Source organism: Heloderma suspectum, chromosome 1, assembly GCF_057233095.1.
Source record: "Heloderma suspectum isolate Gila_16-S chromosome 1, 16-S_ref, whole genome shotgun sequence".
Lineage (NCBI taxonomy): Eukaryota > Metazoa > Chordata > Lepidosauria > Squamata > Helodermatidae > Heloderma > Heloderma suspectum.
The window spans coordinates 418381443-418525621 of NC_139458.1; the positions used below are offsets into that span (position 1 = coordinate 418381443).

General features: G+C 45.2%; 1 protein-coding gene across 1 annotated transcript; it reads right to left on the reverse strand.

Moving 5' to 3' along the window:
* Positions 1 to 29711: 29711 nt before the first annotated feature.
* KCNK12 (potassium two pore domain channel subfamily K member 12) lies at positions 29712 to 91881 on the reverse strand. The gene is made up of 2 exons (XM_084832840.1): positions 91539 to 91881; positions 29712 to 30676 (listed from the first exon to the last, which is right to left on the reverse strand). Exons 1-2 carry the CDS (start codon positions 91879 to 91881, stop codon positions 29781 to 29783), a joined length of 1239 nt encoding a protein of 412 aa, XP_084688966.1. The 3' UTR covers positions 29712 to 29780.
* Between the last annotated feature and the right edge of the window lie 52298 nt (positions 91882 to 144179).

The following is a 144179-nucleotide window of genomic DNA, read 5'->3' on the forward strand; positions in this document are numbered from 1 at the left end:
GCATGAGTTGCAGGGTTTTGGAACTACTCTCAGATCCCCCTCTGCTTTATCTAGAACAGACGTGCGCAAATTACAAACCAACAATCTGAGCAAATTACAAACCAACAATCTGAGCACAACCCATCAGCTATATATTGTGGCAAACCCCTCCTCCCTTTTTTGTTACATTCGCAGGCAGGCTGCAAAGCCAGGACATTTATCAAGGCCCCTTGCAGTATGCGTGTATTGCTCAGTTTGGTGGATCAAATGTGCAAATCTGGAGGTGTTTTTTCTTTTCTTTTTTTAAATCAATTTTTTGTTGTGAGTTTCAACAAAACAAAACAAACAAAAACATATCAAAACCAAAAAATTGAAAATATAACAACATACTTGAAAGCCCTCAGTTTGAAATATTACAACATTCTAGGGAGCAAAAAGGAAAAAAAGAATAGATTACACATAAACTTCAGTAAAAGCAGACCAGATATCCAAATATAAGTCCATGTGCAAGTGGACTGTATAGCACTCTTTCCAGTGTTGCTAGTGCTGCTTTTCACCTTGGATAGTTCCCTTAGAGTTCTGACTGGTTCTGACTGAAACCCCAAGCAGATTCACTACACATGGACATTGGAGCTGCCAGCCTCCATTGCTCCCACATCTTATCTGGTTTGGCCCTGCAAATCTTATAGAACCAAGTGGATTCTATGGGAGGAATCTCGTGCTGCCACTGTGCTACCAGGAATGCCAGCTTGTGCAACTGACTAGTAGTAGTTTCAGCTAGTGTTTAGCACTTGTGGATTGCCAAGTTTGGATTCTGCCATGATGTAACATGGTTACAGGCTTCCAGCCAAGCAATTTCCACCAGCAGTGACTGTTTCCCCTTTGCACATGAGTGTGTTCTGGCAAAAAAAAACCCCTTGAACTTTTATTCCCTTTTTGTATTCTTGTAAAATGGAATCTCCCCCTTCAGGGATCACTGCCTTGTTGTGGCGAAGGGGCTTGCCTAACTCAGTGAAGCCATAAGCTATGCCGTACAGGGCCACCCAAGACAGACAGGTCATGGCGGAGAGTTCTGGCAAAATGTGGTCCACTGGAGAAGGAACACTCCAGTGTTCTTGCCAAGAAAACCCCATGGAACATATCACAAGGCTAAAAGATATGACGCCGGAAGATGAATCCCTCAGGTCGGAAGGTGTCCAACATACTACTGGGGAAGAGCAGAGGGAATTTCCAGGTAGCGCCAGAAAGAGTGAAGCGGCTGGGCCAAAGCCAAAAGGACACTCAGCTGTGGATGTGTCTGGTGGTGAAAAGAAAGTCCGATGCTGTAAAGAACAATATTGTTTAGGAACCTGGAATGTAAGATCATTGAATCAAGGTAAGCTGGAGGTGGTCAAATATGAGATGGCAAGATTGAACATCGACATCTTGGGAATCAGCAAACTAAAATGGACAGGCATGGGCAAATTTAATTCAGGTGACCATTATATGTGCTACTGTGGGCAAGAATCCCTTAGAAGAAATTGAGTAGCACTCATAGTCAACAAAAGGGTGGGAAAAGCAGTACTGGGGTACAATCTCAAAAATGATAGAATGATCTCAGTACGAATCCAAGGCAAACCATACAACATCACAGTAATTCAAGTCTATGCCCCAACCACTGAGGCCGAAGAAGCTGAGGTTGATCAGTTCTATGAAGACCTACAACACCTTCTAGAACTAACACCAAAAAAAGATGTCCTCTTCTTCATAGGGGATTGGAATGCTAAAGTAGGAAGTCAAGAAATCACCGGGATAACAGGCAAGCATGGCCTTGGTGTACAAAATGAAGCAGGACAAAGGCTAATAGAGTTTTGCCAAGAGAACACGCTGATCATAGCAAACACTCTTTTCCAACAGCACAAGAGGCAACTCTACACATGGACATCACCAGATGGTCAATACTGAAATCAGATTGATTATGTATTTTGCAGCCAAAGATGGAGAAGCTCCATACAGTCAGTAAAAACAAGACCTGGAGCTGACTGTGGCTCAGATCATGAGCTGCTTCTTGCAAAATTTCGGCTTAAATTGAAAAATGTAGGGAAAACCACTAAACCATTCAGGTATGACCTAAATCATATCCCTGATGAATATACAGTGGAAGTGACGAATAGATTTAAGGGATTAGACCTGATAGGCAGAGTGCCTGAGGAACTATGGACAGAGGTCTGTAACATTGTTCAGGAGGCAGCAACTCAATCCATCCCAAAGAAAAAGAAATGCAAGAAAGCAAAGTGGCTGTCTGAGGAGGCTTTACAAGTAGCTGAGGAAAGAAGGGAAGCGAAAAGCAAGAGAGAAAGGGGAAGATATATCCAATTGAATGCAGAGTTCCAGAGAATAGCAAGGAGAGACGAGAAGGCCTTCTTAAATGAACAATGCAAAGAAATTGAGGAAAAGAATAGAATGGGAAAGACTAGAGATCTTTTCAAGAAAATTGGAGATCTCAAGGAAACGTTTTGTGCAAAGACAGGCATGATAAAGGACAAAGAAGGCAGGGACCTAACAGAAGCAGATGAGATTAAGAAGAGGTGGAAAGAATACACAGAAGAACTATACAGGAAAGATCTTAATGTCCCTGATAGCCATGATAGCGCGGTCACTGAACTTGAGCCGGACATCCTCGAGAGTGAAGTCAAGTGTGCCTTAGGAAGCATTACTAACAACAAAGCTAGCGGAGATGACAGTATTCCAGCTGAGTATTTAAGATCCTAAAAGATGATGCTGTTAAAGTGCTGCACTCAATATGCCAACACATTTGGAACACTCAGCAATGGCCACAAGACTGGAAAAGGTCAGTTTACATTCCAATTCCAAAGACGGGCAATGCCAAAGAGGGTTCAAACTACCGCACAATTGTGCTCATTTCACATGCCAGCAAGGTGATACTCAAAATCCTACAAGCTAGGCTTCAGCAGCATGTGAACCAAGAACTACCGGAAGTACAAGCTGGGTTTAGAAGAGGCAGAGGAACTAGAGATCAAATCACCAACATTCGCTGGATCATGGAGAAAGCAAAAGAATTCCAGAAAAACGTCTCTTTCTGCTTCATTGACTACGCTAAAGCCTTCGATTGTGTGGATCACAACAAACTGTGGCAAATTCTTAAAGAAATGGGAGTACCAGACCACCTTACCTGTCTCCTGAGAAACCTGTATGAGGGTCAAGAAGCAACAGTAAGAACCGGACATGGAACAACGGATTGGTTCAAAATTGGGAAAGGAGTTATGACAAGGCTGTATATTGTTGCCCTGCTTATTTAATTTATATGCAGAGTACATCATGAGAAACGCCGGGTTGGATGAATCACAGGTTGGAATTAAGATTGCTGGGAGAATTATCAACAACCTCAGATACGCAGACGATACCACCCTAATGGCAGAAAGTGAAGAGGATCTAAAGAGCTTCTTATTGAGGGTGAAAGAGAAGAGTGCACAAGCTGGTTTGAAACTCAACATTAAAAAAAATGAAGATCATGGCATTTGGCCCCATCACTTCCTGGCATCTAGAAGGGGAAGAAATGGAAGCAGTGACAGATTTTACTTTCTTGGGCTCCAAGATCACTGCAGACGGTGACTGTAGCCATGAAATTAAAAGGCGCTTGCTCCTTGGGAGGAAAGCTATGGCAAACCTAGACAGCATAGTAAGAAGCAGAGATATCACCTTGCCAACAAAGATTCATATAATCAAAGCTATGGTTTTCCCTGCAGTAACGTATGGCTGCGAGAGCTGGACTATAAGGAACGCTGAGCGCCGAAGAATTGATGCCTTCGAATTGTGGTGCTGGAGAAGACTCTTACGAGTCCCTTGGACTGCAAGGAGGTCAAATCAGTCCATCCTAAAGGAAATCAACCCTGAGTGCTCATTGGAAGGACAGATACTGAAGCTGAAGCTCCAATATTTTGGCCACCTAATGCGAAGAGAAAACTCCCTGGAAAAGACCCTGATGCTGGGAAAGACTGAAGGCAAAAGGAGAAGGGGACAGCAGAGGATGAGATGGCCAGATAGCATCACCGATGCCATGAACATGAATTTGAGCACACTCTGGGAGAGAGCGGAGGACAGGAAGGCCTGGCGTGCTATGGTCCATGGGGTCACGAAGAGTCGGATACGAGTTAACGACTGAACAACAGCAACAAAATGGAATCTCAGAGACAAAGAGAGCAGCGTTGTCTGAAAGGGGACAGTGTTCACCTTTACCTATGTTGGTGGGAATTTGAATGATCTCGGCTGAAATCAAGAGCACACGCTAAATACTTAATTGGTCTTGAAAGCTTATTACGAGCTGAAGGAGTTCTGAGAATTGCTGAGGACACTTGTACTTACTTTGCAGGAGATAACAGGAGAAAGACATCAATTATCAGAACTTGTCCTGGAATCAATTGCAAGTGTCGGAATTTCCCTCGTACAGCTGCTCCTGGACAACTTTCAGTTAAAAAAAAAATTGAACATAGTACCAAAGTGTTTATAAAGGATGACGGCTGAGGAAATATCGAAAACACAGGTTCTTCCATGAACACCACGATTCTCAAGAAAAATAAGACAATATTTGAATGGTCCTTTGTTAGTTTTAAAAGTAAGAGAGAGAAAACTAAGTATACACAGAGCATTTCTACACCAGCCTAAAATCCTGTAACTTCATTGGGGCTTTCTGCTTCCGTTTTAAATGCAGGGTCACACTGACCTCCCTTTACACCCACTTCCCTTTCCGCCCTTTCCCTCCTTATCTCTGTGTTCTATTTGTTACATTATATAGCCACTAGATGGTGCTGTGGTATAGCTCCTCTTACTGTGGGATTTCCTGTTTTCTGGAGGGAACTCAGTGCGCTGTAATTTGATAGGTCATTATTTCCAATCTTTAAAAAAATGGAATAAAGGTCATTTAGTGTGGGAGACACCCTGGCGGTGGACGACATCATGTAAAGGGCTCACAAACTTCCACGAGTAACCAATTGCAATAGCAGGATAAAAACCCCGTGTGGAGAAGCCCATACACGCACGCATATATGGATGGGGCATTTTCCAGATGTTTTGGACAGAAAAATTGCAGCTGTTCCTCAGTTGTTGCAGGATATGTCCATTATCCAGACAGGTTTTTTTAAGGTTATATTTTCTGTTGCAAGGAAATCAAATTCTCCTAGCACTTCAATGGCAATTTCATGTCCCTCAGAACCTAAAATAATCAGGTATCCTGGTCACTTTACGATAATTATGTCATGAAGGGCTGGGCTGTGTATACTTTGTCAGGTTAAAAAGAGGGAACCCTCCTTCAATTCCCGTAACTCTTCAGAATTGTAGTATTTATTTTAAACAGGCTTTTGGAAGTGGAATAAATTGTGCACCTAGCAGATGCATAAAATGTGACTGCAGAATGTGGGCTGCCTTGTTCAGATTTTGTTTTCCTACGCAAAGTACACACAGTTGTGGTTTTGACTTATTAAGCTCTAAATCATACTTGTCTCTTAGGAATGTAAGAAGAGCCCTGCTGGATCAGACCAAAGGCCTCAACTTCATCCAGCTTCCTGCTTCCTACAGTGGCCCACCAGATGCCTCTGGAAAGCTCATAAACATGGCATGAGAGCAGTAGCCCTTACCTCCTGTTGCTTCCAAGCCACGGGTGTTCATACCGCCTCTAAACCTGGGGGCTCATATAGCCATCACTCCGCTGAATAGCAAACTCAAGTGGTGAGTGCCAACAGATATGGAGCCAAAACAGAGCCACCAAGAAACAAGGCAAGGAAATATTGTAGAAGGCTTGGAGGACACACCATTCAGGAAGCCACTGTTCTGATTAAATTCAGAGTCCTCTTCCGCTGCTTTAAAGTGTTAATGAAAGCACAGGGAAATCCAGTCACAGATGGCCCGCATCACATGTAGTGGAACAATTTCTACTTTTAAAAGAGTGTGCATGCTTTTATTTATTTTATTTCAAGTATTTATAAACCAGCATAGATTTGAATCTCACAGTGCCTTTAGTACAGGCTGCCAGTATGAACCTAATGTTGCCCACATTGCTGAGAAGCAGCAGGGAGAAAATCATCTCTCTCTCTCTCTCTCTCTCTCACACACACACACACACACACACACGGGGCATTTTTTGTTTTGTTTCTGTGATATTCCCATTAACTTTCATCACCTTCTGTATGAATCATAAGAACCCTACGCAAGTCTTCCCTCCTGCTCCAGTGTTTTTAAAAGGCAGCATGAATAAAAAAATCATCACACTAAAACAATGAGTCAGCAGCTGTTTCTGTTTCTCTCAGATGCCCTCTTGCAGCTTTTGAAGGCCTTTAAAAAGCAAAACTAAGCAGTGTGTGTGGCCTGAATGTCACTGACAAAGAAGCCTGGTGTGAAACCTGAGAATGATTTCACACCAGTTAACAGTGCTATGGGGATAAGTGATATTACGATCTTTTACATCATGGGCTGTTTTTTTAAAAACAACAACAACAACAACAACAACTGGGGTTTCTGCCTTTTTTTACAACAACAACAACAACAACAACTGGGGTTTCTGCCTTGCTGCCGAGACACCAATTACATTCCCCTTAACATTGAGCAACAGCTTGTATGACAGCTTGTGCAAGCAGAATCAAAGTATTGGATTTGACACTTGTGGAAGGATAAAAAAGGGTTTCCGTGAGAGATAGAAGCTTTGCGCTAGCGGAATGGCATTGCTGGATACAACCCGTAGTCGGGAGTAACTCTCATTACACTTAAAGGGTCACATTTCCAAGCAGCCGTGCATAGGATCGTGCTGCAAATCTTGCGAAGCAGCCAGGGAAGCAGGAACTGTGGATATCCTTCCCTTTTCCCTCCTTCTTGTACCCCCTTCATCACCTGCTGTGCAGCACACTTATTTGCAGGGGTGTGTGTGTGTATGGAAATAATAGCATCCTAGGGTTCAGCATTTTCCAGCACAATTGAATATTTTTAAAAAGTGGCAATTGGTGGCAATCTGAGTGGGTGGTGGCAATCCGGGGACCTAATTGGGTCCTTTGAGGGTCTCCACGGAGAGGCACAGCATCCCAACTGCACAAATTGCTGAACAGCCGGCCGCTATGTTGTCTGCAAGTGTATCATGCCACGGAAACAAAGCAGGTCTGGTAGACTGTTGAGGAACCCTTTGTATGCTGCGTTGAGCTCCACCCTAACCCAAGGAGTATCTCTGAGGTTTCTGCGGTTGCTTGGGTCCAGTGCCAAGAGTCTGTGCCAAGAGTCCTCAAACGTTCTACCCACAGAGCCCACTTGAGAGGGCTGAAAATGACTGAGGCCCACTAGTCACAAAAATGGTAGTGCAGTGGTGGAGCCGGTCACAAAATGGTGGCAGATGGAGGTGGAGTTTGGCATGATCAGTATCATTTTATGTTGATATTGAATCCCCCTTTAGAAATCGCTAAATTCTTTGCCACAGCTATTTCCTTGTAGCAGGGAATTCCAAAGTTCAGCTTTGCTCAAGCTAAGCACAAACATTGGTGTTGGAGGTATCACAACTCAGCCTCCCCATTTCAGGCAGAATTTGCCAAACCAGAGGCTGTAAATGGAGAATACATTTTGTTTTATATTTTCTTCCTCCTCCCCCCACACGCCTCTAAAAGTATTCTCACTCATCTCTTGTTGTTTCTTCTTCCCTCCTTCCCCTTAACAGGGGATTAATTTATAATCTATCCCCACACATGGCCAGTTTCTTTCATCCCTCCTTCCCGCTGGAGATACAGGGTGGACTGCAGCATCGTGGCCCACCTAAAAAACAGTTCACCATTTGAGAGATGCTGGTCTATTCTATGTTATTCTTCAAGCCAAGTAGATGCAGATGTGATCAGTGCCTGGATGGGAGAGCCCTGGGCCCAATACCCAGCTGCTGGCACTTGGATGGGAGATTATAAATATAATAGCACAGACCTCTCCAACGTGGTTCCCTCCAGATGTGTTGGACTAGACCTTCTATCATCCTCGGCCAGCATGGCAGGGGACAATGAGAACTGTAGCCCAATGCATCTAGGGGATGCCAGGTTGGGGAAGGCTGTAATAAACAAACATAAAGGCTTGGGTGGTAGTAGATTTTGTAGGCGTAGTAAGAAAAGGGAACAAGGGGCTCTGAGTAATATCCCCCACCCCAATACACAGACTTCAAACAGCACACATTTTGTAGACAGAATTTTATTAACTCCCTATCCGAGCATCTTCTAGTTCATTAATCTTTTTTTTTTTAATGACCCCCCCCCCCAAATGAATGCATAACTGCAAAAGTTTCTACAGGGAAGCTTTACATACCTTGGGTTGTAAAATTTACACAGTCAGCTAAAAAGTTAAGTAAAGCAATGTGAAATGAGTTGTTTCAACACATTATTGTTAGCTGTGGAGCTGGCATTTGTGCTATGGAAAAATGTAAGGCAGCACGACCGTCACTAAAGAAGGATGCTGATGTCATTGAATGAACATCTACAAGCATCCCACATGGGATCTGGAACATCTAAAAGCATCCCACATGGGATCTGGTCCGATGTGTTGGCTGTTTTGGGAATTTATTTAAACGTGGATTTTGATGCTCCCCTGGCTGCAAATCTCAAACACTACAACTGTTTTAAACAAGGTGCAAATCAATGAGGACATCCAATGTCTTTGCTGGCTTGGCATGGAAGCTGCAGCAAGGTTCAAATATACGGTTGCCACAGCAGGATGCCACCCGCAGACTCTCCTGTTTCTTTAACAGCTTTGCAGCTACAAAGGAAGATGTAGCTATGGCTTCTCTTCTCCCTGAGTCTATTGCCCACTTCTCTCCCCCATCTCCCATCTGCTATAGAGTGAAACGGAGTCTTGTTTGCTTCTGTAGGTGGTTAATGAGACAGTGAATGAGCAGGTTGAGAGAAGCGAGGTAGTGCAGTGGGGCAGCAAGGTAATTTTAGACCCTGGACTTAATGGATTCCCATTTAGACAGTCATGTGTATGACTTCAGTTGTGAAGCACACAACTAACATTTCTTTCCCCATTGCATCCCATGATTTGCAATTGCTTCTACATTCCTGATGCATTAGAGAAAACAGCTCTTTGCCAACCCTGTTTTTTTTAAAGCAGTATTCTGAGCACGTGCAGTGTCACATTTTAACCTCACTTAATAAGGCAGGGGTACAGAGGTACCCCAAATGCACTTTACATTGCAGGATGTATGCAGATGTAGACCTACGGTATAGTTTTGCCACAATGTTGTCATTTCCTGTCACCTGCTTTTGCCATTGGGGTGTCTTTATGTTCCCCAAACAGTGCAATGTATTGGGGTATAAAATGTCCCATGGGTTTTTCCGAAGAAAACTGGCCTAGGCAAATAGGCTTAGGTATTCTGGGTGTCAGTAGGTTGCCACAAACCATAGGATTTCATTAGGGAACATTTACCTCACCAGAGACAGATTTGTGACGGGATCAGAAAAATACAATACAAGACCAAAAATGTTAGTTCCTAGCAATAATGCATTTTACCTAAATTTTATCTTGACAGTTTATGATACTTTCTAATAGTTTGAGTTTAAAATATACTTCTGACACCACAGACACATATCTGCTTTGCGGACATTTTATCACCCCAGGATACATTGAGAAATAGCCTGGGGTAGTAAAATGCCCCCACAAACACATCTTGTATATTCCATATGAGTTCTGCATGAAGGTTAAATCGTAGCACCATCACGACTACAGGAATAATGTGGGGTTTGCTTCTGCTGCCCTGATTCAAAACCCATTTACACGGGAATAAACACCATTTTGATGTAGAAAAAGGTAACATATTTTTAAAGTAAAAATTTCGAAACATAAGCATCTGTAACTATGTCCATGGCCACCTCTGACTATAACATGATTTTTAAAACAAGAAGGAGGGAAGGAAGGAAGGAAGGAAGGAAGGAAGGAAGGAAGGAAGAAAACTGTAGCGACCAGCTTCTGTCCCAGTTGGCCATGGCAGTGCAGGCTGGTGGCTCCAATTTTGGTGGGGCTGTACATCCATCCCAGGTTTCAGTCAGAACCAGCCAGAACTGTAAAGGAGCTATACAAGGTGCTGGATCTACTTTGGGGATATGGTTCAGCACGTTGGATAGCTCCTTTATAGCTCTGGCTGGTTCTGATTGAAACCCAGAATGGATTCACAGCCCCACCGAAATCAGAGTCACCAGCTTCCACTGGCCCTGACATGCCCGTGCCAAGCCAGGTGCAAAGTCCAGGCCAGTTTGCTGCTGCCCTTGTCACCTGCTGACTTTCTGGGTGATTATTTAGGGTCCCCTTGACTTTGCCCCCGAGGCCTGGCCCTAGCTGCACCACCACTGAGTTATATGACTGTTAAAGAAATGGGTTATTTGAGTTGCAGCCTGGTGGCAACCATTTCTGGGAAGGGGCAAGATGATTAGTTCTAGGTTGCAGCAGCATAGCAGATCTCTTCTGGCCTTAGCCCCTGGACCTCCTTTAAGCCAGGGCTCAGCCTTGGGACATGAGCAATAATGACAAAGAAGGGAGTCTGTGCTGGTGTTGAGTGTCATAACTAGGTTCCACTGTTAAGGAAAGACGGTGTCCTGTGTACAAGCCCACCGAGGCTTGATCAGAAATACTGATTTCAGAAATAATATACTGTCTTTAGTGAGACATTCTGAGAAAAAGAAGAAAGAAGTCCTATGCTATACCTTTGCAGGGGGCATCCCTTTTCGATATATCCTTGGAGCAGCCTCTGGAGACCTAGAAAATGCAGCGCCTGTGGCACTAGCTATGTCTACAAAATACTTATTTATTGCCACCTTCTCTCATGGAACTCAAGGTGGCTACCTGCAGTTCCCAGGTGGTCTCCCTTCCAAGCACTGACTAGACCCAGGCCTGCTTAGCTTCAGCAAGGGGGCTGCCTTATGTGCCTTCAGACCATGTCTTGGTTTAACAATGTCTTAGTCTAGCATAGTTGACTCCCTTTGGGCTCACACATCTCCAATTGCCTGATTTCCCCTGGAAGTAAGAATGATCTCCATGATGCAACCAGGTTGAGAAGGTTTGCAATCGTGTGTGTGTGTGTGTGTTTCTGCCCCCTGCTTTCTCTTTGGCCACAATTGGCTTACATAACATATACAGTAGGGGTGGGTGGGGTAGTACAAAAAAAAATGGTGTGGGCTAGTAACTTAAGTGGATTTATTTGCAAGGCTGTGTTGCTGTGATGGGTGAAAGACAACATGCAAACGATGGGTGCAAGGCCTTCGGCTCAGTTCTTAATGGGGCCTTGCGTTTCATCATTTCATGTATTGCAGTTAACAACAGGAACAACACCAGCCAGAGGTGCTGCCTTTTAAACAGTAGCGGAGAAGATGTATTAACAAAAATGGAACTAAGTAGAAGTAGTTTATCGTCATGGGTGATTGGTGCTGTCAGGACTGAGGATTGGCAGACAACATCAGGTGGTACCAATCTTCTGATCAACTGAGAGAAGCCAGCAGAAATGAGCGTGTAGGCCATTGCTGTTCATATGTATCTCTGAGTTAGCTAGGATGGAAAAATTTGGTAAATGCAGAACAAGATGGCTGATAGGTGGTTATTAAGTTTATTGTGGAGAGGCTGACAGCTTAACAGCCCCTGTGTATTCACTGGATTCTGAAATCTCTCTGGCCTGAAACTGGGATTATTTAATTGCATATTTATCTGAATCCTGTCCTTCCTGCAGGGAGCCCAGAACTGATGTTATTGACTCACGACAATCCTGTGAGGGAGGCTAGACAGGGAATTGACCAAGGCCACCTGAAGACTTTCATTAAGAAAGGATTTGGGTCTGCATTTTCCACATTCAAATCTACTATTCAAGCTCCCAGACGAGGCTTTTATCATGGCATCGCCTTGTCTCAATCATGGAATTTTACATGGGTCCAGATGTTGTCACCTTCCACTCAAAACACTCCCATATTTTCCTGACAACTTCTTCTATCTTTTTTCTTCCTACGGAAAATCTGTTAAAGAGAAAAAGATGGAACAGCTGCACAATGTCTTCTGACTCCTAAAGCTAGGAGCCCTTTGTTTGGAAGCACCCTAGTCCACTGTATTTATGAAAGCTCCTGTGGAATCAACAGAAATTGAAATGGGAGGCGAATTCCCATTATATGCAGGCTCATATATGTGGTGTAGTGGTTAGTGTGCTGGACTGGGGCCTGGGAGATCCAGGTTCTAGTCCCCACTCAGCCATGAAGCTCAATGGGTAAATTTGGTCCAGACTCTCGACCTAACCTACCTCACAGGGTTGTTGAGAGGATAAAATAGAGAGGAGGAGGATCATGTAAGCCACCCTGGGGTCCTGCAAGAGGAAAAAAGGTGGGATATAAATGTAGCTAGAAATAAATATGCCCTGACACTTGGGGTGAAGCCCAACCCATTCATTTGTAATAATCATAGAAGGATGGCTTGATGGAGTTGCACTAATAATATTAAAGATAACTCTATGGCCATACCCGCACTCACTATGGTGATAATTAAGCTATTGTTGCATATGCTACGTCCCTCCTCCTGTTCCGCTGTGCTTGAAATGTCAGCCTTGATCCCAGGCATCTCTGATTGGAAAGAGTCAGCTTATGCTGAGCCATAACAATGGTCCATCTGGCCTCGTACTGTCAGCTTGTCTCAAACTAAGCTGATGAGTTTTTCAAAATGACATTTTTTGCAGGCCTATTTTCCAAGCTCCCTAATTTGGAAACGCTGGAGATCAAATCCAAGCCCTCCTACATTAACCTTTCTTTCTCTTTTCTGTTTTTGTGCTTTATAGAACTGAAACCCTGATCTGTGTCGCATTACGTGGATGTCAGTTCCCCTAATTTCAACAGGACTTACTCCCAAATTGTGTGGTTAAGATCAGGGTGTGGGTAAGCATCCCTGTTTGGGCAAAGAAGATCCTGGGATTAGCACATGATAAAATGGGATGCTTCAGACATGATAAGAACAGAGATCGTGTGAGGCAGCTCCTTTTCTGAGAAGCAGGTGCTGGCAGGCTGGTGCAGTCAGCAATGCTACATGTTTCTTGCATTGCATGTTGCCTTAAATACTGTTATGTGGTTGGGGTCAGTCTATATTACCTCCAGAGGTCCCTTACCATTCTGTGCTGCTGAGTGCAAAGAGACTGAGGATTTCCCCTAATGCTGTCTTTTGGGCAACTTACCCAAAGGTTATCTTGAATTGGTAACCTTTGTTCTACAAGGCCTGAGAGGGTGGGAGGAAATGGATCTGGGGGAAGGGCGAATCTAAGACAAAAGGAGAGCAGCTTTTGTCTGGCAGAAGAAGACTGCTGTGGAGAGGAAGCAGGGATTGCTTGGAATTGTGATGTTGTAGGCCTTCATCCTGAGCACAGTGTAAATAAACCTTTATAAAAGAAACACCAGCAGTCTGCAGTGCTCTCCGTCCAGGAAATTGAAGTCTGTGTAAGCGCTGAAGCCCTGCAAGTTCTCCCCTCTCAGAAGTGGGAGGCAGGAGCATAGCAATACATAAGCTTAGGTCCTGCGAAGTGCTGGCAGAAAGGGGCTGGTGGAAGTTGACTTTCCTGCCCCTTCCTCTCCCCAGCAGGACATGGAAGGTGCCTCTGCCCACTTCTCGGTGATCCCCACTTTCCCTCAGCCCTCGCCCCCATGTACACAGCCCACTTCATTCAAGAGAGTTCCCCAACCCTCAGAAGAGTTTGGCGAAGGGTTTGGGGGTTGCTGGGGTAAGAAAGGGGCAGAAAAGTCACCTTCTATCAACCCCCTTCGGCCATGCTTCTCAGGACCTGAACTATTATACAATGTTCGGAATGATAGATGGTCAAATCTGTCAATTTCAGTTTCTCATTTTTTCAGTCTTATGTTCATTTTGTCCTGAACTTTGAGATTTCTTTTAAAGTTCACATGAAAATGTGTACACATTTTGGGGGGCGCTTTTAATACATGCATTTTTGCTTGCAGTTATGCCTAGCATACACATCTTTGCAAGCAGTTTTCCTAATATAATGCCTTTTGAATGTTATTTTCACGAATATACACACTTTTGTGTGTACTTTCCCTGAATATATACGTTTTTGTAACTTTTTTTTAATGGCAGAACTCCATTGAAAAATGTGGAGAAGTGTGAATTTTGAAGCATTACTGAGTTTTGGTTCATGTTTCTGTTTGAAATGTCAAAATTAGGTAACGGAATGAATTTCTCCGCCATCCCTATCAGAAATATTGTTACCGAATGCTGGTAATTGATATTTGGATGTAAGGTGTTGCCAGAAATAGTGGTGTTGTTTATTACGTTTTGTATTCCGTCCTTCCTCCAAAAATCTCACATCAACATATATCATCCTGCTTATCTACACAAGAACCCTGTGAGTCCAAGGCCACACAGTGAGGTAAATGGCAGAGCTCAAACTTGAACCCAGGGCTCATCCAACATACGATACTAGCACTAATTGCTAGCACTAATTGTACCGTACTAGCATTTCTCCTTTAGAGCTTGGAAAAGCAAGACAGAGTGCTTACAGAAAAGATACATGCAAATCAGGACTTGCTGCATGGGGTTCTTTTCCTCCTGGAGCTTGAACCTGGCTTCCTCTCACCTGGATATAATGGCCATCTAATTGCACACTGATTCATTAGTGTGTCTTGCACCTCTCCCATGCTTCAGGGACTAGTTTAGTTTTTACATTTTTTAAAACAAGGCCCACATATATATTTATTCAATTAAAAGGACATTCCTCCCCCTACCACCATTTGAAAAAAAAGCAGAAAAAAATTGAAAAATTGCTTCATGGAGAAAGTAGCTTAGTGACATCACTGGTGTGCAGCCCATCAGCACTGTGCAAAGTCAGCTTCTGTTGTAAACATGCAGACCACTGACTGGATCCAATGATCCACAGAGCAAGACAAAAAATGGGCAGATGTAAGAGCCTTTGCCTGAGCCCTGATACACACTTCACTATTGCAGAAGAAGGCTCAGGGTGTCGGACTAGTACAGCAAGTCAGGGCGTTGTCACAACTGCCCTAGCACAGCTGTGTTAAAGGGAACCAAGGAAGCTGCCTTATATCATGTCAGATCATTGGTCCATTGAGCTTAGTAGGGCTGGGGAACCATTTCTCTGCTGAGGGTCACATTCCTTTGGGAATAACTGCATGTCACTGGTGGGTGGGGCCAGAGTCAAAATGGGTAGGCCACCTCTTCTCTCTCTGTGCCCCCTTCTCTCTCTCTCTGCCACCCCTTCTCTCTCTCTCTTTCTCTCTCTGCCCCTTCTCTCTCTCTCTTTCTCTCTCTGCCACCCTTTCTCTCTTTCTGCCACCCCTTCTCTCTCTCTGTCTCTCTCTGCCCCCTTTGCGCTCTCTCTCTTTCTCTCTCTGCCACCCCGTCTCTCTCTCTCTCTCTCTCTCTCTCTCTCTGCCCCTTTCTCTGTCTGTCTGCCTCTCTGTGTGCCCCCTTCTCTCTCAATTTTCTGAGAGAAAATGTTCTGTGAGCCCCTTCCCCCTCCCTCCCCCTGTATTTTCCTCCTCCTCCTCCCTTCCCACCAGGCTTCTGGGGGAGGGACAGGTCACTCTTGCCTGATCACATACAGAGGGTTTTTGAAATAAGGCCGAGGGCCACATAAAATTAGGCTGAGGCCTGCCTGAGGCCCTAGGCCACAGGATGCCCACCCTGTCTAGACTGACCAGCAGTAGCTCTTCAGGGACCTTTGGCCTATCAAGCATTTTCTCTGTCCCTGAGTTACTGCCCTGCATTGTGCAAGGCAGGGGGAGCAGTAATTCTTGATGCAATCCTGTGTATGTCAAGGGGCCAAGAACTGGCCTCTTGCATTTATGCCATGTGCTGGAACAGCCAGTTTGATTGAAGAATGCACGGCTTCTGCACGGCGGGTTCAATGTATGCTCACGGAGTTGAACAGAGCACGCAGCTTAAATCTGACAGGCTGAAAAGTCTCCAACAGTAACGGCATAATAATTGTCTCTTAGGATCTCCTTTCAGCCATGAACATTTAGTAATGATCTCAGCTATCCTCCCACGGGTAGGAGCCAGCAGTGAGTGGGCAAAGAACCAGTCTATTAACTTTTATATAATATTTTGAACGGATTGAAAACATTCCAGGGCAGTGGGCCTGATGGAAAGAGCATGCACTAGCCATTGGACACAGGATCAGCTGTGCTCTATAGGGCTGGTTCTGGACCCAAGCTCAAAATCAGTTGAGCCTCCCAGATACGGCAAGTAGCAATGGGTGAATGTGTCAGTTTCGTTTTCATCCACATCAAAAAATGTATATCTCAGGTTCTTTCTCTCCTGAATATGAAGATCTTTGTGAATGTTGGTACTTTTTTTATATATCACAAATGAACAGAAACTCTCATCCCTTTGCACCAGCCAAATTCAATAGGTGTAGCTATTCCCAGCATGGAGAGGGCCATGGTATACCTGCCTTCCAGACAGCTGTTAAAGATGAGAAGCCTGCCAAAAAAAGAGGGGAAAACCCTATTGTAGCACCATGAACATGGCTGAATACATAGGGACTCAAAACCAAAGTTTTAAAAGCTAAGCACTCACAGAGCTGGGCCTTCAATGGTCTGAATGTCTTACTGTTCTTGCTACATTTGAATGTATCTTCTACAGCTCTCTGTCTTGTATGGATCCTTCTTTAGAATTAGATATATGGACTGATTACACAAACATATATATATTTTAAATCCTTCTTTTCCCCACTTTTTCTATTAAGGGTGATGTAAATTGCGCTCATTTCACATGCCAGCAAGGTGATGCTCAAAATCCTACAAGCTAGGCTTCAGCAGTATGTGAACCGAGAACTACCGGATGTACAAGCTGGGTTCCGAAGAGGCAGAGGAACTAGAGATCAAATCACCAACATTCGCTGGATCATGCAGAAAGCAAGAGAATTCCAGAAAAACGTCTATTTCTGCTTCACTTCTGCTTGACTACACTAAAGCCTTTGATTGTGTGGATCACAACAAACTGTGGCAAATTCTTAAAGAGATGGGAGTACCAGACCACCTTACCTGTCTCCTGAGAAACCTGTACGAGGGTCAAGAAGCAACAGTAAGAACTGAACATGGAACAACCGATTGGTTCAAAATTCGGAAAGGAGTACGACAAGGCTGCATATTGTCGCCCTGCTTATTTAACTTATATGCAGAGTACATCATGAGAAACACTAGGTTGGATGAATCACAGGTCGGAATTAAGATTGCCAGGAGAATTATCAACAACCTCAGATAACGCAGACGACACCACCCTAATGGCAGAAAGTGAAGAGGATCTAAAGAGCCTCTTGTTGAGGGTGAAAGTGGAGAATGCAAAAGCTGGTTTGAAACTCAACATTAAAAAAACAAAGATCATGGCATCTGGCCCCATCACTTCCTGGCATATTTAAGGGGAAGAAATGGAAGCAGTGACAGATTTTATTTTCTTGGGCTCCAAGATCACTGCAGATGGTGACTGTAGCCATGAAATTAAAAGACGCTTGCTCCTTGGGAGGAAAGCTATGGCAAACCTAGACAGCATAGTAAGAAGCAGAGACATCACCTTGCCGACAAAGGTCCGCATAATCAAAGCTATGGTTTTCCCAGTAGCAACGTATGGCTGTGAGAGCTGGACTATAAGGAAGGCTGAGTGCAGAAGAATTGATGCTTTCAAACTGTGGTGCTGGGGAAGACTCTTACGAGTCCCGTGGACTGCAAGGAGGTCAAATCAGTCCATCCTAAAGGAAATCAACCCTGACTGCTCATTGGAAGGACAGATAATGAAGCTGAAGCTCCAATATTTTGGCCACCTAATGCGAAGAGAAAACTCCCTGGAAAAGACCCTGATGCTGGGAAAGATTGAAGGCAAAAGGAGAAGGGGACAGCAGAGGATGAGATGGCTAGATAGCATCACCAATGCAATGAATATGAATTTGAGCACACTCTGGGAGAGAGGAGAGGACAGGAAGGCCTGGCGTGCTATGGTCCATGGGGTCACGAAGAGTTGGACACGACTTAACGACTGAACAACAACAAAGATGATTATTGTGCATGGATATATTTTATGGTGTGTTCTTTCCTCCTCCTCCTCTCTTTTGTGCTCCCCCTTTGGTTTTGTTTGTTTGTTATTGCTGTAATACAAATAAAAATTAAAAAAAGCAAAACAACTACAACAGCAAGAAAAACAACCCTGGGCCTGGATGGATGAATCTATCAGTTTTGGGTATTTCCATATTCCCCCCCCCTTTTTTATCCCAAGTTCTTTTTGTCCTTAATATGGACAACTTGAAGAATATGGCGAAGTGGCCAAGTTTGCAGATGACACCAAATTATTTAGGGTGGTTAAAACAAGAATGGATTGTGAGGAGCTCCAAAAGGATCTCTCCAAACTGGGAGAATGGGCATCTAAATGGCAAATGCAGTTCAATGTAAGCAAGTGTAAAGTGATGCACGTTGGGGCAAAAAATCCCAACTTCAAGTATAGCCTGATAGGATCTGAGCTAGTGGTGACCGACCAGGAAAGAGATCTTGGGGTTGTGGTGGACAGCTCAGTGAAGATGTCAACCCAGTGTACGGCTGCTGTAAAAAAGGCGAAGTCCATGTTAGGCATAATTAGAAAAGGAATTGAGAATAAAACTGCCACTATCATACTGCCCCTATACAAATCTATGGTGAGACCGCACTTGTAATACTGTGTACAGTTCTGGTCACCACACCTAAAAAATGATATTGTAGAGCTGGAAAAAGTGCAGAAAAGGGAAACGAAAGTGATCAAGGGGCTGGAGCATCTCCCCTATGAGGGAAACGTACAACAGCTGGGATTGCTTAGCTTGGAAAAGAGGAGGGTAAGGGGAGACATGACAGAGGTCTACAACATTTTGCATGGTGTGGGGAATGAGAATAGACATTTTCTCCCTCTCTCAAAATACTAGAACCCGGGTCATCCCATGAAGCTGATTGGTGGGAGATTCAGGACAGATAAAAGGAAGCACTTCTTCACCCAGCACATAGTTAGACTATGGAATTTGCTACCACAGGATGTGGTGATGGCCACCAATTTGGATGGCTTTAAAAGGGGGTTGGACAAATTCCTGGAGGAAAAGCCTATCCATGGCTACTAGTCTTGATGACTATGGGCTACCTCCAGAACCAGAGGCAGTGAGCTTATGTGCACCAGTTGCTGGGGAACATCCGAGGGTAGGAGGGTGCTGTTGTAGTCCTGCCTTGCTTGTGTATTCCTGGTCGACAGCTGTTGGCCACTGTGTGAACAGAATGCTGGACTAGATGGACCCTTGGTCTGATCCAGCAGGGCTCTTCTTATGTTCTTAACCTGGTGAATTTTGGTATATTCTAATCAAAATCAAACTGAAAGAAATGCTCCCCCATCTCCAGTGGCAAGAACCAGACTCTAACCAGCAATCCCTGGCTTTAAAAAGTTCCAATTTCTGCAAAAATAGGACAAGGGCTGAGCTGTCCAGAATAAGCCTTGATCGGTGAAGTGGAGTGACAACTTAATTTCTCAGGTCAGCCAAGGACTAGGAGTCAGTCACAAATTTCCGCATGAAAAACCCTCTTCTTCTCCCTCAGATTGTACAACCAGAAAACATTAGTCCTTCAAGATGCGAGATAAGCTCTGCAGACTTGTCAGATTTGTATATATGCTTGCTTAATTTATGTGCTTTAGCAGGGTTTAAAGTTTTTTGGCTGTGATCCAGGCCAAGTGAAAAATGCTTACATGCTCTCATTGATTTCAGTTTGAGATAGTGGAGGATGTACTTTACTCTCTCTCTCTCACTGAAACAAATGGGACTTGAAAGTGCTTCAGGCTGAAATCTTGTGCTCGATTACCTGAGAGTAAGCGCCATTAAAGTCAGTGGGAGTGGGACTTAAGTTTGAGAAAGCATGCATTGGACTGTGCTGTAACTTTGGCTGGGTTTGCTGCTGCTGCTGCTGATTTGCCAGCACTGGGGGAGGAAGACTTAAATTTAGGGCAAATTTGCAGTACTGCAATAATTCGCAGTGGTATTCTGTTCAGCTGGGATTTTTGCTCCTGGGAGACCTCAGAGGATAGCTATTGTACCGCTCCAACACTCAAGTTTGTAGTATGGATCTGATTTTATTCCCCTTTGCCATATATAGGTGATGGTCGCTATTTTTCTAGCAGAAACCAGTTCGGCTCCAGGTACCACCACCAAGGCCACTTAGGGGCCTTTCCCAGGCTTTGGGGAGGGGGCTGTGGCCTCTCCTCCCCCTCCACATCATCCAAGCAAGGCCTCAGTCAACAGGCAAGCAAATTCTGACAGGCTCATGTGGTCCTTGGATTGGGATGGATCTTTTTCTCATCACCGAGAGTTGTCTGCTCTACTTTGTGCTCCAAAATCTTGCCCCCTTTCTCTCTTCCCTGTACTTTCAATTTCCCCTCCCGCACCAGCACTGTACACCGCTACAGCTAGCCAGTCACATTGCTCTTTGCCTCTTGGGTTCCTCCCTCACCACAGCTAATTGGGTGATTGCTCCTTCATTCTCCTCTCTGCCTCCATCTTATAGCTGATGGGTGGCATGACTCCGCACCCCCCAAGCGTCCTCAGGTAGCCCAGACCACAGCAGCCGGCCCACTGCTAAAGCAAACAACAAGGCAAAGCTAGAAAGTCCCTGCCGAGAGCGAGCAGAGAGAGTCAGAGTGAACGAGAGAGGGAGAGGCATAGACCTGCTCTTGAAGTGACTGAAACCTGCCAGTGGGCTTTGGGCCTTGTAGTGAAGAACACTGCCAGATATTAATATTGCTGTTGCTATTAAAGCCTTATTTTACTTATTGCCTGGGCTGTCCTGAGTCAGACTGTTCTCGCTTGCCTGCTGATAATCTTGGAGGATGCTTGAAGCTACAATACATCTCAGCAGGATGTAGAATGCTGTCTGTGTAATCAAAGTAAGTTTGCTTTGAGACAAAGGGTGCTTCCAGGTGGAGGGCTCCTAGCTCTATCAATGAAAAGGGCATCATGCTGCTACTCTGCCTTTCCCCCCTGAATGGATTTTTTCGGGTAAGAAAGTCAGAAGAAGTGGTGGGAAAACACTGGTGGGAAAACACTTTAGCACATCTAAAAGGATATCAACTGGACCACCTGTAAACTTCTGCAAATGAGGTAAGGTGATTGCACAACAAAGCCCCATCTGGAAGCAGCCAAAAATGGATTATCAACTCATAATACCCTCTTTCATGATACTGGAACCTGGGGTCATCCCATGAAGCTGATTGGCTGGAGATTCAGGACAGATAAAAGGAAAGACTTCTTCACACAGCACATAGTTAAAATGTGGAATTCATTTCCATAAGATGGAGTGATGGCCACTATTTTGGATGGCATTAAAAGGGGATTGGACAAATTCACAGAAGATAAGGCTATCGATGGCTACTAGTCCTGATGGCTACATGCTACCTCCAGTATCAGAGGCAGTATGCCTTTGCACACTTCTGGGGACCATGGGCAAGAGGCTGCTGTTGCATTTGTGCCCTGCTTGTGATTTCCTGGTCGACAGCTGGTTGGCCACTGTGTGAGCAGAATGCTGGACTAGATGGTCCATTATGTTCTTATGTTCTTAACTCAGAGGGGGGGGGGGAGGAGGAGGAGGAGTTTGGGACCAGCCTGCACAATTGCACCTGCCCATGTAGTTCTGGGCTTTCAATGGCTTTGCTATGGTAGTGATGAGGGAAGAAACCAGGGGAAGCAGCAGCTATAACAGCACAGAAAGGAGCCCTAATGTAATGCAATGCATATATTTAGACAATTATGCTAAGTCTGCCTTTCAGTATTTCTACTCCCATGGTGATTGAGAAAAAGTTCCACTGACCTCAGTTATGTACTTACAAGTAAATATGCTGAGGATTGGGGCAGAAGCCAAAGTCAGAGTGCTTCTGCCTTGGGGGACGCCAGCTCAGTGGTGGAGCACATGCTTGGCCTGCAGAAGGCCCTGGGTTCGATCTCTGGCATCTCCAAGTAAGGATGAGATGGTAGGTGGCATGAAATGCTCTGTGCCTGAGACCCTGGGGAGCTGCTACCAGGCCGAGTAGAGAGTACTGGTAGGGAGGCCATGTGTCCTACATTATAGAGGACAGTCCTCTCTTTGAAGGCTTGTCAGAGGACTGTCCTCTATAGTGTAGGGTTTGAAGAGTTGTCAGGGGACAGCCCGCTCTTCAAAGACATCCTCTTTTTGGAGGGCTGTCCAGTCCAAGTTCACTTTAAAGATTTCTAAGAAAGGAGAGCAGGGGATTTGAAGCTGCCTATCAACAGATAACATGAGAAGAGACCTGCTGGATCAGACCAAGGGTCCATCTACTCCAGCACTCTGTTCACACAGTGGCCAACCAGCTGTCGACCAGGAACCCACAAGCAGGACACAAGCGTAACAGCACCCTCCCACCCATGTTCCCCAGCAACTGGTGCACATAGGCTCACTGCCTCTGGTACTGGAGGTGGCACATAGCCATCAAGACTAGTAGCCATGGATAGCCTTTTCCTCCAGGAATTTGTCCAACCTCCTTCTAAAGCCATCCAAATTGGTGGCCATCACCACATCTTGTGGTAGTGAATGCCATAGTTTAACTATGTGCTGTGTGAAGAAGTACTCCCTTTAATCTGTCCTGAATCTCCCACCAATCAGTCCTGGGATGACCCCGGGTTCTAGTATTTTGAGAGAGGGAGAAAAATGTCTCCCTATCCACATTCTCCACACCATGCGTAATTTTGTACACCTCTATCATGTCTCCTCTTACCCTCCCTTTTTCCAAGCTAAACAATCCCAGCTGTTGTAACCTTCCCTCATAAGGAGGTTGCTCCAGCCCCTTGATCATTTCAGCTGCCCTTTTCTGCACTTTTTCCAGCTTTACAAAATCTTTTTTTTAGGTGTGGTGACCAGAACTGTACACAGTATTTTAAGTGTGGTCGCACCATAGATTTGTATAAAGGGAGTATCATATTGGCAGTTTTATTCCCAGTTCCCTTCTTAACTGTGCCTAACATGGAGTTTGCCTTTTTTACAGTGGCTACACATTGAGTTGACTTTTTAATCGAGCTGGCCACCACAATCACAAGATCTCTTTCTTAGTAGGTCCCCGCTAACTCAGATTCCTTCGGGTTAATGTATACTCAAAGTTGGGATTTTTTGCCCCAACGTGCATCACTTTACGCTTGCTTGCATTGAACCACATTTGCCATTTAGATGCCCATTGTCCCAGTTTGGAGAGATCCTTTTGGAGCTCCTCACAATCCCTTTTTGTTTTAACCACCCTAAATAATTTGGTGTCATCAGCAAACATGGCCACTTTAATGCTCACTCCTGATTCCAGATCATTGATGAACAGGTTGAAAAGAGTTGGTCCTAATACAGACCGCTGTCGGACCCCACTGTTTACATCTCTCCATTGGGAGAACTTGCCATTTACTCCTACTCTCTGCTTTCTGTTCTTTAACCAGTTACTGATCGGTAAGAGGACCACTCCTCTAATTCCATGACTGCTAAGTTTGCTCAGGAGTCTTTGGTGAGGGACTTGGTCAAAAGCCTTTTGGAAGTCCAAGAAAACAATGTCTACCAGATCACTCCTGTCTACATATCTATTGACACGCTCAAAGAACTTTAAAAGGTTAGTGAGACAGGACTTACCTTTACGGAAGCCGTGTTGATTCTTCTTCAGCAGGGCTTGGCTTTCTGTGTGCTTACTAATTTTATCTTTAATAATGCTTACAACCAATTTACAGATGTTAAGCTAACTGGCCTGTAATTTCCCAGATCCCCTCTGGATCCCTTTTTAAAAATTGGTGTTAACACTGGCCATTCTCCAGTCCTCTGGTACATGTTATCTGATCTTAGGGACATGTTACATATTTTGGTTAGAACATCAGCAATTTTATATTTGAGTTCTTTAAGAACACTAGGATGGATATCATCCAGGCCTGGTGATTTATTTACTTTCAGTTTGTCAATAAGGTTGAGAACTTCATCTTTTGTCACCACTATTCGCCTCTCCTGACTCTCTGTGTAGCATTTTCAGGGGGCTGAAGGGACTGCTGTGGGATGGAAAGGGTGGGGAAGTCGACTTCTGCCAGCACAGTTGATCCAGCATAAATCTGGATCCTACCCAGTGTTTGCATCTCTCTATATAAATCAGCACATGCCATTTTAATGAAATCTGTGTCCCCTTTTGTGGCAATGTGTAAGTGGCCACCCTAAACGCTGGGTTAGCTGGACAAATTGTCTGACTTGCTATAAGGCAGCTTCCTATGTAAAAGAAGCTGATTGTTGCATAGTAGTGATTTTGAGATCGAAATAGTCTCAAAGCTAGTACCCTAGAACCAGCTGCACTACATTAAGACTAGTTTAACAATGGGAAGCTTCCCTGGTACTTGAAACAGGCCCCCCTTAATTCAGCCAAGGTTGCATCCAAACTAGCCTTTCTAAAGAGCAGAAATGCAACACATCATGCATAGCACAATCCTGAGCCAGTGAAACCAAAGCAACCCAAGGTTCCATGAAACAGACACCCCAGGCATTTTGGAAGTAATTTGCTCCTCCTGGGTTACATGGCAAGAGAATGCAGCTTGGTGAAATTAATTTCACTTTCCAGTTCTGCAGCTTCCTACTTGCTCTTTTTATGTTTCCTGTCCTTTACACCAAGTGTGAAGCATTCCACAGGCTGCTGCCCTCCCCGCTGCTGTCAAAGCAAAAAACCATCATGCTTTGTATCGCCAACAGGGGCAGTTAATGAAGCCAACGGGGGATTGGATCTGTCACTTCAACCAGCAATTTGCAGTCTGCAGGACCACAACGTATTGAGAGAGGGAAGGCTCTTGTAAGCTAATCAGCAAGACTTTTTGGACAGGCTTGTTGCTTTGTGGAAAGCCAGAGCAAGAAGGCAAATTAAGACAAATGGGTGCAGGGAGGAAAAAGTGAACACTGGGGTTATGCCAGTGTTCAAATCTTCTATGTCCAGTTTGGCGATTTGGATTCAGATTGGAAAGGTGAGAGCCAGGGTGCTATTTTGGATTTTAGGTCCATTGACTAGTTTACAGTCGATTGTATCAAAGTTTAGTCAGTGTGTTAAACTCTTGTCAGAGATATTTTTGTTGAGGAATAATCGCATAGAAAACCTGGTAGGGGGACTACCCTTGGTCTCCCTGAAATGGTGGTTCTGATGGGAGAAGATGCCCCTTAAAGCCTAATATGATGTAATGGCAGGATGGCCATGTGTCCTGCTTTACAGAGGGCAATCTTCTATTTGAAAGGCTGCCAGAGGAGAGTCCTCTATTTGAAGGACTCGATGGCCTTGTAGGCCCCTTCCAACCCTACTATTCTATGATTCTATGAAGGCCTCCTCTGCTTGAAGGGCTGTCCAGACCAAGCTCAGTTCAAAGATAAAGAACTCTATGAAGGGAGAGCAGGGAAGGGCCTTGAAGTTGCCCATCAAAGCTTAGTACCTGGATAGCAGCAGACTGAGCAAGTACACAGGTCACCCAGTTCAGTTAGTCTTCTCCACTATGGTGAGATGGATTGGATTTCTATTTAAATTGTCATTATTTCTAAAGTTGCAGCTCTTCACATACATCAGCATGTGCAAATTTTATGTAAATTGGCCACCTCTTTGCTCCCCTTTCTTTGTGATGCATTGCCTGTTTTATGGTGGTAGATGAGTGGCCACCCCATGAGATGCTGGAGAATCCCACTCACCAACTGCAATTGGGTTTTGGGAGCAGCAGGGTTTGCGCAGGCATCCTTACGAAGCCCAATCACATCTTCCAAGCAGTTTTCTAAGAAACCGGCATGGTTTCAACTCTGCGGGCTTGTTGGAGATTGGATGCACTAAATACTCATCCTGAGTGAGGATTTGCATTACTGGGTATTTTTCAAGGTGACTGTGGGTATTAGTGCTGGCACCAGGTCTCGGAGGGCCCTTGGGCAAGACACCCCCAATGGGCCCCTCTCCCTCAGGGAGTCTACCTGCTCACCAGCATTGTTGTCAGCTGCTGCTGTTCTTCTTCCTTGTCAACTGCTTGCTTGCCAGGCAGAAAGACAGGGGAGGCGGGTGTAGGTCCAATTTCGCTGGGGTGGAGATTCCGTTCTGGGTTTTAGTTACAATCAGCCAGAAGTCTAAAGGAGCTATCCAAGGTGCTGAATCCCATCCTCCAAAGGGGTCCAGCACCTTGGATGCTCCTTTAGACTTCTGGCTGGTTGTAACTAAAACCCAGAACAGACTCTCTGCCCCACCGAAATCAGATCCACCAGTCTCACCTGCAGAGAGGGAATGAACAAGCAGGCAGTAGCATCTAGTCCTCCTTCACGCCGTCACCATTGTCTGAGCTAGAGGAAGAGGTAGGTGAAGAAGCAGGTTCTAGGGGCTCTTGTCAGTGGGCCCCCTGTTGGGGTGTCAGCCAGTGGTGATCAGTTTGGACTGGTTCTGAGTGAAACCCGAAGCAGATGCGCTGCCCCACTGACATTGGAGCCACCAGCCTCCACTGGTGGTGATCCCTGGATACTGCAACCTGATTAATGTGGATGTAATGGCTTCTTTGAGGTCTCTACAGCATGGAAATGTGGAAGCAAGAAATAGACCCAGTTTTGACAAAAGCGTTCATCTGCCAGAGGGGATAGGCAGATGATCCATGCAGACTGAAGGCCTCAGCATATGTGGTTTGTGGAGATCAGGTGAGCATCGGACATGGGAGTCATTGCATGAGATGAGGTCTCTGACAAATGTTTGCTCATTCTAATATTTGCTTTGAAGTTTGCTTAGCATATTCTATACAGTCAAACTAATTACTACAAAGATGACCTGCCTCAATACCGTTCTGCAGTCATTTTTTCTCCTTGAGGTTGCTTCTCCTTTTTGGTGCCCTTTTCTTCTTCTTTGTCCTCACTGTCCACAGACTCATTTGCTTTCACTGGCCATAATGTGATAGTCTGGGTGACCGATGTGATTTAATTTTATGGCATCCATTATGTCATCACATCAGTCACAGTGTCATGAGATTATTGACTATGGGTGCAATCCTGCTGGGACACTTGTCAGCCTCCAGACTCGGAGGCTGATGGGCATCCTATGCAGAACGGAAGGAGTGCAGAGGCTAACTTCACCTCCACACTCCTCCTGCTCTGTATTTTGGCTAGACAGGCTTTTTTGCCTGTCTAGTTGGGGCTCTGTGGAGCAGGAGGGAAGGAGGCTGGGGAGGCCAAAGAATTCTTCATAAGATGGCCTTCCCAGTCTCCTCCCCTCCCCGCCCACAGAACTGCCCCCTTTCCCTCCTCTCTGAGGTTGCCTTTGGTTGCAGCTTCTGTGGTTCTCTCCATGCCAGCTGTGAGGGGGAGGGGGTGGGGAGCTTGGACTCCTGGGTCCAAGGTCGGAGCAACCTTGGATCCAGGAATCCAAATTATTCTATGCCCCCCCCCCATGCTGTCTAGGGGCCATAGGATTGCTCTCCCCATCACATGGACTGGCAGAGGCAGGTACCAAAGGTGCAGTGAGGGCAAATGAAGCCAAGGACAGTGAAGACAAGGAAGATACCAGGAAAGGGCACTGAGAAGAAGCCCTGAACAACATAGAAACAACATTAATATATTTGTAAATGAGTGCTGAATAATAATTGAAAATGGCAAATGCTCTTTAGCCCCTGCTGAAACAAACATAAAATTAGGGAAGTAGTTTTGGCTCAGTCCTACCTGAATTAGACACGTTTGTGACACAGTGAGGTCTACTGGGTTTAGAGCAGAACATGAAGTGGGGATTCCCCAGTTTCAGTGCTACTCCTGCTATGCAGTTATTCTGTCACCTTGAGCAGAATAATTTCAGCTGCAATTTCCCATCTATAAGGTAGGATTAAGAATCAGCTGCCTTGCAGAATTATTCTACAATATCTTCATTTTAGAAATTGTAAATTCTGCAAAATTAAAAATCCTATATAACTGACAGAGCAGTAGCAGGATCATTCTGAGATTTCACCTTCATGGATTACCCCTGCCCCAAAGTGGGATATGCCTTTGGAGTAGGGATGGACGAAAGGGACTTACCTGGTCCCGCAGCTTGCTTCATGGTGGGGGGGAGGCGCTTCGGTTCTCCCCCCGAAGTTGAGGCGAGGGGGGGGGCGCCCCGCCTCGCCGAAATTCAGGCCAGGGGGGAGGCGCCCCATCCCTCACCGCCGAAATTCAGGCCGGGGAGGAGTGCCCCGTCTACCCGGCCGTGAAAAAAAAAAGTAAAGTAAAAAAACAACAACACACACCCGTGATAGGCTACGTAACGATTTACGTAGCCTATCACGGCTAGATTTCCAAAGTCAGCCGTGATAGGCTATGTAAATTGTCACGTAGCCTATCACGGGTGACTTTGAAAAAAAAAAAAAGCGCGTACGCAAATGGCGTTCCTTAGTTTGGCATGTCTAGTCTACGTAAAGATTTACGTAGACTACGGCGAAAATAAGGGAACGCTATTTGCGTTGCCCTTATTTTCACCGTGGTCTCCATAAATCTTTACCTAGACTAGATGTGCCAAACTAAGGAACACAAATGGCGGCGCCCCATGGGCGCCGCCATTTGTGTATGCGCTTTTTTTTTTACTTTCCTTTTTCATTTTGCAATGGCGGTGGCGGCAGCCGGTCAGAAGACCGGCCGCTGCCGCCGAACTGCTGCTGGGACCCGCCACCGAGAGGGACATTCGCACGAGGTAAGTCCCATCCCGGGGGGGGCGGGGGGCCGGCGGAGAATTTCACCACCAATGTCGGGGGGCCGAATGCGTTGGCATTCGGCCTCCCAGAGATTTGTGGAGAAATTCTCCGCCATCCCTACTTTGGAGTGGAATCTATGTCTTTCAAAGGCTAACGTGAAAAGCAGTTCTGAGTCTTTACCAACACTTGAATGCATCCTCCTGTTGCTTTGTGTCTGCATATTCAGGAGGCAGGAGGAAACTAATGGTTCATTAGCTCTTCACAAAAGCAAAAGAGATCTAAAATGTTTGAACCACTGTTGTTGCATTTTAACCCTGGTTGTTGTTGTTTTAAAAAGTTCTTTGCTGCCATAAAATTATAGTTACTACCACATTGCCTTGCCTTTACTCAGCAATGCAACCCCATCATATCAAATCTATATTGGGTCCAGCAGTGTCCAGTGAAGCAGATAGCTAGCAAGTGCCTGGATGCAGCTGTGGGGTGATCAAATGAGAAGGAGGATCCCCCCCCACTTGCTGGTAACAATTAGGAGGCTGTGGTGGAGGCAGAGTGTTCCTCAAAAGAGGCTGGCTAGCTACTCAGCAACCACTTACTTGCATGGTGCTGACTGAGGCACCTTCCACCTCCACCACTATGCAGTTCAGTGGTTGCTGATTGGTTTGCCATCTTCCGTTGATATCAGCAGCCTGCACCCACAGAGGGAGGCTGGCCAGTCAGCAAACAAATGTTTGCACAGTGATATCTGAGGTACCCACTGCCTCCACCACTCATGTCCAACTGCTACCAGTAAGGGTAGAATTCTCCTTTCCCCTAGAATGCTCCACAGCTGTGGTCAGTGGTTCCTACTAGTGAACTGCTTAATTTGCCCACTGAAGTTGCTGCTCCTGACTGTATCTGTGAAAGAATCAAAAACTTAAGGGGATAAATACTATTGCATCCCTAAGAAAGGCTTTTTAAAAACTCTCTTAAACAATCAGCATTTAAAAACAACATGTAAAACTTCCCAGAAACATGCCCTTGAGATAACCTTAATGATGTTTAAAATATTGTTTTATTAAATAAAAAATAAGAAAATGTCTTCCTTTTATAGAAGATAATTTCAAAATTTCTACCTAGAATCGCTTGTCTCTGCCAGTCTATTGTTCATGATAGCTAGAGCGCCAACTCCCCCCGAAAAGCCATTCTGTCTAGTATTAATGCAGACATTCCGAGGGTAACCATTGGCCGTCTCGGATAACTGCTTTTGCAAAAGTGCCAGAGAGACTTTGTTGGAGGCTGTAAGATCCCTCATGGAGATCATTTCACCCGAAAGCCGTCTCCCGTCTGTATCACTGTCATACTGTCCATCTGTTTCCACAGAGAAGTTGTGCCGGCGGAAGCGAGATCCCGGAGTGATGGCATTGCGCCGCCCAAGGCGAGTGGTTGGCTTACTGCAATCTGGACAACATCTACATCGGAACTTTCTTAGCATCCAGTTTAAAACCTGCTTGATTACAATCGAGATGACGTTAAAAAGAGAGTATATGCAGCATACCCCCATTAATATAAACATGAAGTTCCCAAATCTGTATAATCCCTGATTTTGGTAGACGGCATTTTGACTGCTCACCAGATCGCCAAATCCGATGGTGCTGAAGGTGACAAAACAATAGTACAAGGAGTCAATGTAATTCCACCCTTCCACGGCTGTGTACATGGCTGAGGCACAGCAAGAAAGAGTAATGGCAAAGATTCCCAGAATCAGCATCACGTGATAAACTGATGGCTTCCACCCAATCAGGCTGTCAGCGTCGGACATGGCTGAGCCCCTTCGGCATGTTGGAGGTAGAAGGCCGCTTCTCCGCAGCTGCCGCTCATGGCAAGCCTTCATGACCAAAGCCAGAAGTGAGATGATTCGCTCCAGGAAGAGATTGAAGAAGAGGATGGTTCCAGCACACCCGAAGAGGCCGTAAACAATAAGGAAGCCTTTACCAGCAACTGTTGCCGGTGTGGACATCCCAAAACCTGGAGAGGCAAAGAAATAGGGATGGGGGAGAAATTAGTTCAACTCACATTCCAATGCGAATATACCTAATTTTGCAGATTCAAACCACTATTCCACCTGAAGCTCAGTTATCCTTCTAAATTCACGCTTCTCTGAATTTTGCAATGGAGTTTTCTAATTAAAGGAAATGCATACAAAAATGTGTATAGTAGGAAAATCGCTTGCAAAATCTTTTGTATATTAGTCAACAATACATCCAAAATGAATGTATTCAGAGACGCGTCCCCCCAAATGCTTATGAATTGTCATGCAAACTTTTACAAAAATTATCAAAGTGAGAAACCAGAACTGACAGATTCATCCATCCCTACAAAGAGATAATGAAGCTTTTATAAACAGAGACAGCCCAAGACATGTTGATGTTTGAGGCTGAAAATTTCATTCCCTCTCCAGTGATGAAATTATAAGCACAGATGAAACAAAGGACAACTTGCTGTCCTTTAATGAAACCCCCCCCCCCCACCCTCTGAGGCAGGCCACTTGAGACAAATAAATAAATATATTTTATTCATTGAAAATTATTTATTTATTTATTACATTTATATCCCACCTTTTTTCCTCCTTAGGGAACCCAAGGTGGCATACATTATCCTCCTCCTTGCCATTTTATCCTCAGAACAACAACCCTGTGGCACCAGACAGGCCACTTAACAAGATCAGCCTCAGATGGCCTTCTCTCTGTCCCATCAGCCAGGACAGCTAGACTGGTGGGGACGAGGGAGAGGGCCTTTTCTGTGGTGGCCCCCACTCTGTGGAACTCCCTCCCTAGGGAACTCCGTCATGCCCCCTCTTTAATGAGCTTCCGTCGTGCATTAAAAACGCTGTTGTTCAGGCAGGCATTTGGGGTGGGTTAGGGTATTTTAGAAAATGTTTTTATTGTAGAATTTTATTGTTTTAAACTGTTTTTATTGTATGTTGTACATCGCCCAGAGTGGCTGGGTGACCAGCCAGATGGGCGATTAATAAATTTAATAATAATAATAATAATAATAATAATAGGTTGGGCTGAGAGTCTATGACTGGCCCAAAGTCACCCAGTAAGCTTCCATGGCCGAGTGGGTGCTAGAACCCGGATCTCTTGGCTCCCAGTCCAACACTCTCGCCACTACACCACACTGGCTCTCAATTTTTAGAGCAGATTTAAGAGTCAAACCTTCTCAACGCATTTTTACTTGTGTACTAACATATCCTACAACCCTCCTTTCCACCTAGGGCTCTCAGTTAACTACAGAAATCTTAGTCAATCAGTTTTAACTTATGAATGAATGAAATCAGCACACATATGAATAAAATAATACATCTGAAGAAAATAATAATTCTTTGATATTTTATTGTGCATTCATCCCTTAGAGAAGGCAAAAGAGGTATTCCTTCCATCTGAGGGAGAAGGAGGGTACCTCTTCTGAGAAGATGCTGCCACCCATGGTGGCAATACTTACAGTAAATACAGTAGAAGGGATATACAGTTTAAATCTGCTGCTCTGTTACTGGGGTAACCAATCAATATTTTTAATGGAATTAATCCACAATTGAAGGTTGCAGCCCTACCTACATTACATCACACACAAACAAACAAAGTGTGTGGAAATAGGCAAAAAGATTTTATCAATATAGCAACTTTTGTGTATGAGAAACACCAGCATACACCAAATGTCTTCAAACTCAACAGTTATTTATTATAATTTACAGAAACAGAGAGCAACCTTCATTGACTTGTAAGAGGAGCATAAAAAACTTTACTGAGCAACTGTCAGTTCACTAATATATAATAGCAGTCATACAGAATTATCCTAGCCATTCAGGAGGTTATGCAGGCCCAACTATTCCTACTGGCTTCTGCCCCAAGGTGAAAGCATCCCCTTATATTCCTTCTGGGCTTGCCTCTTAAAGAGGAAGTACAAAACAGCTACCATGCAAAATGGCGCCAGTGAATAATGAATAAAATCAATGTACACCTCCCACCTTATTCTCCCACTCCTCTCAGAATTTTGGCAAACCTGTGCACTCTTCCCAAGAGATGCTCCAATTATATGTCCACTGATCATCCAAAATGTTTATACATCTTTAAAGAGATACTTGATTTCACAAAAGCCCCTCCCCCAGCATTGTAGCTGAGGTGATTTCGCCATGCCCCACCCCCATTGGGTGGGAAACATGGGCCATTCTTCCTGGGGTCCACATGATGTGGGTCAGGTCAGTGGGGAGGTGGTTCACGAGCTCTGTGCCATAGTTGGGGATTAGCTAATTGCCCATAAAGGGGCTGAGTAGGATTTGGAGCGGGGGGGGGGGGGATCCACTGATTAGCTTTGGAGTTATTTATTTATTTAGTGAAAATATTTCTATACTGCCCTTCATCTTACAATATGAAGGCAGCATACAAAAGATGTGCCCTTTTTGGGCTTACTCCTTACTGCTTCAACACTCAGGGGCTACAACTGATTTGGCTGATCAGCTTTTACATGGCAGGTAATGAAGGACACTCAAGCGGCACAGTTAATTTAACCTCGTGAACACCCTGAAGCATTGGAGGGTGAGGGCCAGACTATACTTCATTGCTGGCTGACATGAGGGGAGGAGGCCACCCTTGGGCCTACAAAGCTTTGCCCCAGTGAATGCTGGCCAGTGAGGGTGGGGTGGAGCATTTAAAGACCCCTCAGCTGCCTTCATGGTGGGCAGGAAATGAAAGGCACAGATCTGGTAGATATTGGACATGCTGCCTAGAGCCAGGGTAGAATTGCCCAATAGGTGTCTCTCCAGCAAACTTGCTTAGGAAATGTCATGGACCCCTCATCCTCACCCTCAGAGAATCCTGATCCTTCATCTTCAGAAGAAGCAGCTCCTAAGTTAACTGTTCAGGGAGAGGAGTCAGTTACAGAAAGGTGTGATGAGGCTTCAACCTCCTCATGACCCAGTTCTCCAGGAAGACCCCAGGGACTACCTCTTCCAGCATCTAGAGAAGGTTATATTGCTGTCCTCAGGCTCTGAGGACTTCAGCCATGAAGGCACCACCACACCAGAGCCACCTCTGCATCACCACAGCCTAATGCCTGCTAAAAGAGACCAGGTACTTCTAAGAGAAAAGGCCTTTCAAAGGCCAAAGACAGTATGGAGGTGGGGCAAATCAGGCTAAAGGCAGCCAAGCCCCTGCTTAAGGCTCAGTCACCACCTGCTGCTTGTTGGAGCAGAATGCAGATAAGCTTGTCTGGCTTCCAGCCCCAACACCACTCAAAGCTTTTTGTGGTGCTGTTCTATTCCTGTTCCTGCCTCCCTGACAAACCTGACTTGCAGAGAAACCTTGGTAAAGACCTGGTCCACAGTGGAACCCTATTCTAGTCCTCACCAGCACCCAACAATGCTAAGTCCTCACCACAACAGAGACAGAACAGGGAACTGGAGCCCACACTTGGCCTTGGTGGTTCTTGTTGCAGATCCAAAGGGCACAATCCTATTGGGATTCCTGTCAGCCTCCGAAACTGGAGGCTGATGGGGATCCTATGCAGAGTGGGAGGAGCATGGAGGCGCTCTTCACCTCCACACTCCCCCCACTCTGCAGTTTAGCTAGACAGGCAGTTTTGGCTGTCTAGCTGAGGTGTCGTGGAGGGGGAGGGAAGGGAAGGAGGCTGGAGGTAGCTCATATCTCTGCTTCCCCAGTCCCCTTCCCACCCCCCCCACTGGCACACCCCACCCACTGGCACACCCCATTTCAATCCAGCTGCAAGGGGCTGGGGAGAGGGTGGGAAGCTTGGACTTCTGGGTCCGAGGTTGGAGCACTGTCTCCAACCTTGGATCCATGAATCCAAAGTCTCCTATGACCCCCAGACTCTAAGGGCCATAAGATTGCTTTCTTTGTTGTTATTTAATAAAGCTGTGAACTTTTAGCCCAATCATGTTGTCTCATATCTTCTTTCAAAGCAAATCCATCAGAGTGAGGGCAATGCTTCCTGTACAGGCCACGTAACTGGCAGTCCTAGCCAGTCAGGGATCAGTCTAAGAACTGAACAGTTTCTCGACCCTTTTGAAAGAGGTGTACATCTTTCAGTTCCGATGAAACTTATCTTAACCGTGCCCCCTTTCTGCTCAGCACCAGTTGGCAGCCTAATATCCAGTTCGCTGGATGGTTCCATCCAGCTTGCTCAAGGAACAGAACTTCAGAGGCCCAAACCGATAATATGTGAAGTGCCATGTTTGAGGTAGCTGGTAGAATCCAGACTTTTAAGCATTAGAATGGAGAGACATCCCAGAAGCCTCTGTTTCATCACAGACGCCATAGAGTTTTCAGCTGACCTCCATTTTAAGAGATGTCCTTTGCACTGAAGGATAGTCCTGCATTTTGGAACTCTATGGTACTGTTTAGAACTCCATGGAACAGACACCCAGCTCTGCAGCATCTCTTCCAATTGAAATGTGTATCCGGCAACTTTGCACATACTTTACTCAGTGACAATCCAAAAGCTTAATTCAAGGGCTTATTTGCTAGTGTGTGACTGTTGCAGGGGGGAGCGGGAAGTCTTTAATAGCGGACTGGTGATGGATGAATCAAAACGTGCAGCAACCCTCCAGATTGAGGAGGCTAAAGTATGATAATACACTACCGGGGAGTCAGACAGCTGTAGAGATTTAGAGCTCTCGCAGGGGGGGAAATTACACCCTTGTTTGACCTCCACAGCAATCAAGTTCTTTTCTGTGGTGTCTAAACAATTCAAGGACATTTCTAAAAAATAGGACATTGCCAATTATGCTCTCAGATCCTTCACTAGTAAATCACAGGGCAAGTCTTCCAAAACAGCCTTATACCCAAAGCTGGATCTCAAGCAATGCAAATAGACAATTGTAAACTAAAGCGAAGCAGATTAAGAGCTTAGCGCAAGGCCGCTGTAGCCACAAAGAGTGGCAGTGGCGTGTTTGCCTCTCACCACATAACAAGGCAAGTGTTATTCTCCATCTCAGATCCTTGTCAGTTTGGGGATGTGAGGAGAGCAGTAACCTGGGTTTTCCATGTGGCTAGAGATTACAAATTACTGGATGCCACACAGTGACAGATACCTCATGGTAAGCTTTTAGTGGGTACTTTGTGTTTTCAGACAACCAGTTCATACATTATCCTAGTGACACAGGAGCCACTTCTGATGCATGAAAAGAAGAACCACATGGGATGGGTGTGATAACATGATTTTGTCCACACTATTGTTGCGTGGCCCCAGGGATACACAGTGTTGTCATGGGTAGGGATGGGTGAATCCCCCAATGTCTGGTCCAGAGGGGGGTCCACCGCGGGGCAATATGGGCCACCTGGGGCTCCATGGATTTCTCCAGAGCCCTGCCACATCTGCCAGACTTGGAGGAGTGGCTTTCCAGATTTCTAAAAGATAATGGCAGATGCGGGAAAATTACATTGCGGGAAAATTACAGCCATAAATGGAGTATTTTACGCCATTTGCGGCTGCAAAGAACTTACTTTTACATAAATTGCAGCTGCTTACAGCTGTATTTATGTGAAAGTAAGTGCTTTACGGACACAAATGGCGTACAATATGTCATTTATGGCTGTAATTTTCCTGTTATAAGTTAATGGCAGCCGCCATTAGCGTATCGTGTTTTTTAGAAAGCTGGAGAGCCACTCCGTGGGAACTCTTGCGGACGTGGAGGTGAGTGCGGCTGGTCTGCTGCGGACTCTGGAGGTCGGATTCTTTGGAATCTGTCCTCATTTGAGTCTTCAGTGGATTTCTCCAGTATCCCTGGTCATGGGTTGTCAGCTGATTCAATAGCAATTCCATTTCCCTATAGGAACCTAATGCGAAGGGCTGTAGCTCAGTGGTAGAGCAACAGCTTTGCATGCAGAAGGTTCCAGGTTCAATCCCTGGCATCTCTAGGCAAGGTTTGAAAAAAACCCCATCTGAAATCCTGGAGAACCAGGGATGGGTAACACACAGCCCACGGGCTGCATATGGCCCCCTCTGCCCCCCCCAGCACGGCCCCCACCAAATTTGGAGGCAGTGAAAAATATGGTGCTTTTAGCACTATGGAGTGCTAAAAGGGTCAAATTTACTTGTCCTGAAGCTAAATTTGACCACTTTAGCATTCCGTATGGAGTGCTAAGAGGGTCAGATTTAGCTTGAAAATGAGTTAAATTTAACCCTTTGAGCACTATGGAGCAGATATTTCTCGGGGGGGGGGAATGCCCCACAAAGTGCAGCCTGTGGGAGGTGTCTGGGGGCAAAAATGGCTTCCACAGAACCCAGTGGAGGCTGTCAGCTCCTTTAGAGTTCTGGCTGGTTCTGACTGAAACCTGGCATGGATTCACTGCCCCACTGACCTCAGAGCCACCAGCCTCCACTGCCTGAACCTGCTGCAATTGCCCACCGCTGGTGTAAAGTCCGCATTGGACCAATGGTCTGGCTGGGTATAAGGCGACTTCCTATGTTCCTTTGAGTGGGGATGGGGATCCCCAGCTGAGAACTCTTAGCACCCCCATCAAATTACAGATTTGTAATACGACACAAACCATCCAGTTCCACAATCTGGAAGTATATACTTACAGTGCAAATAAATAACCCCAGATAATACAAGCCAGCAAGCCAAGCAATTCCTGTGGAATGAATTGCTAGCACACTCAGGAAATACATTGAAGCCTTGCATTTTTTTCCTGCTGACATGCCAGGTTTCTACTACTAGGTAGATATTTTTTTTATACCCATGGGGAGGGATACATGTTCTTTTCCCAGCTGTCTGTAGGTGCAGTCACAAGCCTCTTTGGCATTTCTGAATTGGCCCTGGGGGCTCCCAAGGAAAATCAATTTGACCTCTGTAGAATTAGGCACTACTCATTGACTCATTTTAGAAACAGCAAACAGGCTGTGACAACATGAGCAATTTATAAGCATGGGCAAAGCAGACCTGTTGGCAGGCCTGTTGTTAGAACAATAGTGCAGTGGATTAACACTAATTGGTACATAGCCTCCAGGAATCAGATAAATAATAAGAGAATTTGGAGGCTTAGAGTGAACATTTGGACTGAGAAATTGGGCATGGCTTCCATATTAATATAGTTTATTATAATCATTCACAAATATGCTTTGGGACACTATGGGGAGAGGGAAAAGCTGCCTGGGGAGGGATTTCAAGTGGAGAAAACTGGCAGGTAGGGAAAGGATCAAGCATCCTTGGCCTGTCTGCTTCTTCTCAACTCTAAATGCAGTCCTTCCAAAGCAGTTTTTCATTTTGGGGGGTAATTAATATTATATTCAGGGGGTTTTAATGGTTGAACAAAGAAATGAACAACACTACAAATAGGGAAGGGCGAAAAACCTCTGGGAGAAAAAAACGAAGAGTAGAAAAAGACCGGAGAGGAGACATTGGGAAATAATTAAGGGAAAGAATAGAAGAAAGAGAAGCACAAGGAAGAAGAAGAGGAGAAGAAGAAATAATTATGATGGTGGTGGTGATGATGGAGGGAGGGAGGGCTCAGGAAATTAAACTAACAATGAGTCATGGGTAGCTCTGCCAATTTTTTAGTGTTTATTCTCAAATATCTATTTTTATAGGTTGTGAGCAATAATAACAATAAGATGATTGTTATGAACCATTTCACCATTTTTAATCCACATGGAAAGGTTCGTATCTGACTTCATTCTGTGGATGTAGATTACTTTTCTTTTGTTTGTTTGTTTCAGAAATAACCAGTTCCCAGATTTCTTCAACCTAAGAGTTGAGCTTTGGTGACAGATACATCCTTCCAAATTTGTAATAGCAGCCTTTTTAATAACAGCAACATATAAGAGGTGGTGCTTCTGGAACTCCTCCCTGATGGATTCTGCTCTGGATTTCTGTTTTATGGAAAATGATTTTTCCAGAGCAGAACACAAGCCTTCAGAACCCATCATTCTTTTCATATATTTCTGGAATTTTGAATGCTGGGAAAGAAAGAGAGGAGTCATCTGACGCCTCCTTTTCTCTCCCTGGCAGTCCAGCAAATTTATCCTGGCATCTAAAATTCGAGCAGTGTCCTTTCAGGGAGCAAAATACTTTTATTTTTATGAAATGGTGCAACTATTTTTTTTTGTAAGGGAATGATTGTATTTGTCATGCTTTTAAAATACAAATTCAGGAATAGCGTATGTGAAGAATCAGTTGTGCCACTGACATTTCAGAATCCAAATATCTGACTGGAATGCTACTTGAGCAGAGCTGAAGGGATGTTGGATTCTCAGAACAATTACAGAACTTGTACTGAAGGAATTTGCTCTCTCCTACTGAGAAGAACAACATTATCTTTCTGTAGATTCCAAGTTCTCAGAACAAATCCTAGTCTCATATGTAAAGACTGTAAGGTGAGTGAGTTGCCCACAATCCTGTTTAAATACCTGCAACCTTCCAGGCACAGCAGTAAAATTTCTGCTGGACACACCAAAACATATGAATGAACATGTTCACATCTTTATCAGATCTCCAAGAGGTGCTGGTCACTTTCAGGCCCCTTTGATATAGTCTGTGTGGGGACCAATAAATCCACTGGAATAATTTTCATATAATTAGCTGTCATCTTCTTAATATCTACTCTGGATTGTTTGATGGCTAGTGAAATACCTTTCCAATTAGGCGGGAATATTGATGTGTCCAGTTCATTTTCTCACTGTGTTCTACATTTGTCTGTGTTCAGTTTAATCAGTGACAGGATATATCAACATGCTGAAGGAGCCCTATTATGGTAGGGGAGGCAAGAAGTCCCTGAGGCATTCCCCTCAAATGGGAAGGTAAGAAAATGCTTAAGCTGTCACAGCAAGAGTGTCTTTTTGCTAGAGTCTGGTGAATTACAAGGATTTTATAGTCAGATCCTGATCAATTTTCCCTAATCAAGGTTCCCTAAAACTCTAACCTAGCTGTAATCGTCATAGGAATGCACAGATGAGGCATGCTATGGTCCCTTGTTTGTTTGTGCTTCCTAATAGGATGCAAGGAGGATTCTAAAAATGCAGTCTGGAGTAGTGTTGTTATTAGGTGCTTGTCATTGGCATGGCTGAGATGTCATAAAAGCTCTCTGATAGCTTCTGAGATCAGGGCCCCATCTACACAAGCCTTTTACTCCAGGATGGCTGTGAGTCGAAGTCCTTCGGGACATACGATGTAGTCACCACTTTGCAGCCATCCGTGGTTTTCTCCTGGAAAATGTGGATTTCCAAAGAGGCATTTTGTTGCAATGTTTTTTGGTTGCTGCAGGTTTCCCGCCGTTGCCAGCCGTATGTCCCTTCCCCAAACCGACTTCACATTTTGTGGTGGGCATGTTGTAGGCATGCCTGGTGCTTGCGTTACTCTGTGACGCCCTGTCACTCCCCCTGTTCCTTCGCAGCTGTGCAGTTACAGAGGCACCAAGAGGCATTTTCAATTATTTAATCACACTTTTGCACACTTACACAGCTTCGTATCTTCGCAATGGCTGCTTTGGAGTCAGTGGCCAAGGGCCGGGGGGGCCTTGGGGGTGCAGAAGGTCCAGGACCAATGTCACTCCAGCCACCATTTTGGAGAGATGGGTAGGCACGTACCTCTCACGCCTTGGTGAGTGCGAACCATCACGAGAGTCTTGGGCTGGGGAACTGCCAAACAGTTGGCATTGGAATGAAGGAGCAGATCACCCATATTTTACCTAACGAGGAATGGACAGACACAACAGAACCCCTAAAATACAAAACAGCCACTAAAACCCGAAGCGTTGCGCCCACTGCACAGCTGTGCATTAAAATATAATGGTAAAAAAAAAGGCACAGAGGATTTTCCTGTTGGGGAAGCCCACAGTAAATCATGCGTGTATTGCAGCAGAAGCTACTTCGCAGCTGCAATGCTGTGCAGTTGCGACTGAGTGAAGGGTGAAAGCGGTGCCATGTAGATGGCCCCCAGGCTTTTCATAAAAAAAACAACAACACTAAGTCACACAGGTTTGCATGTAACGTGTAGAAGTTAACCCTTCAGAACTCTGTTTAAGATTATCATTCTCTCACTGTCTGCCATCATCATGCTATGACCCTTCGTTAAATTGTTGCTTTTCATGCCTGCCACATTCTGCATCAATTTTGATTGCATTAAAAATGTTCTACCTTTCTGCCTTAGACAAAGACTTTGTGCATCAGCAGTGCCCCTTTGGTTGCAGTTCTTGACATTCTGCTTGCATTTGCAAGTTCTTAATCTCCAGGCTCTTTCACGAATGGGGAACTGCCAGAGCACATGCTTTGCATGCAGAAGGTCCCAGGTTCAATTCTCCAGAATGGAACAAGTAGCAGGATGAGAAAGATCTCAGCTAGAGATAGATGGAGCCAGGTTACCTGAAGGACTCTCTCCTCCTCCTAAGATCATCTTCAGTGGTCTTTCTCTGGGAGCCTCTGCCAGAGGAAATGAAGTGGGTGGCTACCAAGAAGAGGGCCTTTTCTGCTATGGCACCCTGGTTGTGGAATGAGCTTCCCAGACAGGCTTGCCTGGTGCCCATGTTGTGCTTTTTCTGGTGCCAGGTGAGGACCTTTTGATTTCCCCAGGCATTTTAGTATTTATTTATTTATTTGTTTGTTTGTTTGTTTGTTTAAAATATTTCTTGGCCGCCTTTCAGGGCAGAAGCCTTCCCAAAGTGGCTTACAACAACAAAATACATAAAAACAGTTAAAATATTAAAAGTGTTAAAAACATAAAAACAATAAAAGCCAACAATTAAAACCAACAATAAAACCAACAATGATGTTAACAGCAGTAACAGTAGCAGTCATATCAATAGAAGGCCAAGGTAAAATAATACGTTTTCAAGGCCTTCTTTAAAGTCTGCAATGACGGAGCATGGGGGACCTCCAATGGCAGCTTGTTCCAAAGGTGAGGGGCCACTGTAGAGAAGGCCCTCTCATGTGTGTTCACATGAGAGCACCTGACTGCTCTCATGGGTGGGCAAATGAGAAGGGCCTCTCTTTCTGATCTTAAAGTGCAGGCAGGCTGATATGGGTGTAGGCAGTCCTTCAAGTAACTTGGTCCCAAACCGTTTAAGGCTTTAAAGGTCAAAACCAACACTTTGAATTGGGCTCAGAAACGCACTGGTAACCAGTGCAGCTGGCACAGTATAGGCCTTATATGATTGAACCGCCTTGCCCCCACCAATACTCGGGCGGCCGCATTCTGCACAAGCTGGAGTTTCTGAACCATCTTCAAAGGTAGCCCCACGTATAGCACATTACAGTAATCCAGCCTGGATGTGACTAGTACGTGGATAACTGAGGCAAGGTCCGTCCTCTCCAGATAGGGCCGCAGTTGTTGTACCAGCCTAAGGTGGGAAAAAGTACTCCTGGACACCATAGCCACATGGGCTTCCCCAGTTAGCTCAGAGTCCAGGAGGGCTCCCAAACTGCACACTTGGCCTTTCAGGGGGAGTGCAACCCCATCTAAGGCCAGTTGTAAACCTCCATCCAAAGTAGTTGGTTTCCCAACCCACAGTACCTCCGTCTTGTCTAGATTAAGTTTCAGCTTGTTCACCCTCATCCATCCCAAAACAGCCTCCAGACACTGGTTTAAGAGTTCCACAGCCTCCCTGGGATGTGCAGATGGAAACGAGAGGTAAAGCTGAGTATCATCCGCATACTGATGACATTTCAGCCCAAACCTCCTGATGACTTCCCCCAGCATTTTCATGTAGATGTTAAAAAGCATGGGGGACAAGATAGAATCTTGCAGCACCCCGCAGGCTAATGGCCGTGGGGTGGATCAGAAGTCCCCCAGCACCACCTTCTGACACCGCTCCTCCAGAAAGGACTGGAACCACTTTAAAACTGTGCCTCCCGAACCCAATCCAGATCAATGATCCAGAAGGATACCATGGTCAATGGTATCGAAAGCTGCTGAGAGATCCAGAAGGACCAACAGGGTAGCACTTCGCCCATCCATTCCCTGGCGTAAGTCATCAACCAGGGCGGCCAAGGCTGTTTCCATCTCATAACCAGGCCTGAAACCTGATTGGAATGGATCTAAATAAGTTTTGTCAGTTTCTGTTTTAAATCTGGTACTGTATTTTAAAACTTTGCACTGCTGCTAGCTTCTATTTGATTTTTTTATACTGTAGTTATAAGTTTGTATATTGTATTTTATCATCTAGTATTTTATGGTTTTAGTTGTTGTGAACTGCCCAAAGAGTTTCAGCTATTGGGTGGCATAGAAATGTAACACATAAATAAATAAATAAATAAAGGGTAAGATGGAGCAAGGGCCTGAATCAGTGCAAGGCGGCTTTTTATGTTCATTGTAGGGCGATAGATGACCACCTACCAAGCATGATGGGACATCCCTAAGTTCTCTCCCTAACTGGCACCTTTTAATCTCCCTAAGCTACATGTTCATGCAGCTAACACATGGTACTCTCACCCCCAAACCCCCCCCCCCCAAATCAAAACACTGGAGTTTGTTGAATCATAGAATCGTAGAATAGTAGGGTTGGAAGGGGCCCACAAGACCATCGAGTCCAACCCCTTGCTCAATGCAGGAGTCCAAGTCAGAGCATCCCTGACAGATGGCTGTCCAGCCTTGTCTTGAATGTCTCCAGTGTGGGAGGGCCCACCACCTCCCTAGGTCATTGGTTCCGTTGCTGAGAGTTTGGCTGGATGCAGGAATTATTTATTTGTTTGTTTATTTATTTTTCATTTATTTTACTGTGGCTGCATGCAACAGATTTTTTTTATTTATTTACAGAGCTGATGCTGGGGCATGTGAGGTGAGCCCCCCCAAATATTTTCCTCCTGGCCAAAGTTTCTTAGCTGAGGTGATATTACCTTCCCTTCTTGGCAGGAGAGACTGAAGAGGATCAGAGAAAGGGGAAAATGGGGGAGTATTTTTTGCTCAGTCTGACCTCAGATTGGAGGATCTGTGCCCATGTCCTTGGCAGCGGAGTTAGAGGTGGTTGCTGCAGCTGAAAGCTGTAGGAACTGCCTCCCTAGAATCCTGCAGGGATGTATATCATGCAAAACCATGTGGATTGTGCACGTGATCAATAGCCCCCTTAAGTGTAACCATCCCCTGGCAAAGTGCATGGATTATTATTTATTTTATTTACTTATTACATTTATATCCCACCTTTCTTCCATCATGGAACTCAAGGTGGCTACATGTGGTTCCCAGGTAGTCTCTCCTCCAAGCACTGACCAGACCCAAACCTGCTGAGCTTCAGCAAGGTGGCTGGCTCATGTGCCTTCAGACTATGCCCTGGGCCAGGTTGTTTAAACCCATTTAAATCCAAGAGAAAGAAGAAGGCAATCGGGAATCTAAATATTCGTTAAAAGGTTCACAGCTATACAGTTTGTTTGTGGATTAATTATCCCTGTGATCAGGCAGTGGAAGAGTGTGCCATGCTATGGGTAGGATCTTTTAGAAAGAGAAATATTGGCCTGAAGTTGTGTAAACTCCTCCAACTATTAAATTACAACTGCCCCCAGTTAACAGATGGATCTTAACAGTAAGTATGCTGTTTGCCTCAGTGCCCATCTGCAGAACTTCACCCTGTGTCTAGTTCCTGATTTTATAGGCAATCACTGTTCTCTTTCATGCTCTTTCTACAATAACAGCAAAGTAAACATAATATCTCCATAACAACCAAACGCGCCAACATTACCTCTTTGGAAGTTAGACTAACGCTGTTAGAATCGTCTTGCTTTTACTGCTCTGAAAAAGTGGAGCTATTTTCTCCATAATTTCTTTTTTATTCTGATTGGTTTTCTTGACCTCCCCAGATGATGTTGCTGACTCCTGGGGGATGTAAGACAAGGTTTGCAGAGCTTGTGAGATCAAACCAGAGGGGGATTATCCTCGGAAAGCAGAAATGGTAGCGCATGACAGAAATAGCCCACAAAACCCCAGGAGAAACAATCAAAACAACGGCCACGCTATGGAAAACAGATACAGCAAATACAGCTCAGGCCTGAACAACTTGTGACCCACTGGACTGAATGGCTTGGATTTCTTGGAAAGGGGCTTAAACAAATTCATGGCAATTGTCTATCAATTACTATTAACCAGGAAAGCTGAATGGAGCCTCTATGATCAGGGGAAGTTTATCTCTTTATACCAGTGGCTGGCCAGGGGGTGGGCGGGGGACTGGGGGGAGAGATATTGTCATCATGCCCTGCTGGTGGGCTTCCCGGATGCATCTGACTAGCCTGTGTGTAAAGCAATGTACTGGACCTTTGATCTGATCAAGCGGGGCTCTTCTTATCTTTGGGGAGGCAGCATAGCTCAGTGATAGAGCACCTGCTTTGCATGCAGAAGGTCCAACATTCAGACCCTGATATCTCCAGGTAAGAGTGGGAATGGCCCTGTCTGAAACCTTGGAAAGCAGTGGACAGCAAGGGTAGGCAACATGGTGCCCCCCAGGCACCTTCCTTGGTGCCCATAGGGACAAGCTACTCCTCCCGGTTTTTCTTTTAGAAATATTTTTGTACCTTCATACTGGGACTGAGATTGCTTCAATGCAAAGTAAGAGCCTCTAACCGCTGCCATCTTTATTTCCCATGAATGCCTCTGGGCAGGTTACTTGTCCTCTGGGACTAGCCACGCCCATCCATGGCAACCATTTTATGGTTGTGCCTCCTCAAAGTTCCAAACGTTCCCATTGGCCCAAAAGGTTGTCTATCCCGCCTAGTGTAGAGCCTACACTGGACCAATGGTCTGGCTCGGTGTAAGGCAGTTCCCTCTTTTCCTTTGAGGGGGCGTAGTCAGCCTTGCCCAACCTAATGCCCTCTAATTGTGTGGGACTACAATGACCATAATTCCCAGCCAGGAAGTCTGGCATAAGACACTATTATTGTAGTCAAATTGCTACTGACCCAATATTAAATGGTTTACTGATGGCATCTTCAAAATAAAGGATGGTGAGATCTCAGAAAAAAGAGTAAAACAGTTCTATTTCCCCTTTGCCCTCTTTTCTTAATTCTCTCCTGTGCTGGCCTGGTGTGAAGGATGTGGTGCCCCACACTATAGCTGAAATAAAGGATTTTATGCTACAGAAATCTTTTCTCCCCCCCCCCCCCCCAGTACCATTTGATTATTGAATGGTTCTTGGCAAACACCATACTGTAAATCTGATTGCTGAATTCATTCCCAGGGGTGACAATTATAGTCCTTAGCAATAATAGGAGCTACCTGTAGATTTGATATCAACAGGGCTGGCCCTACCATAAGACAGCATGAGGCAGCTGCCTCAGGCATCAGCTGCCCAATTGGTGACAGCCCTTCATCGTTCCCTCTGAATCCCCCAAGATAGCTTGCTCTGTGTCCCCTAATCTACCCCTGGATACAAGGGAGAGTGTTGTCCCACCAACAGTGGTGAAGTAAGGTGCAACAGCCAGTCCAGTCAGATTGTCTATGTGGAATGGAGAGGTGGGGGGTGGTACCTTTTTGTCCATCGCCTCAGGCAGAAAAATGTCCTGGGCTAGTCCAGGATGCCATGCATGGAATAGAGGAGCAGGCAAGCAGTGCACAATTTATCATGTGCTAATGTGCACATTATTAGTATATTACATTAGAATTTCATATCATACTGCTATTAGCCTTCCAGACGCCAGTCCTTTTTCTTTCATTTTTTAAATAACTACTGGAGAGAATAACTGCTTGCTTAATAATCCCAAGAACCTTGCATCTTCCAGTTGCAAATGAAAAAATAATTAAAGAAGATGAGACCAGTGCTCAAATTTGTCTCTGGAGGCAGAAACAGATGCTGCGAGTGATCCTGACTTTACTTGTCAAGAACAAATCCTGCCAGATGAATCTGATCTCATTTTTTGATCAAGTAACCTCCCTTGTGGACTGTGGGAATGCTGTGGACATAATATACCTAGATTTCAGCTAGGGATGGGCGGAAGGCTTACCTCTGGGTCTGCGGGGGGGTGTCCGCAGGGGGGGAGGCGATCCGTCCCTCCCCCCCGGAATCCTAGCCGGCCAGCTCCGCTCTGCAGCAATTCCGTGGAGCTGCCAGCCGGCTCCGGAGTGCCACCAATTTACGGCTGCATTTACCTTAAACTAAGGCCTTTACGGCTGCAAATGGCGTAGTGGACGCCATTCGCGTCCACAGTCAATCCACCCAGCCAGCAATACAGCAATGGCAGCCGTATCGCTGGCACTCCGGAGCTGGCTGGCGGGGAGCATCCGGCTGGCAAGGATTCCTCCTAGAGGTGGAAGTAAGTCTTCTGATCCTCCACGGACTCTGGGGGCCAGATTCTTTTGAATCCGGCCTCACTGGGGTCCGTGGAGGATTTCTCTCCCATCCCTAACTTCAGCAAAGCTTTTGACAAAGTGCCCCATGATATCCTGTTGAGCAAACAAGCTCAAAGTGGGCTAGATGAAACAACGATCAGGTGGATTCACAGTTAGCTACAGAATCGGACTCAAAAAGTGCTTATCAGTGGGATCTTCTCAAACTGGGGAGAGGTAACAAGCGGGGTACCGCAGGGCTCAGTCCAGGGAACAGTGCTCTTCAACATTTGTATTAATGACTTGGAGGAGGAGGTGCAAAGAATGCTGATCAAATTTGCAGATGACACAAAATTGGGTGGGATAGCTAATACTTTGGGAGACAGGAACAAAATTCAAAGTGATCTTGATAGACTGGAGTGCTGGGCAGAAAACAACAGAATGACATTTATAAATGCCAAGTTCTGCACCTAGGAAAAAGAAACCAAATGTGCAGTTACAAGATGGCGGAAACGTGGCTCAACAACACTACAAGCGAGAAGGATCTTGGAACTGTTGTTGATCACAAGCTGAATATGAGCCAACTATGTGATGTGGCTGCAAAAAAGGCAAATGCTATTTTGGGCTTCATTAATAGAAGTACAGCTTCCAAATCCTGGGAAGTACTAGTTCCCCTCTACTCAGCACTGGTTAGGCCTCATCTGGAGTACTGTGTCCAGTTCTGGGCACCGTACTTTAAGAAGGATGCAGACAAACTGGAGAGGGTTCAGAGGAGGGCAACAAAGATGATCAGGGGACTGGAAACAAAGCCCTGTGAAGAGAGACTGAAAGAACTGGGTATGTTTAGCCTTGAGAAGAGAAGACCAAGGGGAGATACGATAGCGCTCTTCAAGTACTTGAAAGGTTGTCACAGAGAGGAAGGCCAGGATCTCTTCTCGACCATCCCAGAATGTAGGCCATGGAATAATGGGCTCAAGTTACAGGAAGCCAGATTCTGGCTGAACAGCAGGAAAAACTTCCTGTTAGAGCAATACGCCAATGGAACCAATTCCCTAGGGAGGTAGTGGGCTCTCCCACACTGGGGGCATTCAAGACAAGGCTGGACAGCCATCTGTCAGGGATGCTCTGACTTGGATTCCTGCATTGAGCAGGGGGTTGGACTCGATGGTGTTGTAGGCCCCTTCCAACCCTACTATCCTATGATTCTACTTGTATGTGAGGCAGTTTGTCTGGAGTTATCAAGTGTCATTTGCACTGGGCTGGGTAGTACAGCTCTTCCTGCAGTGGCTTTGAATGAATGATTTGGGAAAGAAGAAGAAGAAGAAGAAGAAGAAGAAGAAGAAGAAGAAGAAGAAGAAGAAGAAGAAGAAGAAGACGGCAACCTGCCATTTTTGTTAAATGAGCCAGCAGAGGAGGGAGTTTCTTTACAAATTGCACGCCTTGAAAAATGTAAAGTGTGAGTTAGTGAGGGAGAAGCTTGCGTTTGCAAACACGGATGTCATGCAAACACAGGAAATAGTTGGTTATTTAAGGCGCAATCCTATGTATGTTTAAACCGACATACATGTATGTTTAAACCGCCTACAGCTCTCAGCATGCCCCACCCAGCATTATAGGCATTTTCTCTGTCTAAACATGCATAGCATTGCACCCCTAGTTTATTTTCATTGTATTTTTAATGGCGAGGCACTTGAAGGATTTCTGCCTCAGGTGCTAAAATAACTTGGTCGGCCTTGGGTGCTATGCCCCTTGACCTGGGGTGTGTGGGCAACAGGGACTATTTGCTGTTTTACTGCAGGGGCCAGTCCTGAGGGTGTGCTTAACTCTTTCCCTGCCAGTTGCTTTCCCTTTGAAACAGTTTTCTGCCAGGCCAGCCCTACCATTAGGCAGAGTGAGGCAACGACATCAGGCGGCGGATACTGCGGGCAGCAGTGGCAATGCTCAACCATTCCTCCTGAGCCCCCAGCCACCCCCCTGCTGTTAAAAATTAGATCCGATGTGTCACTGCCTTGGAGGGCAGTCTGTTCTTCACCCCTTGAACTAGCCTGCTGCCTTCAAGTGTGATGGTGCTTACTAGTATTGAGAGAAGATTCTCTCCCAGCAGCTTCTACTCCCATCAGTGTTTCAGTCCTCCCATTGTGTTTCGCTCACAAACACAGCTCTGGGATCCCACAACCAGGCTTGTAAAGCACCAGTTAATTCGACGGCCTCCTCCTAATACTTTCTGGTGGCACTGGCAGGTTGTCCTGCTTGTCAATGGGTGTCTTCCTTGAATCCTTATTGGATAAAGCCAGGATCTCTATCTTGTGGCTTGTTGCAGGCAAAGAACCTGACCTAACCCCACAGCTGGAGATCTGTCTTGGTGTCACAAAGTTCTTGAATAGCCTTTAATGCTGATGTTTGACAAAGTTCCGCTTGTAAAATGGACGCCTGCGGCTCAGCGTGAGAAATGAAAGGGGCCCTGCAGCTAAAACTACAGAGGAGCCATCTCACGCGGGGAAGCAAAGACACACTGTGAGATTTATAGAGGCCTTCATGAGGTAGAGAGGAAACAGAAAGGAAGATTTATAGGGGAATTTATAGCAGACACAAGCAGAACGAGAAGATTTACGAGCACTTTTCAAAAGAGAGCCTGGTGTATGAAGTGTACAACACTTCAACTTTGGGCTGTCCCCACTGGTAGGGAAGGGGGATGGCGGGTTTGAGCCCTGCCCTGGATCAGAACTTGTTTATTTATTTCCATGTGTGGCTGGACACATTTTCTGCATGTGTCTGGGCAGTTGGGTACAGGGGGCTTAATGAGGAGCTACGTTGTTTGTTAAAAGGAAAGAGAGGAGAAAAAAGAGGAGAAAAAGAAATGCTCTGTTTGAATACTGTTTCCTTTCAGTCTTCATAGCCTTATATTAATAATATGTTAAAGGCTCCTATACTCCACCATTTTTTGCACAGCATCTCCACTATTGTTCTTCTTTCCTCTTTTTCATTCTCATGTTTCCTTCCTTCCTTCCTTCCTTCCTTCCTTCCTTCCTTCCCTTTTTCTCTATTCATTCTTATTTCACTCAGGGACAAACTAGACATGATTCTAAACAAATCAGTTGAACAAACATCATTAATATATTTATGCATACATACATATCAGCAGGCACGGGGGGGGGGTGTTGTTGTTGTTGGGATTGCTGCATGCAGGGAGGAGAGTTTTAAGCCTTTCCTATTCCCATAGTCCCAGCAAGAATTTGAAGGGCTGTCCAGTCTGAGTCCATTTTAAAGATAAAGAACCACAAGAAGAGAGAGCACGGGGCCTTGGAGCTGCCCATCAAAAGTTAGCATCTGAACCGCAGACAAGTCAACCGGTGTCAGTGTTTCCCACTATGGTGAGAGGTATTGTATTTCTATTCACATTTTAGTTATTCTTTCTAAGTTTGCCTCTATACATTTAAATTAGCATATGCAGACTTTATGCAAATTGGTGTCCTTATGGGGGGGTCATGTGTTTTTTTTGGCAATAGGTAAGAGCCACCCCAGTCCTCACTGAGAGGAATGCGGCCCTTCTGCAATTAACATTTACCATCAGCAGAAAAATCCAACTCTTCCCTTTCTCCTCCCAACAGCATTGCACAAAGGAAAACATGCAATTTCATATGGAGAAAGGAGAAGAAAACCCCCGAGCACTCCAAATGTCAAGGGTAGTTTTTAAATATCACGTCAACATTTATTTTATTTGTATTTTTTGCCATTCAACTGTTCAAATGTCTTTCAGAATGAACACTTGTCTTGCTTGGGACTGTCATTTCCTGCAGAATACTGGCTCTGTTCCAAACAAAGATGCCTGTTAGAAGATGTGCATAGCAAGCAAACTTAGAACTCCTTTTCCTAGCCCATAGCCTCCCTGGTAATGCATCCTTTTTAACCCCCTGACTCAGAAAACTTGGCTTATTCAATAAAACACCTGACACGGAAACCACCAAGGCAATAATGAATGGGCAGGTAAAATAGTAGGTGTGTGGAAGATTTTTTAAAATGTTTTTTGTTTCATTACTCCATTCATTTTCATGTTGAAAACCCAAGACTGCTCCCTACTGGCAGCCACTATTTTCCCCCACAATGCCATGGAACAATGCAACACCTGGGGCATTGTTAATAAATAAAATGATGACTCCTCCCTCTAAGGAGGCATCCACCGAGAAGACCTCTGCTGCCACTGGGGCAGCTAAGCACCCAACCCCAGACCCAAGTGGCAGGTATGAGGATTGAATGGGAGTAATTAAAAGTGTACAATTCACACTAATTCATTCCTTAAAGTGTTCATTTCAGAACAAAAGAGAACAGAACCTCCAATTCAGTTCAGTTTTTAATTTGTTCCAAAATGAACATGCATCTTTAAATACTTGTTGGTTGGCAACCCTGATCTTAAATGACCCTGAAAATCTGGGAAAAGATGGCCAGTACGCATAAGACCACAATCCTCAGGGAGGGCACTTCAGAACTGGGGTGGGCAACTTGTAGGCAATTTTGGCCTACAACTCCCATCAGCCCTAGCCCGCATAGCCAATGGTGAAGGGTCATGGGAGTTGTAGGCGAAAACATTTGGAGGGCCACAAGCTGCCCACTCCTGCCTTAGAATCTAGATACACTGCCTAGCATCTCCCACTAGACATATCACCAGAGATGGCCCAAGACATTTTGGTGCCTGAAGCGAAGGACAAGGTGGTGCCCCCTCCCATTCCATGTACAAAAGTTGACTGGACTGGCAGATGAATCTGTCTTCAACACTGATGGTGGGACAATGTTCTCTACTGAACCTGAAGGCAGCAGGCTAACTGAGGGGGAGCAGAACAGGCTACAGGGCACACAGGTCTCTCCCTGAACACCTTACTGCTGCCTCCCAGCATCTGCTGCCTGAGGCCACTGCCTCACCCTCCCTGATGGTAGGGACAGCCCTGTACATCATCCCTTATTTTCAAGCTGGGCAGAAAAATGTGGGAAAGGCCAGGCCAGGAAGGGTTCCCTGCACTAGGGTGACCCCTGAGGTTCACAGGGAAATTGTGGCAGCAGGGAGAACTATGCAGGCACAAGCCTATAGCTGCCAGAACCTGGCAGGTAGGCTGAAGAACTGGCCATGGGTATGGCTATCTGGATTTTGTGAAATCTGGCCTGTGTGTGTTTCATGGATTGTGTGGAGTCGTTCATTGTGCCATTCACAAACAGACTCAAATTTGTTTTTCCAGTATGTGGAAAAATATGCAAATAATTCCATGAACGGGTTCACAACAATTTACATAATTTATGTTAGTACATAACGTTTTGCACATTGTTTCCTATTCCATTCAACTTTTCCCCACGTATATTTTCCAGAATGACATATGTCTCAGCAGAAACACGTGTATTTTCCTACAAATAAATTTGCCTACATTTCAGGAAAGTAAAAAAACCCCCTGAAAATCCATGGACTCTGTGTGGCCTGAAGAGGCTGGTCCGCAACCGATTCTGCAGGTCAGATTCTTAGAAATCCAAGCTCATTTTAGTCCATCTCAGATTTCTCTAGCATCCCTGGTCATAGAACCCAGGGCCAGTTCCCACTTCCCCATTGTGATCCTTCAATCTGCAATCTGGATTGCCCCTCACATTTTAAAGGATTACATTGGTGAAGGACTTGCTGGGCAAGATGAGTTCCTCCCTGGAGGCAGTTACATCTTTAACTTCCATGGCACAGCTGACCTCTAGGCCTTGTAGGCCACCTGCTCCATGTTGTCTGAACCCAGGAATTTTCTGCAGGGTGGCTAGTTAACCATGCAGTGTGGCTTATTTTTCTCAAACAAGCCACCTTGAGAACCCATGGTTTGTTGTTGGGTTGTTCAGGATAGTTAACAAGCCACACTACATGGTTAACAAGCCACCCTGCGGGGTTCAGAGGGCCCGCTACCCATAGTTCAACAAACAACCCATGGTCAACAACAACCCACACTCAACCACTGAGGGAGGGGGCCCATCGAAGTGTCTTGCCCTCAGAAACCTGAAGCCAGCACTGGTTGCCTGCCACCTCCACAGATATGATGGGCAAGGGGAGAGTCTGCTAGGAAGCAGTGAATCCTTTAAGCTGCAAGGAAGATTGTCCTTGAAGCACTGCTGGAGGGAGTGCTGGGGAGTTCCCTGAATCAGCAGTGAACCCCTTTCCCTCCCTCCTCTCTGGCCATTGGTCAACCTGAGATCTCCTCTTCTGTCCTGTGTGCAAGGCTAGCATGGAGAGTCCTCTGCTAGCCATCCTGAAGCAGCACTGAGCTGTAAATCCTTTGTAGTTGCAAGATTTGAACCTTGGCAAAGCAACATTGCTCTTGCTCTCACTCTCACCCCGCTTTCCCCAAATCAGATTAGTTAACTTTTAATTCCCAATAATATGTGAATACCGGTTCTAAGCAGGATATAATATCCTGAAATTAGGAAAATGTATTTACAGCATATAAAGGGGGCTAATGGATAAGCCATAACCCAGTTAAGATGATTTGAGTAATTCGATTGGAGCCAGTTTGTTCCCACAGTGGTATAATTCCAAGTACTTAGGCTTAAAGTAAAGTTGTCCCCAACCAGTCGTGTCCGACTCTAGGGTGCGGTGCTCATCCCCGTTTCTAAGCCGAAGAGCCAGCGCTGTCCGAAGACGCTTCCATGGTCATGTGGCTGGCATGACTGAACACCGAGGTACACGGAACGCTGTTACCTTTCCCGCCGAAGCGGTACCTATTTATCTACTTGCAATTTCTTGCTTTCGAACTGCTAGGTTGGCAGAAGCTGGGACTGAAGACGGGAGCTCACTCCGTCACGCAGCACTCGGGTCTCGAACCGCTGACCTACCGACCTTCCAGTCTGCAGTACAGCATCTTAACCACTAAGCCACCGTGGCCCCATTACTTTGGCTTAGTTGGTGGTAAAAAACAAAACCAAAACCCCTTTATTTTAGTTTTAATGGAAGGAGCATAGTTTGCTTCTTTAAAAAAACGTAAACACTAGGTCCATAGGGAAATGATATCCAAAAAGGTACAATCTGTGAAAATTCTATGCAACTATTACAACAGAAATATTGCCAGTTACTGCTATTGGGAATCGTAACTTTATTTATTTTAAGCTCCATATAGAACTAACTGTACTTTTTGCATTTCATTGCCACTTCCCCTTCTCCCCCATAAATGTGTGTGTGCGTGCGTGCGTGTGTGCAGGTATAGATATATAATTATAACCCTGCCAATTGTGGATAAGACTTCACTCAGAAAAGAGCAGCCAAAAGGATCAAGGGGCTGGAGCAATTTCCCTATGAGGAAAGGCTGCAATGTTTGGGCTTTTTTACCTTAGGAAAAGAAAAGGGGGAATAAGGGGAGACATGATGGAAGTGTATAATGTTGTGCATGGTGAAGAGAAAATGGATAGGTTCATAATACGAGAACCTGGGTCATCCAGTGAAGCTGAATGGTGGGAGATAGAGAAGAGCTGAAAGGAAGTACTTCACACAGTACGTAGTCAAGCTGTGACATTCGCTACCACAAGGTATAGTGTGGGCTGCCAACTCGGACAGCTTTAAAAGAGGATTAGAGAAATTCAGGGAGGATAAGGCTATCCATGACTACTAGTCATGTTGACTATATGTTACCTCCTTTATAAGAGGCAACATACCTCTCTATACCAGTTTCTTGTATACCCCCCCCCCAATATTTTAGCTTAAAGCTCTTGCTGCCAGCCTTAGAAGAGGTATTTCAACCTTTTAGAATGAAGGGGGGAAAACTGCACCAAAGCCAGGCAACCACCAAATGATTGGTGGTCCGGGGAAAGGGGGTGGAGCTAAGGGAAGGGGTGGGACCACCTGGGGGAACCCAGAGGGCCAGATTGGAATCACAGGGTGCTGGGATGTGTGTGTGGATTTGGCATGCAAGCCTGAGGTTCAACACCTCTGCTTTAAAGCAAACCCATAGTGGTAATCCCACCCAACAGCGAACCTACAACAATGTGAATGCAGTGTGTGCCAGACCAGGGAGAACAGCCTGCATCAATGTGTAATCCTGGAAGAAAAAATGTTAAGGGGGTGGGGAAACTGAAACAGCCCAGCAAGAACTGAGCATGCTCAGTGAGCACAGAATGCTGACTGACTGAAGGCTGGATGGAAAAGCAAGATGGGGAATGGAATGGAATGGAATGGAATATCCTGGAAAGAGGTGTGGCTGACTGGCTGGCTGGTGCTCTGAACAGGAGCACTTTGCACTGCAACGTTTGGTTGCAAGTCCCACTTTGTAACAGTTGCCTATTTCCATCTGTGAAATAGTTGGAAAGTACAGAATTTCAGTAAGAGCAGCATTTCTCATCTCTGCCCAGCAAGCGCTGAGCCTGCAGTGGCCAAAATTCCCTTTTTGTACTCAAGTACTAAAGACACAGGAACCCTGTCCTTTGCATGGGATCAATTCAGCAAGGAAATGAATGCTTGTGACCTGTTGAAGACTGATACCTGATAGAATGGGGCTGCATAAGAATGAGGATGCAACTAAATAAATGTGTAAGATTTCTGTATGTCATTTCTCCTGCTGCTGCTGCTGCTGCTGCTGGATTCTGTTATTTTGCTTGGACACTTCAGGAAAAAAAAGCCATCTCCTTTAAAATAATGAGGCTATAATTCCATTTTAGTATTCTGATGACAATGCAAACCTTTCCCCATAAGTCTTCATAATAGATTTATAGCCCTGTAATTCATAACTTCCTGTCTCTTGTTCTGCATCAGCCATTTCCTCCACAGAGTACTGGCGGGTAGAAGGAAACTTTGGCCAAACATTTACAGCTATATTTGTTTTGGCAATGGTTAGCACAAGAGGTTTGCCAATGGAAGACAGCAACATAGAACCCGGGTACGAATATCATTTCATTTCATTAATTTATTATATTCCTATACCACCCCATAGCTGAAGCTCTCTGGGCGGTTCATGAAAATTAAAAACCATTAAAATACATTATATAAAGTATAAAAAACATTCATGTAAGGGCATAAAACAGATACCATACACAACAACATATGTCTAAAACAATTTAAAACCATCAGCAGAGACAGTCCAGGACCTGATCAAAAAGACTTGTTATATGCTGCCAAATGCCTGAGAGAAGAGGGCAGTTTTAACCTGGCACTGAAAAGATGACAGTGTTGGCAACAGGCAGGCCTTGTTGGGCAGATCATTCCAAAAATGAAACTGAAAATTGAAAGCATTCACCTCTGCCCCACCCCACTTAGATCTTTATCCGGTAATCTAGCCTCCCCAATTCTGGTGCTTTCCAGATGTTTTGGACTACAGCTCCCATCAGCCCTAGCCAGGATGACCACTGGTTGGGGGTGATGGAGCTGTTTGGGAAGGCTGCTATAATTGCTTGCTGCTGAGGAACGCATCCAAGGCTTCAGCCCTATGCAGCCTTACTTGGGAGGGAGGAATTGCCATAGAGATAGGGCAGGTGGATGCATACTCAGGAGTAACACATATACGTTGCCCACAGAGGGTCCCGGGATCAATCCCTGGCATCTCCAGCCAAAAACATTCATTCATTCATTCATTCATTTATGAGCTTTTCTGCAAGAGGCTGTTAATCAGCTGTTAATCGGCTATATCTACTTTAGGTTTTGTCACAGAACTGAGATCGGAGCAATACATCTGGAGCATTTCCTTTCCTGCTTTTCCACCACATAACCTCTAAGTGGCACTGTGGTATAGCAGAATAACACAAATACGGACGAGCCCATGTGGTGTAGCGGATAGAGTGTTGGACTGGGAGCTGGGAGATCTGGGTTCTAGTCCCCACCTGGTCATGGAAGCTCACTGGCTGACTTTGGGCCAGTCACAGACTCTCAGCCCAACCTACCTCACAGGGTTGTTGTTGTGAGGATAAAATGGAGAGGAGGAGGACCATGTAAGCCGCCTTGGGTTCCTTGGAGGAAAAAAGGCAGGATATAAATGCAATAAACAAACAAACAAACAAATAAATAAGACGAAACCGTGCTTTCTTTCACTATCACAATTAAACGCCGCATTTTCCCTGCTCTACAAAAACTTATGGAAAGTGCTGGTTAGATACAGGAGTTAAACTGGAGGGTCACGACATCGTCTAAAGAACCTGTAAGCAACCGTGAGTAGGGAATGACAAGCGCACGATAAATGTCTTTTGTAGAATCTCGCGTTTCTGCTCAAAAATGGTGCTCAAGGTGGCTAACAATAAAATACAGATTAAAAACAAATTCTTAATTAAAATATAACATGAAAACTAAATAAATTAAAAAAACAGAACACTAAAAGAAATAAACAGCACCCAACCAATTAAAGAAACCCTTCAGCAACAGAGACCAGCCACCTTGCGTGCCATTTTTTTGATAGAAAGGCAAGGTATACATCAAACAAACAAATAAATAAATAAAATGACAAAGTTATGTCTGACTAAAAATGTCTTTGCCTGTTGGCAGAAGGACAACAGAGAGAGGGCCAATCTAGTCTGCCTTGACAGGGACTTTCTGGGGGCAGCCACCAAGAAGGCCCTCTCTTGCGTCTCCACCAAACATGCCTCTGATGGCAGTGGGACTGAGAGAAGGGCTTCCCCTCGAAAATCTTACAACTCAGGCAGGATCTCTAATAGCATGCTGGGAAAAGGACCCATTCCTCAGACCCTGAAGACTGAGCCATTGCCCAAACTGGGCAAGAAAAACTAAAGTGTTCATATATGTGTTCATATGCGTTACCTCAGGAAGACTTGCTTCTTAGAAGTCATACATACAGTGGGACTCAGATTAAAACTCTTTGTTTTGATTTTGCTTCAACAGTAGCCATGACTAATAGCGTCTGACAAACTAGCCTTTTTTATCAAAGCCTGCCGAGTTTAGCCGCCTTCATACCAAGAAGTATTGATGATTAGCATACAGAATTAAATTCCGGGTTGTCTATTGCTCTTTAGTCTGTATCTGATTATCCTCCAGCCACATAAGCACCCCCTGAATATGTCATGTGAGAGCAGACAAAAGGTTTCTCCTTGAAATTAACTGGGCTCAGTAAGAATTTTTGAGAATATTCAATAGCATTTGTTAGCGCAAGTCCTGTTCTGCTGTTCTCCCAGCAAGAAAGGGCATAAAATGGATTTCCCCCACCTTAATTAATAATTATGAGTCTTCCAATAATGACTCTGTAGCAGCATGCTAGAAAATCAATGTCAGATAGGCCTTTGCTCAAATGAGCAGGCATGGTGATATAAATGCCCAGGCTGCCTGTCTCTGGAGTTAACAGTAAGCTGTATCCAGCTGCAATTGAAAAAACGTATGTGCAGCTCTGAATAGGGTAAATTTGTATTTTTGTTGAGGCAGCAGGACTGGCGCCAAGGGTAGGCATGGCTGGGCACTTGCCGAAGTCCTGCACACCAGCAGGGCCTGCTGACAAGAGCCCCCCGGAGTCGCTCCTCCTCTTTAGCGCTTGTTCGCCTGCCCCCTGCTCTGGCCCAGGCCACGGTGGTGGTGAGAAGGAGGAGCAGCAGATGCCCCTGCCGACTTGCTCCCTGGCTCTCCCTTTGCCTGCCAAGCAAGCAAGCGGTGGCAATGATGAGCAAGAGGAGGCGGAGCAATAGCAGCTGGTGACAATGGGGGTGAGAAGGTGGACTCAGTGAGGAGGCCCATTGAGAGTATCTTGCCTAAGGGTCCTCAACAATCTGGAGCCAGCTCTGCAAGGCAGGGTTGGGAAGCAACCAGGGAGGTAAAAACCAGATTAAAACAACAACAATTAGGCCCCATCTACATGAGCCACTTACTCCAGGGCTGCTGCGATTCAAAGTCCTTTGGGACATACGACATAATCGCCACTTCACAGTCAAACAAGGGTTTTCACCCAGAAAATGCGGATTTCCAGAGAGATATTTTGCTGTGATATTTTTGGTTTGCTGCGGGTTTCACGTGGTTGTGAGCTGTCAGTCCTTTCCCCAAACCAACTTCGCATTTTGTGGTGGGCGTGTGGTGGGCGTGCCTAGTGCTTGTGTCACTCTGTGATACCCCTTCACTCCTCGCCGTTCCTTCACGGCTACGCAGTTACAGAGGCACAGAGAAGTGTGCTCAATTCTTCAACCACATTGTCACGTTTCCCTTGGGCCCCCTCTTTCCTGATGCACTCACAAATAGAAAGGCTTCAGTCTCAGGCCTTTAATTCACTATCAACAGGTTCATTACAAATGCAAATCCTCGAAGACTCTCAGGCTACAAAGGAATGCCTCCAGGGGATTCAAATGGGAACATTGACGTTGCCTACAGTTTGAAGTGAGGCTTACTGGCTAGACTAACTTAGGGAGGGATGTCCCGCCCTTCCAGTGATGCTTCCCTATGTCGCCTCTCATGCATCACTAACTGGGTCAACTGTCTGAGCTCCACCCCGATGTTTCCCTCTTAGCTCTGCGCCATAGTCTAGCATCTCTTAGGTGACAGCCGCCACTCTCCTCCTCCTCTTCCTCCTCCTTGTCCCAGCTTCTCACAGAGAGGGGCAAGGGGTCTTCAGGCCTGGCCATCTGGTAGTTAGTAACTTGAGAAGCACGCCTACCCATATCTGAACTGGCTTGGGAAAATGCATCCCCCAGTTCTGGCTGTTCCTCTTCTGAATCTGAGCTGCTAACTATCTCCCTGCGCTCAGAATCAAACCTGACACACATCTGTGTATACCTTCGCAGCTTCATATCTTCACAATGCCTGCTTTGGAGTCAGTGGCCAAGGGCTGGAGGGTGGGATGTCGGGGGAGCAGAAGGTCCAGGACCAACTTCATTCCAGCCACCATTTTGGAATGATGGGTAAGCACGTACCTCTCATGGGCACACGCCTTGGCATGTGTGAACCATCGCGAGAGTCTCAGGCTGGAGAACTGCCAAACAGTTGGCATGGTAACGAAGGAGCAGACCACCCACATTTTACCTACCGAGGAACGGACAGATACAAAAGAACCCCTAAAATACAAAACAGCCAATAAAACCTGAAGTGTCGCACACCCACCCTCCTGTGCCTGTGCAGCTGCGCATTTAAATATAATGGTAAAAAAAAGAAGAACTGAGCAAGTGCCACAATTTACTTCGCTTCAGCAGCTATGTGTGCAGCACAGAAGATTTCCCTGTTGGAGAAGTCCGCAGTAAATCGCTCGTGTACCACAGCAGAAGCTAATTAGCAGCTGCGATGCTGCGCAGTTATGACGGAGTGAAGGGTGAAAGCAGTGCCGTGTAGATGGCCCCCTAGTGACCTAGTGGACATGCTTGAACTGTTGAGCCAGAGGGAGGCAAAATGGGGGATGGTGTGGCAGCAGCAACTGTGAGAACTGCTTTAACACTGCAAAAAAGGACAACCAGAATTATCAGGAGGCTGGAGCAACTCCCCTGGGAGGAAAGGGCCTTCTCGGTGGCTGTACCCAGGCTCTGCAACTCCCTGCTGAGGTGGCTAGGATGGATCCCTCTCTACTGTCCTTCCTCCGGTAAGCAAAGGCGTTTTTATTCAAGCAGGCCTTGGGCATGTAACTGGTCTGTTGCTGAAGTGGGTTCTATTGGGTTAGGTGCTGTTTTTATTTCTTGTACTGTGGCATTTTTAATTGTGTTTTAATCTATTTGTTTTTATTATTGTTTTAACCCAGTGTATTTTAATCTTGGTTTCATTGCCATTAGCCTCATTGAGCACTATTTTTGGGGTGGTGGAAAGATGGTGTATAAATAAATAAATAAATAAATAAATAAAGGTGACAATGTTTAGAGTGGGGGGAGGCAAGCAAGGGGGGAAATGATAGAAGTGTATAAAAGTTTGCATTGTGTGGATAAATTGGAGAATACTTATAATACTAAAACCCAGGGTCATCCAAAGATGCTGAACAGAGGGAGAGACAAGAGATACAAAAGGAAATACTTAAGAACATAAAAGCCATGCTGGATTGGTTTGTCTAGTCCAGAATTCTGTTCCCACAGTGGCCAACCAAATGCCCATGGGAAGTCCACAAGCAAGAGATGAGTGCAACAGCACCCTCCCACTCGTGATCCCAAACAAGTGGTGTACATATGTAGGCATACAGCCTCTGACCCTGGAGAGAGCATCTTGCCATCATGACTAGTAGCCATGGATATCCTCCATTAATATGTCTAATCTGCTTTTAAAGCTGTCCAAGTTAGCAAACATAAATGAAATGACAGGATTTTGTCTGACTTATGACCCACTTAATTGTTCTTTTTGGATATGTGAAGAATGAGTTACCTCAAGAAGATCAGGAAATGATTATTAATGTACTAACAGCTGCTAGCATAGCGATCTGTTATAAATGGAAGCAAACAAAGATATCCCATCAATAAGAGAATGGATGTTGAGGGTCTGGGAGCTGGTGTTTATGCTGAAACTCACAGACACTATTAGAATTAAAGAGGGCAGACAGGGAAACAAAAGTTTTATTGAAAAGTGGTCTGTTTTTGTTAGATTTTGGAGTACACCACAAGGTGCAAAGCTGATTTATTTGGAATATTGTACAAAGGAAAAGGCTATGTAAAGTTAAGAGGGAATATAAGCAATTATTAATTGACTGGAATAATGACTGAACAATGGAAATATGTATAAAAACTGACATTGTATTATTTATTTATAATTTTTAAAAGATCAAGAAGAAGAAAGCTGTTCAAGTTGGTGGCCATCACTCATGGTAGCAAATTCCGCAGTTTAACTATGCACTCTATGAAGAAGGACTTCCTTTTGTCCATCCTGAATATCCCACCATTCAGCTTCATTGGATGACCCCACTGGGCACTACTATTATGACAGAGGGAGAAAAAATTCACACAGCGCATAGTTAAACTATGAAATTCGCTGTGCTTGGATGTGGTAATGGCCACCAGCCACGTAGCTGGCTTTAAAAGGGAATAAGACAAATTCATGGAGGATAAAGCTATCAGTGACTACTATTCATTGTGTATTCAATACACAACGAATAGAGAGCCAGTGTGGTGTAGTGGGTAGAATGCTGGATTGGGAGTTGAGAGATCTGGGTTCTAGTCCCCACTCAGCCATGGAAGCTCACTGGGTGACTTTGGGCCAGTCACAGACTCTCAGCCCAACCCACCTCACAGGGTTGTTGATGTGAGGATAAAATGGAGGAGGAGGAGGAGGATTATGTGTGCCGCCCTGGGTTCCTTAAAGAGACAAAAAGGTGGGATATAAATGTAATAAATAAATAAGTAAGTAAGTAAATATTTATGATGGCTATGAGCTTTTCTACAAGAGGCTGTTAATTGACTATTAATCGGCTGTATCTACTTTTGGTTTTGTTGCAGAATTGAGATCTGAGCACTACATGAGGAGCATTTCCTTTCCTGCTTTTCCACTACATAACCTTTAGGTGGCACTGTGGTATAATAGAATAGCACAAATTCACAAGAGGAAATCACACTTTATTTTGCTTTCACAATTAAATAGCACATTTTCCCTGCTCTAAAAAAATATGCTGAAAGTGCTGGTTAGACACAGAAGCGAAACTGGAGGGTCACAATGTCATCAAAGGAACCCCTAAACAACCATGAATAAGGAATGATGAGCGCATGGTAAATGCCTATATGTTACCTCCAGGCCCAGAGAAAGCATGCCTTGAATACCAGCTGCTAGGGAACATGTGCAAGAGGTACTGTTGCATTCATGTCCTATTTGTGGGCTTAACTGAAACAGGAAATATCCCCCAATCCTTATGAATACAGCAACAAAGCAACTGGGCTGGGCTAATAAAAAATATGTATAGAGCAAAATCTAATGTTAAAGGTTTTTTTAGCTATGTAGTTTAAAAATATACATCAAAACAGCAAAAGAGAAGACACTGTTATTGTAAAACAAAACAAAACACCATCAAAACAATAAGAGAATGATAGAATAGTAGGGTTGGAAGGGGCCTACAAGGCCATCGAGTCCAACCCCCAATGTGGTTGTGTTGTAAAGGCCTAACCACACCAAAAATAACCAATACCAAATGAACCAAATGCATTTTGACGTACAATCTTCCTCAGTGGTCTAGTACAAAGGACGTGGTCTAGTGTGTATAAAAGGTATGCTCCAAAGTAAACAAACATGAGTATGCATGCAGACACATTGTATATAACACATTCAGCACAATTACCAGCATAGGACACTGCAATATTTAGATCAATTTATTGTTGTTGTTGTTGTTCAGTCGTTCAGTCATGTCCGACCCTTCGTGACCCCATGGACCATAGCACGCCAGGCCTTCCTGTCCTGCACTGTCTCCCGGAGCGTGCTCAAGTTCATATTCATTGCATCGGTGATGCTATCTAGCCATCTCATCCTCTGCTGTCCCCTTCTCCTTTTGCCTTCAGTCTTTCCCAGCATCAGGGTCTTTTCCAGAGAGTTTTCTCTTCGCATTAGGTGGCCAAAATATTTGAGCTTCAGCTTCAGTATCTGTCCTTCCAATGAGCACTCAGGGTTAATTTCCTTTAGTATGGACTGATTTGACCTCCTTGCAGTCCAGGGGACTCGTAAGAGACTCTCCAGCACCACAGTTCGAAAGCATCGATTCTTCGGTGCTCAGCCTTCCTTATAGTCCAGCTCTCACAGCCATACATTACTGCTGGGAAAACCATAGCTTTGATTAGACAGACCTTTGTCGGCAAGGTGATGTCTCTGCTTCTTACTATGCTGTCTAGGTTTGCCATAGCTTTCCTCCCAAGGAGCAAGCGTCTTTTAATTTCATGGCTACAGTCACCGTCTGCAGTGATCTTGGAGCCCAAGAAAGTAAAATCTGTCACTGCTTCCATTTCTTCCCCTTCTATATGCCAGGAAGTGATAGGGCCAGATGCCATGATCTTAGTGTTTTTAATGTTGAGTTTCAAACCAGCTTTTGCACTCTTTCACCCTCAACAAGAGGCTCTTGAGATCCTCTCTGCTTTCTGCCATTAGGATGGTATCGTCTGCATATTGGAGGTTGTTGATAGTTCTCCCAGCAATCTTAATTCCGACCTGTGATTCATCCAACCCGGCGTTTCTCATGATGTACTCTGCATATAAGTTAAATAAGCAGGGTGACAATATGCAGCCTTGTCGTACTCCTTTCCCAATTTTGAACCAATCGGTTGTTCCAGGTCTGGTTCTTACTGTTGCTTCTTGACCCTCGTACAGGTTTCTCAGGAGACAGGTAAGGTGGTCTGGTACTCCCATCACTTTAAGAATTTGCCACAGTTTGTTGTGATCCACACAATCAAAGGCTTTAGCGTAGTCAATGAAGCAGAAATAGACGTTTTGCTGGAATTCTCCATGATGCAGCGAATGTTGGCGATTTGATCTCTAGTTCCTCTGCCTCTTCGAAACCCAGCTTGTACTTCCAGTAGTTCTCGGTTCGCATACTGCTGAAGCCTAGCTTGTAGGATTTTGAGCATCACCTTGCTGGCATGTGAAATGAGCGCAATTGTGCGGTAGTTTGAACACTCTTTGGCGTTGCCGTTCTTTGGAATTGGAATGTAAACTGACCTTTTCCAGTCTTGCGGCCATTGTTGAGTGTTCCAAATTTGTTGGCATATTGAATGCAGCACTTTAACAGCATCATCTTTTAGGATTTTAAATAGCTCAGCTGGAATACTGTCATCTCCGCTAGCTTTGTTGTTAGTAATGCTTCCTAAGGCCCACTTGACTTCACTCTCGAAGATGTCCGGCTCAAGTTCAGTGAGCGCACTATCATGGCTATCAGGGACATTCAGATCTTTCCTGTATAGTTCTTCTGTGTATTCTTTCCACCTCTTCTTAATCTCATCTGCATCTGTTAGGTCCCTGCCTTCTTTGTCCTTTATCATGCCCGTCTTTGCACAAAACGTTCCCTTCATATCTCCGATTTTCTTGAAGAGATCTCTAGTCTTTCCCATTCTGTTGTTTTCCTCGATTTCTTTGCATTGTTCATTTAAGAAGGCCTTCTTGTCTCTCCTTGCTATTCTCTGGAACTCTGCATTCAGTTGGATATATCTTCCCCTTTCTCCCTTGCTTTTCGCTTCCCTTCTTTCCTCAGCTACTTGTAAAGCCTCCTCAGACAGCCACTTGGCTTTCTTGCATTTCCTTTTCTTTGGGATGGATTGAGTTGCTTCCTCCTGAACAATGTTACGGACCTCCGTCCATAGTTCCTCAGGCACTCTGTCTATCAGGTCTAATCCCTGAAATCTATTCCTCACCTCCACTGTATATTCATAAGGGATATGATTGAGGTCATACCTGAATGGTTTAGTGGTTTTCCCTACATTTTTCAATTTAAGCCGAAATTTTGCAAGAAGCAGCTCATGATCTGAGCCACAGTCAGCTCCAGGTCTTGTTTTTACTGACTGTATAGAGCTTCTCCATCTTTGGCTGCAAAGGACATAATCAATCTGATTTCGATACTGACCATCTGGTGATGTCCATGTGTAGAGTCGCCTCTTGTGCTGTTTGAAAAGAGTGTTTGCTATGATCAGCGTGTTCTCTTGGCAAAACTCTATTAGCTTTTGTCCTGCTTCATTTTGTACGCCAAGGCCATGCCTGCCTGTTATCCCAGTGATTTCTTGACTTCCTACTTTAGCATTCCAATCCCCTATGATGAAGAGGACATCTATTTTTGGTGTTAGTTCTAGAAGGTGTTGTAGGTCTTCATAGAACCGATCAACCTCAGCTTCTTCGGCATCAGTGGTTGGGGCATAGACTTGAATTACTGTGATGTTGAATGGTTTGCCTTGGATTTGTACTGAGATCATTCTATCATTTTTGAGATTGTACCCCAGTACTGCTTTTCCCACCCTTTTGTTGACTATGAGTGCTACTCCATTTCTTCTAAGGGATTCTTGCCCACAATAGTAGATATGATGGTCACCTGAATTAAATTCGCCCATGCCTGCCCATTTTAGTTCACTGATTCCCAAGATGTTGATGTTCAATCTTGCCATCTCATGTTTGACCACCTCCAGCTTACCTTGATTCATTGATCTGACATTCCAGGTTCCTAAACAATATTGTTCTTTACAGCATCAGATTTTCTTTTCACCACCAGACACATCCACAGCTGAGTGTCCTTTCGGCTTTGGCCCAGCCACTTCAGTCTTTCTGGCACTACTTGGAAATTCCCTCTGCTCTTCCCCAGTAGTATATTGGACACCTTCCAACCTGAGGGGCTCATCTTCCAGCATCATCTCTTTTAGCCTTGTGATACATTCCATGGGGTTTTCTTGGCAAGAATACTGGCGTGGGTTGCCATTTCCTTCTCCAGTGGACCACATTTTGTCAGAACTCTCTGCCATGACCTGTCCGTCTTGGGTGGCCCTGCACGGCATAGCTTATGTCTTCACTGAGTTACGCAAGCCCCTTTGCCACAACAAGGCAGTGATCCGTGAAGGGGAGATCAATTTATACATCTTGCCAAACCTTCCTCTAGTACATGCACCAGCAAAGGAGTGTACATGTTGTGATAATGGATAAACTGCAAGGGGGCCAAAGGCTCCACGACAAACAGCTATTTTTGCGGATGGCAAGGAACTGCAGCAGTCATACAAATGGTAGACTGATAAGATAATAGAGTAGCTTTGAATGCTGCCTGGACAAGAGCCGTCAAGCTATCTGCACAGCCATATTTGCTGCTACTTGTGGGCTTCCCAAAGGCATCTGGTTGGCCACTGTGGGAAACAGAATGCTGGATTAGATGGGCCTTTGGTCTGATCCAGCAGGGCTCTTCTTATGTTCTTATCCACTTCCCTGCACAGTTCTCTCACCACCTCAAGCACAGGTTCAGCACACTGTAGCTGCTGGCACCAACCATAGGTGCAAAACAGAAAACATTTCTATTAACTTTGCCAATATTGAGGTCCATCAGACTCCACCTCTGAACTGTGCAAAGCCTTGCCCCTGCCCAAGCACCAGCATTTTTTCAGCCCAAAGTCAGCAGTTCTAGGCCAAGGGCTAGAAACAGGTCGATATGACAATAAGAACCTTGAGCTCTGCAAACATCTGCCTTTCTGAGTACCCACTTGATTTGCTGTACTTTTCTATCTGGTGTCATCAAGCACCTCCATATAGGGCTCCACTCTTATTTCCTTTATCATTCTGGCTGAACATCAGGAAAAACCTCCGGACTGTTAGAGCAATACAACAATGCAACCAATGACCTAGGGAGGTGGTGGGCTCTCCCACACTGGAGGCATTCAAGATGAGGCTGGACAGCCATCTGTCAGGGATGCTTTGACTTGAATTCCTGCATTGAGCCACGGGTTGGACTTGATGGTCTCATAGGTGCCTCCCAACCCTACTATTCTATGATTCTATCTATGATTCTATGTTGAAAATTAGTTAACTTTGAGTGCAGGCCCAGATCCAGAAAGTTTGTAGTGAGGTAACCTAAGAGTATGGAGAATCTTTGCAAAACAGCCAGTAGATAAACAGACAAGTAGCCCAACAGGTTTAACAACAACAACAGCTCTGATTTTGCAGTGTGATGGTGTCCAAAGCCAATTCAGAGTGAGCCAGATGCTTTCTGCCTTCACTCTGGCATTGTTTTGTGCAAATTTGTGCACAAATTTGTGCACTATATTTGTGCAAATATAGGATAAACAATAGCACTGAGCAACACTGGAGTTGCCATTGCTGCCAGAAACATGAGCTACCAGAGAAAATGGGGGTGAGGTGGGGGAGGTGACACAAAAAAGTGGGTGAGAGGCCTTTCATGAAACCTTTAACTTGCCCCCAAAGTTCTCTTTTAAACTGAAAAAGTTTGATGGAGAACATTCAGCTTGGCCCTAGCATTGCTTCCTGAAAATAATAAACTATTCAGTTTTCCTCTTAACGGAAAATGAACAGTTTATTTTCTTAGCTGAAGGCTATAATGCTGGTGAACCTATAAATATAAGCAATACATAAAGATAATGAAATAAAATATAAGGAATCAGCAAAAGAATCCAAACATTGGGTTTAACAATTTGTTCCCATATTGCATTATCAATAAGCAAAGCAACTTCGTGAGTAATAGCCCTCTTTTTCCTGCTTTACTAAAGTTTTTGATAAGCATAAATAGACCCATCAGAAATTTTGGGGGCAGCAGACAGAGCTCCATACTGACATTATATAGAGTAGTAAGGGAAAGAAAAGATAATGGACTAAATTCTTCAGCATATCATATCTATATTCACAGCCTAGAGTCCATATCTGCATTTGTCAGCCCTCTAACAGTATCACTTTCATCATCTGAAATTGTAGTGCAGTGAAAGCTCTTCTTAATATACCAGACTCAAAGGCTCATTGATAATAGGTTATGACTATATTAACAGATACCAAGAAAGGGAGAAAGCTTACTTCTTTGTAGGGCTTAGAGTAGCCTTCCCCAACCTGGTGCTCTGCAGATGTGTTGGGCTACAGTTCCCATCATTCCCAGCCAGCATGGCCAATCTGCAGGTCACCAGAGGTTGGGGAAGGCTGGCTTAGAATGAAAGATTATAGTAAGTGGGAAGATCAGAGTTCAAATCCCCACCCAGCCATGAAGCTCACTGGGTGGCCTTGGACCAGTCACTCATTCTCAGCCAAACCTACCTCACAGGGTTTTTGTGTGGATAAAATGGTGGTGAGAATGAGAGAATCATGTATGTTCCATTGAGCTCCTTGGAGGAAAGGAGGAATATAAATATAAATAAATAAACAAATACATTGGCTAAATTTCTAGGTCAAGCATCCAACATCCTGTTTACTTGAACTCAAGCTCTGTTAGAAGTACACTTCAGAAAACCCACTTGAATTATTGGCTGAACGTTTTTGTGGGATCATTCCCTCTACTTCCATTGTTCAAGCTGGGAGTGCCATCGCTTATGTATGGAAAAGCAACAACAGGGATCGGCTATTATCTTTTCACTCTGCTTGTGAGTGTCCAGAGACATCTGGCTGGCCCTGATGGAAAGAGCACTTTGAACTAGATGGCTCTTTGGATGGATCCAGCAGGTGGTTTTTATGTTCAACCAATAGCTCATTGAATGAATATGGGCTTTTGTATAGACAGGATGCTCCCCTGTCTCAGTCCTTGTTGATGTGTGCTGTCTGAAAGGATTGAACTCTCCTTCAGGTCTGGCATTAACACCTGGCATGATCAGCCAAATGCCAGGGCCCACCGGGTCTAATGCTAGTCACTGATATCCTCTCCTCTCCTCTCCTCTCCTCTCCTCTCCTCTCCTCTCCTCTCCTCTCCTCTCCTCTCCTCTCCTCTGTCTCGCTCTCTCTTACATACTCCCCAAGATGATGGGTGTGCTGCAAAGCAAAGTGCAGCTGGTGCTGCAGCCAGCCATCACCTTCAGTTCCATAGACAGCCTCTGGGCTCTGCTCAACACCACGTCTGGACCCAGGGGCATTCTAGGGAAAAGGAGATTGTGGGCAGCTGCAGCCTCAGCCGGTGCTTCACTTCATAGTGCTCCCGCTGACAATGGAGGCTGGTGGCTCTGATTTCACAGCGGGGGGCGGGGGCTGTGAATCCATTCTGGGTTTCAGCCACAACCGGCCAGAACTCTAAAGGAGCTATTCAAGGTGATGAACCCTATCCCCAAAATACGTTCAGCACCATCGAAATCAGAGCTACCGGCCTTCACTGCCTTGTTGTTGTTGTTCAGTCGTTCAGTCGTGTCCGACTCTTCGTGACCCCATGGACCACAGCACGCCAGGCCTTCCTGTCCTGCGCTGTTAAAAATGTAAAAGGGAGGCAGGAAGGCAGGGACCCCTGCCTATTGCCACTTGGTAAACTTTCACGGGGGCGGGGGAATATGTCCCTCTCAGACCTGATGCCAGCCCTGCTCTCCTTCTATGGATCCCCCTTTAAAGAATGATGGGCCACAGGATGCATTAGTGCAGGTACTTATCCTCGGATCGTGCCATCACAGACACTGCCAGTGGGCCTGAGGTTATATGAGTGATGGCGAAATTACACTCTACGATAAAATGCATAGTTTCATCATGCTTGTTTGTTTTTTAAACTTTAGACAGTGGGGCAGTGGGAGGGGTTTTTTTTTGTTTTTGTTTTTAAAACCTTTCCCAATTCCTCTTATGCTGCAATTGCAATGAAAATCACCCCACCCACCCAAAGATGTCATTTGGTACAGTAGAAAAGCTGCTGTTGGTTCAGGTGTGGCAGTTTCCCAGCATGCCTGTCTGTGTCTTCACGCATCTGTGAGCCCAGTCCAGGTGGAAACATTTTGGCTGAACTTGGAAAGAATATACACTCGTTTAAGTTGCCAGGAAGTTGGGGGGAATGACATTTGGGTCATTGTCATCCTGCCTGTCATAGACAATCAACCCAAATGGAAGAGCTTACAAGAGAAGACTCAATAGAAGAACCGTGGAGAGCATGGCCAGGGAAGCTGGCATGGCTCTTACATCGGCTGGGGAGGGCATGATCTGGGGCAGCCTTCCCGAACACAGTGACCTCCAATGGGGAAAGCTTTTTCTCTGTGTATTTGTGTATGGGGGGGGGAAGGATGCCAGCCCTAGCCACACCCACTGCCATGACCCACCCACTGTTGCCTTTAGTCACACCCACCACTGGCATATGGCCCCTGACATGCAGCCCTTGGGGGCAAAATGTTGTCCACCTCTGCTCTAAAATAAAGCATTACTTTAAAAGTGGTGTTACTGCTATCCAGTGCTACATGACACTGGATGGTATTAATAGTACACCAGGGTGGTGTTATTGATACAAAACTAGCCATGATAACTGCTGCTTGTAACGATTGGGCCCAACATCTCTGCAGAAGCTCTCCAAGAAGGCATGGGAACAGATGAGGAAGAGGGGGGAGGGGTGGTGGAGCTCCTAAGGTTGCTGGAGATAGGGCAGGCTAACAGTGGCAGAGAGGAGTCTTTCTAGATGCGGCTAATCAGTTGGATCAAAGCCAGTCAGAGACCTCTCCATCTGTGGGAATGCCAGATCATATGCTGGCAAGGAGTTGGGAGTGACGGAGCCAAGAATCAGATGTTGGGTGAGGAGGGAGGAGCAACTTTGGGACACGAGGCATTCAAAAAGGTTGGCCACTCAAAAGAGGTCCTTAGGGAAAGACCCTCTGTGAGGGCGGGACTGGAAAAATTCCTCACATTTCATACTGTCGGCTGGCGCCAGTTTTCTTTGCAACTTCCTAATGTAGTGTATTCATCAAAGGTAGCTTCTTGTAGTCTAATTAGTATTATGCAAAGTTGACTAGAGAACCTATCTCTGGGTTGCTGTATGTGGATTACGTCTGAAACCTGAAGCATGGCTGATCTGGCCCTGGCTTGCATAATAAAAGCTCTCTACTACGAGATTGTCTTCAATGTGTGATTACAAAGATGACTGGAGGTTTGGCGCTCAACACTGCTGTGGTATGAGCAGTGTAGCCTGGGCCATGAGCACTGACGTGATGTACTCTGGCACTATGACCCTTTCCTTTAGCTGTGATAAGAGTGCTGGAGAGTACATCTGGGCCATAAATATGTCGATCTTGAAAGCACAAATAAATTATCCAGTGTTAAAAAATATGGCAGTATTAATCAACACAGTTATAGTAATCATTTTCTTTGGCACCCCAGTGATTAGCTGTTTGATTGATAAAAACACTTCCAGAAGCTCCCAGAGTGCAACAAATAGCTTTCTTTCTTTTTTTCCCTTCACAGAATTGTCAAAACACGATTTTGGATCTCAACATCATGATCTGAATTTGCCAGCAATATTGTTAAGCTGAAGAAAATCTGGTGGGATTCCTTAAAGAAGGTTTTAATTAGCTTGTTGCCAGCATTCTCTTTGGATATGCAAAATTATCTATTTCTTTCTTTCTTTCTTCCTAGGCTTTTGTTGAGCTTCATTGCTGAAAGTGCTCACTTAAGGGCTGTTGATGGTTGGTGGCTACTCTATGCTGCTGGACTTTATTTCACACTGTACATTTTGGATAGGGCAGTTCCAATTTGCCTGGAGAAGAAGTTTGAATTTTTGTAGCTAGGTAGGAAGACGGCAAGGAGGGGGTAGGTGTGTATTTTGGGAAGCTGTGCTGTTTTGGGAACAAGCGCGGCTGCCCATAGGCCTGTTGCTTGCTCCCCATCCTCTCTCAGAAAGGCACCATGTATCCCAGCCAGTTCTCTTTCCTCACAGGGGAACAAGATCTGTAAAAGCACTACCCCCAGAAGTTCCTGAACAGCTTAAGGCTGCAATCCTACACAGACCTCCCTGGTTGTAAGTCCCATTGAGTAGACCTGCACAGGATTGGACTGTGAAATGCTTTCGTCTTTCCTCACAGGGGATAGAGCATCTTCACACAATGAAAGGCCAAAGCAGGAGTGGGGAACTGGTGGCCCTTCAGATGTTGTTGGACTACAACTCCCAACAGCCCAGCCAGCATGGCCAGTGTTTGGGGATGATGGGAGTTGTAGTCCAACAGCATCTGGAAGTCCACAGGTTTCTCATCCCTAGTCAAAAGCATCTGGAGCTTTTCAGTTTAGGGAAAATATGGGGTTTAAGGTGGAGGGAGGGAGAGAGAACATGACAAGAGGTTTCTGAAATTATGAATAGTAGGGAGAGAGTGGAGAGAGGGTGCTTGGGTATGCAGCTTGGGGGTGCTTCTCGATCCAACTAAGTCACTAGAGACCGAAGTGGCCTTGTTAGCTTGGAGCACCTTTGGTTTGCCAGTTACAGCCTTTCCTTGATAAGGATGGCCTTGCCACAGTGATTCATGCTCTGGTCACATCCAGGTTGGATTATTGTCATGTATTATATGTGGAGCTGCCCTTGAAAATGGTTTGGGAGTTTCAACTTGTGCAAAATCAGTGGCCAGAATTCTCACTGGTTTATCATGATGGAGTCACATTATAACCATTTTTAAGGAATTATACTGGCTCCCTATTTGTTACAGGGCCCTATTCAAGGTGCTGGTTATCATCTTTAAAGCCTGAAACAGCTTGGGGTCCAAATACCTGAAGGGCGACCTCCTCCCATACTATACTGCCCATGCATTGAGATCTTCAGGGGAGGCCCTTCTCCGAATACCATCACTGGGAAATATATAGATTATGTGTCCTCAAAGGAGAGGGCCTTCTTGTTGGTGATGCCTCAACTCTGGGATGCCCTTCTAAAGGAGATCCGATTGGTGCCAACTTTGTTTTCTTCTCAGCACCAAGTTAAAACATTTATTTTTGCCCATGCCTTTTTAACATTTTAACATCTGATTATTTTAGAATGTTAATATATTTTTTAAAAAATTAAATGTAAGTTATTTTAAACTGAATCGATCATTTGGTTTGCTGGTTGAAGCATTGTTGTTGTCTAATTGTTTTTTAGTGTATAATTGTATGGTTTTTATATTGGATTTGTTGTCTGTTATTGATGTTGTATGTGCCACCTTGGGATCTTATGGATGAAGGTTTATAAATTTAAATAATACATACATACATACATACATACATACATAAAGTTATGTCTATCAATGGTTGTGACAGCTAAATGGAACCTCCATCCATGTACAGAGGACATATAGTCATTTCTGCTATTTCTGATGTTCAGGCTGTGAGTGCCGTTGCTTATGTAGTCAAAATGGCACCTCCCATGCACAAGAGGGGGGTATCCATGGGCTGGGGGGAACCTTGAGATTTCTAGAAATACAGAAAAAAATTAGGGGGGGGGGAGCCCCAATGGGTAGAATGCCACCCTGCAAAAAAAAAAAAAAAAAAAAAATGGCCCAATGAGGGATTAGTATACTCTGGGGCCACGGAATGCTGACTGGCTGACAGACTGAGGTGAAGAAAATATGGAAAAGGGGAAAGGGGAGGGGGAATGGAACAGAGTAGCTGGAATTCTGAACTGCAACATTCCACGCTGCATATTTTGTTGCAGGTCCCAGGTATGGTTTTGAATACCAGATACTCAGTGGTGGCTGGTGGCTCCGATTTCAGTGTGGCTGTAAAACCATTCTGGGTTTCAGTCAGAACCAGTCAGAGCTGCAAAGGAGCTACCCAAGGTACTGAACTCATTTTGGGGATAGGGTTCAGCACTTTGGATAGCTTCTTTAGAGCTCTAGCTGGTTCTGACTGAAACCCAGAATGGATTCACAGCCCCACTGAAATTGGAGCCACCAGCCTCCACAGTAGGTACTGGGGACAAAAAGAAGTGGGAGGCATTGCCTTTGTGCTCTGCATATGAGCGCCCAGAGGCATCTGCCTAGCCCAGTCTTCCCCAACTGGTGCCCTCCAGATGTCTTGGATGTCTTAGTTTGTAATTAGTTATTGGGCAGATTAGAAATGTAATAAATAAGTAAATTACAACTCCCATCATCCTGATCCAGCATGGCCAATGATGGGAGCTGTAGTCAAACACATCCGGGGAGCACCAGATTGGAAAAGGCTGGCCTAGCTGTTTGTTTGTTTGTTTGTTTATTTATTTATTTCATTTCTATACCGCCCAATAGCCGAAGCTCTCTGGGCGGTTCACAAAAACTAAAACCAAACAACACACAATAAAACAATTTAAAATATATAGAACATTAAAACCACAGTATAACAATACAACCACAATAAAACCTAGCAGCAGTACAGGAGTTTAAAATACAGATTTAAAACAGCAAAGATAAAAATTTAGAAAGCTAAAATGCCTGGGAAAATAAAAAGGTCTTCACCTGGCGCCGAAAGGAGTACAATGTAGGCGCCAGGCGAACCTCACTAGGGAGCTCATTCCAGAGCCGGGGTGCCACAACAGAAAAAGCCCTCCTCCTAGTAGCCACCCGCCTTACTTCCTTCGGCAGGGGCTCACGGAGAAGGGCTGCTGCTGATGATCTTAAGGTCCGGGCAGGCACATATGGGAGGAGGCGATCCTTCAGGTAACCTGGCCCCAAGCCGTTAAGGGCTTTGAATGTTAACACCAGCACTTTGAATCGGGCCCGGAAATGGACTGGCAGCCAGTGCAGCTGGAAAAGTACTGGCGTAATATGAGCTCGCAGGCCAGGCCCTGTTAACAATCTTGCTGCCCTATTTTGGACCAGCTGAAGTTTCCGGACCGTTTTCAAAGGCAGCCCCACGTATAACGCATTGCAGTAATCCAGACGAGAAGTTATCAGAGCATGGATAACTGTAGCTAGGCTATCTCTGTCCAGATAAGGGCGTAGTTGGTATACCAGCCTAAGCTGATAAAAAGTGGTCCGTGCCACTGAGTTCACCTGTGCCTCAAGTGACAGTTCTGGATCCAAGAGCACCCCCAAACTACGAACCTGATCCTTTAGGGGGAGTGCAACCCCCTCCAGAACAGGTTGAATATCACCTAGCCGGGCAGACGAACCACCCACTAACAGTACCTCCGTCTTGTCTGGATTGAGTTTCAGTTTATTAGCCCTCATCCAGTCCATTACCGTACCCAGGCACTGGTTCAGAACAGCCACTGCCTCACCTGGTTTTGATGAGAAAGAGAGGTAGAGCTGGGTGTCATCCGCATATTGATGGCACCTCAGCCCACACCTCCGGATAACCTCCCCCAGCGGTTTCATGTAGATGTTAAACAGCATGGGGGATAGAATAGAGCCCTGTGGAACCCCATGGCACAATTGCAATGGCACAGAGCAATAATCCCCCAGCACCACCTTCTGGAATCGGCCATCCAAGTAGGAGCGGAACCACTGTAGTGCAGTGCCTCCAACTCCCAACCCAGACAACCTATCCAGAAGGATACCATGGTCGATGGTATCGAAAGCCGCTGAGAGGTCCAGGAGAATCAACAGGGTCGCACTCCCCCTGTCCCTCTCCCGGCAGAGGTCATCCCACAGGGCGACCAAGGCAGTTTCCGTTCCAAAACCAGGCCTGAAGCCCGATTGAAATGGATCTAGATAATCCGTTTCATTCAACAGTGCCTGGAGCTGTCCTACAACCACCCGCTCAAGCACCTTGCCCAGGAAGGGGATGTTGGCCACTGGCCTATAATTGTAACCATCCTCTGGGTCCAGGTTAGGCTTTTTCAGGAGTGGTCTAATTACTGCCTCTTTTAAAGCAGCAGGCACCACTCCCTCTCTCAAGGAGGAATTTACAACCTCCTGGACCCAGCCGGATAACCCCTCCTTGTTTGATTTAATAAGCCATGAAGGGCAAGGGTCAAGCACACAAGTGGTCGATCGGACTTGGCCAAGCACCTTGTCCGCATCCTCAGGCCTCAGTAACTGAAATTCATCCAATAAAACTGGACCAGACGGTGCTCTGAACGCCTCTACCAATGGAACTGCATTAATGGTTGTGTCCAATTCATGACGAATCTGAGCGACTTTATCCTCAAAGTGCCGCGCAAACTCGTCACAGCGTGCTACCGAGGGTTCCACCGTCTCTCTCCCTGGCCCAGAATGTAACAGGCCACGAACCACTTGGAAAAGCTCCGCCGGACGACACTGAGAAGATGCAATGCTGGTGGAAAAGAACTGCCTCTTTGCCACCCTCACCGCCACAGAGTAGGCTCGATAGTGGGCTCTTACCTGTGTTCGGTCAGACTCAGCACAAGTTTTCCTCCACCTGCGTTCTAGCCGTCTCCCCTCTTGCTTCATTGCCCTCAGCACAGGTGTATACCAAGGAGCTGGCCGGGCTCTGCTCAGAGGGAGAGGGCGCTTGGGTGCGATCGTGTCAACCGCTGTTGACACGAACTGTTGTCAGAAACAGAATGCGGAGTGGAATTTCAATCTGATACAGTAAGGCAGTTTTTATGTTCTTACTCTCTGATCGCTGGGGAAGTGGGGAGCGTGAAACGATATAAAAATTGAACGAAGTTGCACAGTGATAGCCAGTGATCTGTCTTCTTTGAAACTTTTGTCTTTTCCCAAGTTGTTCTATTTTGTAATATACCGCTCCCGTCCCCTCAGCTGAAAAGACTGTTACGCACGATCAATGTTGCATTGAGTAAGTGCCTCATTTGGGAGCTTCAAAAATGCCTTTTAACTTTATTGGTGCATATTCTGGGTGATGCATTCCATTTTGAAAAATCACAAAGGATGCTGAAATCTGGGGAGGTGTTTTAATTAAATTCATTTTGTTTCTTTTTGCTTTAAAAAATTGGACGTTCAAAGAAACATGCCCACTGGCACACACAAAATTGCCTTCGCCTGTTTCAATCAGATCCTTTCTTGCCTTCAGTTTGGTATTACTGGGCTATTTACTTTATAGAAGAATTACATGATGTTATGAATGCCCTTTGAGTTGGGAATATTTTCCACAGTTGCTCCAGGAAGCTAATTGTCAGATACTTGAAGGGATTGATTGCCGAGTCTTAGGTTAAATATGGACGGCATACCAATTGTGCGTGTGTGTGTGTGTTACTGGAATCTGGAGACAATGCAAAAGGAGAGAAAGCTTTCCAATCTCATTCACATGCCCACTTTTGTATCAGAAAGTTATTATAGGAAGGTTCAGACATATCACCACTTGATAACTGGGGCAACCGGCAATGACATCCATGTATTAATTCATTTGATAATAAAAACCTTTATAGCCCACCTTTCTCTGTCCACACAATGTGGGACCCCCGAAGGCATCTTCAACCAAAGTTTAAAAACAATTATAAATAAAATGACATGAAAGCCCTATTAGCAGAAAAAACAAACCCAGAGACCCATCAAATACCAAGAGGACACATCTCAGTTTAATTCTCTGTGAAAGGCACATCAGAACAAAATGGCTTTACCAGAAGTCAACATTTTAATTATTTTTTAATTATAGAAATTTCTATGCTACCCTTCAGTAGAAATTCCTAGGGCTGTTTACATAAATGTCAGCAGGGAGGAAACCAAATGAACCTCATGGAGTAAGGAGTTTCATAGTCTGGGTGCCACAACTGAGAAGGCCTTGCCCTGCTTGCCGATCAACTGCACCTCTGCCAGTGGTGGCACGCAGAGCAGGCGTCCTCCTGGGATCTTTGTGTGTATACATGGGGCAGGGGAAGATCATGTAGGAGCAGACAGGCCTTTAGATATCCTTGTCCCAAAGTGAATGAGCTACTACAGATCAAAAAGTATAGATAAAAAGTTTTGTATTACATCGACACAACACATTTCCATAGCATCAGTTCACACATCTGGCTGTGGGTCATATTGTGTTGAGTAATCAAGAAGTGCTCATGTATGTGCGAATTGGCCCATGGAGAAGCCTGTTGGGGGGTGCAGGTGGAGCTTGGCACTGTCAGTGCCATCTTCTGGATTTTGGGGAGCCTTAGGCAAGGAAGGCACCCTAAGCAGCCTCCTCCCCTTAATCTGGAAGAGGTGGGCTGTTCAAACTAAGAATTCTCTCAGCATGCCTCTGACCAACTTGCGTGCTCAGAGCAAAGCTGTGTTGGGGAAATGGACCTCTTGCCAGTCTTAGGAGCCCATCAAATGCCCAGTCTTGCCGACCTCTGGAACCAGCCTTGGCGAATGCTGTGACGTAAGTGGTGACTGGCATGAAATCAAAGGAAAATTTTTGAAAAGTGGGCATAGGAGAGATTCCAGCAATCCATGACTTCAAATTGTCTTAGCCCCCCTCCATCTCTCAGTTCTGCACAATGTTATCCACCATGTTATCCACCTTTAGGGGAGGGACCATCACTCAGTGGTAGAGTACACACTTTGCATGCAGGAGGTCTGTGGTTCAATCCCCAATATTTCTTGTTGAGAAATGGCGGCTACCAGGGGAAGAGCCTTCTCTGTAGTGGACCCCATCTGTGGAATGCCATTTCCAGGGAGATCCACCTCATCTTCACTTTATATGTTTAGATGCTAGGTTGAAACCTTTCTCTTTCAGCAAGCATTTCATCTTTAATCTATTGCTTTGATTATTAACTTTACAGCTGGCTCTTTAATATTTTAAGGGAGCAATCCTATGTGGATTGACAGTCACCTCTGACCCTGGGGGCAACCGCCTATCCAGTGCAGGGCAGGAGGAGTGGTGAGGAGCGGATCTCCTCCTTGCTCCCCCTGCCCTGCTTTCGTGGCTAGACAGCTGATTTTGGCTGTCTAGCTGTGGGACCTTGGAGCATGGGAAGCGGCGGCCGGACAACACATAGGCTGTGTCATACCAGCATTTCTGACCTTGCCCCGCCACCCCGCCCCCGGGAATGCCCCATTTGTGCTGCTCTGCGCTGCTCTTACGAGCATGGAGCACGGGGCCAATCCATGCTGCCTATGAGGTGGCGCGGGAGGGGGTAGGAATTGGTTCTCCAGGAACCGACCTCGGAGTCTAGCCACTGACTAGCAGCCATAGGATTGCACCCTAAATGTTTTAATGTCCTTCATGTTTTAATATTCTATTATGTTGATATTTTAATTGCTCTATTTATCATTTCAGTTGTTTTTGGTTTTTTATTATTGTAAACTGCCCCGGGGGCATTTGCCAGTGGGGTGGTATCTAAACTAAATGACTAAGGGCACAATCCTATGCATGTTTAGACAGAAAATAGTCCAACAATGCCCAGCATGCCCCAGTCAGCATGGCTGGCTGGGGGAATGCTGGGAGTTGTAGGACTTTTTTCTGTCTAAACATGCATAGGATTGTGCCCTAAATGAATGAATAAGGTAAGCAGGTGATGGGAACTTCATTTCTCTGCCTGAGAGAGAGCCGCTGCAAGTCAGACTTGTCAATATTGAGCTAGAAGGACAAATAGTCTGACCTGGTATAAGGAAACTTCTTGTATACCTAAACAATCAACCAGTTCTGAATATTGACAGAAGGCTGACTTGATGTAAGTCAGCTTCCTTTTTTTGTTCTTTTCCTCTTGCTCTTCTGTTGTGCTTTCTATTATTAACTTGTTTATTATATTTGTCTTCCACCCTTCCTCTCTGGAGCTTGTGGTCATGTACACAAGGGTTATTCCATTGTATCATCACAGTGACCTGGTGCAGTAGCCCTTGCTGGGAGATAGCACCAGGCTGAGGTTCCTCCAGTGACTAACTCTATGGCTGACAGCAGAGATTCGAACTCAGGTCTCTCTCTTCAAGTCCTCACAACACCTTATCCAATACACCACATTGACTCTCTTCTGCCCTGCTGATCTCCCGAACCATGATCCAAAGTCCCATCTGCACATGATAGAAAGAGGCACACACAACTGGGGTTCACTTTTTTCACTACTGCCAATGTGGCAAGCCACTTTGAAAACAAATCAGTGGCTTTTCTCTTAAGTGGTGGGAAACACTGCAATAAAAACATCACCTCGAGCAGCATATACAGTTCTCTGCTGTGTGCACTGACATCTTCTTTGGAGTCCAATCCTGGCATTGTTCAAGTCAAGGCTGCACATTTTAAACCAGGGGAACCAGTGACTCTCCAGATGTTACTGATTAGCCTCAGTAAGCATGGTCAATAGTGTTGATGGGAGTTCTACTCCAACAACATCTGGAGGGCCACATGTGCCCATCCCTGTTTTAAACTAAGGCTTTCCTGAACCATTCTAGCCTTGTCCAATGTAGGTCCTTCAGTCCAGCCTGTTTGACTCCTGAGCCATCTCCCCAACTCATTGCAAAAGTCCAGCATGTTCCCCTTTCCTGATCTTATCCATGGATCACACCCTTTTAAGCAAAGAGTGAGGCAACATTTGTGTTTTGCACAGTGTAAAGTACAAAATATAAGCATTTAAAAAGTAACGAAGGTAGAAATTTTAACCAGGGGAGGCTGGTTGCTCCAAACCAGCTAGAACTCTAAAGGAGCTGTCAAGATGCTGAACCCTATCCCCAAAATAGGTTTAGCACCTTGGATAGCACCTTCATAGTACTGGCTGGTTCTTACTGAAACACAGAATGGATTCACAGCCCCACTGAAATCAGAGCCACCAGCCTCCACTGATTTTAACATGAGAACGTTTACCAGATCATTTTTACATGGTGAACCAACCTACCTCTCTCTTTCTCTGTCTATCTCTGCTCTGTCTCTGTCTCTGTCCCAGTGGCCCAGTTCGCAGAAAACGAGAAGCCACTGTGAGTGAACGTCCCCATGGGGCTTCTTGTTGCGATGATGGCTGCCATTTTGAATATTCAGGTGCAGTGGGTGCACACTGTAGCTTCTTGTTATGTGTGAACCCAGCAAGGAGTAGGTTGGTGTGGTGGTTGCCCATGGGTTCTGGGTCAACCACTCCAACAACCCACCCTCTCCGGGTTCACCCATAATAAGAAGCCACAGCAGTGGGGGTTTGGATCACCAACCTGGTGCCTGTGGGTGCCGCAACCTACCATGGCTAATAAGCCACAGTGGGCTGCTGTGATCATGTGGACCAGGTCTCTCTGTCTCAATTACCTTATTACCACAGTGGAAGAAACAGTTGTGCAAATCAGCTCTTTGAGCAAGATATTTTCTTAATCTGACCTTCAAAATGGAGCTAGAAAAACTTTTTCATGTCCTCAGTCACACTCACAATGCATCCCTCATCCCAGCAAAAGGAAAGTCCATCTGCTCCCACATGAACCAGTCTCGAGTTCTGGTTGAATACAGATTTATGCTGGATCAACTGCACCTGTGGAAGTCGACTTCCCCATCCCATCCTCCCCACAGCAGTCCCTCCAGCCCCCTGAAAATGCTACACAGAGAGTCAGGAGAACCTGTTGAAAGGGGTGAGCGGCAGTGTGGAGGGAGGCGGAATCCCCCCAAATCAGGTGGAGAGACCTTCCATAAGCAGAGCCCTTCCTCTCATGGAAGGTAGATCCAGGATCCAACCCAACATCTCTAGAAGCCATTCTCCAAGTGTCCCCACTATCTGAGATGAAATGCATGGTGACGAGGGACAGAACCTTTTAGTGACGGTGCCCCAGTGCTGCAGCTAGGGATGTATATATTTTGTTAAATCCATTCCGCCTGTGTTTTCAGATTGTCAGGCATCTTTCATTCCATCATCTGCTCACTGATGAAATCAGACTTTTTTTTAGACATGTTCAAGAATGTTGTTCCACTTGTGCAAGTGTGCATTAGCACTAATGACCATTAACACAAGAGCGCATTAGTGCAAGTACAAATTTGCAGACCCCCCCCCCCCCGCACCCAAGTAAAAACTGGTCTGTGCCACTCAGAAAAAGCTGGTCAGTTGTGGAATCTGCAGATTGGATTCATAGAAATCCAAATTCATTTGAATCTGTTGCAGATTATCCTAAGGTGCAGCTAGATAATTTTATACCTTGGACTTCATTATCTTGGGTAGGACGGCTTTAGGTGTTAATATATATTACTTTGGCTGTGAAGCACACAACTATTGTTTCTCTTCTCCCCTCCCCACCAATCCATGCTTCACAACTGGTTCTACATTCCTGATATGTTAGAGCAACCCCCTCCACACCAAATCAAAAACATATTTGCCAACCCTGCTAAAAAAGAAAAAAAAGAGAAGAAATACTCTGAGCATGTAGAGCTTTGCATTTTAAACTCACTTAAATCATACTTCAGCAAAGGAGATCATTACCTTGTCGTGGTGCTGGAGCTTGAGCACCTCAATGACGTCATGAGCTAAACCGTGAAGGGACACCCAAGACAGGAAGGTCATGGCAGAGAGGTCAGACTAAATACGATCCCTGGGGAAGGAAATGGCAACCCACCCCAGTATTCTTGCCATGAAAACTAAATGGATCAGTACAACCAGAGATATGTCGGTATACCATCGGAAGATGGGACTCCCAGGTCGGAAGATGGTCAAAATGCTACTGGGGAGGAACAGAGGATAAGTTCAACTAGCCCCAGATGTGATGACGCAGCTAGCTCAAAGCTGAAAGGATGGCTAGCAGCCGATGGTGCTGGTGGTGAACGATGAATCCGATGTTCTAAAGATCAACACACCATAGGGACCTGGAATGTAAGATCTATGAGTCAGGGCAAATTCAGTGTGGTTATTGGGGAGATGTCAAGATTAAATATAGACATTTTGGGTGTCAGTGAACTGAAATGGGCCAATTCACATCAAATGGCCACCAGATCTACTACTGTGGACAAGAGGTCCACAGAAGAAATGGAGTAGCCTTCATAATTCATAATAAAGTGGCTAAAGCAGTGATTGGATACAATCCAAAAAATGACAGAATGATCTCAATTTGAATTCAGGGTAAGCCATTTAACATCACAGTGATCCAAATATACGCCCCAACCACCACAGATGCTGAAAAAGCAGAAGTAGATTGGTTCTATGAGGATCTGCAGGACCTACTGGATAATACGCCAAACAAAATGTTATTTTCATTATAGGAGACTGGAATGCTAAGGTGGTTAGTCAAACGACACCTGGAATTACAGGCAAGCATGGTCTGGGAGAACAAAATGAAGCGGGACATAGGCTGATAGAATTTTGCCAAGACAACTCACTGTGCATAACAAACACTCTCTTCCAACAACCTAAGAGATGACTTTATACATGGACTTCACCAGACGGTCGACACCGAAATTAGATTGACTACATCCTTTGTAGCCAAAGGTGGCGGACATCTATGCAGTTGGTAAAAACAAGACCTGGAGCTGATTGTAGTTCAGATCACGAACTTCTTATTGCACAATTTAGAATCAGACGAAAGAGAATAGGGGAGACCCACAGAGCAGTTAGATATGAGCTCACTAATATTCCTCATGAATATGCAGTGGAGGTGAAGAATAGATTTAAGGGACTAGATTTAGTAGATAGGGTCCCAGAAGAACTATGGACAGAAGTTTGCAACATTGTTCAGGAGGCGGCAACAAAAAAAGTCCCCCCAAAAAAGAAAACCAAGAAGGCAAGATGGCTGTCTGCTGAGACACTGGAAGCAGCCCAAGAAAGAAGGAAAGCAAAAGGCAACAGGGATAGGGGGAGATATGCCCAATTAAATGCAAATTTCCAGAGGTTAGCCAGAAGAGATAAGGAATTATTTTTAAACAAGCAATGCGCGGAAGCGGAAGAAGATGATAGAATAGGAAGGACAAGAGACCTCTTCCAGAAAATTATTAACATCGGAGGTAAATTCCAGGCAAAAATGGGTATGATCAAAAACAAAGATGGCAAGGACCTAACAGAAGCAGAAGAGATCAAGAAAAGGTGGCAAGAATATACGGAAGATCTGTATAGGAAGGATAATAATATCGGGGATAGATTTGACGGTGTGGTCAGTGAGCTAAAGCCAGACATCCTGAAGAGTGAGGTGGAATGTGCCTTAAGAAGCATTGCTAATAACAAGGCAGCAGGAGATGACGGTATCCCAGTTGAACTGTTTAAAATCTTGCAAGATGATGCCGTCAAGGTGATGCATGCCATATGCCAGCAAATTTGGAAAACACAAGAATGGCCAACAGATTGGAAAAGATCAACTTATATCCCCATACCAAAAAAGGGAAGCACCAAAGAATGTTCAAACTGTCCAACAGTGGCACTTATTTCACATGCCAGTAAGGTAATACTCAAGATCTTGCAAGGTAGACTCCAGCAATTCTTGGAATGAGAATTGCCAGATGTACAAGCTGGGTTTAGAAAAGGCAGAGGAACTAGAGACCAAATTGCCAATATCTGCTGGATAATGGAGAAAGCCAGGGAGTTTCAGAAAAACATCTATTTCTGTTTTATTGACTATGCTAAAGCCTTTGACTGTGTGGATCATCACAAATTGTGGCAAGTTCTTGGGGGTATGGGGATACCAAGTCATCTTGTCTGCCTCCTGAGGAATCTGTATAACGACCGAGTAGCAATGGTAAGAACAGACCACGGAACAATGGACTGGTTTAAGATTGGGAAAGGAGTACGGCAGGGTTGTATACTCTCACCCTACCTATTCAACCTATACCCAGAACACATCATGCGACGTGCTGGGCTTGATGAAGCCAAGGCTGGAGTTAAAATCGCTGGAAGAAACATTAACAACCTCCGATATGCAGATGATACCACTTTGATGGCTGAAAGCGAGGAGGAGCTGAGGAACCTCATGACGAAGGTGAAAGAAGAAATTGCAAAAGCTGGGTTGCAGTTAAACCTCAAAAAAACCAAGATTATGGAAACCAGCTTGATTGATAACTGGCAAATAGAGGGAGAAAACGTGGAGGCAGTGACAGACTTTGTCTTTCTAGGCACAAAGATTACTGCAGATGCTGACTGCAGCCAGGAAATCAGAAGACGTTTACTTCTTGGGAGGAGAGCAATGACAAATCTTGAGAAAATAGTGAAGAGCAGAGACATCACACTGACAACAAAGGTCCGCATAGTTCAAGCAATGGTATTCCCCGAAGTAACCTATGGCTGCGAGAGCTGGACCATAAGGAAGGCTGAGCAAAGGAAGATAGATGCTTTTGAACTGTGGTGCTGGAGGAAAATTCTGAGAGTGCCTTGGACTGCAAGAAAATCAAACCAATCCATACTCCAGGAAATAAAGCCAGACTGCTCACTTGAGGGAAGGATATTAAAGGTAAAACTGAAGTACTTTGGCCACATCATGAGAAGACAGGATTCCCTGGAGAAGATGCTGATGCTAGGGAAAGTGGAAGACAAAAGGAAGAGGGGCAGACCAAGGGCAAGATGGATGGATGATATTCTGGAGGTGACGGACTCGTCCTTGGGGGAGCTGGGGGTGGCGATGACCAACAGGAAGCTCTGGCGTGGACTGGTCCATGAAGTCACGAAGAGTCGGAAGCGACTGAATGAATAAACAACAACAAAATCATAGCACTATTATGACTACCAAAAAAAATTGAGTTTGCTTCTTCTGGCCTGATGCCACACACACTTATTCGGAAATACACACCAATTTGTGGTAGAAAAGGATAACACATTTTAAAAGTAAAAATAATAAAATGAACATCTGTAACCATGTACATGCCCAGCCAGCGGCCTCCTAAATAAGAAGGGTGCTGCAGTGAGCAGCATCAACCCTTGTGGGCCCTAGCATACTCCAGCATGTCCAGGGCAGCCCAGGTGCTAATGCAGGGCCTATTTGTCACTGCCCCATTACCTGCTGCTCTCTGGATGGTCACTTGGGAGTCCCTTGGGCTGTGCGTAGGGATGTACAGATTTTCTTAAATCCATTCCATCTGTGTTTCGCAGATTGTCTGGCATCTGTTGTTCTGTCATCCACTCATTGACAGAATCATGCGTTTTTAGGGACACATGAGAATTTCGTTCCATTTGCCTTCACAGAAGGGCAAATTTGCACAAATCCCCCCCCAAATTAAAAAAAAAACCTAGTTTGCAAGTCCACAGAATCCACAGGACTCAGGAAAAGCCGGTCTGCTGAAATCTGAATTCGTTTGAATCCACTGTGGATTTCTCTGACATTCCTAACTGTGGGGGCCCTGTGTTTTGGCCCCAAGTTCCAGCCCTAGAGGCACCACTGCAGTGCCCCAAGTCTGAAATGCTTTGCCTGGGTTGCTCACCTGGTGCCTAGTTTGATGAGCTTTAGGTAGCTATTTATTTATTTATTTATTTATTTATTTATATACCATCCAATAGTCGAAGCTCTCACAAAAATTAAAACCATAAAGTACAGCATAAAACAACATAAAATATGAAAGCTTAAAACTACAATATAAAAATATAACCAGAATAAAACCTAGCAGCAATGCAGAGTTTTAAAACACAGATTTAAAATAGTGACTAGAGTACTAAAATGCTGGGAAAATAAAAAGGTCTTCACCTGGCACTGAAAAGAGTACAATGTAGGTGCCAGGCGAACCTCTCTAAGGAGCTCATTCCACAGCCGGAATGCCACAGCAGGAATGGCCCTGTTCCTCGTAGCCACCCACCTCACTTCCTTTGGCAGGGGCTCATGGAGAAGGGCTGCTGAAGGTGATCTTAGGGTCTGGACAGGTACATATGGGAGGAGGCGATCCTTCAGATAACCTGGTCCCAAGCCATTTAGGGCTTTGAATGTGAATACCAGCACTTTGAATCAGACCTGGACTGGCATCCAGTGCAGCTGGAAAAATAGTGGCATAATATGCTCTCACTGGTCAGTCCCTGTTAACAATTTTGCTCCCCTGTTTTGGACCAGCTGAAGTTTCCAGACTGTTTTCAAAGGCAGCCCCACATATAACACATTGCAGTAATCCAGATGAGAGGTTATCAGAGAATGGATGACTGTAGCTAGGCTATCTCTGTCCAGTTAAGGGTGTTGTTGGTATATCAGCCTAGCTAGTTCAGCAGGTTTTAGGCACCAAGCGAAGGCTGTATTTGCCCAGGCTTTTAATGCACTGCAGAGTTGCTGCTACTATTTTAATGCTTTTGCTGGTTTTACTGCTGCTGTTTCATTAGCAACATTTTGTTAGTAATTGAATTATTTTCATCTAATGGAATTGCTTGCTCTTAGTTTGACTATGGTTAGCTGCCTTAAGAGTTTTATCTGGAAAGGTGGGATATAAATATTTCAAGTAAAGAAATAAGGTATCTGGGTTCATATTATTCAACTGAAATTGTAATCCTAAGCATAATTACTAGTCTGGAGGTTCCACTGAACTTAACTTCTGCGTAAATGTATCGGGTTGCTTGTCACTTATGTGGAGTTAGGTTCTAGTACAATCAAAGAAAAGTAATTATTTATTGTTATTAGGGCTATCATCTGCTTAAAGACTTTTTAGATGATGAATAATGTGCCTTTTAACTGGTTAATTGAATAATGAATCAAATTACATTCAAATACACTTACATATGACCAAACCCTCAATTAAGGGTGCCTTTCTGAGATATTGAAGGAAATGAGAGATAATTTACAATTAAATAAACAAAAGGTACTATCATTGTGAGGGAGAAAGGCTATATTTAACTTTTGTAAACTGCCCAGAGAGCTTCCACTATGGGGTGGTATAGAAATGCAATAAATAAATACATAAATAAATATTTAATTTCCCCCCTTTCATTCCTGAGTACAGTAACACACTGGAATCAAAGGAGACTCAATAATAAACAGTGTGCTCTTTCCACTCTGCCTTATTGGTTAATATTTTTACCCACATGCAATCTGATCAACCGAGCAAACTAGTGCTTTAGAATGAAATTCAACCAATTAACGCTGGCAGCCTTGTCTATTAGTGGGTATTAGTGTGATGTTTTATACCTGGTCTTTTATCCAGGTTGCACAGTGATACAAGTTAGTGCTCTTGAACTAGTGGGCCGGGAGCGATCAATGGGTCATAATCTGACCCACTGAGACCACATCATATTTGTTTTCTTTTCTTTTTTTAAAGTAGAAAGATGGACAGGGGTTGGGAGAAAAGGAGAAAGTAAGGGTGTGTGAGGTTGTGACTACAATGCTACACATCTATACTGATTCTCTACTAATTTTATCTGCAGTGACCCCTCCCTCAAGTCCTAGGAACTATAGTTGGGTGCAGGTGCTAACTGCTAGAGATCTCAAGTTGCCTGCCCACCACTACAATTCTCAGGGTTTCCTAGGGTGAAGAAACATGGTTAAAACAGTGTAGAAGTGCCCTGAAAAAGAGAGAGGAGAAAAAGGGGTGGAGAGAGAGAGAGAAGGAGAAAAGAGGATATGTAAGGTGTGTGTTTTTTTAAATTAAACTGGGTTCCATGTTATGAATTTGAAGTTAAAGGTGGATTCCTGGGCTGAAAAGCTTGGAAACTACTGATATAAGGCAGAGAGATCATTTACACCTAGTTGGCTCCAAGGCAGAGGAGGGATTTAGAGCTGGATTTCTGAGAATTCTTTATTACATTTTTATCCCACCCATCTTCCAAGGAGTTCAGGGCTGCCACATTATTCTCACAACAACCATGCAAGGCAGATTAGTCTGGGAGATGGTGCCTGGCCCAAGGTCACCTAACGAAGCTCACGGCTGAGTTGGGATTTGATCCCACTTTTCCTTGGTTTTAGTCCCATGTGCTAACCAATACATCACTTTGGATCTCGTCCATTTCCATACTCCTGCATGTATTTAGGGAAGAATGAGTGTGCCCATTTTATACATAAATGGGACTAAGGGATGCATTGAGGATACATTTCTTTCTCAAGCTTGGTTGCTGTACTAAGAGGACACTGCTGGGGAATGACAATAAGGGATCCTGGCCTCCTTATGAACCTCCCTGAGGCAGCTGATTGGCTAAACTACTGATAGACAGAATGCTCAGCTGGATGGGTCATTGGCTTGAGCATTGGTCAATGCTCATGACTTTTTTCTGTGTTCACTTCTACGTAGTTATACACTTACTATGGAGAAGTAGCTAGAGCTAAATCAGTGGAGACAAGGAAGTGTAGTCACACTGTTGAAACTGACAGATGCTCCCAGCAGGTCAGTACAGGTGTTTTATACTCCCCACTTCCCTCCACAATAGGATATGTTAGGAAAAAAGTTTGTTACAGAGTTTCTTTGGTTGTGAGGGGGAATATACTGGTCTTTTTTTTTAAAAGATATGTTTACAACTTTGCAAATTATACATGGGAGAGAAAGGAAAAGATATCAACAGAGATCATGCTCATCTTCAGAGCAGTATCAGTTTAGCAAAAAAACAAAGTACATGCTCTGAAAGCTCCTTGGCCATCTGCAAAAAAACCTCAGGCATATCTGCCTCACTGGCTACATTGCAACTACAGTAACTTCTCTCCAGGTGGGATGTGGCTAGAACACAGAAGCCACCAGCAACCAAAGAGTCATTCATTAAGCACTGGCAGCACCATCTGACCCTGAACAGATCATCTTTCACCATTCTCTGTTCAGAAACCTAGAGATATGTTAGGCAACATATTATATTGCTCCTGCTACATCTGCATACGCCAGGGTGAATGCTGAACAAATATGATGTGCACAGACCGTGGGTTGGATCCAGATTGAAGATGGATCAACTGCGCTGGCAGAAGTAGACTCCCCACTCCCACTCCCCTCTGCCCCCTAAAAATACTACACAAACAATTAGGAGTCCCCGATGAATGGGGTGAGCTGTGGTGTGTGTGTAGAGGGGGAATTCCCACAAATTGGATGGAGCCCTTCCTCTCATGAAGGTCTCTTCCTCTTGTGGAAGGCAGTTCCAGGATTCTTTTTTTTAAACTCTGATTTAATTACTACAAGTGAAGTGGTTTATGTATCACACCATATATTTCTCTTCGAAGAAGACTAACATAGCCAGTTGAAGCTAAAATTGCAAGGAACTGAAAATTCTGCCCAAAATAGACTCAATCCCATTTTTATAGGACAAGTTACTTATTTTTTGCTTTGAGATATTAATGTTTAATTCTGTTTTGCCCTGAGGCAATGTTTGAAAAAACGTCGCACTGATCAGCATCAGGGAAGGAAGGGGAATATCTAAAGGCTCAGTGAAAAAAAATTATGGATCTAAATTCTGCAACATTTCATTGGCATTGAATAGAATGTCACTTTGCAGGGGTTTCCATGGATCTGGATTTGCATGGTAATTCAATCTGATTTTAAATTAAGCGTGGGAACACACAGAAAGACTTTAGCAACACTGAATTGATACAGCATACAAAAAAATATTGGGGGGAGGGGAGGGTGCAGGAAACTACTTCCAGTGGGGAGACACCAGCTCTTTTAATGGTGGCATCCTGACTTTCCAATCATTTTCCAAACTCCAGTTGCTATAGTAACTTAAGAAAGCTTTCTAGAAAAAGAAACATCGCTTCTGAACTTCACCCAATCTACTTCATTAAAGCGTAGCAGCAGCTGTTTATGTTTGTTTGGAATTTTGAAAGGGGCACACACGTGTGTATCACTCAGTCCATGCTTTTCTTTTTCCTTTCAGATAACAAAAAAAGGAAGCCAACAGCAAAACATCATATATATATATATATATTCAAATGCTATTGATTCCTAGTACATTTCTCTTCTGAGTCTTCCTCTTCCGTGTATGTCAACTGCAATGTTTTTCTAAGATCATTTTCATACATGATGCCAAAAAGTGTGTTTGAGCCTCTCATACAATATTTATTTTGTGCCTCATGTGAATGCTGTTGATGCAGGAAGGAGTAGAGAAAAGATATAGCATATGTATTAGCAGAGATGTTATATTCATATGAAAGGCAGATTTACATTCAAACTAATCTAAGCCTCACAAGTGAAAATACATCTCATATATATAGTCTGTGTTTTGAATATAAATCCTATGTTGGATAGAATGTATTTTGGATTTAAAATCGGCTCTATTCCTCTTTTTAGCAACATTCATATTATTGCATTATGTAATGTATAAAAACATAGTTACACACTGTTACTCTTTGTAATGTGTGAAAACTCTGTTCGTGTAGATGTTTGGGAAGCAAATCTCATAAATTTTACATAGATATGGAAACTGAATCAGGACAGGTGATGTGGAATGGGGCGGGGGAGAGTGTAAATAAAATGAAAGACAGTTGGGGATGGTGGAAGGAAAGAGAGATAGAAAGGGACCCAGAGGGAGCAGCACAGAGAGGAGAGGGGACTAAGACAAGAGAAAGGAAATGAGAGACAGAAACTGAGAGGGGTTAAGCAGAAAAGATCCAAGAGGCAGAGGTACATGGGAGCTGCAGAGATATAAGTGGAGAAAGGTATACAACATTTTAAAGTAGCTTATAAGTTCTTATTGTGGGACATCTGCTTGAAAAATATGCAACCCACTATGCTTCTCTCTTTGGATTCACACATGTACCCTTATCAAAAAGGGAAGTATTTTAGATGTCATTTTAGATGGATGAATGCACAGCTGGAGAGTCCTGGGGAACAGCATTATTGATGTGGAGGACACTCTAGGTATTTGAAAGAGAGAGAGAAAGACTTACCTATAGTTGACACAACTGTGCCCACAAAATAGAAAGCCCCTGTGAAGTCCCATCTTGGTCGGAGGGCATCTGCTCTGATGCCGGCTGCCATGGCTGCCTCATAACTTCTTAAGAAGGCCCTTAGCTCAGGGAGGCTAATGTTAAAGATCTGGCTGAAGTTCTGAAGGGTCCAGTTCCAACGATGCTGAGCTTCCGCTTCAGATGGGCTCTCAATGGCTGAAAAAATGGTGGCTCCAGCGGTCAAGTATGCCACAATGAGCACTGCTAAGAGGATGAACCTGCCATTGTCCTCATTGAAATGTGACACGCAGCAGCAGCCCTTTGGTCTCCTGATAGACATCATCCGAATTTCAGCACCACAGAGGTGGTGGACAGCGACCAACACCTCATTGGAGACACCGGCATGGAGCTACCGCCCAGTTAAAGAGTTCAAGAGGAAAACCTGGACCCTTCTCTGGAAGGGTTCCTTTTCATGCTTGATGCCAGTGCAGAATTCCACTGACCTGTATCCCATAGGGCTCCCCCACATCACCCTTGGCACATAGATTCCCTTACAGCCACATTGGGAGCTCCGTTGCCCTTGCAGCCCACCACTGAGCCCTTGAGTGCACTAGCCATTGGCTTGTAAGGAATGGCTTTATTCTCCCATCCCAGAGTACTCCATTTGGCCATATTCGTTGTATTCCAGCCTTTATCCAAACCAAAGGCAGACAGGTCTGGTGGGGAGAAAAACGTGTTCAGTCAGTTTCAGTAGTGCTGAGGCATGGTAGGTACGGTCAACAGATTCTGGTGTACTTTTCTTCCTAAGGGGTTCCCAATCAAGCCAGTCATCTCTTTGCCAGCCATCCTCCCACCACCATCTTGCCACCCCTTACCCCTTTTAGTGGAACAGGCCTAAAAAAATCACCCTCCTTCAATGACACATGACTGACATAGATCTTTCTTCTCTGTTGGGTCACCTTGATTCATTATGGTTGTTGCCTTCTCATGTTCTAGGTGAGCTACGTGAAGAAAGGGCAGGACAACAGTGGCCAGCTCCATTCAATACGCTCTTCTGAGGCTGCAGGAGTGCAAACGTGTGGAGCATTTAGTGAGGTACCACCCATCCATAATTAAATAGCTTTGATCCATCCATCCATCCATCCATCCACTCCCTTTCTCATTTGCTTCAGCCTTACAGTTATCTTCATGGGCTGGAAAGACCTAGATCAATGAGATATCAATAGAACTTCATTTAGGTCTCAGCTCAAGAAGCTTCATTTTCTCTGTATGGACTGATGCACTCAGAATGGATGGTTGCTCAAGAAAGGTTTGGCACATGCAACAGAGCATTCGCCTGTGCTATGACTTGGCTTAACTTTGTGTGTGTATGCGTGTCAGTGGAGGCTGGTGGCTCTGATTTAGGCGGGGTTGTGAATCCATTCTGGGTATCAGTCAGAACCAACCAGAATTCCGAAGGCGCTATCCAAGGTGCTGAACCCTTTTGGGGTGGGTGGGTGGGTGCGGGGTTCAGCACCTTGGATAGCGCCTTCGGAATTCTGACTGATTCTGGCAGAAACCCAGACTTGATCGAGAGCCCCACCAAAATTGGAGCCACCAGCTCCCACTAGTGTGTGCGTGTGCATACTGGTATCACCCCAGGATGAAGCTGAACTGATCTTTGCACACACAAACACACAAGCGTGTGCCCACAGACACACACACCGGCTCCCTTCCCAACCAAACAACCATTGGACATGCACTTTAACATAAAGATGATTTAAGGCAGAAAGCAGACTAAAGTAAAAGGGGGTAACACGGGCCAGAAGTCACCCGGCTCGACCCCTTCGTTAAGGCAGGACCCTTACATGAACTCTCCAGTTTAACCCACGCCATTCGGATTATAGCGTGCCAAAAAGCAAAGGGAGCGAGCAAGAGGTACTTCGCGAAGGCAGACTTTGCTCCGTTGTTTCCTTTACCTTTCTTCTGTTTCAGGCACAGCTACCCCGTCGGGACTCGTCTTTCTGCCCCCACGCCAATAGCTGTGTGGTCTCTTCATTCATCTTCAATCTCCCCCCGACCCGCCCGCCCACCCGGCGTCCCGCAGTCGCGGGCTCCGGCGGAGCGCTCCCCCTTCAACCCGAGGCAGAGCAGGAACACACCATGTCCGCTTTCTCGAAGTACTCCTGAGCCCTCCGGAACGCGCGCCTTGAAGTCCCAGGCGCGGCTGAAGAAGCGGCCCCGGACGGGGGTTGGGGCCGGGGGTGGGTCGCCTTCGCCTCGCCAGCGGGGGGGCCGCGCCGGTGGCGGGGAGAAAGAACAGCAGCCGGTCGAGGGAAGTGCGGCGGTTCAGCACCACGGATAGCGCACTGCAGCTCCGCGGGCGCCCGCGACGCCCCTCTCCCTGTCCCCGCCTGTAGTTGAGCTCAGAGGACGGGGAGAGCGCGCGGCGGTCAGCGGTCGTTTCCTCCGCCTCTTCGTGCCTTGCGCGGCAGGTCTGTTGATTGCAAAGCACGCAGAGCCCCAAACCGAAGCAAATGGGGAGTTTGGGGTAGGGGAGGGTGCTAGTGAGAATGCTGGTTGTTCCCGCCCTGCCCACCAGCCGGGTGGGGTTTTGGGGTGGGTTGGTTTGGGTTTTGATTGCTGTTTATGCTAGGGAGAGGCGTTTTCAATGGTCCCGCCGAAGGTTCTTTCTTCTCTTTCTTTTTGTTTCTGGGAGGTGGGGGGCGGAGAGGCTGATCCAGGCAGAAAGATTTCCGGAACCAACCGTGAAAAAAAGGACTCTTGGTTCTAGAAGGGAACTCAGCTTTTTGAAAGCTTGTAAAACGAAGCCCGCGCGCGGTGGGGGGGGGGGGACGGGGGGACGACGACACCACAAGACGCGTTACTTTCCGTTGCATAGCAAGTCCAGGAGAGTTTTCACGAGATCTTTCTCGATGGCTTGGCATCTGGGTCTGATCTGATTGATTATTTATTCATTTATGATACTTTCAGATTGCGTAATATATTAAAATCTCTCAGGGCCCAATCCTATGCATGTTCAGACAGAAAAAAAGGCTTGGGATTGCTGGGTGCTGTAAGACTTCTTTTTGCCTAAACATGCATAGGATTGCACCTTAAGTGGTTCATCTTAAAATAATCTATAGAGCAATATATCTCATATATATATATATATATATATGTTTGCATAGATGAGTGTATAAACAGGTATAGATTTAACTGAAATGATGTGTGTCAAATATATGTTCCTTTTAAAAAAAAGATATCAAAAGTTGCCTCTTGCAGAACAATTCAAAAACTGAGCTAGTTAGTTTCCAGCCCACCCCCTCGCGAATACCAACCAATCTGTTTTCAGGTACTTATGCTAAAGACTGACTAGAGTTATTTCTGAACGCTGAACGAGGCCTTGTCACCTGCCAAGTATACTCATTCCACTGTCTTCCCTGTGAAGGTTTAGCAGGCTTTGTACTTTCAAAAAACCTGCAAAACCTCTTCAACCAGTGACAATAATTGGACAAGCAATATCTGTCTGCATCCATCAAAGGCAGCAATGCCTCCCCGTTGTATTGCTTTTTCATTCTTCAATCAGCTTTCCCCAAGCAGGTGCTCTCCAGATGTTTCAGACTACAATTCCCATCATTCCCAGCCAGCATGGCAAAAGGACAGGGATGGTGGCTGTTGTAGTTTAAAACATCTGGAAGGCACCAGGTTGCCCAAGGCTGTTCTAGCATAGGATGTCTCGAGACATCCTTCCATCTGGCTGCAAGGAACTGCAGCCACCCAGGACTGTGTCTCAGTAGACACAGGCTGTTTGATAGATCTAGATCAGGCATGGGAAGAAGGTAAATCTGGTAGATCTCTGAGTGATTTGCTGTAGATTGAAAAGGGTTTCTGACTCCCAATTGTGTTATAATAGCAGCAACAAAACAACTCCTCTCCCAAATGCACTAAAATTGTACTGCTAAGATGAAGAAAGTCTGGGATAACCAGGAGTGTAGGGGTTTTGCACAGAAGGTCTGTGAGCTTCATTCAGTTTTTGTACTCAAAACAAATCCTTGGGCTCAAAATTCTTTAACTCAAAGTGTATCATGTCTTTTGCTTCAGGCTCTGGCATTCTAATTATAATAATAAAAAAGTAGATCCTGCAACCTTGAAGTCTGCCCATCTCTGATTTAGATGTATGCCTTTTGTATAGCAAAGAGGTGCAATTGGTTAATATTTCAGCACAACCCCCTCACATTTTAATCAGCAGGGTAATCTACACACGTGCGCGCGCATCTTTGTCGATGCATAGTTAGAAGAAGAGATGGTGTTATATTGTTGTGGTTACTGCAACAGTGGTGCCCCTGGAATTTTGTGCAGTATTGCATGATGGACAGTTGTAAAAGGGAGCTGTCTTGGCACAGGCAATGTCATAAGATTTAGTAGAGACATTCCTTTGTCCAAAGAAATGAAATAAATATGCGATTTATTTTTATTATATTTTTATTCTGCCTGATAACCAACATTCTCCAGGTGGATTACAAACACTTAAAAGGCTAAAATGCCATTCAAACAGTAAAAATATATAAAATACAGTACAAATATTAAAAAGAACAAAATGCCTGCTGCTTCTCTGCTTCAAATTGCCTCCTGTGCCAACCAGTTGGCATTGTCCGGCAGAGCAGGCATCCCTGGGAGGTCAAGGGAAGTAGAAGTAGTGGTTAATTTTTAATTAATTAGGATTTTTGAGGCAGCAAATCTCATAAATCAATTATATGATTGTGGAGTTCTCCCCTAAATCTTCTCCACTGATCAGTTTAATTTGGGTGACCTCAAGTTCATACTAGAATACTATGGGGGAGGGGAAAAAACTTATCTCAGTCTCTTCATCCACACTGTGCATAGTTTAATGAACCTCTCTCTCATTCTCTCTCCTGAACATCAAGAGTAAGCGAGGAGGGCAAATTGAGGTTCTGGGGTTCAGCTTGAGGATGGAGGACTGGAAAATCCAAGGGCCCCAGACAACTGCCCATTCTCTTCAGGTATGTCTTGAGAGAATAGGGAACTCTGGAATATTTTCACTGGACTCCACTGTGCATGATGTCCTTGCTCCTCTGCCCTAGAAATCCCCAGATCTGCAGTGGTGCAGATGCTAAAAACATGCAGCTTAGGGTCCCTGATCCCTAAGTTGACATCAGTATTTAGGTGCAAGCTGTTGTGGATATGGGCCGCTGACAGGAAAGAAAAGACAACAAGGCAAAAGTGGGTGGGACTTGGCTAAGAAGGACTAAGCCTCCCCTCCCTCAGCCCTCTTTTACTGAACTTTGAAAAATGACCCAAAGATCTGGCACTGTGTATACCCCATCTGCTTCCTGGTACAGGCCAGACCGCTTCATGCCAAAGTGGCCCTATGAACATGACGTAGTAGAATCCTGTGGGGACAGGGTGGGCTGTACCATTTTCTACTGCAGGTGGAGGGTTCCTTTTTTTTTTTTTAATGCTCCCCCATATAGATGCTCTTTACAATTTTAAAAGAAAAAAGAAAGGAAGGAAGGAAGGAATTAATTTTCCCAGCAGGGAGAAGAGTCCTAATCTTGCCTGCTCCCTATTGTGCTGGTTTTCTACTTGCAGGGAGATAGGGGAGATTTGTTTTAAATGTGAACCTTCTCATAGAATCATAGAATAGTAGGGCTGGAAGGGGCCCACAAGGCCATCGAGTCCAACCTCCTGCTCAATGCAGGAATCCAAGTCAGAGCATCCTTGACAGATGGCCGTCCAGCCTCGTCTTCAATGCCTCCAGTGTTGGAGAGCCCATCACCTCCCTAGGTCACTGGTTCCTAACAGTCAGGACGTTTTCCCTGATGTTCAGCTGGAATCTGGCTTCTCTTTCAGTCCGAAAAGATACCTTCCATTCTCTCACTCCAGGACTAATTACTGTCTCACTCTGATGCATTCATAAACCCGGCCTCACTCCAGTGGCTGGCCCAATGAAGGCAGCTCTTATCTCAGGGTAAGTAACTCTGTAAACAAGCCTTGGTTAATCAAATGTTTTGGTGGTTTTCTCTGGCCACGTGCATAAATGAGGTTAGAGAGTGCAGCCCAATGATAAAATAAAATTAACTGGAACTTACTCATTACTAATCAGGTTGCATCTCAATTCTGCCATGGAGCTTTACCCCCCCTTCTTCTTGTCTCTTTAATCAACCATGTTATTATTTAAACAAGTTTTAAGCACAACAGAAGCCCAAGTTCCTGAGTTTATGTGCACTGTGTTGACTTTCTTTTTTCATTTTTAAAGGAGGTGGCCTGGGTTGATGAAGGCAATTTTTAAATAGAAAAATAAACAGTATTAGCTTGGTCATTTGGAGCAATATGTATGCAAAATAAAGGAAATGCATCCATCAGATATGTAACTAAGCCACTGGCCTGAACACAGGTCAGAACCCAGAACATCATGGACTGCTAAAGAAATAAAAATGTGGTATTGTGATTTTTAACTGGTACATTAACTCTACACTGGTAGACAGTGTTTTCAGATGCCCTGTTATCCTCTTATTTTGAAGTCTCTGTCAGACAAGCTCAAGGCAACATATCCTACAACAGCATTCCCTAACCTGGCACTCTCCAGATGTGCTGGACTAAAACTGGGAGTTATAGTCTAACATATCTGGAGGGCACCAGGTTGGGGAAGGGTGTTATTTATTTATTTTACAAAATGTATATACCACTCTATATTTAACAAGTGGTTCCCAAGCAGTGAACAATAAAAATACAGAATAAAAATATTTAAAATCAAATTATGCCAATAAAACCAAGGGTGGTCAATAAGGAAAGGCTTGCTTAAACAAAAATGTCTTCAGTAATTGGCCCAGACAAAACAACCTTCGTGCCTGCCAGACATCAACAGGCAGGGAATTCCACAGAGAGTGGACACCAAACAGATCTCAGGTCTATGTGGAACCACCACACTTCATCTGATGACCTCAGACCTGTTCTAGAATACACCTCTTCCTCCACTTTCTGTCCCAGTACGCAATCTGGAGGAGCTCATGTGCAGTGTGCCAACATTGTGTCCGGCATTTCCTTAGCAGTGCCCCCCCACCCAGTGCATCTTCAAGGTAGTTCGAGATAGTTTCAGCAGATCAGAAATCCCAGGAAACAACTTTGGTAAGCTGCAGGGCACATATTAATGTCTGGACAGTGAACATTAAGATCAGTAGAGGACACCCGGCTGGACAGGAAGTGCATTTAACAGTGGGGCAGCGCCTAATGCACAAGTATGAAACTACCTTAGTCCTGAGGCCCATCAAGGGCCAACCCTGTGATTTCGTGAGTGCCACCAAATATATATTCCCACTTTTGAGACAGACACAAGAGAATGCTCATGGTCACCTTCAGGTGACCATCAATATTCACCAGTATATCTCTGAGTTTTCACACATTCCTGACCCTTGCCTGGAATTGCCAACATTTGCCAGTGAATGTCAACACTGACCACATTTCAAACCTTGGTTGTAATGTTGCATTGAAGCTAGCTCTTTTGATTACATCATTGGTGAGTTGCAAAATCAGATGTTGCTCCCAACAGAAGTAGATGGAGTGGTTGTGATTGAGATGTGTTACATTTTTTGCCTGCTGTCTTAAATCAAGGAACTCCAGTGGTGCAGATCTGAATATGCCTATGAGCTGTACTTGGCTCATTGAGAAGGCAATAGGAGATGGTTCTCTCCCATATGCCACTCACTTGGAGCCCCAGAAGGAGACGTGCTTTTGCTCACAGTAAGGCTGCTGAAGACAGACATTCTGCAGTGGTCCTAGACCCTGCTTTGCTCTTGGATTCCCAGGTGGTGGCTGGGGCCCAGGCTGCGTACTTTTGCCCAGTATAGGCCAGTGCCTCCTGCACCCATTTCTAGAAAAGGTGGTTTTAGTTATGGTCGCACATGCCTGAGTTACATCATGGCTGGATTACTACAGCACACGCTATGTGTGGTTGCCTGTGAAAAGCATTTGGAAATGTCAGTCAGTACAAAATGCAGCAGCTAAACTGGTGACCAGAGCTGGGTTTATTTTGGGAGCATTTGACTCCTCTTTTATACCACTTTCACTTCCTTAGCTTCCAGGCCATTGCTGGGCTCAATCCAAAGCTCTGGTGCTTACCTTTAAGGCCCTAAATGACTTGGGACCAGGATACTCCTACAGGTTTGGGCCAAGACAATTGCTGTCCTCTGGTGCTGACAAGAGAATGACATAGGCACCAGGCAGACAGATCCAGGGAGGGCAAAGACACCCTCCTCTGACAGGGATGGCACCCAGGCAGCACATAACCTCTGCTGAAGATCTTCAGGAAAGGGCCAGCTCATACAGGAATAGTCAGTCCTTAGTATAAAGCAGCCTCCCCCAACCTGATGTCCTCCAGATGTGTTGGACTGCAACACCCATCACCCCCAGCCAGTCCAACACATCTGGAGGGCACCAGGTTGGGGGAGGCTGGTATGAACCATCACTTGGAACAAAGCATTCCAAGATACAATGTTGCTGCTACTACTTCATGTTTCTTTGACCTCCCTTCCTTGTAACATCAATGTAAAACAACACATGACACCACTGCCCTGTGCTTTGCACCACTGCCTCACAGCTGACAGCCAATGATGTGCCATGGCTGCCCTGTGCATCACCCTGCCCTTGTCTCATGTCACGCAGTCTGTTTACTTTACTTGGGCTGCAATCCTATAGTCACTTATCTAGGAGGAGTCTGTCCCATTGAACACAATGGGATCTACTTTTAAATTGACATGGATAGGCTTGTGCTGTTGGACACGATAAGGAAGAGGTGTCAAGGAGATACATAGCAGCAGCTTAAAGATTCTGGTAACATCTAGTTAAGTCCTTATTAAATCATTGCTGATCTGAATTAGACATTTCAACTTCCAATTCTGCACCATCAGCATTCCTGCAGCTATCAACAAATTGGTTAAAAAATGTTTGTCACTTCCTCAAACAACCCATCCCAATTACTAGTGTATCCTCGGGTACTCTTTATACCTATTATTTTGAAGATTGTCTCAATAATTTGAGTAATTGTCTGGGTGTCTCTGGCATCACACTTCTAATTTTCTTTTAATGGAACAACTACCAACTGAGTTACGGGCTGGCACCATGCTCTAGTCTTCCATTAGCTTCCTCCAGTCTTCCCATTAAAATAGAATGAATTCAGATTTCACTTTAAAAATAATGTTCTAGTCCTCATGACTGTAAAAGAAAATTGAAAATGTGTGCTGTCCTTAGGGAATGGGACAGCAACAACTGTGATTTCCTCATCTCCTTCTCTCAGTGCACAGTATAGAGCTATGTGCCATGTGGCTGGGAGCTACATCCTCTTGAGCATTGTTTATTTTCCTAATGCTGTTCACTTCTTGTCTCCCCCGTTGATTAGAAGGCTGGTCCAAGGGCAGCCACGTATAGCTTGAAAGCTTTGAAACCTAGCAGGCATATCCCTACAGTAATGAAGAGGGATTTGCCGTGTCTTCAGTGAGCCGCACAACCAGCAGAGAAGACTGCTGCTGCATGTGTAGCTTAAGCCAGACCCTGCATGGAAGCTGTCAGCTGAAGTCAGTGTGAAGGAATGGCAGGAGAACAAGAAAACCCGGAGACCAGCTGACAGTTGAAAAGATTACGGATTAATTGCCTCTCTGATTACTTTTCAGGAGGTGTTGCTCTTGTATGCATTTTGTAAGCTTGTACTGGGATGCAGGATAGATCTGACAAGGGCGATGAACCATGAAGGGGGGAGGGCCGTAGCTCAGTGGTAGAGCACAGGCTTTTGCATGCAGACGATCCTTGGTTCGATCCCCAGCATCTCCATGTAGGGCTGGGAAAGTTCCTTGCTGAAAACCAGGGGTGTAGTGGTCAATTTTGAAGTGCAGGAACTCATCATGACAGTCCCCATAGCCATGCCTGCAAGTAGGGATGTCTAGGAAATCCACAATGGAATGAGTTCAGATTTTTATAAATCCAGCCTGCAGATTCCATAGTGGACTGCCTTTCCCTGAGTCACACGAATTCCACGGACTTGCGGACATGTTATTTTATTTTCTGGAATTTTACAGAAAATACATGTAGAAAAATGCATAATATATAAAAAAAAAAACCCAGCCAAAAATTTAGATTTCCCCAAGAGGCTAAACCACAAAAATGTGCATTTTGAGGGTATTTGTGCATTTGGGGAGATTTGCGAATGTGCAAAAAATCCAATTCCATCAATGAGTGGACGATGGAACAAAAAGCACCTGACAATCTGTGAAAAGCAAACAGAACAGTTTTTACAAAATCTGTACATCCCTACCTGCAAGGAGAGTCCAAAAAAGCAGGCAGTGGTGTTGATCCATATCAACAAACCATGTCTAGCAGTTTTATGTCCTACAGGAGTAGGTCTTTTGTAGACCAAATGAGGTTTAACTGCCCATTCATATCCAGGAGACCCCAAAATACATTGGATTATGACAGGGAGCAATATATTGCTATTGGGGAAATTCTTTTCCCCTCAGCTACTGTCAGAACTGCAGCTAAACTCAGGGGGAACAAGGAAGTCTGAAGGGCGGAGGTGGTGGCAGATGATGCCAGTGTCCCTGCTAATAAAAAGTGCTGGTGCTGCACCCCTGTGAGCCGTGGCTCACTACGCCACTGCCGGAAACCTTGGAAAGCCACTGATGGTCAGTGTAGTCAGTACTGAGCTAGATGGGCTGAGTTGGTATAAGGCAGCTTCCCATGTCCCTAAAGCTAAATGGAAACTCCATGTGCCAAGGCAGCCTACCCTGAATACCAGATACTGGGGACTAGGAACAGGGGGGGGAGTCAGGGGTGTGTCAGAGATATTCTATATGAGGCTTTTAACCCACCATTTTAATGAGGCTTCTGTTTCTGGATTCTTTGTAGGATTAAGCTCAGCTCCTTTACATGTGCTTTTGTATGGGGTTTTTCTCTCTCTTCCTTTCCTTATGTTCCATTACACAAGCACTAGGGGGCACTGTGGTATAGCAGAATTGTGAAATTATACTAGGCTTTATTCTGCCATTCACAAATAATACCAGACTTTCCTTGTTAGACCCCTGACCTCCCACCGCTGCCAAAATGGTTGCAAAGCATGGTAAAGGCCCGGGAGGAGGAGGATGTTGTGTAAAGGACCCGCAAACTACCCTATGTGAAGAATCATGAGTGCACAAATTGCCTTGTATAGAAAGGCTCCAAGTGCCCTGTTTTGAAGCACTGAGAAGATTCTGGCTGGTCATGACTGAAAACATAATGCTGGATTTGGTCTGATCCAGCAAGGCTGTCCAAGTATTTTAAATGGGCTCTAGAGCACGGCAACACACCTGCTGCCTGCTAATGGTTACAACTCCCACAATCGCATTGGCCATGCTGCTGTGGTTTATGGGAGTTGTGGCGAAGGGGCTTGCGTAACTCAGTGAAGCCATAAGCTATGCTGTGCAGGGCTACCCAAGACGGACAGGTCATGGCAGAGAGTTCTGACAAAATGTGGTCCACTGGAGAAGGAAATGGCAACCCACTCCAGTATTCCTGCCAAGAAAACCCCATGGAACGTATCACAAGGCTAAAAGATATGACACCGGGGGATGAGCCCCTCAGGTCAGAAGAGCAATATACTACTGGGGAAGAGCAGAGGGAATTTCCAAGTAGCGCCAGAAAGAGTGAAGCGGCTGGGCCAAAGCCGAAAGGACACTCAGCTGTGGATGTGTCTGGTGGTGAAAAGAAAATCCGATGCTGTAAAGAACAATATTGTTTAGGAACCTGGAATGTAAGGTCAATGAATCAAGGTAAGCTGGAGGTGGTCAAACATGAGATGGCAAGATTGAACATCGACATCTTGGGAATCAGCGAACTAAAATGGACAAGCATGGGTGAATTTAATTCAGGTGACCATCATATCTACTACTGTGGGCAAGAATACCTTAGAAGAAATGGAGTAGCACTCATAGTCAACAAAAGGGTGGGAAAAGCAGTCCTGGGGTACAATCTCAAAAATGATAGAATGATCTCAGTAAGAATCCAAGGCAAACCATTCAACATCACAGTAATTCAAGTCTATGCCCCAACCACTGAGGCTGAAGAAGCTGAGGTTGATCGGTTCTATGAAGACCTACAACACCTTCTAGAACTAACACCAAAAAAAGATGTCCTCTTCATCATAGGGGATTGGAATGCTAAAATAGGAAGTCAGGAAATCAATGGGATAACAGGCAAACATGACCTTGGTGTACAAAATGAAGCAGGACAAAAGCTAATAGAGTTTTGCCAAGAGAACATGTTGATCATAGCGAACACTCTTTTCCAACAGCACAAGAGGCGACTCTACACATGGACATCACCAGATGGTCAATATCGAAATCAGATTGATTATGTCCTTTGCAGCCAAAGATGGAGAAGCTCTATACAGTCAGTAAAAACAAGACCTGGAGCTGACTGTGGCTCAGATCATGAGCTGCTTCTTGCAAAATTTCAGCTCCAATTGAAGAATGTAGGGAAAACCACTAAACCATTCAGTTATGACCTCAATCATATCCCTTATGAATATGCAGTGGAGGTGAGGAATAGATTTAAGGGATTAGACCTGATAGACAGAGTGCCTGAGGAACTATGGACAGAGGTCCGTAACATTGTTCAGGAGGAAGCAACTCAATCCATCCCAAAGAAAAGGAAATGCAAGAAAGCCAAGTGGCTGTCTGATGAGGCTTTACAAGTGGCTGAGGAAAGAAGGGAAGTGAAAAGCAAGGGAGAAAGGGGAAGAGATATCCAACTGAATGCAGAGTTCCAGGGAATAGCAAGGAGAGATGAGAAGGCCTTCTTAAATGAACAATGCAAAGAAATCGAGGAAAACAAGAGAAAGGGAAAGACTAGAGATCTCTTTAAGAAAATCAGAGATATCAAGGGAATGTTTTGTGCAAAGACGGGCATGATAAAGGATAAAGAAGGCAGGGATCTAACAGAAGCAGATGAGATTAAGAAGAGGTGGCAAGAATACACAGAAGAACTATACAGGAAAGATCTGAATGTCCCTGATAGCCATGATAGTGCGGTCACTGAACTTGAGCCGGACATCCTCGAGAGTGAAATCAAGTGGGCCTTAGGAAGCATTACTAACTACAAAGCTAGCGGAGATGACAGTATTCCAGCTGAGCTATTTAAAATCCTAAAAGATGATGCTGTTAAAGTGCTGCACTGAATATGCCAACAAATTTGGAACACTCCACAGTGGCCACAAGACTGGAAAAGGTCAGTTTACATTCCAATTCCAAAGAAGGGCAATGCCAAAGAGTGTTCAAACTACCATACAATTGCGCTCATTTCACACGCCAGCAAGGTGATGCTCAAAATCCTACAAGCTCGGCTTCAGCAGTATGCGAACCAAGAACTACCAGAAGTTCAAGCTGGGTTCTGAAGAGGCAGAGGAACTAGAGATCAAATCGCCAACTTTCGCTGGATCATGGAGAAAGTGAGAGAATTCCAGAAAAATGTCTATTTCTGCTTCATTGACTACACTAAAGCCTTTAATTGTGTGGATCACAACAAACTCTGGCAAATTCTTAAAGAGATGGGGGTACCAGACCACCTTACCTGTCTCCTGAGAAACCTGTACGAGGGTCAAGAAGCAACAGTAAGAACTGGACATGGAACAACCGTTTGGTTCAAAATTGGGAAAGGAGTATGACAAGGCTGCATATTGTCGCTCTGCTTATTTAACTTATATGCAGAGTACATCATGAGAAACGCCGGGTTGGATGAATCACAGGTCGGAATTAAGATTGCCGGGAGAATTATCAACAACCTTAGATACGCAGATGATACCACCCACAATGGCAAAAAGTGAAGAGGATCTAAAGAGCCTCTTGTTGAGGGTGAAAGAGGAGAGTGCACAAGCTGGTTTGAAACTCAACATTAAAAAAACCAAGATCATGGCATCTGGCCTCATCACTTCCTGGCATATAGGAGGGGAAGAAACGGAAGCAGTGACAGATTTTATTTTCTTGGGCTCCAAGATCACCACAGACGGTGACTGTAACCATGAAGTTAAAAGACGCTTGCTTCTTGGGAGGAAAGCTATGGCAAACCTAGACAGCATAGTAAGAAGCAGAGACATCACCTTGCCGACAAAGATCCATCTAATCAAAGCTATGGTTTTCCCAGTAGTAACTTATGGCTGTGAGACCTGGACTATAAGGAAGGCTGAGTGCAGAAGAATTGATGCTTTCGAACTGCGGTGCTGGAGAAGACTCTTACAAGTCCCCTGGACTGCAAGGAGGTCAAATCAGTCCATCCTAAAGGAAATCAACCCTGAGTGCTCATTGGAAGGACAGATACTGAAGCTGAAGCTCAGATATTTTGGCCACCTAATGCGAAGAGAAAACTCCCTGGAAAAGACCCTGATGCTGGGAAAGACTGAAGGCAAAAGGAGAAGGGGACGGCAGAGGATGAGATGGCTAGATAGCATCACCGATGCAATGAATATGGACTTGAGCATGCTCCGGAAGAGAGTGCAGGACAGGAAGGCCTGATGTGCTGTGGTCCATGGGGTCACAAAGAGTCGGACACGACTGAATGACTGAACAACTACGATCAACAAGTCCAAAGCATTTGGAGGGCGCCAGTTTGCCTACCTGTGCTCTAGAGGTTTGTACAGATGGTGGGGAATACACCGTCCCCTCCTGCAGCCCTTTTAAAGACAGTATTATTGAGGAGATTTTTATTCTACTTTTCAGCTACACAGTGCTCACAAAAGACAAGTTTAAAACAATCAGCATCTCAGATGATCTCTTAATTTAAATGCTGAGAATTAAAAAGGGAACAGGGGTGGCAGAAAGCAATCCAGTGATACTGCTAGCCAAGTGGAATGCCTGCCTAAAAACAGAAACTTCCTCTAAAAGTGGGGAAAACACAACACAGAGGGGGCCAATGGGACCTCCTGGGTCAAGGGGACCCATACAGTCTTGGTGCCACCACTGACAAGGCCCTCTCCCACATTCCCACCAGATGCTCCCCAGATAATGGAAGGGAAAACAGGAGGGCTCTCCAGATTACCTCAGTCACCAGGCTAGCTCATACAGGGAGAGTTGGGGAAGTGGCCTTTTAGGTGTTCTGGCCTCAAGCCATTTATGCTTTAGAGGAAAGAAGCATGACTTTGAATTGTGCCTAGGAACATACTGATCACTTGTACAGCTGGAGCAACAACAGGGTCGCATGATCTAAACTTTGCATGACCTGAAGTTTCTGGGCACTTTCCAAGGGCAGCCCCATGAAGACTGCATTACAGTAATCCAACTGAGAGGTCACCAGCACATGAATGACTGTGAAGCATGTGCACAAACCTCTCACTCTCCAGGGCACCTTAAAATGATACATGAAACCACTGGGGGAGGTTGTCCAGAGTTTTGAGGACTGGTGTCACCAGTACGCTGATGACACCCAACTGTACTTTTCCTTTCCATCTAATTCCAAGGAAGCTGTTGGGGTGCTGAACCGGTGTCTGTTGGCAGCAATGGACTGGATGAAGGCAAACAAATTGAAGCTTAATCCAGACAAGACAGAGTTGCTCCTGGTCAGTCGAAAGGTAGATCAGGGAACAGGGATTCAGCTTGTGCTGGATGGGGTTACACTCCCCCTGAAGACACAGGTTCGCAGCTTGGGTGTGCTTCTGGATTCAGCCCTGAGCCTGGATGCCCAGGTTTCAGTGGTGGCCAGGAGTGCATTTGCACAGTTAAAGCTAGTGCGCCAGCTGTGCCTGTTCCTTGAGATGTCTGACTTGGCCACAGTGACACATGCCTTACTTACATCCCGTTTGGATTACAGTAATGTGCTCTACGTAGGGCTGCCTTTGAAGAAAGTTTGGAAACTTCGGCTGGTTCAAAGAGCTGCTGCCAGACTGTTGACAGGGAACATACAACTCCGCTGCTAAAACAGCTTCACTGGCTCCCAGTCTGTTTCTGGGCACAATTCGAAGTGCTGGTCATGACCTATAAAGCCCTATACTGCTCCAGGTTATCTGAAAGACCGTATTCTCCCCTATGAGCCTGCTCGTGCCCTGAGTTCTTCAGGGGAGGCACTTCTCGCGGTCCTGCCACCATCACAGGCTCATCTGGTAGGAATGCAGGAGAGGGCCTTCTTGGAGCCTTCCCCAAGGCTCTGGAACTCCTTTCCCAGGGAGGTGAGAGTGGCACCCTCCTTGGTATGTTTCTGCAGGCAGGCAAAAACTATTTTGTTCCGGCAGGCCTTTGGGGATAGACAGTCTGGACCTGATGGATATGATGGATTGATACTATTGTTTATATTGTTGTTGGCTTTTTAAAATTCTAAAATTTTATACAATTTAATATTATTGATTTAATTATATTTTAACTTTTGTTTATTTCTATTTATATGTTTTAACTGTACAAGTTTTTAATGTTATAAAGCTGCCTTGAATCCCAGTATTGGGAAAAGGTGGGATAATGACGACGATGAGCAAAGGGCTGGATGCGCCTGATCTCATCTGATCTTGGAAGCTAAGCAGGGTCGGCCCTGGTTAGTACTTGGATGGGAGACCGCCTGGGAATCAGGCTTCCTGCATTGAGCAGGGGGTTGGACTCGATGGTCTTGTAGGCCCCTTCTAGCCCTGTGATTCTATGATCTATGATGATGATGATGGAGACGTGTGCAGGCTTCCTCTCCTCCCCAGCAAGGCTCCTGATTCCATTACATGTAAGCAGGTAGACCCAAGAGGAGAGCCTGGGGTGGCCACCGGCGCCCTGACAAAAAATGAAGAAATGCATTAAAGAGGGGGCAAGGATTTGCATAAAATGTGCATAGGCCAATTAAAGTGTATAGATACAATTTGATAAATAATAATGGTTTAGACAGAAATACAGTACATCTCAGCATAGTGGGGAAGATGGTGACCTTTGTGCCTGCTCAGTCTGCTGCCCAGGAGCTAATTCTTGGTGGGCTCCTCTCTCCTTTCTCAGGGTGCTTTATCTTTGAACCTCACTTGGACTCACTGGACATCCTTTGAAACACAGGACTGTCCTCTGTAAAGCAGGACACATGGCCACCCTAGGAGCTACTCCCATGGATCCTGCACACGCACCCATACCTCCTGCATATGGGATGATTCAGACTATCAACACTTCAGCAGCTGCTGTTTCCCTTTCCCTATCAAATCAGCTTGATATGCAGACCTTCGCACAGGGGTGGGGAACCACAGGCCCAGAGGCCAAATCTGGTCCTCCTAGGGCCCCAATCCAGCCCCCTGGGGTTCCTCAGATGACTACACCCTCTTTCCCCCATCCCCTGATTGTTTGGTGACTTGTGCAGTCCCCCTCCCCCATAGTCCCCTTTCTATAAGGTTGAAATGCCCCTCCTAAGGCTTAGTTACTGGCAGGGAGAGCTGTAAGCTACACGGTGCTGGCATGTTTTTTTTTGTATTTTCACCCCCCCTTTTACATCTGGACACGCCCCCTTTCCCTTTGCCCCCGCCCACCACTAGAATGCAGCCCCTGAGAATTTCTCTGAAAAGGAATTGCCCACCCCAGCCTTAGCAGGTGACAATACCCATCTCCATGTGACCACACTTAGAATACTGTGTACAGTTCTGGTCACTGCTCCTAAAAAAAGGATATTGTAGAGCTGGGAAAAGTGCAGAAAAGGGAAACGAAAGTGATCAAGGGGCTGGAGCAATTCCCCATGAGGGAAGGTTAAAACAGCTGGAATTGTTTAGCTTGGGAAAAGGGAGGGTAAGGGGAGACATGGTAGAGGTGTACAAAATTACGCATGGTGCGGAGAATTTGGATAGGGAGACATTTTTCTCCCTTTCTCAAAATACTAGAACCCGGGGTCATCCCAAGAGACTGACGGGAGACATTCAGGACAGATAAAAAGAAGGGCTTCTTCACACAGCACATAGTTAAACTATGGAATTGACTACCACAAGATGGACTGATGGCCACCCTTTGGATGGCTTTAAAAGTTGGTTAGACAAATTACTGGAGGAGAAGGCTGTCGATGGCTGCTAGTCCTGATGGCTATGTGCTACTTCCAGTATCAGCGGCAGTATGCCTGGGTGCACCAGTTACTGGGGAACTGGGCGGGAAGGTGCTGTTGTGCTCGTGTCCTACTTGTGGGTTTCCCACGGGCAGCTGGTTGGCCACTGTGTGTGAATTGAATGCTTGACTGAATGGTTCTTGGTCTGATCCAGCATGGCTCTTCTTATGTTCTTATGAAAAGCTCCACCTGCTGCTTTCTGCAGATCACGTTGCTGTTAAAGGCCCCAGAGCAAGCCAGGCTGTTTGTTTGGTTGTTTGTTTGTTTGTTTACAGTCAGTTGGTAATCCAAGGGATGCCACTGAAGGAGCAGTACAGTTTAGCTGTTGGTTTTGAGATCAGTTTTCTCTCCGTTTGCTGAGACTGAGGTCAGATGCAGAGCCATCACCTTGGGATCTGTGACTTGAAAGAAGTCTGTTCCAGCTGCGATGGCATCCTTGAAGGATGAGAAGACATATTTTGAGCTATCAGTACTTTTGAAAAGGAAACCCTCTGGTTCTAGCTTTAAAAAGGAATAAATATCTTCCCTCCCAAAAGGATTCACCTGACCAACCTTTGCAGTGCTGTAAAAATGTTTTATATATGAAGCACCCAATGTCATGGAATGACTGCTGCATCATTAAGTACATGAAAATGCATAAGGACAAGACACATGGAACTTTATCTACCATCAGCTTGATGTCCTTCCAAATGAATGATGAGACAAGTGGCTATAGGATACTTCAGAGGCCGGTGCTACTGGCTGAATTCCTTGTTAGCAGAGAGCTCAGGAGGCTGATTGCATTTTCATGATATATGCACACATTAAACACAGGAAAGCATTAATCTAGACAGGCAATGCTGGTCTAAGGGCACAATCCTATGCATGTTTAGACAGAAAAAGTCCTACAACTCCCAGCATGCCCCATCCAGCATGGCTGACTGGGGAATGCTGGGAGTTGTAGGACCTTTTTCTCTCTAAACATGCACAGCCTAAGGCAGAGTCAGTTCTACAGAAGCAAACATAATTCCCTTGCAGCAATCTCAGTTTGCTTTTGTTAGCAAGCTACACAAACACTTAGATTTCTTTCTCCTAAACTTGCTACTTTCAAAATTGCAAAGTGTTTTTCTTCAGCTTCTGCACCAAGAGATAAGGTGCGTTCAATAGCTAAGAGCCACCAACCATCGACGTTCATTGAAGCAGGGGTCTTCTAGCTAGCAATGACCATGAGGTATACAAAATCCTATAGCAGGGTGCAAAACCTCAGGCCTGGGGGCCAGAAGGCCACACCCCTTTCCCAGAAGCCCATGCTTCTGTCCCCCAAACACCAATCGTTTGATGTTTTTCCAGTATTTCTGCAGCTTTCCCCCCATTCTAAAACGTTGAAACGCCTCCCCTAAACCATACTTACTGGCAGTAATTAAGCTTTAAACTTAACATGCTGGCTCCTCCCCTTTTGCTTTTGGCCCTGCCCTTATTGCCTTCTGCCTGCCCACCATTGGAATGCAGCTCCTGAGAGTTTCTCCAAAATGGAATTCAGCCCTCAAAAAGTTCTGCCTCTCTGTCCTTGAGAAACAATAATCTCTTCACTTTGCCATAGGCCACAACGAGATGAAACAGAACTTCTGCACCATTAAATATATGAAAATGTGGAGTTTAATTCATCAGTTTGGCATCCGTTCTTGAACAAATTATTTCTATAAGATATATAACACATATATTAAACACATGTTAAGTCTCTGATTTACGTGAGAGAATTAAGCTTGTAATACAGCAAATTTGGTAAATATGGTCTGCTGTTGCTGTATATCTTGTACTGGCTGGACTTCAAATTAGCAGAACCATCTTTGTTTGACTTTGTTTGACCTTTGTGTAATTATTGGATTGTTTAATCCTAGTGCATTTTTTATTGATGTGGGATGTTCTTATGTGTATGGTTATTTAAACCTTGTTTGATTTATAACTGTTAATTATTTGGGAATGTTGTATTCTATTGTATATTTTTTGGAAGTTGTTGTAAGCCACTTTGAGCACTGCTTTGCCATGGAAAAGCAGCATACGGATAAGATGCTGCTACTGCTGCTGCTGGACAAGCGTCCTGGTATGTGGTCCCTGAGATTTCTCCCAAAGAAATTCAGCCTTCATCATAAAAAATGTTCCCCACCCTTGCAACAGAAGTGGAGCTCCCAATGTGTTGCTGATGGACACTTCCCTTGGAGCTGAACAGGCTCCCTACCACTACTGATTTTTAAAATTATTTTAAAAGATTTTGGGGAGTCAGTGTCAGTGTCTGGGAGGCCATAGGACAGTTCAGATTTCTGAATCTGAGGTCAGAGACAGTGCTCCAACCTTGGACCCAGTAGTCTGAGCTCCTCTCCCCCTCCCCCTTGCAGCAGGCGTGGAGAGAACTGTGGTGGCTGTCTCACCAAAGTCACAAAGGCCCTTGGAGAGGAGGGAAAGGGGATGGTTCTGTGGAGGGGGTGGGGTGGGGTGGGGAGGAGAGGGGAGGGACCTGGCGAGGCTGGTTTACGAAGAATCCTCTGGCCTCCCCAGTCTTGTTCCCTTTCGCTCTGCAGAGCCCCACCTAAATGCCCGTCTAGCAAAAATGCAGAGTGGGAGGAATGCAGAGGTCAGGGTCGCCTCCACGCTCCTCCTGCTCTGCACAGGATGCCCGTCAGCTTCCGAGTGAAGAGGCTGATGGGCATCTGGATAGGATTGCGCCCTAAATTAATTTTTTTAAAGTGAGAGGCTAGCATGCTGTAAAGCAGTGCCCCGGCCTCCAGCGCTATCTTTGTTTCCAAGAATGCCTCTGGGCAAAAATTAATATTCTTATACAAGGAAGAGTTTTATTCAGAAGAGAAACAAAACCAACCAACCAGTTGCATAAGAAGCTAACTGCAACATTAGCAGGTTAAATGTTGAGGGCCAAGGAACGGGCCATGAGTCTTATCAACCCATTGCTGGGTTAATAACACCCATTACTGTTAATCCCTGTGCTGTTCAACATCTTGATAAATGACTTGGATGAGGGCATAGAGGAGCTGCTTATCAAGTTTGCAGATGACACAAATTTAGGAGGGATAATGAACACCATAGGAAAACAATAGAATGGGAAAGACTAGAGATCTTTTAAAGAAAATGGGAGATATCAAACGAAAGTTTTGTGCAAAGACGGGCATGATAAAGGACAAAAAAGGCAGGGACCTAACAGAAGCAGATGAGATTAAGAAGAGGTGGAAAGAATACACAGAAGAACTATACAGGAAAGATCTGAATGTCCCTGATAGCCATGATAGTGTACTCACTGAACTTGAGCTGGACATCCTAGAGAGTGAAGTCAAGTGGGCCTTAGGAAGCATTACTAACTACAAAGCTAGTGGAGATGACAGTATTCCGGCTGAGCTATTTAAAATCCTAAAAGATGATGCTGTTAAAGTGCTGCACTCAATATGCCAACACATTTGAAACACTCAACAGTAGCCACAAGACTGGAAAAGGTCAGTTTACATTCCAATTCCAAAGAAGGGCAACGCCAAAGAGTGTTCAAACTACGGTACAATTGTGCTCATTTCACATGCCAGCAAGATTATGATCAAAATCCTACACGCTAGGCTGCAGCAGTATGCGAACCGAGAACTACTGGAAGTACAAGTTGGGTTTTGAAGAGGCAGAGGAACTAGAGATCAAATCACCAACATTTGCTGCATCATGGAGAAAGCAAGAGAATTCCAGAAAAACGTCTATTTCTGCTTCATTGACTACGCTAAAGCCTTTGATTGTGTGGATCACAAACTGTGGCAAATTCTTAAAGTGATGGGAGTACCAGACCACCTTACCTGTCTCCTGAGAAACCTATACGAGGGTCAAGAAGCAACAGTAAGAACCAGACATGGAACAACCAATTGGTTCAAAATTGGGAAAGGAGTACGACAAGGCTGCATATTGTCACCCTGCTTATTTAACTTATATGCAGAGTTGTTGTTGCTGTTGTTCGGTCGTTCAGTCGTGTCCGACTCTTCGTGACCCCATGGACCATAGCACGCCAGGCCTTCCTGTCCTGCGCTCTCTCCCAGAGTGTGCTCAAATCCATATTCATTGCATCAGTGATGCTATCTAGCAATCTCATCCTCTGCTGTCCCCTTCTCCTTTTGCCTTCAGTCTTTCCCAGCATCAGGGTCTTTTCCAGTGACTTTTCTCTTCGCATTAGGTGGCCAAAATATTTGAGCTTCAGCTTCATGAGAAACGCCAGGTTGGATGAATCACAGGTCGGAATTAAGATTGCCAGGAGAATTATCAACAACCTCAGATACGCAGACAATACCCCCCTAATGGCAGAAAGCTAAGAGAATCTAAAGAGCCTCTTGTTGAGGGTGAAAGTGGAGAGAGCAAAAGCTGGTTTGAAACTCAACATGAAAAAAACTAAAATCATGGCATCTGGCCCCATCACTTCCTGGCATATAGAAGGGGAAGAAATGGAAGCAGTGACAGATTTTATTTTCTTGGGCTCCAAGATCACCACAGACGGTGACTGTAGCCATGAAATTAAAAGATGCTTGCTCCTTGGGAGGAAAGCTATGGCAAACCTAGACAGCATAGGAAGAAGCAGAGACATCACCTTGCTGACAAAGGTCCACCTAATCAAAGCTATGGTTTTCCCAGTAGTAACGTATGGCTGTGAGAGCTGGACTATAAGGAAGGCTGAGTGCCGAAGAATTGATGCTTTTGAACTGTGGTGCTGGAGAAGACTCTTACGAGTCCCCTGGACTGCAAGGAGGTCAAATCAGTCCATCCTAAAGGAAATCAACCCTGACTGCTCATTGGAAAGACAGATACTGAAGCTGAAGCTCAAATATTTTGGCCACCTAATGCGAGAAAACTCACTGGAAAAGACACTGATGCTAGGAAAGATTGAAGGCAAAAGGAGAAGGGGATGGCAGAGGATGAGATGGCTAGATAGCATCACCGATGCAATGAATATGAACCTGAGCATGCTCCGGGAGAGAGCGGAGGACAGGAAGGCCTGGTGTGCTATGGTCCATGGGGTCACAAAGAGTCGGACACGACTGAACGACTGAACAACAACAACAATGAACACCATAGAAGACAGGATCAAGATTCAACTGGATCTAGGCAGGCTGAAACACTGGACTGAATCTAACAAGATGAAATTAAACAGGTCATTTGAATAAAGGTAATTTATTGTGGGAGATGCCCTGGGGGTTGATGATGTCATCTAAAGGACCTGCAAACTTCCGTGAGTAACCAATCTCAATAGCAGGATAAAAGCTCAGTGTGAAGCAGACCCCCCACTTCACAACCCAACAACAAACCATGTCTTCTCTTTCTGGGTTGTTTGTGATTAACAAACCATTTTCACGTTTTAGTTTTGCATGGCTGGGTTCACACAGCACAACAACCTATGCTTCAATGGTAACCCATGCTTCAACCTTGATTATGGGTTGAGTGTGGGGTTTTGTGTTGTATGAACCCAGCCACAGTCACCTTCACAGCCAAGCAAAATCTGAACCTGTAGCCCTTAAAGTCAGCCTTGTGACTCTGTCCTACGGATGGGTGAGAATTTTATTTTGGTTTTGATAGGAATTTCCCCAAATTCACAAAGTTTTCCATATTGGGGCCAAAAAGAACTTGAGATTAAAAAAAAAAAAAAATCAATGTGGGAGAAACCATTGTCCATCCAGGCCCAGAGCTTTGATTGCTTTGCTCTTTGAAGTCTGGGTATGAACCCCTGTGAATTTAACCATGTTAGTGCTTCATTAGGGTTGTCATTCTCTCTTTTCTGACAGGCAAAGTTCTTCGCATTTAGGAAATAAAGAAAATGAGATTTAAAAATGTAAATGGGGGAGAAAGCAAAATTGACAGATTCATTTATCCCTATCCTGTACACTAGACCTCATTGACATATTTGGGGGTCACAGCAAAGGTCTCTCCCCAAACCTCACCTCTAATTTCTGCAGATGTACCTTTTTCTCCCAGAACTACATTGTGACTGGATTTTCTGCTGCGAGAACAAGAGCACTTTAAAAAAAAAAAAATGGCTTCGGGTGATGCTTCCCATTATGCTTAAGAGACAAGTGCTTCAAAATCCACCCAAAGGCTGGTTCACATAATGTACTGAACTGAGGGTTTTTTTGTTCCCTCTATTTTAATTTGCTCCAGTGAGTATATGGAGAGTGACCCTTAAGCCAGAACCACACCAAAACCAAAATCAATTTAAAAGATATTGAAATCACAGACAAAATCAAAATGAAGAGTCATAGATAATAATGAAAATAGTGAAGAAATGGTATAAAATAAACAATATAATGCATAAAAACTGATTAAAGCATAATAGAGGAAGCAGTTACAATGTGTGAAGCAGTCATAAAAGAATAAACAAATGAGACGTAGAACCTAATTGCATTATCAAGGCATAATAGATGGCAAATAGAATATAGTAAAGAAGCTATTTAAAAATTGATCTCTGAAAAGAACAGCTCAGGAAAATGAACTCTAAAGCTGCATCAGCAAGGCTTCCTGTCTCAGGGGTCATAGGAGAGAATGGATCTCCCTCTCTGCAGTCGGAGGAAGAGATCTCGCGTTCCCCCCACTCCCTGCCCCCACTGAAAGATCCGCAACTCTTACCTCCCTGTTGTGAATTTCTTTTACTCACATTGTCATTCGTTCTCAGGTGGAGATTATGTTGGAGAGGAAGCAATAATTCAGACACAGGCGATCTTTCTTTTACTCACATTGTCATTCGTTCTCAGGTGGAGATTATGTTGGAGAGGAAGCAATAATTCAGACACAGGCGATCCAGTAGGTGAACTTATAAGCAAGTTTATTTTCTGCTGCAGCAGGAGTTCTCAGAGGATGCACCTCTATATCAAAAGAAGTGCCTCTGCAGCACAGAAGCTTTTACAGTTTGTGTAAAAACAAGCATAGCACAGGTGTAACATTGCATATTAATTAGCTCTGTTGCACACGACCTTTTACTTTTATGCACACAACCCCCTTCACCTTTGCACTCCTTACTCTTCTGTAACTGTGGTGCTGGAGAAGACTCTTACGAGTCCCCTAGACTGCAAGGAGGTCAAATCAGTCAATCCTAAAGGAAATCAGCCCTGACTGCTCATTGGAAGGACAGATACTGAAGCTCAAATATTTTGGCCACCTAATGTGTGAAGACAAAACTCATCGGAAAAGACCCTGATGCTGGGAAAGACTGAAGGCAAAAGGAGAAGGGGACGGCTGAGGATGAGATGGCTAGATAGCATCACTGATGCAATGAATATGGACTTGAGCATGCTGCGGGAGAGAGCGCAGGACAGGAAGGCCTGGCGTGCTATGGTCCATGGGATCACGAAGAGTCGGACACGACTGAACGACTGAACAACAACTCTTCTGTCTTATGCAGGTGGCACTGGTGGTTTGGACTTCTAACCACGCTCAGCTGTCATGAACTCCTTTACCTATAACGCTCCCCGAGGTCAAAGCACCAGTGCCGGAAAAGGTAAAAAGTGGTCGGATTGGGGCATGGTATGGGCAGGGCAGGGCAGGGCAGGGCAGGGCAGGGCAGGGCAGGGCAGGGCAGGGCAGGGCAGGCAGGCAGGCAGGCAGGCACTGGAGGCACTGGATACGCAGTATCCAAAGTCCTCACAGCCCCCCAACCATGCCCCAAGCATGGGGTAATGTTTAAACCAGCCTGGCACCAATGGGAGTTAAATAGTTTGATTATGTTTTTAGGAGGGGTGGGTTGCAAATGTTAAAGCACTCCAACTTAGCAATAGGATTGCTCTTTATGAAAGTGTCAGGGATTCTCAAAGCATACTCAAAGTATCAGGGAAGAAAGCTGAACCGGAGAGAGAAAGGTCTAAATAAGAATATTCAGAGAGTGAAATTGCCTGTCTCTCCATTTTGGGAGAAGGCTAGGCACACAGCTAAAAGCATCAGAATGACGGAGTAAGAAAAAAAGATAACTAACCCCCAACAACTAAACATCCTTTGTTTAAAGCAAAGATATATAACCCCCCTTTGCTTCCGGTAACACTACAAAACTTCCCTGTGTCTTCATTGGTTATTGCTTATTATATGAATCAAGAATTTTCGCTCCAATTAAAACTGGCTCTGCATTGATTAATTGCTTGGCCAAAAGCCTTGGTAACTTCTTTCCTTTTTAATTGCGGCCTATTCCCCAAACTTATTTAACAGAAACCAAGAGTCATGAATATCTGCATCTAAGTTTCTCCCTGGTACCAAGTGAAGTTACCTTAGCAGTTACCATAAATCTGTCTTGCAACTTTTAATTGAAACCGGGAACATGAGAAGCTTTTAGCTTTATTTTAGCATTGAAGATAAAATAAAAATGATTCTCCAATAGTAGCAGCATAATGAAATGAACAATAGGACTAATGCTAGTTTAAGAATTCAGAAATAGGAGTGTAAAATAGACTCAAAAGGGACATCTGTGTCAAAACTTTAGATTTTCGGCAGGCCTAGGAGCAACTTTCGAAAAACCCTATAATGAACAAGGCCATAAAAACAGAAGGGAAAATCTGCTGTTATTACTAAAACTAAGAAGCAAAATAATACTGGCAACTATTGTCAAATAGACACATCAATTCTAGCTTTCAAAGTCTCACAAGTAAGAGATATCTTAAAAATCAAAGCACCCAACACAGGAAAACCTTCTTTAGCAGAGGTTTAAATTTCAGCATAGTTGTGTGAGGAGAGCCATAAAACAACAACCAACGAAGAAAAGCAGGAAGATGTCAGGTTAAGTGTATTTTAATCAATAGGATTTTCAGATCTTTTTTTGAGTATGTTCTGCTTGCTCCTTTCCTAAGCATCACCCTAATTCATTCTGCATTATTTCATAACTAGGCAAGGAAAGTGCAGAAGTAAACCTTCATTTCTGATGTTGCTTGTAAAGGGGTGGCAGCTTTCTAGGTGCTGCGTTATCTTCGAGGTGAATCAATAGCCTCCATAGTCTTCACAGGGCCTGGATGAAAGGAGTGTCCATGGCGTGGGCCCCTTTTCTTGTTGTTCATTGCATACCATCCTCAGTGACACATTGTCAGCTTTTCTTAGCCTCTCCTTGTTTCAGGCCAAGCAGGTAGGGTGGCCACTTGTAAATCACCGAAAAAGAAGGCATGATTCCCCAACAGAGAGAGAGAGAGAATGAGAGGACAAAGTAGGACACCATTCTGCATAAAATGTGCGTGTGCTAATTTATATAGATGAAAATGCAGATATTATTATTATAAGTTAAATAGAAATATATTAAAACTCACCATAGTGTGGAAGACTGTGACCAGGGCTAGATCTACACTATTGCTATTTATTGGTATTGAAGTGCACTGATAACTGTTGGGGCACATTACGCATTACGCATTCCTCATACTTCTTTTCTAGCATTATTTCCTGCATTTTATTCCATATTATACAAAATACCACAACATATGTCACTGTGTATGCTATGAGGTATAAATGCACAAGAGGGATATAGCATCACCATGATGAGATCATATTGATATGATGAGGTGCGGATGATCTGTATGTCTGCCTGTCCAGATGCTGTTATGGGAAACTTCAAGCCCCAGCTCTTCATTCTGATGGTTCTTTATCTTTAAACTGCACTTGGACTGGGCAGCCCTTGAAATAGAGGACACTTTCAGATTAGGGGACTGTCCTCTGTAAAAGAGGACACATGGCCACCCTATGAGGAAAGGATACAACATCTGGGACTGTTTAGCTTAGAAAAAGGGTGAGTGAGGGGGGACATGATAGAGGTGTACAACATTTTGCATGATGTGGAGAAAATGGACAGAGAGACTTTCTCCCTCTCTCATAATGCTAGAACCTGGGGTCATGCCATGAAGCTGATTGGCAGGAGATTTAGGACAGATAAAAGGAAGGACTCCTTCACACAGCACAGGGTTAAACTATGGAATTCATTTCCACAAGATGGAATGATGGCCACCGATTTGGATGGCTTTAAAAGGGGATTAGGCAAATTCATGGAAGATAAGGCTATCAATGGCTGGTAGTCCTGATGACTATGTGCTACCTCTAGTATCAGAGGCAGCATGCCTCTGTATACCAGTTGCTGGGGAACATGGGTGGGAGGGTGCTGTTGAACTCATATCCTACTGGTGGGTTTCCCACAGGTAGCTGGTTTTCTACTGTGTGAACAGAATGCTGGATGAGATGGTATCTTGGTCTGATCCAGCATGGCTATTCTTATGTTCTTACAAGAGCCAAATGACACTGAGGGCTGCACAGAATTAGGCTGAAGGCTGCATGCGACCCACAGCTTTTGCACCCCAGTCTGCTCTCCTTCTGTAACAATGCAGCCTTCCTGAATGAAATTTTAACCAGCAAACTCTGAACAGATCCAGATCTGAAGGGACCAAAAGAGTCTACGTATACTCGGATTTAGTGTGAGAGCATTCAATCTATTTGCAATTCATTTTCTTTTAAAGTGGCTAAACTATTTAATGGAAAACTCTCGACACAGTCTAGTTGGTACCTAGCGGGACTAACTTCATTCTAAAAACAAATGGAAATTGCATTAACAATTCATGTTCTCTGCTAAATTAATATTTGATCCATCATTTTTCTTTTACTGTTCACATTCAGCTTGGTGAAAAAGAACATTTGCCTCTAAGCAAGCAACATGGTTTAAAAAGTTCCAATTCAACTGCATCGAGGTTCCCTCTTTCCAGGGGCTGAGCCCTGTGCTCAGGCTCTCCAAGATACACTTTGCTGATGGTGTTTGTGCTTTTATGACCAAAGTTCTAGCATTTCTACCCCCTGGATTTTCAAAGCGGCAAGCAGGGATTTGAGCTGCGTGACTCTCATTAACCGAAGTTTAGCTCTCGTATCACGCACTGCTCGGAAAATGTACTTTGCAAGATCCTAATAATGCAGAGTTCCTTTCCTCTGTTGTGCTCAGCAGCCCCCACAGGAAGAAACGTGAGAGCATGAGCACACTGCATGATTGCACAAAGGAAAGGAAGAGCATGACATTACACTGACAAATGCAGTTTCATTGATGAATAAACTGATGGCGTCACTCAAGTCCAAACCAGTGTTTCTGACTTTAACACAGGCATAAGCAACCTGGCACTCTCCATATGTGTTGGATTACAACTCCCACCAACCCCAGCTAGCAGTTCTGGCAAGAGATTATGGGAGTTGGTCCAAAACATCTGGAGGGCACCAGGTTGCCTATCCCTGCTTTAACACCTAGAGCTCCCTTTCCAAACCTAAGAATGTAGGATGGTGCCTTACACCAAGTCAGACCCTTGATCCATCTAGCCCAATATTGTTGACACTGGCTGGCAGGGGCTCTCCAGGATTTCAGGCAAGAGCTTTTCCAGCCCTACCTAGAGATGTCGGGGATTGAACAATGCATATGCTCTACCACTGTGCTACACCCTTCCCTTATTCTTCTTCCTTTAGCCACCTCACCTTAATCATAGCAGTCACCTGTTTGTTAGGCACGTGTGGTTATTCTATAAATATACCTTATACTGACTCAGTCATAGAGTTAGAGGGGGTCTTGTAGGCCATCTTGTCATTGTGGTTGTTGTTTTACATTTCTAATCCTCCCAATAACTAATGTTCTCTGGGTGGGTTACAACCAGCCAAAAAATGAAAATGCCATTTTAAAACAGTTAAAATATAAAACACAATACAAATATTTAAAATAATAAAATACAATCTAATACAAAACAATAAACAGCACTGGAATCAAACAGCCATAATAACCTAGCAGTAGGTCTCTAAAATGCCTGGAAGAAACGAAAGTTCTTTGCCTGGTGCCAAAAAGACAACAATGCAGGTGTCAGGCCACTCTTTGGAGTGATCATTCCATAAGTGGGGTGCCACCGCTGAGAAGGCCCTCCTCTTGTAGCTACCTGCCTAGCTTCCTTTGGAGGGGGCACCCACAGCAGGGCCCCTGAAGATGACCTAATGGTTGGAGCAGGTACACACAGGAGTGTACCTTTAGATACTCTGTATCCTTATACTAAAGGATAAAGTATGCCTTTAGATACTCTGGTCCCAAGCTGTTTTGGGGTTTAAAGGTCAACACCAACACTTTGAATTGGACTCCAAAATGGACTGGAAGCCAGTGCAGCTGACAAAGCACTGGCATCACATAGTCAAATTGGCCAGTCCCAGCTAGTAACCTAGCAGATCTATTTTGAACTAACTGAAGTTTCTGAACCATCTTCAAAGTTAGCCCCATGTACAACACATTGCAGTAATCCAACTGGGAGGTTACCATTGCATGATAAACTGTCACCAGGCTATCTCTGTCCAGACAGGGGTGTATCTGGTAGTGCAACTCCTTGCTTGATGCAGAATATTCAGAGCTAGAGCATCCCCAACAGACTCTACTGGAAGACCTCCGGGAAGGGAGAGCCCACTCACTCCTATGTAACTGGCTTTGTTGTGGAACTGCTCTCACTGTTGAGACCTTTCAAACCATTGGTCCATTTTGTCTTATCTTGTCTGCTCTGACTGGGTTTTTCCTAGCCCTGCTACATTAACTTCAGGTTGAAGCTGGGACCTTCTGTACATAAAGCATCTGCTCTACCCAGGGATGGCCTGATTCATTCGGCTGCTGGAGGTAAAGGCAAGATAGCACTCCTCCCACACTCAGTTCCACATACAGCTGCCAACCAGACTAAGAGTCATATCTTACTTCAATGCCAGCAATGGGACAGCATCTTCCACCACATCTGAAGGAGCAGCCTAGCTGTAAGGGGGCACAGGGCAGGTCATGTGGCACACAGCTCCATCCTCCAACACATTGCAACCATTCCTTGACCCCCCAGCATCTACTGCCTGAAGGGGCCACCTCTCTCTACATAATAGTAGGACCGTCCCTGACTGTACTACTGAGAATGGTCCCCAAAGGAGAAAGGCGGCAATAGACACAGGGCTGAGGTCTTCCCCTGCCTCAATTGTGGTGGCCCTTCCTAGACCTTTCCACATCCCTCTAACGCCTATCAGGATCTGTGCAGGAGGATGAAGGGACATTAAAGATGGTTTCAGCAGACGTCCTCCATATTACTGCCACCATTATGACACTTCTCATGCCTGGCTTTAAAACCATGGACTCACTCAACCCTTGAAATAAACTCTGGAACAGGGATGGCTCTGAGATCCTCAGGAAAATACCCTCTGGTGGGGCCCCTTTGATGTCAGGGGGCCCACTGCTATGTGGGTGAGCCCTGGCATGCTTATTTGGCAGTGGTGGCAGGATAAGAACATACCACGTGAGCCATGCTGAATCAAACGGTCCATCATTGCTGGAATGCTGGAAAGGAATGGAATGCTGGAACGGTCCAGCATTCTATTCACACAGTGGCCAATCAGCTGCTTCTGGGAAGCCCACAAGTTCGACATGAGTGCAACAGCAGCGGTAGTCCAATCAGTACCAGGCAGCAGGGAGCTGCCGTTTTAATTTCCCATAAGAGCAATATGAAATCGGGAGCACCGTGGAAATAAAAATGGTGGCAAAAAAGGGAGCACAGGCAGGGCCAACTCCAGGTTTTTGAGGGCCCTTGGGCAAGATACTCTCAATGGGCCTCCTCACTGAGCCCACCTTCTCACCCCCATTGTCACCAGCTGCTATTGCTCCGCCTCCTCTTGCTCATCACTGCCACCGCTTGCTTGCTTGCTTGGCAGGCAAAGGGAGAGCCAGGGAGCAAGTCGGCAGGGGCATCTGCTGCTCCTCCTTCTCACCACCACCGTGGCCTGGGCCAGAGCAGGGGGCAGGCGAACAAGCGCTAAAGAGGAGGAGCGACTCCGGGGGGCTCTTGTCGGCGGGCCCTGCTGGTGTGCAGGGCTTCGGCAAGTGCCCAGCCATGCCTGCCCTTGGCGCCAGCCCTTCCGCCTCAACAAAACTACAAATTTACCCTATTCAGGGCTGCTCATTTTCTTTTTCAGTTTCAGCTGGATGCAGCTTACTGTTAACTCCGGAGACAGGCAGCCTGGGCAGAGCAGAGCCAGTGAGCAAGTAAGCAGCAGCATCTGCTGCTGCTCCTCCTTCTCCCCACCCCCGTTGTCAGGGCCAGAGCGAGCGGCAGGCAAACAAGCAGGTTGCAAGGGTGAAGAGGAGGAGCGCTTTCGGGGGCCAGGGGACCTTTGCTGCAGTGCGGGCCCTTGGCAGGTGCCCGGCCCTGCTGAGCCTGTATTAGGGAGATTGGCTGATTGCTCTCCATAGCTGCCCTTCTGAAGGGCTAGCAAGTGCCTGAAAGATATCCTGGCTGAGGATGTTATCATCTAGGTGTCCCTGAAGGAGACAAAGGACTGACTGCCATTTGGAGAACGAGACTCAGAGCAACTCCACACCAGACTAAAATCCCGCTTTTAAAATGGGGCTTCCTGTTTCTGTTCTCAATGCAGGATCACAACGGACTCCCTTTACACGTCCTTCCTTTCCCCCCTCCCCTTTCCCCCTCCTTCTCCCCCTTATCTGAGTCTTCCATATGTTCCATTGATCCAGCTCCTCTTCTCGTGGCTTTTTCTTTAAGGTCACGGGGGGAACTCAAGCCCAACACAAGCAGGGTAATTTGATACCTCGTTATCTCCAATCTATTTAAAAATGGAATAAATACCATTTAGTGCAGGAGACGTCCTGGAAGTTAACAGTGTCATCTAAAGCGCCCCCAACGTCTGTGAGAGAACAACCTCAGTAGCAGGATAAAAGCTCCGTGTGATGAAGCCCTGAGAGAGACACTGACAGTGAAGTAACGAGCTAGGTTTGGGCTCTATAAGCATCTTGGCATGCTCCAGGTCTCCCTTGGAGATCTGATGTGGGAGTGGTAGAGTCTGGCTGCCTGTGGTGTTGCAGCTGTTCATCCCCACCTTTGCTCCACCCGAATGCTTGTATTATAGAATGCCAATAAGCCTTCCATGACCTCCTTCCAAAGGAAACTAAAGCAGAGCAAGTGCTGCACCGCTTGGAACTCCACACCACCCAGAGAAGTAGGGTGAGTGTATATAAACAACCAGGTAGCTCATGGATATATCAGAATAATTTTATGAAGTCCCTCAGCGTCATCTGGGTTTCCAGATGTTGTAAACACATTCTTGGTCCCTCTGTGAATCACTTCCTCTTCTGCTTCATGTGTGTGTGTGTGTGTGTGGCGGGGGGGAGGGGAGAGGAGGAATCAGACAGCACAAAGAGAAGAAGACTGTGGAGGCCGGTGGCTCCAATGTCAGTGGGGTGGTAAATCCGCTCTGGGTTTCAGTCAGAACTCTGAAGGAGCTATCCAAGATGCAAACCTCCTTTAGATCGCTCCTTTAGAGTTCTGACTGGTTTTGACTGAAACCCAGAGCAGATTCACCACCCCACTGACATCAGAGCCATCATCCTCCACTGGAAAAAGAGCTATGCAGTCCTGAAAACTCAGCCCACTTTTGGCTTTGGCTCCACCCACTATCAGCTCTGGCTCTGCTCACCATTGGCTACAGCCCTGAATGAAGTTTCCCACTGATCAACAGCCCTATATAAGAAAAAGGTTCTCCACCCCTGCTTTAGAAGAACACATTTTCATTAAAAGTATTACATCCTCAGTGAACTGAGTCGGACAGTGCAGTTCTAGGCTGCCGATATTTAAACGTAGGCAGAGAGCTGTTACTCAATTGGTGTGACAACTTTGCTCTATATAACACATGTAGGGGAGAAGGGGGCCTCATCAGTATCTCTTCCTGCTTAAACAGATCCAGGTCCCTCCTCCCTAAGTGCATGGTGTTCTCTTTATAGGAACCACTCATCCAAGATGTCCATGACTGGAGTCTTTACATGTTCATCGTGACCAGGGCTGGGGACACCTTGTGGCACCTTCAGGCAGCTGCCAGGCCTGCCGCTAACACCTGCCCTTGATCTGTGCCAGGCTGCTTGGAGCCAGGATTTAAATTTCCCACAATGCCCTGACTGTCCTGCTATGGATGGGTTGGGGCTCAGTCTTATGGCAAACTAGGGACAAATCTGTTTAGCAAGGTCAGCAAGCCAAGGGTCAAAGCACAGCTTTAGCAGTCCAGCAAAAACAGCAGTTCAAAGCAGGAGACGTCAACAAGCGGAAGTCAACAAGCAGGTCAAGTGCACAGTATTAGCAATCCAGCAAAAAAGCACTCCAGAAGCAGGGTCTCATCATGAGTCCAGAGCCAGCAGCACACAAGGTCAGTAACAAGATCACACAAGGAACAGCAAGGTCAAGGCAGCAAAATTTCAAGCTACAGGAGGAATCTGGGATAAAAGTATTGCTCTAGCAGCTAGCAGGTCTCAGCTGAGAACTTCTGCGTTGGAGCTTCCAGAGGACTCAGGACTTAGCTGCAGTACATTAAAGGTTTCTGAAAGAAGTCCTCCTCATGAAAAGACCCTACTCATGCGGAGGAGTCCTTTACTTCAGATCAGCCTGGTTGCTGCTGTTCTTGAGGTGCATACTTTGCCTCCAAGAGACAGCCTGTGCCTCTACTTTCTGGAGCCAGCGTGCTCTAGGGCTGGGCAGATGCTCAGCCTCCTCCTCTGACCCCGCAGGTGAGGTATGGTCCTCGGGGACCTGTCTGGGGGTTCCTTGGGGTCTACCACTGTTGAAGGGCCTGGTGTAGCTTCCTGACTGATGTCAGACTAGACAAGATGGACCCTTGGTCTGATCGAGCATGGCTCTTCTTATGTTCTTATGTTCTCTGTAATGTCAGGGTCTTCGTCTGAAACGTCATCCTGGCCTGGGCCCAAGTCAGGCATGACACTGTCGCAGAGTCCCTCTTGGCATTGTGGGAAACTGAAAGGCTGGCTCCAGGGTAGATTACAGTGTTGTCTACCATGGCTGCCACCCACCACCCTTCCAGGTCACCCCATGTGGTTCCGCAACATAGGAGTGAGCCCATCAGGGCACACTTTGCTGGGGCAGGTGGGAGAGGAGGGCTCAGACCTAAAGACAGCCCTGGTAGCTGAAACATCGATCTGAAAACACTCAGAGAGCTAGTTTTGCTGAGTTATTAAAGCCCACTGTCTCCAGCCGTGTCAAGCCTTCTCAGTTGTGCAGTCCTTGGAATTTAATCAATATGGCACAGTAATATCAATCATGATCCATGCTCCCCACTCCTGATCACCGCCTCTGGAATCCCCTTAACTTGGCAAAATTGGTTTGAGCCCTGACCTCAGAAGGGAGGTATGAATTGCACTTCATCGTGTTTTAGAACAAAAGCAGCCGAGTAGCCCATCAGTGCCCGCTACAAAGGACCAAGCCCCACAAAGGACCGCTACAAAGGACCAAGCCCCACTAAGTCTAGAGGCTTCACGCAAGGACACAGACAGGCTGGTTCACACAACAGTATGTGAATAAATTATCAGCTGAGTTTTACAAGGATGCTACCCCCACAGATATGAATGTGAAATTTCTTCTTCGTCTTTGTGGACTTTCAATCCCCACTGCCCCATGGAAGCATAGGCTCTCATAATCCTTAATGTGCATTTTTCATTAGCTCACATAACAGTTCCAAGGACCCAAGTAACGTATTATGTCTCTTTTCAGTTAATTAAGGTATTTGAATACAGCATGGTTCCTACATGCTCATACAATGACCAGATTCACATGACACATGGCTTTATTTAATCCATGACGAGCCATGACACCCATGGGTGCCAGATGGGATAAGTGATTCCTGCTTGGGGATCAGACCAAGGGTCCAGCTTGTCGAGCATTCTGTTCACACAGTGTCCAACCAGATATCAGAGGGAAGCCCACAAGTAGGACACTCCAGTCTGAACTCAGGCCTGGTTTTGGGATGGAATTGGGCTTGGTCACCCTGATGGATGACCTTCCTTTGGAGAGGGACAGGGCGTCTGTGGCCCTGTTAATTCTTCTCGATCTCTCAGCAGCTTTTGGCACCATTGACCATGGTATCCTCCTTAACTGCCTCTGTGAGTTGGGAGTTGGAGGCACTGTTTTACAGTAGTTCAGCTCTTACTTATGGAGTCAGTTCCAGAGAATAACACTGGGTGACTGTGCCTCTGTCCCTTGAATTGTGGCAGTTGAATTGTGGGGTGCCACAGGGCACCATCATGTTCCCAATGTTATTTAGTATCTATATGAAGCCACTGGAAGTGGTTATTGGGAGATTTGGGGCAAGGTGCTATCAATATGCTGATGATACCCAGCTCTATTTCTCTGCGACATCTGAACCAGGAGCGGCTGTGCACATTTTGAACTGATGCTTGGAAGCAGTTATGGGTTGGATGAGGGTTCATAAACTGAAGCTGAATCCTGATAAGACAGAGACTCTATGGCTGGGTGGTTTCCAGGTCCAGGAGGGTTTGCCTGCTCTGGATGGGGTTGCACTCCCTCTGAAAGAGCAGGTATGTAGTTTGTGGATTTTCCTGGACCATGTTGTGACTGGAGGAGCACCCATTACCAACATCAACTGGTGAGCCAATTACAATCAGACCAAGGGTTCTGGATAGGCAATAGCCTAGCCATGATGATTCATGCACTGATACCCTCACAATTAGAGTACTTAACGTGCTCTATATGGGGCGGCCCTTGTGTTTGGTTCAGAAACCACAGCTAGTGCAGCATGCAGCAGCTAGGATGCGCAGTGGAACACTTACCTATAGACATAATACACCTGTGTTAAAAGAACTGCACTGGCTGCCTATTAGCTACTGAGCCATGTTCAAGATTTTGTTGCTCACATTCAAAGACCTAAAAAAAAGTCTGGGCCATGATATTTAGCTGACCGCCTTCCCCTATTTACACCAAATCAACCCCTGAGATCTTCCAAATAAGTTGTTGTTGTTGTTGTTTATTCGGTCAGTCGCTTCCGACTCTTCGTGACTTCATGGACCAGCCCACGCCAGAGCTTCCTGTCAGCCGTCGCCACCCCCAGCTCCCCCAAGGTCGAGCCCGTCACCTCCAGAATATCATCCATCCACCTTGCCCTTGGTCGGCCCCTCTTCCTTTTGCCTTCCACTTTTCCTAGCATCAGCATCTTCTCCAGGGAATCCTGTCTTCTCATTATGTGGCCAAAGTACTTCAGTTTTGCCTTTAATATCCTTCCCTCAAGTGAGCAGTCTGGCTTGATTTCCTGGAGTATGGACTGGTTTGATCTTCTTGCAGTCCAAGGCACTCTCAGAATTTTCCTCCAGCACCACAGTTCAAAAGCATCTACCTTCCTTCGCTCAGCCTTCCTTATGGTCCAGCTCTTGCAGCCATAGGTTACTATGGGGAATACTATTGCTTGAACTATGCGGACCTTTGTTGTCAGTGTGATGTCTCTGCTCTTCACTATTTTCTCAAGATTTGTCGTTGCTCTCCTCCCAAGAAGTAAATATCTTCTGATTTCCTGGCTGCAGTCAGCGTCTGCAGTAATATTTGTGCCTAGAAAGACAAAGTCTGTCACTGCCTTCACGTTTTATCCCTCTATTTGCCAGTTATCAATCAAGCTGGTTGCCATAATCTTGGTTTTTTGAGGTTTAACTGCAACCCAGCTTTTGCACTTTCTTCTTTCACCTTCGTCATGAGGTTCCTCAGCTCCTCCTCACTTTCAGCCATCAAAGTGGTATCATCTGCATATCGGAGATTGTTAATGTTTCTTCCAGTGATTTTAACTCCAGCCTTGGCTTCATCAAGCCCAGCACGTCACATGATGTGTTCTGGGTACAGGTTGAATAGGTAGGGTGAGAGTATACAACCCTGCCGTACTCCTTTCCCAATCTTAAACCAGTCCGTTGTTCCATGGTCTGTTCTTACCCTTGCTACTTGGTCATTATACAGATTCCTCAGGAGGCAGACAAGATGACTTGGTATCCCCATACCACCAAGAACTTGCCACAATTTGTGATGATCCACACAGTCAAAGGCTTTAGAATAGTCAATAAAACAGAAGTAGATGTTTTTCTGAAACTCCCTGGCTTTCTCCATTATCCAGTGGATATTGGTAATTTGGTCTCTAGTTCCTCTGCCTTTTCTAAGCCCAGTTTGTACATCTGGCAATTCTCATTCCATGAATTGCTGGAGTCCACCTTGCAAGATCTTGAGCATGACCTTACTGGCATGTGAAATAAGTGCCACTGTTCGATATAAAGTAGTTTTCCCAACCTGGCACCCTCCAGATGTGTTGGAATACCACTTCCATCATCCTGAGACAGCATGGCCAATCCCACAATGCTGATACAAAGCTCAGGCTTAACCCCCTGACTGTGTCTGAGTCCTGTTGCCACAATGCCACTGGCTCCTGCAGCCTTTGTCCACACAGGCCAAATTAGCACATTCCTTGGGGAGGGGGAAGGTAAACTCCCTTCCCCAAAGGCTCTCCTCTTCCATAAGAGCCCATTCTTTGAGAGACATCTCCATCACAAAAGCAAGGTACTTGACCACTCTGGAAGAGCCATCAGGATTATCTCTGGCATCCATCTTAGTTCCATTAACCCCCTCTTGACCAAATCCCATTCTTACAGCGAAGAATCAAAGGACTGTAAGGGATCCCTGAAAGCTCACTTAGACTGACTCCAAATCTCATTGCAGTGCCTTACCCTTTCTCTAAGGGATTCAGGGCTTTAATTAACCATTATATCTTCACAACAACCCTGAGAGAGTGTGACTGCCACAGGATTGCTCAGTGAGCTTCACAGTTGCATGGGGATTTGCACCCCGTTCTTCTCAGTCCAGCCTGACATTCTGCTACACTAGACTAGCTCTTGTATCTCTTTATATCTCATATTTTTACAAATGTCTGCCTAGAAAGCAACTGAGGGTGGGAACAGACAACTGTTAGGTAGCATTAGTTGTTGTTTTTCCCTGCAGTCGATGGAGAACTTTAATTTTTACATCTTCCTTCTGCACTTTATTTGATGAATTATTTATGCACAAACCTTTTATGTTGTTTTCCTCTGGACTGTTAGTTAGGGAAATGTGTGTATTTTTAAAATGCATAATACATTGTCTAAAAAATAAATCTACGGAAACAAACACCAGAATTGTTCCCTGAGGCTTGGAGAGAACAGTGAAATCACATTCTTCTCAATGCCTAAATAAATGATCTAACCAGACAAGAGCCCTGATGGATCAGGCCAAAGGCCCAGCTAGTCCAGTATTTTGTTTTCCACAGTGGCCAACCAGATACCTATGGGAAGCCTGTAAGCAGGACATGAGCGCCATAGGCCTCTCTTGCTATTGTTTCCCAGCAAATGACAATGACTCTTCTGAGCCAAGCACTCAAAGAGGGATGAGATTCTGTCAACTAACCCTTCAGCTCACTTTCTAGGCTTTGTGACTTAGGGCATATCTATACTAAAATCCTATATTGATTTTCTATTAGTTTAATGGCCCTGACTTTCTCCAAGGAATTCTGGGAACTGTAGTTGTCTCAGCAATGTAAACAAACAAACAAACAAACAAACAAACTACAATTCCTAGGATTCCTTGGAGGAAGCCATGGCATTGGGCAGGGGGCGAGATCCTAACATATGCTTGTTCACCACAACACAGCCCATACCTGTTGATGTGGTGCTATTGTGGTCTTTGCATGGATGGAATGTGCCACACAGTTATTTGATAAAATGGCATGGATGGTAAGCATGGGTGGTAAATTAACCCTGTTAATTCTGCTCAATCTCTCATCAGCTTTTGATACCATTGACCATGGTATCCTCCTGGATTGACTCCATGGGATGGGTATTGGAGGCACTGTGCTTCAGTGCTTCTGGTCCTACCTACGGGGCCAATTTCAGAGAGTAACATTGGGTGACTATTCCTCAGCCCCTTGACAACTGAGCTATGTGGTGCCCGAGGGTACCATCTTGTCCCCAATGTTGTTTAACATCTATATGAAGCTGCTGGCAGCGGTCATTAGGGGATTTGGAGCTAAATGTCATCAGTATGCTGATGAGAAGCAGCTCTATCTCCCTGTGACATCTGAATCAGGAGAGGCTGTGCAAGTCCTGAATCAGTGCCTAGACTCAGTAATGGGCTGGATGAGGGCCAATAAACTGAAGCTGAATCATGGCAAGACAGAAGCCCTGTGGGTGAGTGGTTCCCGGGTCCGGGAGATAGGCTCATTGCCTGTTCTGGATGGTGCTGCACTCCCTCTGAAAGATCAGGTCCATAGTCTGGGGGTACTCCTAGATCCATCATTGTCGCTGGAGGCCCAAGTGGTCGCGGCGGCTTGGAGTGCCTTTTACCAGCTTTGGCTGGTTCGCCAGCTATGGCCTCTCCTGGATAGGGATAGCTTGACCATGGTGGTACAGGCATTAGTAGCCTCAAGACTGGATTACTGCAATGTGCTCTATGTGGGACTGCCCTTAGGGCTGATCCGGAAGCTGGACCTAGTGCAGAATGCAGCAGCTCGGCTGTTGTCAGGAGCTGCCCCTTTTCAGCATGTAACTCCTTTGCTGAGGGAACTGCACTGGCTGCCTATTCACTACCAGGCCAAGTTTAAGGTATTAGTTCTAGTGTACAAAGCCCTAAACAACTTGGGACCAGGATACCTGAGAGAGCCCCTCCTTCCTTACCAACCTGCCTGGTCACTGAGGTCATCAGAGGGCAAGTTCCTGGTGGTTCCACATGGACCCATGGCTTGGTTGGAGTCCATCAGGAAAAGATCCTTCAGTGTGGTGGCCCCCTTCCTGTGGAATTCCCTGCCTTTAGAGGTCAGGCAGGTGCCAACATTGTGTTCCTTCCGGCGCCTCCTAAAGGTGTTATTATTTCAAGAGGCCTTCCTCGCATGACCAGCTGTGGTTTGTTAAATTCCACTTTGTTGGTGTTTGTCTTTTTTTTTTTTAATGTTTTAACTCTTTTAACCTGTTGTTTTATTCTTTTGTCATGTTGTTCACCACTCCAAAATCTTCTGATGTGGAGCAGTATATAAATATTGTAAATAAATAAATAATAAATACATTATTTGTGTGCAAAACACCACCCCACAACATGTTCTGGAAGTGGCCAGTTTCAGGCCTGGTCTGGACTGTAGCCCCCCCCTCCCCCCACTGTTTTGAATAGTTCTCATACAGTGGCCAAGTGTCCTACTTTACAGAGGACAGTCCTCTATTGTCCCTGTTAATTATGGACAGCACCTGGAAAGCAGACAGAGTGGGCACACAGGTTACCTGGTCACAGTCTTCCCCACTATGGTGAGATGAATTGCATTTCTATGTCAATTATAGTTACTATTTCTAAATGTGCATCTCTATAAATTAACATATGCTAATTTTATGGAAATCTATGTTCTGCATTTGGCTGATGCATTCCCTTTTTTCTGGTGATGTATTAATGACTACCCCCTACGTATGCGGCATCAGTGTGGGATCACGCCACACAGGAATGGCTCCCACGCTGCCATAAGAACGTAAGAAGAGCCCTGCTGGATCAGACCAAGGGTCCATCTAGTCCAGCATTCTGTTCACACAGTGGCCAACCAGCTGTTGACCGGGAACCCACAAGCAGGACACAAGGGTAACAGCCAGAGGTATGCGTGAAGTGAACTGGGCTCATAATACATGAAAAATCAGTTCAATCAATGTAATTGTGTTTAGAATGCATTTGAGAGCTGGTGGAGCAGTAGCTATGGGAGTCAGCAAAGAAATGTGCTGTGTCTAATCTCACCTTAGCCACAACCTCACTTGGTGGTCTTTGGCAAGCTATTGCCTCTCAGCCTCAGCCTCACCCACATCTGGAATATGGGGACAGTTTTACGAAGCGTACAGGGCAATTATCAAGTGGATGCACGTAAAGTGCCTTGTAAGTGCACTTTACTGAAGGGGAGACCATGTTTCAACTGTGCGGTCGCTATGTCTGTGGGCCAACCTTGTACCTACTCTAACATGCTTATTTGCTGGCAGAGTGGATTGTTGCCTGGATTATGTACATCAAAGGTGTAGAACTTCAGGCCTGGGTTGCCAAATGTGGCCTTCCTCGGGTCCCAATTCATTCCTCCAGAGTTCCCCAGATGGCCATGTCCATTCCCCCTGGCCCCACCCCCTTTCCCCCAAGCGCGATCATTTGGTGGTTTCCCAGCATTTGTGTAGTTTTTTTTTTCTTCTCCATTCTAAAAGGTTGAAATGCCTCCCTTAAGGCTCAGTTTCTGGCAGTAAGAGCTGTAAGCTACAACATGCTGGTATTTTTTGCATTCTGCCCCTGCCCCTTTTGCCCCGCCCACTGCTGGAATGCAACCCCCCCCCAGCTACTCTGAAATGGAATTCAGCCCTCCGTCTAAGAGAGGCTTTGCAACGCTGACTTACATCATCACTCACAGAAATAAACTCAGAATTTAGCACTAGCTCATCTAATTTCTGGAGCATGAAAAGCTGAATTCTGTGGTGTATAAACTATACAGATTATATGGACTAGAACAGACCCTGTTTCAGGCCTGCCTTAAGAGCCTTGCCAGGCACTTCTGAGAACATAAGAAGAGCCATGCTGGGTCAGACCAAGGGTCCATCTAGTCCAGCATTCTGTTCACACGGTGGCTAAGCAGCAGCCCACGGGAAACACACACTAGTAGGACATGAGCGCAACAGCACCCTCCTGCCCATGTTCCCCAGCAGCTGGTGTACATAGGCAGTTGGATTCTAGTATTCTGAGAGAGGGAGAAAAATGTCTCCCTATCCACTTTCTCCACACCATGCATAATTTTGTACCCCATTTTGTACAGGTTTTAAATGGGGCTTTGCATGGAGCTCCGGATCCACCTTGGAGGCCACTTCTGGGCTTCTGAGGAGGGCCCGATTTGCTTCAGGCTGATTCAGGACCTCCCGACCTGCTTCGGCTGCCAGAGCCAAAGCAGATTTGAACATCCAAATCCCGCTTCACTCCTCCCTCCCCGGCCGATGGACCGCCCAGTCCCCAGCTCCTTAGCTGGGCCCTCTGGACGCGTGCCGCCAGCCATCTTGTTGTTCAGTGGGGTTCTGTAAGGTTTTTTGTTTTTTTTAAACTATTGTGTTTATTTTTTTTCTACTTCTGCTCCTCACTGGGAGGAGCAAGGAGCTATGGAGGGCACTGAATACCCATACTTAACCAGTGAAAATCTTAATCAGAGATCCCTCTGCCTTCGGAGGTTTCACCAGGCATGGCCCATGTGTTTCCTAGGATATATCCTCAGTCGTAAGGGCTAGAAACATGCTTCCTTGCATCCTTTAAATGTAAATAGAGAATCTATGCAAGGACTACATTCTCCATGCTTTCTTCAGTGGTGGCAATTACAGCATACACACAGCCCTAGTGACAGGTCTGAGTTGTTAAGTGAAAAAATGATGCTATGCAAATACAAATCAGTGTGGAAAGGATTCCCATAAGGAAAGAGAAACAGTAAAGAGCTTTCCCGGGAGCACAGAAGAAACAAAATTAATTTTATAATGAAAAGAAGCTGGGAACAGACAGTTATGCAACAATGGGTCTGGAACAGGCAGGAATACAAAATGGGCAGAAATCACAGCAAGCTTTGTCACAGACCCTATCCATGGTCATCTTTGGTAAGGACCCTGATAGCACTGGTAAGGACCCTGACAAGCCTATCACAGTTTACTGATTGCATTATTAGTACCCAAAGGTGGGGTGAGAAAAGACTCTGGCTTCCTGGGGCTGAGAGGCTGAGCAAGAACTAGAGCTGCCTTCCCCCAGCCTGGCGACCTCAAGATGTGTTGGATGTTGACTCCCACAACCCCCAGGCAGCATGGCCATGGGCACACTGGCTGGGGGTGATGGGAGTTGTAGTCCAAAACATCTGGAGGTCTCCAGGTTGGGGTGAAGGCTGACCTAGAGAATCCAGGCTGTTTGCGTTTGAGTTAATTAGCACAAAGTAGAGACAAAAAAAAGGAAGAGACAAGCAGGATTTATTCATTAAGATGGGACAATCCAACCTTTCCCAGCCTTATGGGAGTGCGTAGCTGATGTGCACATAAAAGAGAATGGGATTGCCAAGGCCTCAAATGCTGTTCATGCTGGGGAGGAGCAGTCTTTACCTACATCTCTGAGAGCCCTTTGCCTATGTCTCCAAGAGCACTTTGCTTATATCTCTGAGAGCCCTTTGCCTATATTTCCTATGACAGCCTTCCCCAACGTGGTGCCCTTCAGATGTGTCTGACTAAAATTTCCATGATCCCCAACCACCATGTTGCCTAGGGATGGGCATTGTAATTAAACATATGTGCTGCTTTCAGTTGTTCTGTTATTGATTTGATGTCGAGTAGTTTCCCCAGAGAGAACATGGATCTAAGCACATCGGAAAACCATTCAAACTGTTAAAAAATAACACAAAACCTTACACCAATTGGCATCAACTTTCAAACATTCCTCTACTGTTATGTGTGGTGTGGCTTTCATTTCTACTTGTAGCTGTAAGCATAGCGTAGGACATCAGTAAGAAATGGCTTTGTAAGTGAAGAAGCATGGAGGCAGCAAATGCCAATGGTACAAATTGGCTTGTGCACCGGAACTGGCTGCTGAATTTCTTTGCTTTTCACTTTGAAACTGGGATATTTTTTTTTACAGATGGAAAAGATACTAGCAGTGCAATACTCTGCAGCCTGCTGGAGTCCTGTACACACTTACCTGGGTGTAAGTCCCCATTGAACTCACTTGGCCTTACTTCTAAGTAGACATGCAGAGGTCTGCATTGTAAGGGCACAATCCTATGCATGTTTAGACAGAAAAAAGCCCTACAAGTGTCTGGAGAGTGCTGGGAGTTGAAGGCCTTTTTTCTGTCTAAATATGCATAGGATTGCTTCTTTAGGGGAAGAGTTCAAGAATGATAGAGAAGCAGGGAATCAAATTACTTACACACCCACCCCACCCAAAACTAGTTGGACAGACCTCTATTTGAAGGTGTGTTCTATTTGACAGGCTGGGTGGACAAGGTCTGGTTTAAAGACAATAAACTGTGAGAACTATTGCCCACTGACAAGTAGCACCTGGACAGTGGACTGAACAGGCACACAGATCACCTGGTCACAGTCCTTCCCACTATGGTGAGATGTACTGCATTTCTATTTAAATTATAATAATTCTCAATGTGCATCTGTAACTATAAATTAGCATATGCAAATGTTATGCAAAGCATGGACCTCTTTTGCCCTCTTTTTGGGGTGATGCATTTTCCTCCATTTTGGCGATTCATAAGTGCTCACTCTATCCAAAACAAACAAAATAGGCACCAACGGTAGATGTGACAGCCAGGTCAGAAAGTGAGCATCTATATACAGTGGTGGCTATTTTACAGCATTTGATTCGGTGCAGCAAAAAGCATATAACCATCTTGGAGAGGGACGTTATTAGCTGAATGCATCATACAAAGCATTGGAAATGCTACTGATGTCATAAAGCTTTCATCAGAACATGGAAGGGCAATGCGTTTGGTTTTTATTGTGCTGTCACCAAGTCGACACGGTGCTCTGTTTTGTTTTAGCAAACACAGTTATTGCTCATATCGGAAATGAAAGGCCTGATAAATTAACTGTGTTGCTTCCCACCCAACCTTTCCAACATCATCTTCTACAGCCCAATCCGTCACAGGATTCTTGGAAGCAAGTCACACTGGGTTTCAGTGAGATTTACATCCACGTATGTCTGCATTGAATCGCTGCCTAGAGCTGTTTACAGTCAAATTTGGAAAGAAAAAGAGATCACATGCTGCAGCAAAGGTGGCCAGCTTTTCGGGATATACCTTGATAGGGTTCTCAGCTGTTTTTCAGAAGTCTCTTCATTGCGCTTTGTCTTTAAATATTTATTCTATAACAGTAATGAAATATGTTGTGTTTTCAGTGTTAAGAATGTACAAGTGAGACTTGCAACAAAATGTTGCAGTATATTCTCATGCCTAACGAAACCGCTCCTGTTCAGCTAGCCATAGTTTCTGGGACACTATACAGCAGGCACAGGCAACCACTGGCCCACAGGCCTCTTTTATTTATTTATATTTACAGAGGTTTTTTTACATTTATATCCTGATTTTTGTGCCTATTGGACACTGCCACATCTCTTTAATAAGGGATTGTCTGATTTGGCTAATTGCTGGTGGTGCAATATAGCTAATGCTTCTTTTAAACATATATTTTGGCAATATCCAGTAGTTGCTTCTTCTTGGGAGAGGTTATTACACAGATAAATTTTGTACTGGAACAGTCTTTAATATCCACTGATGTACACACTCTTTTAAATTATTTACCTGCTTCATGGAAATTAACAAATGGTCAGCATAAATGGATTCTCTGCACACTTTTGACAGCTAAAAGATTAATATTACAACACTGGAAGGATAAAAACTCACCTCCTATAATGCAGTGGATTCTCTCAAAATACTAGAACCCAGGGTCATCCCATGAAACTGATTGGTAGGAGATTCAGGACAGAGAAAAAGAAGTCCTTCTTCACACAGTGCATAGTTAAACTATGGAATTCGCTACCACAAGATGTAGTGATGGCCACCAATTTGGATGGCTTTAAAAGGGGGTTGGACATATTCCTGGAGGAAAAGACTATCAGTGGCGACTAGTCCTGATGGCTATGTGCTACCTCCAGTACCAGAGGCAGTGAGCCCATGCACACCAGTTGCTGGGGAACATGGGTGGGAGGATGCTGTTGTGCTTGTGCCCTGCTTGTGGGTTCCTGGTTGACAGCTGGTTGGCCACTGTGAACAGAATGCTGGATTAGATGGACCCTTGGTCTGATCCAGCAGGGCTCTTCTTATGTTCTTACGATTGAAGACCTTAAAAAGCTTTCAATATTTGAATGGGTGGCATATAGATATAGACACTTATTTGGATATTTGGTCCATTTTTGTTGAAACCCATGTTTAATTGCTAGAAAGTTGTATGCATTTTATGCAAATCCATATATGTATATTAAAAATGGATTTTTAAAAATTAAAAATAATGGGTGCTCATGGGCACCAGGTTGGGTACCCATTCACCGGTGCCATTGGAGGTGCCTGTGAACACCATGGCCCAGTGGGTGCTACACTGGGAACCCCTGCTCGAACCACTACATCACACTGGCTCTCATCTAGCACTTGAAAGCACTATACAAATGTTAACTGTCATTATGATTAAGTTGGACCTCTCTCTTCCTTGTCTTTCATCTTTTTTTAATCTTGTCCCTTGGGCAGAAAGGTTTTTGTTTTGTGTTTATGGGAGGGGCACTTTGCTGACAAGATGGATGGGCCAGCCCCCCCCCCCATCCCTTCCAAAAGGGCTCCCAGCATGTCCTCTTTCTACAGCTGCTGCCTTCTCCCCACAACACTCTTGCTCTGGGTGGGAGGGAGGTCACTGGTACACTTCAGAAGAATAGATTTGGCTCTGGGGCCTCCAGATGCTAATCCTTAATCCTATATAAATGCAAACTCATCTGAGTAGGGATCCTTCTGTAGCCAAAACAGCTCCATCCAAACACAAGAGGGAGGGAGGCTTAGGGGAATCCTGAGGTTTGTAGAAATACAAAAAAAAAATCCTTAGAAAAATAAATCCCAAAGTGTGGAGGGACTGAACACAGGCCAGTGAGGAATGAGCTAGGGTGGCCACTGATGCACCACCAGAAAAAAGGAGCCCAAATGTATATGTATAGCAGTGGAGGCTGGTGGCTCTGATGTTGGTGGGGCAGTAAATCCACTCCAGGTTTCAGTCAGAACCAGTCAGAACTCTAAAGGATAGCACCTTGGATAACTTCTTTAGAGTTCCGACTGGTTCTGACTGAAACCCAAAGTGGATTCACCACCCCATCGACATTGGAGCCACCAGCCTCCACTGACATATAGGTACAAATTTAGACATCATGACTATAGTTTAAAATACAAATACAATGGATTATGCTATTTTGCAGAAGAGTGATTAGGTGACCCGTGTGGCTTGCTCAATCTGCTGTCCATGTGCAAAAGCTGATGGGCAACTTCGAAGCCCTTCCCTGTTCTTTGACTTTAAACCAGATTTGGATCAGACAGCCCATCAAATAGGGGACACCTTCAATTAGAGGACTGTCCTCTGCCAGCTCTCCAAAATTGAGGACTGTCCTCTGTAAAGTAGGACACCTGGCTTGAGCATGCTCAGCAAAATGCTGACTGTTTGGTGGGGAAGCGCAGGGACGACAACCAGAAAACGGGGGGCTGGGGGAGAAGAGAGGTGGAACAGAATATCCTGGAAAAGGGCTTGGGGAGCTGGCTGGCTGCAAACTTGTACAGGAGGACTTCACACTGCAAAATTTTGTTGCAGATCCCACTTGTCTAGTTAAAACACATTCCTTGGAAATGCCCAAGCCTTATTTTATTTCCTGCTTCTTGTCCTTTTCAAAATGTTGGTAATGGCCAGAGTAAGTTGTGACATTTGCTATTGAAATAAGTACATCTGGGTTGTCAAACGGGACGTCCTCTGGTTTTACAAGTGAGCAAGCAAAGTAAAATGGAGCCAGTCAAATCCCTTTAGTAAACAAGCCCCAGAACACCAAGGAGGCCCTTTGCCCTGCGAGTTCCTCACAACCAGCAGCCTTTTAAATTCTCAAGGAGTCAAGTCTGTGATGTGTGCTCTTTGGAGCTGGGTTGCTGTGCGATTCATCTAATGTAGGGCTGCAATTCTCAGACTGCAGCATACTGATTAGTACTATAGCTGAAACAAATTTCAGAGAAAATATGTCACAGGGGTTAGAATATACAAAAGAATGACAAAGAGTCTTGTGGCACCTGAAAGACTAAAGGCACAATCCTATGCATGTTTAGATGGAAAAAAAGGCCTACAAGTCCCAGCATACTCCTGCCAGCTATGTATGCTGGGGCATGTTGGGAGTTGTAGGCCTTTTTTTCTGTTTAAGCATGCATAGGATTGCACCCTAACACGTTGATTCTGGAGTAAGCTTTTGTGGACTTTCTGCATTTAATTTCCTCCTGACCTCACTGTTTAAAATTCTTTCCACCATCACCACCATATGTACTGTACAGAAGCCTGAAACTCTGCCTAATATTCCATACATCTGATGAAGTGGGGTATAGAGTCCATGAAAGATTATGACAGAATCGATTTGTTCGTCTTTAAGGTGCCACAAGACTCTTTGTTGTTTCTGCTGTAATAGACTAACTCAGCTACCCTCTGGAAAATATACACATATTTTCCTAATTCTTTTTTGACCTTCCAAATTATGGACAGTGTTCGATCTCTCAGCATGTTCACGCTGGAACCTACCTAATCCTGTGGCTTAGAGGCAGAGAGTCAGGCAGAACTTAATAAGCAACCTGGATTCTGCATTGGACTTAAGCAGAATTACCACTGTGGTTTTTAACCAGTTTATAGGGCCATCCGGCTTTCCTGCCTTCCAAGCCCGGGTGTCTAGTTCATTGGACAGCAGCTGCTGGGAGGTTCCTCCCCACCTTTCCTTTGGTGCTGCCCAAAAGGAGCATGATATCTGTCTGTAGGGTTTTTATTGTCCTGCCAAGCCTCTGGAGATTGGGAAAGCCAAGGCCACAACACAATGTCCCTAAATCAGCTCTACCTGGGTGCAACTAGATAGGGATTCAAATCCTCACCCATATCAAAGGAAGCATCCAGTCAGTTCAGGGGGACTAGTTAAGCACCACAGTGCAAATGCCCATGTGCATGCAAAGTTGTGCTTGCTCAACACAGGGCTAGCGTCAAGGGTGGGCATGGCTGGGCACCTGCCAAGACCCACACCCCAGCGAGGGCCCACTGACAAGAGCTCCCTGAAGTTGCTCCTCCTTTTCACCACTGTAACCTGCTTGTTCACTTGCCTTTCACTGTTCTCTGGCTCTCCGCCTGTCAAGCAAGCAAGTGGTAGCAATGCTGAGGATGAGGGTCAAGAGCAGCTGGGGACAATGGTGGTGAGAAGCTAGACTCACTGAGGGAGGGGGCTGTTGCAGAACCCAGAGTCAGAGAGACCACGGAGTGAAGGAAAAAGAGATTCTTTATTTAACGCGCGGGCTTAAGGCTGGAATCGTTTCCAAAGAGCCAGAAGCCCCGATTTACATTAGCACATTGGTTTTATAGACATTGTGACATATATGAAATGGCTCCTCTTCTCCCTCCCGCATGGGGTTGCAATCCTCAACATTTTTCCTCCTAGCACCATTGTTTATAATACAAGAACTGGGTTATAGGGTAGCCATGATAAGGAGAGAACAGAAGAGAACAGCAGAGAACAAGATATACAATTGTATGACCTTTGACAAGATAAGGAATTCCTGTGTCTCGTCAGCTTACAACAATATATTCAAGGGAGAAAGAGCTCAGCAATGAGCTGAGCATGAGACTGCAAGAGGCTACTTAGTCTGACCCCTGATATGGCTGCTACAGGGCCATTGGGGGTGTCTTACTCAAGGGCTCTGAAAAACCTGGCATTGGCTCAGCCTCTGGAAGCTGCTGGATCAGGCATTTGTCTTTACTTCCAGAAAGGTGGCTGTGTTAGGCTGCAACTTGGAGGGCTTGCAACTCAGCGGGGGAGAGCACTTGCTCTGCACATGGAGCAGCAGGGATGCAGAACCTCAGGCCAAATTCAGCCTGCCTGGGTTCCCAATCAGGCCTTCCAGGGTCCCCCAGATGGCCATGCCTGCATCTCCTGGCCCACCCCCTTCCCACCCCCTACTCCCAAACTGTTGGCTGTTTGGTGGTTTCCTGGCTTTTGCATGGATTTCCCCTCACTTTACAAGGTTAACATGCCTCTCCTATGGCTCAGCTACAGGCAGTAAGAGCTTTAAGCTAAGATATGCTGGGATTTTGGCCCCTCCCCTTTTGTCACTAGCCCCTCCCCTTTGCCTTTGGCCCCACCTATCCCTGGAATGCAGCCCACAAGAGCTTCTCTGAAATGGAATTCAACCCTCAGGCTGAAAGAGGTTCAAAAGCCCCTGAGCATTAACTCACTAACCCAGCCATTCCCAACCTGGCATCCTACAGATATGTCGGACTGCAATCCCCATTGGATCTTCAGTGAACAATGGATCAGGACGCAGGGTGATGGGAAGGACCTCTGCCTGGGGCCCTACCTATCAGAGCTGACAATACATGGCTAGGATGCCAAATTGTGAGGATTTTCTTGGGCTTTGCAATTTACATTTGGGTACAATATGGGGTATGGGGACCTTAAAGTCTAAAGGGTAACAGAGGGTTTATAGAGGTTTGACACTTGGGTTGCAATGAAGCAAGTAGGAAGATGGGTATGTCAGTTGCTTGCTAGAGCTTAGCGGGGTAATGGGATAAAAGGTTCAGCAGATATCATGTATACTATCAGATGAGGCTGCATTTATCTCTAAGGATGGGGTGGCTCTAAGTAGAAGATTATCCCAGGACATTTGGAGGATGAAGAACAAAGCAGGTCCCAACTGGTTTTAGAAAAAGGGAGAAGTAGAAAGGAGTCGTTTGACCACAGAAATGGGGAACTGAGACATTTTGGGGGGTAAACAAGATGCATTAGAGATAGGAGGGAATATTTGGGAAATGTGTCATGAGATGGGACTTATAGGATGACGAGGACCAATAGTTGTAAAGATTTTGGAATATGTATTAGCAGGGAGAGTATCAACTTTAAGAGGGTATATAATGGGGTACATGGAAGGGATCAGGGTCCCTCTTTTAGGAGAGAGTCCCTTTTACCAGTAAAAGAACTTGTAAACTGAAGTACTTTGGCCACATAATGAGAAGACAGGAGACCCTGGAGAAGATGCTGATGCTAGGGAAAGTGGAAGGCAAAAGGAAGAGGGGCTGACCAAGGGCAAGATGGATGGATAATATTCTGGAGGTGACAGACTCGACCTTGGGGGAGCTGGGGGTGGCGATGGCTGACAGGAAGCTCTGGCGTGGGCTGGTCACAAAGAGTCGGAAGCAACTGACCGAATAAACAACAAAAATGATGGTAACTAAAGGGAGCTGCTAGAAGTGTGAGTGTTACTTTTATCTTTGCATTGCTGGCTGAAGGTTTGTGTGCTTGTTAAACTTTTTTTTTCTTTAATAAATTATTTTAGCTTATGTTGTTGTTTTAGTCCTTATTTGTAGAATTTAAGTAAATCTGAGTGAATGTGAACACTCTGGACTTAGTCCCCAAAGGAACCTCCCCTACAACATCAAGGCCAAGCTGAGGCTGTTTAAAGTAGGTGTGCCTAAGTATTCAATACCAGGGGCCCTGAAATTTTGCCTCCAGTTTTTCCCTTACAAAATGGATAGAGGTTTCCTCCTGATGCACATAGAGGGTGTGGCAGAGGGATTTGGATTGGGACCTCAGTTAAAGGGCTTAACCCCCCCACACTTTGCCAGGCTTCCAGTCTGGATTGGGTCCCTTGTACCTCCTATTTACACCTTTAAAACCATTCATGCAATTTCTATTGGTGTCATGTTTAGTTTGACCCTCATTGTTCATAATCTTTTATGTGTCAGAACCTAATGAAACATCAGATTCATGGAGTTGGCAAGTATGAATAGAGATGGGAGAAGGGGATGGGTGGGTGGTTTTTATTACAGGCTGAGGCCAGAAGGACCAGCAGTACCAGAGAGAGGCGTGTCTGATTAGTTAACCCATAGTTCTGAGTTTGCACGTAAGAACAACCCACAGTTCATAGTTAATTAAGCTATTGTTCATTGTTACGTGCAAGGCTGAGGTGCACTTTCTTAAGATTGGGTTTGCTTGC

Excerpts from the sequence above, each read along its gene's own strand:
- KCNK12 (XM_084832840.1), bottom strand. The coding sequence starts at position 91,881 with ATGATGTCTATCAGGAGACCAAAGGGCTGCTGCTGCGTGTCACATTTC. Across the intron at positions 30,677-91,538 it reads CACAGTTGTGTCAACTATAG|GTTTTGGGATGTCCACACCG; the intron begins GTAAGTCTTTCT and ends TTGCCTCTCCAG.